General features: G+C 45.3%; 1 protein-coding gene across 2 annotated transcripts; it reads right to left on the bottom strand.

Annotated features, from left to right (window-relative positions):
• Positions 1-62,536: 62,536 nt before the first annotated feature.
• On the bottom strand, positions 62,537-121,462 carry rnf212 (ring finger protein 212). Of its 2 annotated transcripts, XM_078228374.1 has the most exons (14): positions 121,364-121,462; positions 112,559-112,684; positions 103,642-103,703; positions 94,226-94,300; positions 94,078-94,134; positions 92,118-92,176; positions 83,057-83,109; positions 81,380-81,443; positions 81,068-81,113; positions 79,696-79,759; positions 74,237-74,279; positions 68,852-69,048; positions 63,937-63,972; positions 62,537-62,808 (listed from the first exon to the last, which is right to left on the bottom strand). In XM_078228374.1, the coding sequence occupies exons 2-13, from the start codon at positions 112,668-112,670 to the stop codon at positions 63,965-63,967; spliced, it is 840 nt and encodes a 279-aa protein (XP_078084500.1). In that variant the 5' UTR covers positions 112,671-112,684; positions 121,364-121,462; the 3' UTR covers positions 62,537-62,808; positions 63,937-63,964. The 2 variants fall into 2 exon arrangements, with proteins under 2 accessions (XP_078084500.1, XP_078084412.1); XM_078228286.1 differs by lacking the exons at positions 62,537-62,808; positions 63,937-63,972 and having other exon boundaries at positions 68,740-69,048.
• Between the last annotated feature and the right edge of the window lie 22,717 nt (positions 121,463-144,179).

The raw sequence follows: 144,179 nt of genomic DNA, 5'->3' as shown, positions 1-144,179 counted from the left end.
CTGGGCCTAGTTCTTGGGAATGAGGTGAACCAAGTGGAACAAATATCAGTAGGAGAATATTTAAGAGAGAGTGATCATTGTATTATAATGTTTAGGCTGACTCTGGAAAAGTACAAAGAACAACCCAGAGTGATAAACATTAACTGAGGGAAAGCCAACCTAAATGGGGGTAGGAACAGATCTGGGCTGAATAAATTTCAGCCGAAAGTTGGCTGGAAAAACATAGCTGAGCAATGGGCTTCCTTCAAGGAAGGGATGGTTTGGGTACAGTCAAGGCATAGCCACTCAAAAGAGAAATGTACAAGCTCCCTGGATGATAAAGGAAATAGGGATAGAAATTAAAATAAAGAAGAAAACGTGCACTTATGGCAGGAGTTAGGTAGAAAATACAATTGAGAACCAGGCTGAATACAGAGGATTCAGAGGGGAGGTGAAAAAGCAGAAAAGAGAAGCAAACAGAGAGAGTATGAAAAGAGGTTGGCAGTGAATATAAAAGTATTTCACAGACATATAAATATTAAAAGGTAATAGAAATAGGAGTAGGTCCAATTAGGTACCAAAAAGGAGATTTATACGTGGAGATTATGGGCATGGCTGAGACGTGAAATGATTATTTTGCATCTGTCTTCACCAAGGAAGAAGGTGTAACCCATGCCAGGGCGAAGGAGGAGGAAATTCAGTCATTGGAAGGGTTTACAAATCGATATGGATGAGGTATTGGAGAGCCAGTGTGTACCTGGGTGGCACGGTGACACAGTGGTTAGCACTGCTGCCTCACAGCACCAGGGACCCAAGTTCAATTCCAGCCTTGGGTTACTGTTTGTGGGGAGTCAGCATGTTCTCCCTGTGTCTGCATGGGTTTGCTCCGGGTGTTCCAGTTTCCTCCCACAGCCCCTTCACTCATTGGGTTGAGATTTACCTGCCTCCCACAATCCCACCTCCCCCCGCCCCCCCCCCCCGCCCCCCACAACCACTGGCTGTATGTTTCCTGTGGGGAGGGCAGCAGGATGGTGAAATGGGCAGGGCGTGCATCCTGCCACCTTCCCATCCACCCTCAAATTCTCCCCCATAATACTGAGGTGCCAAAATTGGCAACCACTCATCATATTAAAATGAATAATTAAGAGTTAATTTGGTTTGTTTTCAAGGCAGCTGACCTTGATAACACACTGCTCACACCTTAAAACGTTTGGTATGGGCAGCTGGATGGAGCAGGAAGCCCTTTTTTAAAAAACTTTAATGTTTAAAGAATGGGAAGGAAGGGTGGAGTTGACTGGGTTTCAAAAGTCTATAAAACAGTTAACACAGCAGGAGGCTGAGTTCACATTTGGATTGACAGTTTTAAGAGGCTATTAAAGGATTAGCTGCCTTTGTTGCGGTTATTGAATCGAAGTTTATTTGTTTTCACATTAGATTGATTATTACATGGGATTTAAATTTTTGAATGGGTTTCCTGTATGAGGATTCCTCTTCAGCATCAAGTGTGCTTGAGTGAGGGCTCTCTTAGCATATTAAAAGTTTATTTTTTTTCAGCTCCATGTGACTACTGAGTTCTGCCCATAATGGATACCGGGTGAATGGCAGTGGCAGGGATATGGGGACATGGAGGTGGCATGGTGGTGTGAGAGGGTATGGAGGTGGAATGGGGAATGAGGGGTTCTGGGTTGGTGAGGGATGAGGTGGGACTTCCAACCAGGGCACATTGGAATTTGCCCACCTCCATGGCTGTCTCCAAGGGCAATAGGTGCAATCGCATTCTGCACCATCCTCCCCTCCTCCACCTCCCTGGAATAAAAACGCAGTGGGTGGGAGTCGTATTAAAGGTGAAAGGTCTACCAATTTGGGAAGTTTCCCATTCAATCACCCTGCAACTTCCATGAAATTCCAGCTCTAAGTTCTTGCTTTAAAGAATTTCAGATCTTGATCTAGAACAAGAATATCTTCTTCAGAGTAGCTTTCCACCATACCGACCACAATACCCAGATAACTTTCCATGCAAACATTATATTGACTTTTCTCCATTATTGTGTTTGCAGCATACAGTATCAAAAAGATCTATTCAATGAATAAGGTAAAGTTGCCATAGTCCCAGATGACTGTAGGCTTGACTGGTGGTGATTTAACCTGACGATCCACCACACCTCGGGCAAGGAGCAAGATTGAGAAGGTGGGTCTTTATGAATAACTTCAGCCAGTACGGGGATTGAACCCACCCTGTTGGCATTGCTCTGCATTATGAACCAGTTGTCCAGCCAACTGGCCTAAACCAAAACCCTCCCCCCCCGCCCCAAATGAATGCAGTATTTGATAAGCACCAAACCAAAGGGTTTAGTTGATCTTACATTGTCAGCAGTTGGAGATGCAGCTGCATTCTTTATATAATAAAATGTTAGCGGTGTGCAACAGTCAATGGTGATTTATTGTACAGAGAATTATTTACTGCAATGGAAACAGCCTTTTGAAATATGCTCCTCCAATTCTAGCCTCCTGCACCATCATTGATTTTAATCACTCCACCATTGTGGGCTGTGTCTTCAGTTGAGTTAAGTTTCTACAATTCCCTCCCCAGATGTCTCTATCTCTCTCTCCTCCTTTAAGATGCTCCTTAAAGCCTTTCACCAAGGCAGTCATTCTTCCCTCATAGCTCTTGGTGCAGTGTCAAATATTGTTTGGCCACTGTCCTGTGACGTAAGCTGGGGCATTTCGGTGCATTAAAAGTGCAGTTTAAATACAAGTTGTTGCCTCTGTTGAAAACATGTTCCATTTTTCCTTGTTTTCACTGACCTCGAGTCGCAGGCTTTTTAAAATCAGGGCCCGAATTCTCCGGCCGTTCATGCTGGTGGGATTCTCCAGTCCCGCTGGCAGTGCACCCTCACTTGTGGGTTTCCCGCCGGCGTGGGGTGACGTGAATGGGAATTCCCATTGACAACCGCTGCTAGTAAAACAATGCGCCACCTCCCGGCGGTGGGAAACACAGGGCTGGGAGGCCGGAGAATCTCACCCAAGATGTCCGTCTTTGGCACTGGGGGTGCCAAAATGTAATTACTTGCGAAACACTCCTTTGCTTTTCGATGACCAATACTAAACGGTGCTGATAATTTGCATTCTCTTTCCTCTGCGACACTTTGCGATACCCCAGAGGTCGGGTACATGCCTGCATGGCTTGTGATCAGTCCTCCACCCGTATGTCATGCTGACATGCCTGGATTTTGGCACTTTCTCTTTTATCATTTGTAGCAATAAATCAAAGCCAACTAAAAACAACCATAATGGTAGCATTACCTTTCTTGTTAAAACCTGGAGCTAAAGATGGAGTGCAGATGATTCATAGCAAGCTGATTAGCAAGAAAAACATAAATGTAAAGCAGATTGGGCTTGCCAACATCAAACGCAACCCAGGACTGTCTCATTTATCTTCAGATGTTCACCTGTAATGTGTTTCCCATTTCACCTTAAAGATTTTAGTCTTATTGACTGGAGCAATCCCCCCACCCCTCACCCCAACTCACCATCCCACTAGATACCAGTGTCAAAGATTCAGGGTGAGAATTTAAAAAACATGAAAGATTAGCTTCAATTTGAAATGGTGACAAATTTTCATCTCCTGTGGAAATCCATGCTGTGATGGGAAAAATGGTGGATTTTCCCACTTTGTTCTTTAAAAAAAAAATAAAGACCAATATTCCAGTTGAGTCCACTTCGTTCCCTGGCACAAGGACAGTCCCAAAACAAGCCAAGATCAGCAGCTACCAGGGAAACTCGGACAAGCCGGCCATCACTCTATGCGAAGAATGAACACGGGGGTGGTCGTGCTTCTATGGTGCTCGAACCTACTGTCCTCTCTCAGGAAGGCAACATTCGTCCCACTCTACCAGGGCCCTCGCTGTTGTCTGCACAGGGTGACCATCTTCGACAGGTGACAGGTGAGGAAAGGGTCCCGTCTCACAGAAAGAGAGAACTTGAATGCACACAGTAAATCTAGCACCTCAGCTTTCCCCATGTTTACCCTTCTCCTGGTGGCTGCCGAGAGGAGACCAGCGCAACTGTGCAAAAGAAAAAAAGGGACTGACTGACGCACTGACTGATACACTGACACTAACTAACTCACTCACTCACTAAGTCACTCAGACAGACTGACACACTGACACACACTGACTGATTCACTCACTCACTCACTCACTCACTCACTCATTCACTCACTCAGGGGAGGCTGGATAGACTGGGACTTTTTTCCCTGGAGCGTCGGAGGCTTAGGGGTGACCTTATAGAGGTCTATAAAATAATGAGGGGCATAGATCAGCTAGATAGTCAACATCTTTTCCTAAAGATAGGGGAGTCTAAAACTAGAGGGCATAGGTTTAAGGTGAGAGGGGAGAGATACAAAAGTGCCCAGGGGGCAATATTTTTCACATAGAGGGTGGTGAGTGTCTGGAACAAGCTGCCAGAGGTAGTAGTAGAGGCGGGTACAATTTTGTCTTTTAAAAAGCATTTAGACAGTTACATGGGTAAGATGGGTATAGAGGGATATGGGCCAAATGCGGGCAATTGGAGCTAGCTTAGTGGTAAAAACTGGGTGGCATGGACAAGTTGGGCTGAAGGGCCTGTTTCCATGCTGTAAACCCCTATAACTCTATGACTCTAACTCACTCAGACAGATTGACTGAGTGATTCACTCACTCACTCACTCGGACAAACTGACTGACTCACTCACTGGCATACTGGCTGACTGATTCACTCACTCACTCACTCTCACTGGCATACTGACTGATTGATTCATTCAGTCACTCACTCACTCACTCACTCACATTTTGGGGTGGACAGTGGCACTGTAGTTAGCACTGCTGCCTCACAGCACCAGGGACATGGGTTCAGTTCTGGCCTTGGGTGACTGTGTGTGTGAAGTTTGCACATTCTCCCCGAGTGCTCCGGTTTCCTCTCACAGTCTAAAGATATGCTGATTAGGTTGATTGGCCATGCTAACTTGCCCGTTAGTGTCAGGGGGATTAGCCGGGTAAATATGTAGGGTAATGGGGATAGGGCCTGGGTGGGATCGTTGTCGGTGCAGGCCCGATGAGCTGCAGAGATTCTATAATTCTCTCTCACTCACTTATTCACTCACACCTATTCACTCACACTCATTCACTCACACACATACACAGCAGTTATGTCCCTTTCCTGCATGCACACACAGTAATTAACTGCCTCTCACACCTTACCCCACACACATATTTATTAGCACCTGCTCACTCCCAAGATCACAGTGAATAGCCCTCCTCCCCCTACACACAGTAACTCACCCCTTGCCCCCAACATACACAGTTATCCATCCCTCTCCCCGAACACACAGTAATCACCTACCTCCCCCCTGTCCCCACACATAGTTAATCACCCCTCCTCTCACCACCCCCCCACACACACACAGTAATTCGCCCTGTCTGCCCCCTTCCCTCTACATAAAGCAATTATCTCCCTCTCCTCTCCCTGCAATCTCTTCCCCCTCCTTCATCATCAATCCCTCCCCCTCCCTCACTTCACACACACTGTAAATATCCCTCTCTCTCCCCCTCTTCACCCCTGCCGATCTCTCCTCCTCCCCCTCTCCCCGCTCCCTCTCCTCCAAGCACAAGAGACCGGCAGGAGCAAAAACATTTGAAGCAATTGCATTAACCCCCGGGGTTGATTCAGTGGATCCGGGGCCGCTACAGTGTCACAAATGCTGAGCTTGGGAATTGTGATGCAACTGAAAAAGATTCCCGCAAAGTACCTCAAAAATATAACAGGTGAAGCAATGTTTCATGTTCTTACTGTGCAGTGGTTATGAGAGTGGCAATTTCCACTGACAGGGTGCTGCCGTCAGTCCTAAAAGATGCTCTGCATCCCACACTATTCAGCAATGTAATTTTTCAATGCCAGTGCAATGCCAAGAATGAAGGCCCTACGTCCAGCAATTAGCTGGTCAAATATGACAGCTTGTTCCTTTGGTTGCTTGTCATAACCAAACTGCACTCAACCAGCAGACGATTGTCAAATCTAAAATAAAACATTTACTGTCAGATGTGATTCCGGGATTGGACAGCACTGGCTGAACATTCCTGAATAGAGTCATAGAGTCATAGAGGTTTACAGCATGGAAACAGGCCCTTCGGCCCAACTTGTCCATGCCGCCCTTTTTTTTAAACCCCTAAGCTAGTCCCAATTGCCCGCATTTGGCCCACCCATATCCCTCTATACCCGTTGTACCCATGTAACTGTCTAAAAGCTTTTTAAAAGACAAAATTGTACCTGCCTCTACTACTACCTCTGGCAACTTGTTCCAGACACTCATCACCCTCTGTGTGAAAAAATTGCCCCTCTGGACACTTTTGTATCTCTCTCCTCTCACCTTAAACCTATGCCCTCTAGTTTTAGACTCCCCTACCTCTGGGAAAAATATTGACTATCTAGCTGATCTATGCCCCTCATTATTTTATAGACCTATGAGATCACCCCTCAGCCTCCTACGCTCCAGAGAAAAAGGTTCCAGTCTATCCAGCCACTCAAACCATCAAGTCCCGGTAGCATCCTAGTAAATCTTTTCTGCACTCTTTCTAGTTTAATAATATCCTTTCTATGATAGGGTGACCAGAACTGTACACAGTATTCCAAGTGTGGCCTTACCAATGTCCTGTACAACTTCAGCAAGGCGTCCCAACTCCTGCATTCAATGTTCTGACCAATGAAATGCGCCATTAGCTACACTAACAACCGACATAAGATAATCAGTCGGACTTATACCGTGGCTTATTTACATTTGCTGAAAGCTACATACATTCAGACGCAGAGACCTGTTTTAATGCAAACAAAAGGAATATGTTCAAGCCTTGTGCCTTTCATTGACTTAACCCAGGAGGTTGGAGAGCCTATCGTTCCATGGCAATGCCTCAGCCATTCTGAGTCACCTTGCCAGCAAATCACTATGCTTTTCTCTTGTCTTATAAGTTATTGTGATCATTTGAAATTTGGCATTTTTGTGTTTATCATAGAATTCCTACAGTGCAGAAGGAGGCCATTCAACCCATCGAGTCTGTACCGACCACAGTGCCTCCCAGACCCTATTCCCCTCATATTTACCCTACTAATCCCCCTGACACTATGGTCAATTTATCACAGCCAATCAATCTAATCTGCACATCTTTGGACTGTGGGAGGAAACCGGAGCACCCGGAGGAAACCCATGCAGACATGGAGAGAATGTGCAAACTCCACACAGACAGTGACCCGAGGACGGAATTGATTTGTTTTCTGAGGTATTCTTCCTGGCACCCTGGGCGGGATTTTATTGCCACGCTCGTCCCAAAATCATAAAGTCCTGCCTGAGGTCAATGGACCTATCCATGGTCTGCCCCTCGCCCGCTCTGATTCCCGTGACGGGCAGGATGGTAAAATTTGCCCCTCTGTGTATACTCCTATCTTCTGTAAGCTAAAACGGAGAATCTTCTGCTTTCTTTCCATTATCAAACCTTCACTTCGGTTTTGCCGCTGTTATTTTTCATTTACTGATGATTCCAGCTTCTTAAATTGCCCCAATTCAATTGAAATTCAGTGTATTAGTTAATGAACACTGCAACCCTGGCCCATGATGATCTTCTTGTTGGTCAAGTACATTGTCTTCCAGACAATATAAACTCAATTTCTATTTATTCTGTCATGGGATGTGGGCAAGGCCAAAGTTTGTTGTCCATCCGTAATTGCCCTTGAACTGATTGGCTTGCCAGGGCATTTCAGAGTGCAATAAAGAGTCAACCACATTGCTGTAGGTCTAGAATCACATGTAGGCCAGAATAGGTAAGGGCGACAGATTTATTTATTATTATTTCTTTTTAATTATAAGTATCACAAGTGGGCTTACATTAACACTGCAATGAAGTTACTGTGCAAATATCCAGTCGCCACACTCCAGCACCTGTTTGGGTACACTGAGGGAGAATTTAGCACGGCCAATGCACCTAACCAGCACGTCTTTCGGACTGCGGGAGGAAACCGGAGCACCCAGAGGACATGCGGAAAATGTGCAAACTCCACATAGACAGAGACCCAAGCCGGGAATCGAACCCGGGTCCCTAGTGCTATGAGGCAACAGTGCGAACCACTGTGCCACCGTGCCGCCCAATTTCCTCCCCTAAAAGACTCAGCTTCTCATCATAGGATAAGCCCTGACTCCAGCGACCAATTTAGTGAACCTTCACTGTGTTGTCTCCAATGCCCGTTTCTCCTTTCTTAAATGTGGAGACCAAAACTGCGCACGGTATTGCAGATGTCGTTTCACCAAAGCTCCAAAGTTACAACTGCAGCAAGAATTCTTTATTCTTGTACTCCAATTCCCTTGCATGCTGGCGGCAGGGGGGGAGGATTTTATGTCCCCATTTTCAGCGGGTGGGAAAACCAGAGGGGACGGAGAATCCAACGGAAGTCCCAAAATGGCATTTCCACCAGTCGGATTTCCCGCTGAGGAAGCTTCCTCCCCTGCCTATGATGTAATGGGGTTCCCACCGTGAAAGGTTGAACCCATTGATGATACATTCGAATGTCATTAGTGGGCCTCCCTGCTGTATCGTTTTCTCCACATAAAGATTTCAATTGGTTATTCAATATCTATCTAACAAGTGGTACTTGTGAACCTGTTGTTCCCCAAGGTTTTCATGGTGCTGGCTGATGAACTTGGCTATTCCGAAGTGAAAAGTCAGCTTTGTAGACATTACGGCATTAATAAAAAAAAATTAAAAATCCTACCAAGGGGAAAATTAAAATCTTGGTTAAAATCAGCAGTAAATGAATTAGTGCCTGTTTAGAGGGAAATTGCACCTCATGAATCCGGGCACCCAGCAGTTCAAATATGCAAGGCCAACTTAATACCTGCAACATGCATCTTTCTGAGGCAGACAGAGGTCTCATAAAAGCAGGTAATTGAGGAAAAGAGCAGCCTGAACTGCAGCTTATTAAAAGTCTCCGAGTAACAGCTGCAAAGGCTACAGTACGAATGACCTCATCAAAAGAATGTAAGCCCGCAGGTGCGATGGACGGACAACGAAATGCTGACCAACTGAAGACTGATAGAATGACAAATTAATGAAAATTATGTTGAGAGCAATTCCTCCCGGCTCACCAGGGACTCATCTCGGTCCATGCAAAGTAGTTAATAGAAGCAAAGTGTCAACACCCCCCGCAGCCCAGAATTCCAAAAAGATCCTGCAATTAAATAGGTTTTGCAAAACACCTACAAGCCTCACATGTGTGGTTAATGTGGAACAGACCATCGCAGGATGAAATCCATAAAGTAACAGAGCCTGTGGGGTCTAGAATTGGTCGTCGCAGTTTGGAAAAGTTAGGTGAAGCAGAAAATTTGAGGGGGATAAAATGAAATGAGGTACGGAATCTGTATAGACAGATTAACACATGGTATCACATGAAAATTGGAGACTGTTTGAAAATGATAGCAGCCGAGGGCATAGGTTTGCGGTTTTCGTGGAAAAATATGTGATCTTGCACTGATTAAGAGGGGTACCCTTCTCCGCCCAGTGCTACAATGTATAAAGGAGCCCTCACATTAGTTGATGGGGAGGCGATGGCCCAGTGGTATTATTGCTAGACTATTAATCCAGAAACTCAGCTAATGTTCTGGGGACCCGGGTTTGAAACCCGCCGCGGCAGACAGTGGAATTTGAATCATTAAAAAATTAAGAATCAACTGTTGACTGTGAAACCATTGTCAATTGTCGGAAAAACCCATCTGGTTCACGAATGTCCTTTAGGGAAGGAAATCTGCCGTCCTTACCTGGTCTGGCCTACATGTGACTCCAGAGCCACAGCAATGTGGTTGACTCTCAACTTGCCCTCTGAAATGGCCGAGCAAGACACTCAGTTCAAGGGCAACTCGGGATGGACAATAAATGCTGGTCCAGCCAGCGACGCCCATGTCCCAAGAATGAGTAAAAGAATCTCACTGCTGTATTGGCATCAGTGTTTTTCTCAATATTTCTATCATGGGCAGCTGAGTATTTCTGGGTGGCATGTATTTCTTGGTTGCCATGGGTTACAAAAGGCACAAAATCCTCAAGCCTCTCCGGGTAGTGGATGAACCTGTCATTTTAGTGCTTAAATTCAACACTGTACTTGCTGCAGGGTGTTCTAATTAGCAAATCAACTCTCCTTGGCCAGGTTAGCAATGCTTTAGAACAGAACATGCTGTGTAAGCCGCCAATTTGATTATTCTTGTGCAAATCTGGCTGCATTTCCACATTCTACCCTCTGTAAGTGTGAGGTTATCAACATCGCTGTCGCCCATGTCTTATCTTGCACCACGTTCCATACACAGTGACTGCAGAGATATAGGGGGCGATTCTCCCAGCCCACTACACTGCTAAAGTAGCGCAGCGGGCTGGGAGACTCGAGCAGAGGCCATTTAGCGGGCTCCCCGCTGGGCGCCATGGCCTCCAAATATCGCCGCCTGCCGACGTCAGCAGCTCCATGCCAAAACTCGGCAAGGAGCTGAATAAATTATGTAGATATTCATTTCAATCTTATTAGCGGGCGTGGGACTGAAGTCTCTGTGCCCACGAGCCTCGCACCCCCCCCCCCCCCCCACCTCCCCCCCCCCCCCCCATCCCCGGCCAGGCGTGTTTCACTCCAGTGGGGTTTAGCGGTCTGACCCCACTGGAATGAAGGGAGACCATGGAGGCCCCCCAGGGGGTCAGGGGTAAGGGGGGAACACCCCCTGGGTATTGCCAGTTTGGCAGTGTCAGCCTGGCCCCCTGGAACTGCCCAAGGGGCAAAGTGGCAATTCCCAAGGGGCACCTTGGCATTGCCCACTGGGCATCGGGCAGTGCCAAGGAGGCGGGGCCAGAGGGGTAGGGCCTAATGGGGGGCAGGGCCTCTGGGGGAGGGGATCGATGGGTGTGGGGTGTTCCGCTGCCACTCTGCACTTAGGTTTGGTGACAGAGGGACGGAGGCCAGCATTCGGGGCTGGACATTGGAGTTGTGGGGGAGGGTCGGCCTGTTGCGGTGGGGGGTCGGGGCTGCGGGGGGGTGGGGTTGGGACTGCAGTGGGGTGTGGGGATGCGGGGGAGTGGTTGCCATTGTGAATTGGGAGAACAGGGCTGCCGGGGGGTGGGGGGGGGGGGGCGAGGGGGCGGGTGGGGAGTGGTGAGATTATGGCAGGCCAGTTGGAGGGGGTCAAGGCTGGCCCGGACACATCCAGGAGGCCAGTGATTGAGCTGTGAGGGGATTGGGGGGGGGGGGGGGAGCAGTGATCAAGCTGGCCAGGGATTGGGAGGCCGGCTGTGCGGGCAGCTATGCATGAGCCAATCTCGGTGCTGACGGATTGGCACGTGCGCAGTGACTCACTCAGCGCTATGTGGCCTGCCTCTCCAACGGGAATAGGCCCCACCCACTACTTTTCAGCGTGAATCCCACTCGGGCACTCTGCAGAGCACAGAGTGAAGGAGATTCATTCTGAAAATCCCGCTGAAAAAAAACAGCGGGATTTACTCCAGTTTTTACTCAAATTCAGCACTTTGAATTTTTTTGGGAGAATCCCACCCAGAGATGGTGTCTCACACTTGATTCCATTTTGACCTCACTTGCGAGCTGTTGTCTGAAAGAGCCTGACTGGGGATGTGGAGAGACTCCTGCTCCTTTCTGAGTCAGCAAGTGTTGATCTGAGGGTAACCTTTCTTCTTGGAGTGGAATAGTTTCCTTAAGAACATAAGAAATAGGAGCAGGAGTAGGCCATCTAGCCCCTCGAGCCTGCCCCGCCATTCAATAAAATCATGGCTGATCTGACGTGGATCAGTACCACTTACCCGCCTGATCCCCATAACCCTTAATTCCCTTACCGATCAGGAATCCATCCATCCGCGTTTTAAACATATTCAGCGAGGTAGCCTCCACCACCTCAGTGGGCAGAGAATTCCAGAGATTCACCACCCTCTGGGAGAAGAAGTTCCTCCTCAACTCTGTCTTAAACCGACCCCCCTTTATTTTGAGGCTGTGTCCTCTAGTTTTAACTTCCTTACTAAGTGGAAAGAATCTCTCCGCCTCCACCCTATCCAGCCCCCGCATTATCTTATAAGTCTCCATAAGATCCCCCCTCATCCTTCTAAACTCCAACGAGTACAAACCCAATCTCCTCAGCCTCTCCTCATAATCCAAACCCCTCATCTCCGGTATCAACCTGGTGAACCTTCTCTGCACTCCCTCCAATGCCAATATATCCTTCCTCATATAAGGGGACCAATACTGCACACAGTATTCCAGCTGCGGCCTCACCAATGCCCTGTACAGGTGCATCAAGACATCCCTGCTTTTATATTCTATCCCCCTCGCAATATAGGCCAACATCCCATTTGCCTTCTTGATCACCTGTTGTACCTGCAGACTGGGCTTTTGCGTCTCATGCACAAGGACCCCCAGGTCCCTTTGCACGGTAGCATGTTTTAATTTGTTTCCATTGAGATAGTAATCCCATTTGTTATTATTTCCTCCAAAGTGTATAACCTCGCATTTATCAACGTTATACTCCATTTGCCATATCCTCGCCCACTCACTCAGCCTGTCCAAATCTCTCTGCAGATCTTCTCCGTCCTCCACACGATTCACTTTTCCACTTATCTTTGTGTCGTCTGCAAACTTCGTTACCCTACACTCCGTCCCCTCCTCCAGATCATCTATATAAATGGTAAATAGTTGCGGCCCGAGTACCGATCCCTGCGGCACGCCACTAGTTACCTTCCTCCAACCGGAAAAACACCCATTTATTCCGACTCTTTGCTTCCTGTCGGATAGCCAGTCCCCAATCCACTTTAACACACTACCCCCAACTCCGTGTGCCCTAATCTTCTTCAGTAGCCTTTTATGGGGCACCTTATCAAACGCCTTTTGGAAATCCAAAAACACCGCATCCACCGGTTCTCCTCCATCAACCGCCCTAGTCACATCTTCATAAAAATCCAACATGTTCGTCAAGCACGACTTTCCCCTCATGAATCCATGCTGCGTCTGATTGATCGAACCGTTTCTATCCAGATGCCCTGCTATCTCCTCTTTAATAATGGATTCCAGCATTTTCCCTACTACAGACGTTAAGCTGACCGGCCTATAGTTACCCGCCTTTTGTCTCCTTCCTTTTTTGAACAGCGGCGTAACATTAGCCGTTTTCCAATCAACCGGCACTACCCCAGAATGCAACGAGTTTTGATAAATAATCACTAACGCATCCACTATTACCTCTGACATTTCTTTCAATACCCTGGGATGCATTCCATCCGGACCCGGGGACTTATCCACCTTCAGTCCCATTAGTCTACCCAGCACTGCCTCTCTGGTAACATTAATTGTATTAAGTATTTCTCCTGCTGCCAACCCTCTATCGTTAATATTTGGCAAACTATTTGTGTCCTCCACCGTGAAGACCGACACAAAAAACTTATTTAAAGACTCAGCCATATCCTCATTTCCCACTATTAACTCCCCCCTCTCGTCCTCCAAGGGTCCAACATTCACTCTAGCCACTCTATTCCTTTTTATATATTTATAAAAACTTTTACTATCATTTTTCATATTAATTGCTAGCCTAGCTTCATAGTCTATCCTTCCTTTCTTTATCGCTTTCAACCACTTGGTTGAAGCCTTGAGCTTGCTACACACAGGAAGTGGTCAATCAGCACTGTGATAGCTATGGGTGCTGTGAGCACTGTTGGGGTGATGGGTTTGCTGATGATGAGACCCTGCTGGTGCCAGTGGCATAACCTCGGATGTTCTCAGGATACTTTCTATCCTGGCTTGGCTTGGAAGTAGTTGTTTGTCACACAGAATCCACAGTAACATCACTGCTCAGCTATCTCTGTCCATTTTCAGTCATCTTGCTGATTCCCTGTTGCCTTATGCACATTGGCCAAGCTGTGTGGTCAGTACCCACTTTGCATTGAAGTCCCCTAGATGCTACAGTCCCTCAGGGCAGGGAATTATGCTGATGGCAGTTTCAAGTGTCTCACAGAATTGATCTTAGACATCTGGATGGGAAGGAATGTTGGGGCAATGATACACATGAGGTTAGCTGGGCCCTTACTTGTTGAGAACCAAAGGGTAAGCAGTCACTCTGAGTCTTCTGTGGATGTCCAATCATCATGAGTAGAGTGTTTTTACTGCAAATCTACTCCTTGTTCATATGCTGTCACTTGACCCTGCCAGAAGAACATGTCCCCAATGGAGGGGGAGTCTAGAGTTAGGGGTCATAGTTTCAGGATAAGGGGTAAACCTTTTAGAACTGAGGTGAGGAGAAATTTCTTCACCCAGAGGGTGGTGAATATAGAACATAAAACATAGAACATAGAACATAGAAAAGCTACAGCACAAACAGGCCCTTCGGCCCACAAGTTGCGCCGAACAATTTCCTTACCTTCTAGGCTCATCTATAACCCTCTATCTTACTAACCTCCATGAACCTATCTAAAAGTCTCTTAAAAGACTCAATCGAATACACTTCCACCACCACTACCGGCAGCCGATTCCACGCACCCACCACCCTCTGAGTGAAAAACTTACCCCTAACATCTCCTCTATACCTACTCCCCAGCACCCTAAACCTGTGGCCTCTCGTGACAACCATTTCAGCCCTGGGTAAAAGCCTCTGAGAATCCACTCTATCAATACCTCTCAACATCTTATACACGTCTATCAGGTCACCTCTCATCCTTCGCCTCTCCAAGGAGAATAGACCTAGCTCTCTCAACCTACCCTCATAAGGCATACCACTTAATCCCGGCAACATCCTTGTAAATCTCCTCTGCACCCATTCTATGGCTTCCACATCCTTTCTGTAATGAGGCGACCAGAACTGGGCACAGTACTCCAGGTGGGGTCTGACCAGGGTCCTATACAGCTGCAGCATTATCTCCCGATTTCTAAACTCAATTCCTCTATTGATGAAGGCCAGTATTCCATATGCCTTCTTACCCACAGCCTCTATGTGGAATTCACTATCACAGAATGTAGTTGAAGCCAAAATGTTGTCTGATTTCAAGAAGTAAGCAGATATAGCTCTTGGGGCTAAAGGGATCAAGGGATATGGGGGGAGAAGGGGGGGATCAGAATATTGAATTTGATGATCAGCCATGATCAAGATGAATGACGGGGCAGGCTCGAGGGGCCGAATGGCCGACTCCTGCTTCTAGTTTCTATATTTCTATGTCGTGTTTCTCCTTAAGGGATCCATTTTGAGTGAGCATGGTTTCTCGCAGTGCAGCCTTGTAAGTTCTTTGCCGAACTCAGCTGTCTTGCTTGTGTGATCAAGCTGCAGAAGATTGTATGTAAAAGCATAGTCCTTACCTTCCAGCTTGTGATGTGAGTTGAGTTTGTTGAGTTTGTCTTGCCTGGTACATAGATTAACAAGCTGCCTGTCGAGAGGTGACTTTCTAAGCTCCAAGTTGCCATTGAAACAAGCAGCCTGTGGCAGAACAGCACCTAAGTGATTATGGGTTATATAATATAATTTTGGTGGATCTGCACTGTACCCCCTTGTTGAGTTGAAGGAGAATATTGGTTGCCCAATATTCCGGATGTGGTCTGATGAGGAATTTGTGATGTGGAGATGCCGGCGTTGGACTGGGGTAAACACAGTAAGAAGTTTAACAACACCAGGTTAAAGTCCAACAGGTTTATTTGGTCATTCTGCTGATTTTACAGTTCTTGATCTCACATCATTTAGAGAATATTCTGATTTGCCATTCTTACATCCAAAGTGGATAATCTCACACTTGCTCACATTGAATTCCATTGGTTATAACCTTATCTACTCACTCAGAGGCTGGGATTTTCTGGTCCTGCCAGTGCTGGGCAGAGACGGGAAAGTTTACTGTTCACCCTCAGTGATGTCCACCCAAATCCTGCCCAGATTGTCTATACACCACTGTCACTTCTTGTTCCCAACCAAGCTACTGATGCTGCCTCCTAACTTGGAGTCATCTGTAAATTTGTATTTACAATTATTCATTAATTCCAGTGGTTAAAAACTGAGCATCCAGCACTTGGGGACTGTAATGGCTTCAATCAGGCCATTGAGGTTGGCCTATTGGAATATGAACTCCCTGATTAAGGAATCAATTGATGGGCCAATCAGGGAGTCTTTTCCTTGTATTTAACCGGGATTGTCAGTTCCTCTGGCACTCAAAAAAAAGACTGCTGACTGAAAACACTGTGTACTGCTGTTGGAATTGTCAATAAAGGGATTTTGGTGAAGGGACTTCTACCTCTAAAGACTTATTACAGCACCAACATTTATCCTGCTGATTAGAGAGCATGTGATTTAATCACATCTCCTATCTCACAACTAATTATTAGTCCATGTCATAAGCAATCTGCAATTCCAAGAACTTTAACTTTTCTGATAAACCCTTGTGCTGGTAAATGGGGTTAGCTGGGAGGTCAGATGTTTTTTGCGTGCCGGTGAAGTCTCGATGGGCCAAAGGGCCTCTTCTGCACTGTACGATTCTATGAGATCTTTGTCAAATGAAGTTCATATAGGTAACATCCATAGATTTTCCTCTACCAAGGTAAGTGACATCCTCAAAATATTCAACAAGATTAGTCAAACATGATCCGTCCTTCACAAATCCATGTTCCCTTTGATCAGCTCACACGCCTCTAAACGTTCAACCACTTTGTCCCTGATGATAGATTTAGCGCTCTTCACACGCCAGACAAAGTTTCAAAGGGCTTGATGTTGAGGAAGGATAGAATGGAGGACACTGAAGACAGCAGCAAAGAGACACAGTATATTACTGCAAGCAACATTTGCTCAAATCTCCCTCAGGGATATGAACACAGCCAATGCTGACTTATGATTGACTGAATATATCAAACAAAAAACGTGGTAACAACTGAAGGTTCAATATGTTTAAATATGGACGCTGTGAAAATATCTCCGAGGAACTGATTTGTAAAGGTATCGCTTTGTGGCTATACTTTGTCCCATCAGTGCTTTGTTTAGACTTAGGGTACAGGGCAATTGCATGCTGAAAATTAAACGTCCGTTCCTTCCTAGCCCCTTATAGTGGCAACAGAAACATTTCATTGGCAGTGAAGAGCTTTGGGGGGTCTGAAGTTTTCCAAAAGTGTTTTATACATAGTTTGTATTTCATGAATCAGACTCCGAGGCCGGAATGTTTTGATTTTGATTTTATTTTATTTGATTTATCATTGTCACATGTATTAACATACAGTGAAAAGTATTGTTTCTTGCATGCTATACAGACAAAACATACCGTTCATAGAGAAGGAAAGGAGAGAGTGCAGAAAGTAGTGTTCCAGTCATAGCTCGGGAGTAGAGAAAGATCAACTTAATGCAAGTAAGTCCATTCAAAAGTCTGACAGCAGCAGGGAAGAAGTTGTTCTTGAGTCGGTTGGTACGTGACCTCAGACTTTTGTATCTTTTTCCCGACGGAAGAAGGTGGAAGAGAGAATGTCTGGGGTGCGTGGGATCCATAATTATGCTGGCTGCTTTGCTGAGGCAGTGGGAAGTGTTGACAGAGTCAATGGATGGGAGGTTGGTTTGCGTGATGGATTAGGCTACATTCATGATTTTTCTGTAGTTCCTTGCGGTCTTGGGCAGAGCAGGAGCCATACCAAGCTGTGATACAACCAGAAAGAATGCTTTCTATGGTTCATCTGTAAACGTTTGTGAGAGTCGTAGCTGACATGCCAAATTTCCTTAGTCTTCTGAGAAAGTAGAGGCATTGGTGGGCTTTCTTAACTATAGCGTCGACATGGGAGGACCAGGTTGTTGGTGATCTGGACACCTAAAAACCTGAAGCTCTCGACCCTTTCTACTTCGTCTCCGTTGATGTAGACAGGGGCATGTTCTCCTTTATGCTTCCTGAAGTCGATGACAATCTCCTTCGTTTTGTTGACATTGAAGGAGAGATCATTGTTGCCGCACCAGTTCACCAGATTCTCTATCTCCTTCCTGTACTCTGACTTGTCATTGTTTCAGATCCGACCCACTACGGTGGTGTCATCAACAAACTTGAAAATTGAGTTGGAGGGGAATTTGGCCACACGGTCATAGGTGTATAAGGAGTATAGTTGGGGGGTAAAAATACAGGCTTGTGTTACCGGCACGCCCTGCCCGAGGCTCGTAAGATCGCGCCCGAGGCCAACGGAAAATGCCGTTTTGCGAGCCTTGCCCACCCTGATTCCGGAGCGGGCGTGGCGGTAAAATCAGGGCCCTAGTCATACCAGGCAATGCTTAATACAGAGCTGACCCCACAGGGCAAAGCAGCATCTTAGGGATGCCACACTAGATAGAAATGTTAATCTTTCTTTCTCTCACGCAAAGACACATGGGGCTTTTTGATACGTTCTTGCTCACTACAGCTTGAGAGCTTTTTGACGTCTATAAGGTTGTTTGGATCCGGTTCGAGACCCGTAACTTTCTGTTTAAAGGAGGCAAAGTTTGAAATCCCAGTTACTGACGAAGGGAATAAAGACACAAGATTCCACCGTTTTAAATTAACAAAATAAACATTACTGCACAAAGTCAGGGAAGTGAGACAATTTACAACAAACCGGATTCTCCAACACCTTCAGACAGCTGGTGGGAATCCGGATGCCCCAGAGAATGGGGCTTTGACCAAAAATCGAGATTCCCAGCAGGTCTCTCGGGATTCACCCACCCCGCTGGCCCCGATCGGATTCCTGCTCAGAGCAGACAGGAATCTGATAACTATGCAAATCCGCTAATCTGAATGTCATGAGCGGGTTTCATACAATCATTGAATCCTACAGTGCAGAAGGAGGCTATTCTGCCCATCGAGCCTGCACCAACCACAATCCCATCCAGGTCCCATCCCCATAACCCCGTGCATTTACCCTAGCTAGTCCCCCTGACACTAAGGGGCAATTTTAGCATAGCCAATCCACCTAACCCGCACATCTTTGGACTGTGAGAGGAAACCGGAGCACCCGGAGGAAACCCACGCAAACACAGGGAGAATGTGCAAACTCCACACAGACAGTGACCCAAGCCGGGAATCGAACCCAGGTCCCTGGCGCTATGAGGCAGCAGTGCTAACCACTGTGCCAACATGCCGCTCCATGACAGGCTATTCACCCGTCCCCCCCCATTCACCCTGCCCCCCCCAAACATTCACCCAGCCCCCCCGCCATTCACCAGCCCCCTCACCATTCACCCAGCCCCCCCCAAACATTCACCCAGCCCCCTCACCATTCACCCAGCCCCCCCCAAACATTCACCCAGCCCCCTCACCATTCACCCAGCCCCCCCACCATTCGCCCAGCCCCCCCACCATTCATCAGCCCCCCCACCATTCACCCAGTCCCCCCTGCCATTCACCAGCCCCCCCTGCCATTCACGCAGCCCCCCCACCATTCACCAGCCCCCCCTGCCATTCACCCAGTCCCCCCTGCCATTCACCCAGTCCCCCCCTCGCCATTCACCAGCCCCCCCCACCATTTACCTAGCCCCCCCGCCATTCGCCCGGTACCCCCTGCCATTCACCCAGTCCCCCCTGCCATTCACCCAGTCCCCCCCTCGCCATTCACCAGCCCCCCCCACCATTTACCTAGCCCCCCCGCCATTCGCCCGGTACCCCCTGCCATGCACCTAGCCTCCCCCCCAACATTCACCAGCCCCCCCCCCCACCATTCACCAGCCCCCCCCACCATTCATCAGCCCCCCCCGCCATTCACCCAGCCCCCCCAGCAGGAGCGGCACCGGGCAGTCTTTACATGTGCTACTCACAAGCCCCTTAGTGTCAGGGGACTAGAATGGTACCTACATTGGGTTACAGGGATAGGGCTTGGGATGGGATTGTTGTCGGTGCAGGCTCGATGGGCTGAATGGCCTCCTTCTGCACTGTAGTGATTCTGTGATGAAATCAAATCAAATCAAACAGCTTGCATTTATTCTTCTGGTTCAATTCATGACTTGATTGAGCTGAAATAATGTTCATCGACCAAACACAAGAGAAAGGGTAACTTTTTAACACATTTTGGAAATTTGACGCTGAAATATCATCTACTCGGTCGAATTGACAGAGCGCAGCGATACAGTAAACACTGCTTGCCTGTCGGCATCTGAAAAAGAAAGTCAGGCTCATCAAGCCGACAGAGGGTTTGGACAAAGGGACGTCTGCCATGGCACGATTCGAACCCGGGTCCCCAGGACATTAGCTAAGTTTCTGGATGAATAATCTAGCGACCATATAATAATATAATAATCAAGCCCATCTAGACACTGGACGTTTTATTAATCTCCATTTTCTTCTTTTCAGGTTGTTTCTGACGAGCCGATTCATTTTATTTTCCGAAGAAGAACTGAGAGAGAAACCCGGTGCTGCGTCTGTCGTGCAAATTAAAACAATCCTTCAATTTTGCAAGATTGGATGTCATCACCACATGTTTCCCAAACAGTTTACATCCTTGTTTTATGATGTAATGTAGCGTCTGCAGCTGTTGGTGTCCACTACACAGCTGCAGCTCGAGCCTGGGTTGAAAGAGGCTACCAAGTCACAAATGTTCTTTTTTTTTACTGTAGCTAACTGATCGCTCTTCCATTGGATTTAAAGCACCTATTGCATTCAATTCTGGAAGAGGCTCCATTAGCATGTGATCGTGCTACATGATTATGTGGCTTGCTGTGGGCCAGAATTAAATTCCAAGTGTAACTAATCAAATAATAATGGGTCCAATTTTTTGTTTTTTTTGACCACAACATTACTCTTGGCGAAATACTTTACATTCACAGATCTCCAAATGTGCAGCGTTACTTGAACAGTTGTTAGTCTTCACGAACAGGGATTAACAGGAGGGTATATTTTTCAGTGAGATTGGAGAATCGCGCAAACTTAAATCACAGAAGGAGGCCATTAGGCCCATTAATGTCAGTAAAACAGAGGAGATAATTATCAACTTCAGGAAACATAATGAGAGGACATGCCCCTGTCTACATCAATGGGGATGAAGTGGAAATGGTTGAGAGCTTCAAGTTTCCAGGTGTTCGGATCACGAACAATCTGTCCTGGTCTCCCCATACCGACACTATACTTAAGAAAGCCCACCAATGCCTCTACTTTCTCAGAAGGCTAAAGAAAGTTGGTGTGTCTGCTATGACACTCACCAATATATTAATTAATTTGGAGATTAATAGCATATATATTAATTATGTATATATATATAATGCATTCACTGCTTGCTGTAGCACTTTCCCTGGCATACTTTAGGGGAAGTGATGGCCTAGTGGTATTATCGCTAGATTATTAATCCAAAAATTTAGCCAATGTCCTGGGGACCCGGGTTCGAATCGTGTCATGGCAGACGGTGGAATTTGAATTAAATAAAAAATATCTGGAATTAAGAATCTAATGATGACCATGCAACCATTGCCAATTGTCCGAAAAATCCATCTGGTTCACTAATGTCCTTCAGGGAAGGAAATCTGCTGACCCCACCTGGTCTGGTCTTCATGTGACTCCAGAGCCATGGCAATGTGGTCGACTCTCAACTGCCCTCTGAAGTTGTCCAGCAAGCTACTCAGCTCAAGGACAACTAGGGATGGGCAATAAGTTGCTGGCCAGCCAGCGACACCATGTCCCACGAATAAAAAAAACTTTATTGTTAGTTTCAGCATATTGTCTGACTCAGCAATCAGGTGATCTGCTGGTTTAACACCGAAATACCACTCAACAGAAAGGGGAGAAACTAAGCAGCAATTTTAAAATCTAAGCTATTTCTTCTGACTGCTTCACGCCTTTTATCGGTAAAGTTTTCGAAGCTTGATCCACCATAACACCCTGATCAGTGAAGGTTTGAACATTGCTACTCATGGAAAAAGTCTGAAGGTTCTTCAAATCGGATCTGCCTTTAGTTCTTCAATTTGGTCAACTGAAATAAAAGTAAGCAGTTAAAGGTAAAACTATAAAAGGTTTGGAACAATAAATCTTCACCACTCACCCACATCACCAGCTATTTGCAAAGCTTTGAAATTCTGAAATGGTAGCTCACTATAATGAGGACCTGCTTCAGTGATCAAAGGTGATATACCCAAAGATTTTTAAAAGGCAAGTGATTATTTCTTTTCAACTCTTGAAATGACTATAGAAATTTATACAAAGCTGTCAGTTTTTAGGATTCTTGAAGTTAAAAAATGATTCAGATATTATCCTTTAGTCTGTTTATTTTTAATCCAAAAGCGAACATTAAATTGTAAACACAGCAGGATGAACCTGTGATCAAAGTCAAATCCAAGTATAGGAAGGGCTTTGAGGTCAAAGAAAATGGGCAGAATGTCAATTTTCACCTGGGATTGAAACTTGAAACACTGGCCCCGAATTTACTGCCACATTTTGGTGAATTTGTGGCTTGAAAAATACAGAGTGTACAGTTCTGGTCACCCTATTATAGAAAGGATTATATTAATCTAGATAGAGTGCAGAAAAGATTTATTAGGATGCTACCCGAACATGATGGTTTGAATTATAAGGAGAGGCTGGATAGACTGGGACTTTTTTCTCTGGAGCGTAGAAGTATGAGGGGTGACCTTATAGAGGTCTATAAAATAATGAGGGGCACAGATCAGCTTGATAGTCAATATCTTTTCCCAAAGGTAGGGGAGTCTAAAATTAGAGGGCATAGGTTTAAGGTGAGAGGGGAGAGATACAAAAGTGTCCTGAGGGGCAATTTTTTCACACAGAGGGTGGTGAGTGTCTGGAACAAGCTGCCAGAGGTAGTAGTAGAGGCGGGTACAATTTTGTCTTTTAAAAAGCATTTAGACAGTTACATGGGTAAGATGGATATAGAGGGATATGGGCCAAATGCGGGCAATTGGTATTAGCTTAGGGGTTTAAACAAAAAGGGCAGCATGGACAAGTTGGGCTGAAGGGCCTGTTTCCATGCTGTAAATCTCTGTGACTCTATGAGTGATAGTTTTGGAGGTGTATTCTGAGGGGAAAACATTTTTCTGTCCAGTAAAGATAGTTAGTTCGTGGTAGTTATTGTCGGTACAGACTCAATGGGCTGAAAGACCTTTTCTGCACTGACTCTGTGGGTGGAATTTTCCCATCCCACCCACCATGGAAATCGTAATGGGCGGGACACAGACCATCCGCTGTCCTCAGGCTGGATTTTGCGGTGTTGGGAGGAGCATGGCCGGAAAATCCCACCCTGTGACTCTAATGGCAACACTGAAGTTTCCCTCACAAATTGGAATTTAACAATATTACTGGGAATAACGACGATGAATTAGAATGAGAGGGGAGAACACTGGAGGCCTCAAATTCCACGATAGTGTTTACTTTTAAACGGTTTGTTCTTGAGATGCGAGGCAGAAGGAATTGCCAATCCTCTGCTTGCCCAGAGAGAATTAAAAGTCAGCCACGTATAATATGTGACTGCAGTCACATGTAGATTAGACCAGTTGGTGGTGGAAGGTTCCCTTCCTCGGAGGATATCAGTCAGCCAGTTGGGTTTTGAATAATGAGTTAACTTGAGGTTGGTGCAATTGCTTCATTTGGCAGCTTCCAGCTCAGATGAAAACTTTATAAAGAGGTCATTGCCTTTGACAGCTGGAGGATCTGTGATACTATCAAGATAGCTTTACACCACCCAATGTGGGGAAGATTAGATCACCTGGTAAGGGACTCCCAGTGGACATTCCATTGTCAGCCATTTTAATGCAGAGGTGCAATACAGGATAAAGGGAAGGAGAGTGAAGTTACATGAGGATGATATGCTGATATGAAGCGGTGGTGCAGTGGTATTGTCACTGGACTATTAATCTGGAAACCCAGGGTAAAGCTCTGGAGACCTGGGTTCAAATCCTGCCATGGTAGATTGTGAATATTGAATTCAATAAAAAGTCTGGAATTAAAAGTCTCACGAGGACCATGAAACCATTGTTGATTGTTGTAAAAACCCATCTTGTTCACTGATGTCCTTTAGGGAAGGAAATCTGCCATCCTTACCTGGTCTGGCCTGGGACTCCAGACCCACAGCAATGTGGTGGACTCTCAAATGGCCGAGCAAACCAAACCACTCAGTTCAAGGGAAAGTTAGGGACGCCAATAAATGTTGGCCCAGCCAGCGGTGCCCACGTCCCCTGAATGCAGAACAAAAAATATTGTATGTATAGAACTTGTATAGAACTTTACTGAGGCCACAGCTAGAGTACTGTGTGCAGTTCTGGTCACCACATTATCGGAAGGATGTGATTGCACTGGAGGGAGTGCAGAGGAGATTCACCAGGATGCTGCCTGGGATGGAATATGTAAGTTATGAAGAGAGGTTGGATAGGCTTGGGTTGTTTTTGTTGGCCATGATGTGGAGATGCCGGCATTGGACTGGGGTAAACACAGTAAGAAGTCTTACAACAGCAGGTTAAAGTCCAACAGATTTATTTGGTAGCAAAAGCCACTAGCTTTCGAAACACTGCTCCTTCATCAGGTGAGTGAAGGAGAAGCGCTTCGAAAGCGGGTGGCTTTTGCTACCAAATAAACCTGTTGGACTTTAACCTTGTTTTCGTTGGAGCAGAGAAGACTGAGGGGCGACTTGATCGAGGTGTGCAAGATTATGAGGGACATGGACAGAGTGGATAAGGAGCAGCTGTTCCCATTAGTTTAAGGGTCAGTCACGAGGGGACATTGGTTCAAAGTGAGGAGCAGGAGGTCTAGGAGGGATGTGAGGAAAAACCTTTTTATCCAGAGTGTGGTGACGGTCTGGAATGCGCTGCTTGGGAGGGTGGGTTGCCTCACATCCTTTAAAAAGTATCTGGATGAGCACTTGGCACATCATAACATTCAGGGCTATGGTCAAGAGCTGCAGATGGGATTAGATGGGAGTTCTAATATGTTGGTGTGGACTTGATGGGCTGAAGGGCCTCTTCTGTGCTATGATTCTATGATATGATGACCCTCCTCCAAATCAAGTTTTTACAGACCATACACAGCATATGAAGTTGCATTCAGTATCACAGTGTCACCAGCACCAATACATGCTGGAGAACATAAAAAACTAAGTTTCATTATTAAAACCAAACAAGAAATCATTGAATTTTGTGTTAAAGAACAAAGTGCAGTTTTTATTTATTGTCATTAACATGAAAAGTAACCTCAACATATTATGGGGCCAGTAATGCGATCCTGGAAGAGTGCTAGGGACCACTGCTACTTTATTTGCTGCCAACCTTTGAGGGAACCTTATTCTGCTGTACAAGCAGCAAGAAAAATGAATAGACATAGCAGCAATCCTCAGAACAGCAAAATACCAATGCACTATCTTGCAGTGTTACCTACACAATGTACTTTTAATATTGTTTTTAAATTTTAAAAAATTCATTCCTGAGACATGGGCATCGCTGGCTGGCGAGCATTTTTTGCCCATCCCTAGGTGACTGAGGGCAGTTGAAAGTCATAGAGTGATAGAGTCATAGGGGTTCACAGCATGGAAACAGGCCCTTCAACCCAACCTGTCCATGCCGCCCTTTTTTTTAACCATTAAGCTAGTCCCAATTGCCCGCATTTGGCCCATATCCCTCTATACCCATCTTACCCATGTAGCTATCTAAATGTTTTTTAAGAGACAAAATTGTACCTGCCTCTACTACTACCTCTGGCAGCTTGTTCCAGACACTCACCACCCTCTGTGTGAAAATATTGCTCCTCTGGACCCTTTTGTATCTCTCCCCTCTCGCCTTAAACTTATGACCTCTAGTTTTAGACTCCCCTACCTTTGGGAAAAGATGTTGACTACCTACCTTATCTATGCCCCTCATTATTTTATAGACCGCTATAAGGGGCTATAAGATCACCCCTAAGTCTCCTACTTTCCAGGGGAAAAAGTCCCAGTCCATCCAGCCTCTCCTTATAACTCAAACCATCAAGTCGCGGTAGCATCCCAGTAAATCTTTTCTGCACTCTTTCTAGTTTAATAATATCCTTTCTATAATAGGGTCTATAATAGTCGACCACATTGCTGTGGCTCTGGAGTCACATGTAGGCCAGACCAGGTAAGGACGGCAGATTTCTTTCCCCAAAGGGCATTAGAGAACCAGGTGGGTTTTTCTGACAATCGACAATGGTTTCATGGTCATCAGTAGATTCTTAATTCCAAATTTTTTTCATTGAATTCAAATTCCACAATCTGCAGAGGCGGGATTCAAACCCAGGTCCCCAGAGCTGGATTAATAGTCCAGCGATAATGCCACTCGGCCATCACCTCCCCTTAAATGGCATAAATGTTTTTAAAAATCAGTTCAGTGAGGGAAAGTTGGTAATTTTTCAGTCAAATAGAAACATAGAAACCATTCCTAATTGCACTCCTTGAAGAACGTTAAACATGTACCAACACTGAAATGATATCCAAATTCTTTGCAATAGAGGGCTTTTCCATCAGGGTACCAGATGAAGATCATGCAGAAAATACAATGAATTGCCTCTGTGCCTCTACTGGATACACTTCAAGCCTTGGCTAATTTAGCAGCAGCGAGAGCCATGAAAGCTGTGAGAATTCTATCTCGATCAAATCCACTTGGAATTGTAAGTACTGTCATTGGACTTGTTTGCTTGAATAAATACATCCACTGTCACTTTCTATTACCAGCAAGTTTATTAATGAATAACAGGTTTGCTTTGCCCTGATTGCATGTAGTTTTGTCCCAAGGTCATTCGTAGAAACTTTGCACTGTGCTGAATGTAATCAAAAGAACTCATTCAGACTATAATATTATAGCGGCCCTGACATTTACAGGAGGAAAAGGCTTCTTTATAGGGGGTGAGGATATTGAGAGAATGTGGATTAATTGAACAAATAAAGTTCTGTGTAAAAGGTTAAAAAAAATCATCTATATTAAGTGGAATAAAAGAAACATTGGAAAAATAAAAACTAGATTTTAAGAGGCCCTTTGAATATTATTGGCAATAAAAACATAGTGATCGTAGAAGGTAAAGCAAGATACTTCACCCCACTCCCCACAAAGCTGAGGGTTACAATAATCCTGTTCTTAACATGTCTTCTCCAAATATTCACTCATGTTTATGCATACAGGCATTGTGTATCAACTAGCTTATTGCCAAGCATCATTTCAAGTTCATGGGGAGCTTCAGGCAAGCTCCTTGCCTTATGTCAACATCGTTCCCCCTACCCCTCCCTCCGTCTCTCCCTCCCTCTCTCCGTCCCTCACTCCCACCAACGCTCGCATGTCTGAGACGCCAGACTCAAGGTGCAGGAGATCACAGGTGAAAGAGCCTGTATGCTCATGTGTCCTATTCAACCACATGCTGTGCCCCTGGGCTATACAAAAACAATGTGTTGGATTCTCCAACCTCGCCCGCAGCTGGAATTCTTCGGTCCCGCTGCGGTGCACACGGTGATTTGGCTGAGCGTCAAATTCTCCGTTCACACTGGCGACGGGGGCGTGAACGGCCGGCGAATTCCAGCCTATATGTGGCATAATGGTTAGCACTGCTGCCTCACAGCGCCAGGGACCCGGGTTTGATTCCTGGCTTGGGGCACTGTCTGTGCGGAGTCTGCACGTTCTCCCCGTTTCTGCATGGGTTTCCATCAGATGCTCCGGTTTCCTCCCACAGTCTGAAAGACGTGCTGGTTAGGTGTATTGGCCATGCTAAATTCTCCCTCAGTGTACCCGAACAGGTGCCAGAATGTGGCGATTAGGGGATTTTCACAGTAACTTCATTGCAGTGTTAATGTAAGCCTACTTGTGACACTAATAAATAAACTTTAACTTTATAGTTTAAGGTTTTGATTTGAATATGTACGATCTGCTGTTGTGGGAAGGAAAATTTCCAGTGGGGTTTGTATGAGGAGTGGAACATTGTTTGCCGTGATATTCCACAGCAGTGTAGCACATGGTCCTTTTCTGTTCTTGCAGGCTAGCAATACGATACACAGCTATAGGAACTCACTGCATAACAGTCACTTCACCTATCTAGCAAAGAAAAATCCATCCTGAGTCATCCAGACATTTCCAGCACTGGGGGAGGCTTTTCGGCCCACCACCTCCATGCTAGCCAAGAAAAGGGCAATTCAGCCTCATCCCACCTTCCAGTTTTTGGACTGTAGTCTTGTGGGTTAAGGCAATTTGAGTTATTTTCCAAGTAATATTTATCTAAAATGAGGGTTTCCACTTAAACCACTTTTCCAGGCAGTGCTTTCCAGATGCCATCACCCTCTGGGTGTTTAAAATTCTCCTCAACTCCTCTCTAATCCTTCTGCCAACTACTTTAAATCTATGTTCACTGGTTATTGATCGCACTGCTAATGGAAATAGGCTCCTCCTGTCCACTCTATCAAGGGCCCTCATCATTCTTTACTTAATTAAATCTCCCCTCGGCCTCCTCTGTTCCAAAGAAAACAACTCCCCAGCTTTTCCAACCTTTCCCCACGGCTGGAATTCTCCATTCCTGGCAACAACCTTGTAAATCTGGAGCATGACCACATCTATCTTGTAATTTAGTGGCCAGACAGGTATACAGCACTTTTGCTGTGGCCTGTCTCATGTTTTATACAGTTCTAGCATAATAAGAAAATATGAGCAAGAGAAGACTATGGCTGGGATTATCCGCCATAAGAACATAAGAACTAGGAGCAGGAGTAGGCCATCTGGCCCCTCGAGCCTGCTCCACCATTCAATAAGATCATGGCTGATCTTTGCATGGACTCAGCTCCACTTACCCACCCGCTCACCATAACCCTTAATTCCTTTACTGTTCAAAAATGTATCTCTCCTTGCCTTAAAAACATTCAGTGAGGTAGCCTCAACTGCTCACTGGGCAGGGAATTCCACAGATTCACAACCCTTTGGGTGAAGAACTTCCTCCTCAACTCAGTCCTAAATCTGCTCCCCCTTATTTTGAGGCCATGCCCCCTAGTTCTAGTTTCACCTGCCAGTGGAAACAACCTCCCTGCTTCTATCTTATCTACTCCCTTCATAATCTTAAATGTTTCTATAAGATCTCCCCTCATTCTCTGAATTCCAATGAGTATTGTCCCAGTCTACTCAGTCTCTCTCATAAGCCAACTCTCAACCCCGGAATCAACCTGGTGAATCTCCTCTTACCCCCTCCTTATCCCTTCTCAAGTTCGGAGATCATGGGGGTAGGATTTCCCAGGCCATGGCGGGTAGGCCTGGGAAGTCCTACCCTATATGACTTCTCCTGTCTGCTCCACCATTTAATAAGGTCATGGCTGATCTTGGGCTTCAACTCCACCTTCCAGTCGGCTCTCCATTTCCCTTGATTCCTTGAGAAACCAAATATCTGCCCATTTTAGCCTTAAGCATATTCAGTGGTGGCACAGCCCCAACCCACTGTGGTAGAGAACTCTAATTAGGAATTCACAATCCTTTCAAGTGAAGAAATTTCTCATCACCTCAGTCTTAAACGGTCGACTCCTTAACCTGAAACCATGCTCCTTGCTCTACATTCCCTCTCCAAGGGACTCCCGGCTTCGATCACTGTCTGTGCAGAGTCTGTACGTTCTCCCTGTATCTGCGTGGGTTTCCTTTGGGTGCTCAGGTTTCCTCCCACAGTCCGAAAGATGTGCTGGTTAGTTGCATTGGCCATGGTAAATTCTCCCTCAGTGTACCCGAACAGGCGCCGGAGTGTGGCAACTGGGGGAATTTCACAGTAACTTCATTGCAGTGTTAATGTAAGCCTACTTGTGACACTAATAAATAAACGTTAAACTTTAAAACAACTCTTGGTATCTACCCTCTCAAGCCCCTTCATAATCTTGAATCACTTCATCAAGTGATTCACCCACCCCTTGGTTAAGTTCTGTTACATTTCTAACTTTTCCCAGTCTAATGGCGAACTCTGGTTCTCTCCACAGCTGCTGCTATACCCTGCTGACTATCTAGAGTCAGAGCATGGGGTTTACCGCCTGGCCCACCGCGTGTTCTGTGGCAGTCAGAGGCGCTCCATCATTGGCCGTCGGTGGGATCTTCTGGGCTCGCCATTGTCACTGGGGTTTCCAGTCGAATGCACCCCTCACTGCCGTGAAAGCCATGGCAGGGGTGCACTGTCAGCTGGACCAGAAGATCCTGCTGACATGAAAGGCCGGAAAGTTCCTGGCTCTAGAGTTTTACAACACAGAAAGAGGCAGCTTCGGCCCATCATGTCTGCCCTGGCCATTAAGCACCTACTTGTTCTAATCCAATTTTCCAGACCTGGTCCATGGCCTTGTGTGTTATGGCATTTCCAGAATTTTCTGATTTCCTTACAGTTTTTACTAAGTTTTGGGAGTTGCAGTGGGGCTCTCTAAAACCCACTGAGCCCCATTTAGCACTGAAAATCCAAAATAAGTGAAGATTTAGATGTGGGCGGCATGTTGGCATGGCAAAGTGGCACAGTGGTTAGCACTGCTGCCTCACAGCTCCAGGGACCTGGGTTCGATTCTCGGTTTGGGTCACTGTCTGTGTGGAGTTTGTACATTCTCCTCGTGTCTGCGTGGGTTCCCTCCGGGTGCTCCGGCTTCCTCCCACAGTCCAAAGATGTGTGGGTTAGGTGCATTGGCCATGCTAAATTGCCCCTACGTGTCCCAGAGGATACTTAGGTTAGAGGGTTTAGGGGGTTAAATATGTGGGGTTATGGGAATAAGGCCTGAGTGCGATTGTTGTTGGTGCAGACTCGATGGGGCGAATGGCCTCCTTCTGCACTGCAGGGCTTCTATGATTCTATGGATAATCTAGTCCTATATCACTGAACAGTATTGATCTCACCTCAGAAGGTAGAGAATATCTCCCATGATATAAAAATCTTGGTTTGTATAAAGTGGCCCTTGCATTGAACACGTGACCCTGGATTGACACCAACATATGACCCAACTACCACAGAGTCAATAATACAGTCCCTATTGATTCGTGGGACATTGGCGTCACTGGCTGGCCAGCAGTTATTGCCCTTCCCTAGTTGCCCTTGACTTTATAACGATTGATACATCTGAGTGGCTTGCCAGACCATTTCAGAGGGCAGTTGAAAGTCAGCCACATTGCTGTGGCTCTGGAGTCACATGTAGGCCAGACCAGGTAAGGACGGCAGATTTCCTTCCCTAAAGAGCATTAGTGAATGAGATGGGTTTTTCTGACAATCGACAATGGTTTCATGGTCATCAGTAGATTCTTAATTCCATGTATTGTTTATTGAATTCCACCATCTGCCGTGTCGGGATTCGATCCCAGGTCCACGGAACTTTAGCTGAGTTGCTGGATTCATAGTCTAGCGATAATACCACGAGGCCATCGCCTCCCCATAGACTGTTTGAGGCCCCCATGCAAACCTGAAAGCATGATATCTCCCACAGTCAAGTCATGAGGACACCCAACTGCCGCAAGTTACACATTACTGGTGCCCACTACTTTGGATCCCAACATACTTTCGGGAATTATAAGAGGGGATTGAACTGACACACAATAAAGTTTCCTCGGCTGCAGATATGCTTCATACTTCAACACATGTACAATGAAAGGTATAAACCAGACTCATTTAAAAAAATAGCTACTGGGCCAATAATGCAACTTGATCCCCATGTTACTTTGAGCAACATTCATTAAAGTCCAACTTGTTCTTTAAATGCAGAGGCCTCCTCATTATGTGACTGGAGCACTAGGCTAACCTGTCAGTTGCAATATTGTTTGTTTTAATGGTCCCTTTTCTTGTTCTTCGCTCCAACCCTTCCTATCCTTACACGGCCACCACTCAGAAAAAGCAGTGGACTCTCCCTTAGCAAATGGCAGCACAGCACAATTCACTGGCTCCACCTGAGCTGCCTTCCTGCTTTCAGGCTATACTGCGTGTTTCAGGCTGGATTGAGCAGTTCAGGCTAGACTGAATGCTTCAGGCCAGACTGTGCGGTTTCATGCACTTGGGATTATATTATCAGCCCTGTGCTCGTTAGCTTGTGTACTTCTAGAGAGAGAATGATGATTAGGGAAGGATGAAGTAGTGGTTTCACCTGTTGCCCAGAATAGAAAATGGCAACTTTGAGAAGTAGATTGTTCCTGACCGTTCCAAGTGTGGATTTCCTGCCACAGAGCCCACTAGCAATCTTGATCTTCAAGAGATTGGGGCTCCATTATAAAGGGTGCCCATTCTAACAAAATTTAAAACAAGAACTCCCCCCGCCAAGGACACAGAGACATCCCCCCACCATGCACCCAGGGAACTACCCCTCCCATGGGCACGGGATCCTCTTGCCATGGAGAGGGAGACCCCCATCCCCAAGAACCTTGCTCCCAGCCACAGATCTCCCCAACAGAAGCCGCCTTTGCACTGTCCCCTGGCAATGCCCAGGCGCTGTCCCTTGTCACTATCCCCTGGCATTGCCCAGGCATGACCTATGCCAACCCTGAGGGCTGTACTTACCTGTGTGCCCTCCCAAGACTGTTCGCCAGGTTTCCATTTTCCAAAACCTGTTGTAAGCCCCTCTGCCATGATATCACACCTGGGGGGGGCGGGGTGGGAAATTCCTACATTGAGGAACGATAGACTGGGAAGGGGGAGTTGGGGCTAAGTATATGTTCATGTATAGTAACGAGGTTCCTGACCTTTCATGATGGGATCCCTATCACATCATTGGCTGGGGGCGTGGGTGGGTAGGATTGGGGGTGGGGGGGGGGGGGGGGGTGGGGGGGTGGTGGTGCAGGGACAATTGACTGGGGACATCCAGCCAGCCTGAATGCCATTTTTGGGCTTTGAGCTGTAAAACACTGAGGGGCAGTCTGAGGTTGTGAAAGATGCAATATCAATGCAACCAATTCTTTCAAGTTGGGACTAAGTCAGGACTGAGGTAAATGAGCTGAATCCACAAATATGGATATTCTAGGCCTGGGTCAGACTGATAATGCATCAGCTCTGCCTTGCCTGGCTTGTGCCCAAGCTGTAGGGGCGGGGGAGAGGAGGAAAATTCGCCTGAGAATCTTTTTATCATTATAGACACCTTTACCCGACCTCTGACGCACGTAAACAAATGAACATCAGTTCGAATCTTGATGGATGTCAGTTAAATCACTGGCCTAACCTTGAGCAATTCCAATGTTAAGATTTTTGGGGTTCTGAACAAAAATTACAGAATATTGCATGTCCTAAATGAATTTGAGCAGCTGCCAGATGCAAAGGGCGGTATTTTCCGGCCAATATTCACGCCAGTGGGATTTTTTGGTCCCACTGCAGTGAGCAGAGATTTGACGGAGCAGGCCGAATTTCAATCCAAATCATACTCTTCATTAGTATTAATTTCTATTCCCATGAGCCTCGGTGGCACAGTGGTTAGCACTGCTGCCTCACAGCGCCAGGGACCCGGGTTCAATTCCGGCCTTGGGTCTCTGTCTGTGTGGGGTTCGCACGTTCTCCCCGTGTCCGCGTGGGTTTCCTCCGGGTCTTTTGGTTTCCTCCTACAGGCCAAAGATGTGCCGGTTAGGTGGATTGGCCATGCTAAATTGCCCCTTAGTGTCGGGGGATTAGCAGGGTAAATATGTGGGGTTACAGGAATAGGGCCTGTGTGGGATTGTGGTCAGTGCAGACTCGAAGGGCCAAATGGCCTCCATCTGCACTGTAGGGATTCTATGACTTGCGTCGCACTGGCAGCGCATTCCCTCTGATTTCCCGGCAGTGTAATGGCTTAACAGCTACTGGCACTGGAGAGCTCCATAACAATGGCTCCCAAGCACTTATTCCACATCGACTGCAGGATATGACAGCCAAGAAGCCAGCACCAAGCTTCGCGGAGGGGGCACAGACCAGACTGCTTGACGGAGTGGCAAAGAGCCAGGAAGCCCTTTAGCCTTGCAGCAGAAGACGGCCATTCAGCAGGGGGAACCACCCCTGCCTGGGATGCAGTGGCAGCCCTAGTGAGTGTGATCTTCTTTGCTCAGCCAGGGTAAGTGAACCACCCCAAGTCTTCCACTGACCTCCACATACACTACTCATGTACCCAACCCCTTCTCTCACTCAGCCACCTTGACCTTTGCCAACACCAGGCACCAGGTTCTCCTCCCCCTCCCTCCCACAATCACCGTGTTCCCCCCAGTAGCTGCTATGCTCCTCACGTTCCAGCTCCCACCCAAGCCCCACGCCTGTCACACCTCATCACCATCTTAAACATCACACACTCCCACTTACACTCTCCCTGTCCATGTCATTGCAGGAGAATAAAAACAGAAAATGCTGGAAAATCTGTACTGTGTACAGTTCTGGTCACCCGATTATAGAAAGGATATGATTAAACTAGAAAGAGTGCAGAAAAGATTTACTAGGATACTACCGGGACTTGATGGTTTGAGTTATAAGGAGAGGCTGGATAGACTGGGATTTTTTTCTCTGGAGTGTAGGAGGCTGAGGGGTGATCTTATAGAGGTCTATAAAATAATGAGGGGCACAGATCAGCTAGATAGTCAATATCTTTTCCCAAAGGTAGGGGAGGCTAAAACTAGAGGGCATAGGTTTAAGGTGAGAGGGGAGAGATACAAAAGTGTCCAGAGGGGCAATTTTTTCACACAGAGGGTGGTGAGTGTCTGGAACAAGCTACCAGAGGTAGTAGTAGAGGCGGGTACAATTTTGTATTTTAAAAAGCATTTAGACAGTTACATGGGTAACTTGGGTATAGAGGGATATGGGCCAAATGCGGGCAATTGGGACTAGCTTAAGAGTTAAAAAAAAAGGCAGCATGGACAAGTTGGGCCGAAGGGCCTGTTTCCCTGCTGTAATCCTCTGTGACTCTATCTCTGCAGGTCTGTCAGCATCTGTGGAGAGAGAATAGAGCCAATGTTTTGAGTCTGGATCGCCCTTCATGAGAGCTAAGGACAAAGAAAATAGGATAAGATTTATGCTGCAAGGGTGAGGGGAGTGGGGAGTGGGGGGGGGGGGGAGATAATTGATAGGAATGGCATAGACACAAAGACAAAGGGAATGTAAATGGTGATGATGAAAGATAGGAATGGTGCTAATAGGGTCCATGAAGAGATTGGAATGTGTAAATGGCAGAACAAATGTACAGAGGAATGAAGCAGATGGTCCTAGTGGGCGGAAGGATGGGAGGGGTGAAATAAGATGGAAAGAGAGATAAAAATATAAAGTAATAAAAATAGATTAATGAGATGAAAAGAAAAAAGAAAAGAAAACAATGGGAATGGGGTGAAGGTGGAGGGGAGAGTTCGTGCTCTGAAGAACTCAATGTTCAGTCTGGAAGGCTGTGAAGTGCCCAATCGGAAGATGAGGTACTGTTCCTACAGTTTACATTGGGCTTCACTGGAATGTTGCAACAGGGCAAGGATGGACATATGGACAGGAGAGCAGGGTGGTGTGTTGAAATGGCAAGCGACAGGAAGGTCTGGGCCCTGCTTGTGGCCGGACCCAAGGTGTTCTGCAAAGTGATCACCCAGTCTGCGTTTGGTCTCTCTGATGTAGAGTGGACCGCATTGGGAGCAGCGAATGCAATAGACTAGATTAAAGGAGGTACACGTGAAGCACTACTTCACCTGAAAAGAGTGTTTGGGATCTGGGACAGTGAGCAGGGAGGAGGTAAAGAAGCAGGTGTTGCACCTCCTACAATTGCATTGGCGGTGGGTGAGGTTTTTGGAGTGATGGAGGAGTGGCCCACGGTGACCCACGGTAAACTTTCTAAACTTCCTAAGTTTCCAAGTTTCCTAAGATTTTTATTCTTCATGGGACGTAGACATCACTGGCAAGCATCTTCATTGCCCATCCCTAATTGCCCCTCAGAAAGGTGATGAACTGCCTTCCTGAACCGCTGCCGTCCATGTGGCGATATATTTCCATGTCAGGATAGTGTGTGTCTTGAAGGGGAGCTTGCAGTTCATCCCTTCGAGTCTGCTCTGCCATTTAATCAGATCATAGCCGATCTCTCCCTGGTCTCAAATCCACCTCCCCACCTGTCCCCCATATCCCCTTATCCCTTTATTAAATTAGAAATATATCTATCTCCCTTGAAATCTGGACTTCCCTTGCTCTTTGTCTTGTTTTTGCCTGATCTGTCTGGTACTAGGATTACTGACACTGCCTTTACTACTTAATGTGCTCTCTTTTACTTCTGTGCTGTCCTCAACCTTCTCTTCTGTCTCCCTACTGCCTTGGGTCCCACCCCCCTGCCAAACTAGTTTAAACCCTCCCGAGTGGCTCCAGCAAATCTCCCCGCCAGGATGTTAGTCCCCCTCCAGTTCAGGTGTAACCCGTCCCTCTTGAACAGGCCACCCCTTCCCCAGAAGAGATCCCAATGATCCAAAAATCTAAATCCCTGCCCCCTGCATCAGCTCTCAAGCCATGCATTCATCTGTCTAATCTTCCTATTCCTACTCTCACTAGCACGTGACACCGGTAATAGTCCAGAAATTACTACCTTCGAGGTCCTGCATTTTAGCCTTCTGCCTAACTCTCTATATTCACACTTCAGGACCTCGATTGCCCCATTTGATCTACATTTACTTTATCAATCCCTTTTAGAATTTTATATATCTCAATCAGATCTCTTTTCATCCTTCTAATTTGCAATGAATATAAGCCCAAACTGTTTAAACTCTCCTCATACATCAACCTTTTCATCCCCGGAATCAATCTGGTGAACACACGGCTGCCACTGTTCATCGGTGATGGAGGGAATGGATGTTAAAGGTGGTGGATGGGATGTCAGTTAAGCGGGCTGCTTGGTCCTGGATGGTGTTGAGCTTCCTGAGTGTTGTTTAGAGTGTTCCATCATACCCCGACTTGTCCAATTTGGTGGAGAGGCTTTGGAGAGTCAGGAGGTAAGTTACTGTCCACAGAATTCCCAGCTTCTGACTTGCTCTTGTAGCACTGCGTTTAAATGGCTAGTCCAGTTCAGTTTCTGGTCAATAGTAACCCCTAGAATGTCAGTGACGGTAATGCCATTGAATGCAGGACTGGAATAATGAAAGACAGGACCACCGTAGCGGGGCACAGGCAGCTGTGGGCCTGGCAGCAAGAAACATTGAGTTTCTGGGCCCATGTTTGGACCGTGCTGGGATAAGCCTAAGAAGAGTAGGGAAGGGAGATGAGCTGGACTTTATTTCTTCAAGAATTTAAATGGCTGCTCTGTACTGCTAAAATATGCTGGCCATTCAACATGGGACATTCGATGGGACGTGAGGATGAATATTCATATTAATCCTCATGTTCCATTCAGCGTCCAATTTGCAGTTTCTGCACGTATTTATATGGCAGGCAAGCAATGTGGTAAAATCGCGGATTGACAGGCAGATTTAATTATGATAGAAAAGCTTAATCAACACGCGTTGAACCCTTTGATATTGCACAGGTGGTAACTCCTAGCCCATATACATACCTAGCACCGCGGCCAAAATTCAGATTGCTAACAGTTGGAACGACAAATAGCGAAAGAAAAATGCAGACAAAATGTTGATCCTCGCCTGAGGGCTTTTTTTTCTCTAATTCCAGTCTCAGCCTTGGATCAAGTACAATCCCTCAAACTGTAGTACAATGATTACTAACACATTACTGTCCCTTTACCGTGATTCACTGTTAAACTGCCAGAATGAGTTTCAGGGATCAATACAATTTGGACGATTAGTGTCATGAATATATTGCATTGCCCAATAATTTACAATGGTTTGAACTCTAATTAACAACATTCAAAGTCAATCTTTTTTTTTAACCCCTTTTCTGCAGTATGTTTTCCTTGTGTCATGCTTCTGGTTGGGGAGAGGTGAAAATATGGACAACCTGCTTTCATGCTACTCTGTAACTACGTACTTATGATGTGGAGATCAGCCTTGGATCTTCAGGTAAGCGTTCTCCAAGGCGGCCTTCACGACACACGACAGCGCAGAGTTACTGAGCAGAAACTGATAGCCAAGTTCCGCACACATGAGGACGGCCTAAACCGGGATGTTGGATTTATGTCACATTATCAGTAACCCCCACAGCTTGCCTCCTGGACTTGCACAATTTCACAAGCTGTACTGTCTGGAGACAATACACATCTCTTTAACCTGTGTTGAATGCTCCCTCCACCCACATTGTCTGTACATTTAAGACCTGGCTGGCTGTAGAGATTTGCATTCTAATCAGTATTCTGTAATTTGATTTCTGTGTCTGTGCCCTGTTTGAGAACAGAGACCACTCCATCTGACGAAGGAGCATTGCTCCGAAAGCTTATGGTATTTGCTACCAAATAAACCTGTTGGACTTTAACCTGGTGTTGTGAGACTTCTTACTACGTACTTAGACAGTAGGGGGCGATGATGAGGCCATACTCTTTGTCAGCGAGAATGGTGGCGGGGGCTCAGAATCCGGAGAGCGTGATTCATGAGTTTCCGAGTTTCGATCTTACTGGCCCCTTGCCGGTGAAGTGGTGTGAAACATGCCACGGGACCACAGAAAGCTCATTTTAATACATTAGCATGAAATTAGCGGCACAGTGGTTAGCACTGTTGACTCACAGCACCAGGAACCTGGGTTCGATTCCCAGCTTGTGTCACTGTCTGTGCGGAGTCTGCACGTTCTCCCTGTGTCTGCGTGGGTTTCCTCCGGGTGCTCCGGTTTTCTCCCACAGTCCGAAAGACGCGCTGGTTAGCTGCATTGGCCATGCTAAATTCTCCCTCAGTGGTCCCGAACAGGCACTGGAGTGTGGCAACTGGGGGATTTTCACAGTAACTTCATTGCAGTGATAATGTAAGCCTACTTGTGACACTAATAAATAAACTTTAAACACTCTCTCCGGATATTGAGCCCGCACCAAATTTGCAGCATTTTTATTAACAACAGGTCTCAGAAGCATAAACCTGGCACCTTCACCTGCAAGGGGGGGTTTCAGAGATGAGTGTTCAGCCAGCCAGCCAGTACCCTCTGCGGTGTGCACTCTCAAGGGGCACCAAAGAGGACTTGGGGGACACAGATAGGTTCAACTCAGCGCCAGGGTTGGGGGTCCCACAATCACCATTTCAGGGAGAAGGATCAGGAGAGGCCACTTGCATGCCATCTCTGCCCTTCTGTCAGGCTCCCCTTGCTCCAAATTCAGATCCCAATGACTCGCTGCGGAAGAAAGATGTTCCTCACATTACCATTGCTTCTTTTGCCAATCACCTTAAATGTTATGGTTCTCGATCCTGCCACCAATGGGAATAAATTCACTCAACCAGACCCCTCATGATTTTGAATATAGAAACATAGAAACTAGAAGCAGGAGTAGGCCATTTGGCACTTCGAGCCTGCTCCATAATTCATTAAGATCATGGCTGATCATCGAATTTAATAGTCTGCCTTCTCCCCATATCCCTTGATCCCTTTAGCCCCAAGAACTATATCTAATTTCTTCCTGAAATCAGACAATGTTTTGGCCTCAACCACATTCTGTGGTAGTGAATTCCACACATTCACCACCCTCTGGGTGAAGAAATTTCTCCTCACCTCAGTTCTAAAAGGTTTACCCCTTATCCTCAAACTATGACCCCTAGTTCTGGACTCCCCCACCATTGGGAACATTCTTTCTGAATCTACCCTGTCTAACCTCGATAGAATTTTATAATATTTCCATTTGTCCATCTCTTCTGCGAGGAGAACAGTCCCAACTGCTCCAATCTACCTTCATAATTGAAGTTCTTCATTCCTCGAACCATTCTTGTGGATCTTTATTCCACTCTCTCTGCGTCCTTCCTAAAGTGTGACATCCAGAACTGGGTGCAATATTCCAGTTGAGGCCTAACCCAGGGCGGGATTTTCCAGCCTGTGGTGAACCATCGTTGGTTACCACTGTGGGGTTGTTCTAATGTTGTTGTTGGGCTAGGGTGGGATTAATACACCTGTGGTTGTTACTGTTGTGGCACATCCCAGTCGGGCTCCGCCTCCTGGGAGAGGTATAAGACCCCCTGCTCGGGCGGGACCTCGTCAGTCTGGGATGGTGTACTTACGTTCTAGTAGTTCCATTGTTAGGCAATAAAAGCCTTCAGTTACCGAAGCCTCGTGTCTTGAGTTCAATTGACGTGCATCACAGCCCCCCTGCAGCAGGCTTTCGTGTAGCGGAGACAGATCACCATTGGCCACTGGTGGGATCTTCCAGTCCTGCCGAGGTCTATGGCGAATTGTATGGCCCGCACCCTCCACCGGCAGGGAACCTGCTGCAGGGGTGTTGCCATCGGTGGGACTGGAAGATCCCATCGATGGGAAGGCTCTGAAAATTCAGCTCCCAGTGTTTTATACAGTTTATCATAACTTGCTTCCTTTTCTACTCTCTGTCCCCGTGCATTAATCGTAGGATCTTAAATGCTTTATTAACTGTTCAGTCATTCCTGCCACCTTCAATGATTGATGCACATACATCAAACTCCTGCATCCCTTTATTTTATATTGTCGCTCCATACTCTTCCTGACAAAATTAATCACTTTGCACCTTTCTGCATCAAATTTCATCTGCCACTCGTCCATCCCTTCCACCAGCCTGCCATGTCCTTTTGAATTTCTACAAGATCCTCCGCACAGCTCACAATACTTCCAAATTTTGTGTCATGCCCAAGTTGTGAAATTGCACCCTGTACTCCAAGGTCAAGATCATTGATTTACATCAGGAAGAGCTGTGATCCTAACAATGATCCCTGGGGAACTCCACCATAAACCTTCCTCCAGTCTGAAAATTATCCATTCACCACTCTCTATGTTTCTGTCACTCAGCTAATTTTGGACCCATGTTGCCTCTGACCCTTTTATTCCAGGAGTGAAAACTTAGCTTACAAATCTGTTTTGCGGCATGGTATCAAATGCTTTTGGAAGTCCATGTACACCACATCAACCCTCTCATCAAAAAACTCAAGCAAGTTAATTACTCACAATTTGCCCTTGACAAATATATCCTGGCTTTCCTTAATTAAACCATATTTGCCCAAATTACTATTACTTTTGTCCCAAATTTTTGTTTCCAAAACCTTCCCATCACTGAGGTTAAACTGACTGGCCTGTAGTTACTGGGCTTATCTTTGCGATCTTTTTTGAAGCAGGGTGTAACATTTGCAATACCATCCCTATATATCAGGAAGATTGGAAAATTATAGCCAATGCCTCCGCAATTTCAATGTTTCCTTCTCTCCCTTGGATGCATTTCATCTGGTCTTGGAACCTAATCAACTTTAAGTACAGCCAGTCTGCAAGTTTTGTAGAAGGGTTATTTAGACTTGAAACATTAACTCTGTTTCTCTCCACAGATACTGCCAGACCTGCTGAGTTTATCACGCATTTTCTGTCTTCATTTCAGATTCTCAGCATCTACAATATTTTGCTTTTAACCAGTATCTTATCCTTATCAATTTTGAACACTCTGAGGGCGCAACTTTTCCGTCCTGTCCTGTCCTGTCTGCCACGTGAATCATAGCGGGCGGGACATGGACCATGCAAAGGTCTGTTGACGTCGGGCGAGATTTTCCAGTCTTGGACTGAGCGCAGCCAGAAAGTCCTCTCCTTGGTAAAGATTAAAAGCATTCATTTAATACAACAGCCATGCCTCCTTGCTGATGGCCCTCTTAGCTGTTAGCCTCTTTCTTCTCAGATTTGCAGCAGGCATCTGGGTATGCCTTCATGCTGAGGTACCCTCCTGTTGTTTGCCTTCCTGCTTCAGCAGTGCCCACCTCTCCCAGTGGGTCAGCCTGCCATCTTGTGCTGCCTACCCTCTTATTGAGTCTGGTGCCTGCCAATCCTTAATAGGACGGTGAAGGCAGAGGTCACGGTGGGTGGCACAGTGACACGGTGAGCAGGGCTTCCACACAGCACCATGGACCCAGGTTCAATTCCAGCCTCGGGTGACTGTCTGTGTGGACTTTGCACGTTCTCCCCATGTCTGCGTGGGTTTCCTCCGGGTGCTCCGGTCTCTTCCCACGGTCCGAAATATGTGTGGGTTAGGTGAATTGGCCCATGTTAAATTTCCCCTTAGTGTCCCAGCCATGGTAAATGTGTGAGGTTCCGGCAATTGGGTGGGGGAAGAGGACCTGGGTAAGATAGTTTGTCAGAGAGTCAGTGCCGACTCGATGGGCCGAATGGCCTCCTCCTGCACTGTAGAGATTCTATGATTTTATGATAAGAGGCTGCCTCCCGCAAAGTTGCATCAGATGGGGTGTCCCGATGACCATAATCTGACCACCGCCCACTGGAAAATTCAGCCCTGTGCACGTGCTGCCAATGTGATTTTGTCATTTAAAACTGCCTTAAAATTAAGCCTCGTAACAGCTACCAGTGTAGTGGCATTAATGTGCTTACATTTGTGCACATTGCCACAGACCAGCATTTCATGGATATAGTAGAAACCCCTTTTTTATTCTAACGGTTGGTGGTAAAGGACTTTCATGAGTTACCTTGCACATCAGGCAAATCTGAGACAAAAAAATACAATGCTCTTCATGGGAGAAAACAATGAAGGGCATACTTCTGACAAACAAAATATCTACACCTGCTGCTTGCATATTTGACATCTATCCCTTGCCGTCACTTGAAAGAATCCAGTAGCACAGAGGTTTAAGGCTATGGTCACCTTGATAGCCATTGGCAGAGCCACATGGGTCCTGGAGGCAGGCTGACAGCCCAAGTGGGGGGGAAGCAATGACTGATTCCATAGTCAAAGAAAAGCAGACATTCTCCAAGTAAATGGTGACTGGGTATATGTAGCTTCAGCAAGAGGCACATTGCCTTCCTTGTCACCCTCTCTCAGACCCTCTTCTTCCTCACTTAAGTTAATTTGCAGCTTAAGATTTTGAGCCTCCTTCAAGGTTTGCTCACTCTTCCTCAATCACCACCGGGTACTCTGACTCTGCTGCTGGTTCGGGATTTTTCACAGACCACCATGTGCTATGGTTTAAGTTTGAGTTTATTTATTAGCGTCACAAGTAGGCTTACAAAGAACAAAGAACAAAGAAAATTACAGCACAGGAACAGGCCCTTCGGCCCTCCAAGCCTGCACCGACCATGCTGCTCAACTGAACTAAAACCCCCTACCCTTCCGGGGACCATATCCCTCTATTCCCATCCTATTCATGAATTTGTCAAGGCGCCCCTTACATTAACACTGCAATGAAGTTACTGTGAAAATCTCTGTGGTGCAGCCTCTACAGAGCCGAACAATTGATTTTCTCTCGCTGCCTCTGAGCTTCCAGCTCTTCTGGAGATCTTTTGACCGTCTTACTGAAGTCTTCGATTTTTGATGTCATTTTTCCCACCAGACTTGCAAATTTTTTAAAAATTGATTTTTGAAGATTTCAGGATCCTTCACAGCTCTCACCACCACTGCCACCACGTTGTGTATTGGTGGCTCAGAAACAATTGCTGAGACAGAGGTATATCTGAACAATACCTGATTCATTATATAAACATAACTATGTACATAGAACATAGAACATAGAACAGTACAGCACAGAACAGGCCCTTCAGCCCACGATGTTGTGCCGAGCTTTATCTGAAAAATGTACCAGACATGTATCAGACTAGGTGTTACTCTGTCTGAGCCATGTATGTTCTTCTCAACTTTTGGTCACATGTCTCTTACGTCATCAGGTGGGACTGAACAAGAGCCTTTCTCCCACACATTAACCCTCCCAACCTTGACATCCAAGAAGACATTGATGGTTTGGAGTTCACTGATTACCTTAACTTTCTGGATAAATGTAAGATCTCAATTTCAATGCCTGTAACTATAATCAATTTTCTTGGTAAATGCATGCACCTCATCTGTAAATCTATTTTATCTCCGTCCAACAAGACTCTCAACCTTGATCAGAAGAACAGCCTGACACATCCATCTCTTCCACGAACGATTTTAAGACCCGGGTCTGAATTACATGTTGTGCGGTGTTGTAAGCAGTGTGCAGGCACCTCTACACACTGTGCCAAATGTGTGAGGGAGGAGACTCGGTTGGGGGGGGGGGAAAGGGTTGGTGGTCAGGTAACTCCCAAACATATGTGGCCAGCAGTCAGAGCCTGGCCAGATTGGGAATAGGTAACTCAGCAAGTGTCAGTGTGGTCTGCAGTTGTTTACAATTGTTCTTGTAAACCCTCACTCCTCCCCCACCGCCCCGCCCCCCCACCACCCCAACCATCCTCGGAAGAATCATTGCTGTTCTTCTTCCTGGTTCCATTAAATTAATATTTAAAATTCCCACGGCAATTTTTTGAGCAGCCACTCTGATCTATATATTAAAAGTGGCATTCATAGAATCATAGATTCCCATAGAATCCCAGTGCAGAAGGAGGCCATTCGGCACAGCGAGTCTGCACCCACTCTCCAGCAGATCATCAGACCCAGGCCTTATCCCGGTAACCCAACGTATTATCCTATGAGGAGAGGCTGAGGGATTTGGGATTGTTTTCGCTGGAAAGGCGGCGGCTAAGAGGGGATCTTATTGAAACATATAAGATGATTAGAGGTTTAGATAGGGTGGATAGTGATAGCCTTTTTCCTCTGATGGAGAAATCCAGCACGAGGGGGCATGGCTTTAAATTGAGGGGGGGTAGTTATAGAACCGATGTCAGGGGTAGGTTCTTTACCCAGAGGGTGGTGAGGGATTGGAATGCCCTGCCAGCATCAGTAGTAAATGCGCCTAGTTTGGGGGCGTTTAAGAGATCCGTAGATAGGTTCATGGACGAAAAGAAATTGGTTTAGGTTGGAGGGTCACAGTTTTTTTTTTTAACTGGTCGGTGCAACATCGTGGGCCGAAGGGCCTGTTCTGCGCTGTAATGTTCTATGTTCTATGTTCTATTTACCCCATTAATCCCCCTGATCTACACATCTTGGTAGACCAAGGGGTAATTTAGCATGGCCAATCCACCTAACCTGCACATCTTTGGACTGTGGGAGGACATCGGAGCACCCAGAAGAAACCCACGCAGACACGAGGAGAACGTGCAAACTCCACACAGACAGTCACCCAAGCTGGGAATCGAACCCGGGTCCCTGGTGCTGTGAAGCAGCAGTGCTAACTATTGTGATATTGTGCCACCCAAAACCAAATTCATCTGGTACAAGCAGCCAGTCTGGTCGCTCATCTCAAGAGCCTACCAAAATGACAGTGGTCGGTTGGACAGCCAGTGTAATGGGATGGTATTTGACACAACCCTATTTTTATGTCACCACTGCCCCATTTATACCAGACAGAACATGTTAAAATTGTCTGTATGGTCTCCATCTCAGCTTTACTGTTTCTGGCACGCTATGTTAGTCTTCAGAATGTAGGGCATTTCTTTGCTTGGGTGGGAGGTGATATCAAAGGAGCAGAAACTAAGGAAAATACTGGGTTCAGTTAACCAAATCCAACAACTACGCTTTCATGCCACAGTCTGTGCCTGGCTAGCAGGCACAGACTGTGGAGGAACATGCTGTTTAGTTTTTTGGTGGGGGGGAGGGGGGGGAGGGGGGGGGGAGTTATTGGCAATATACCCCCCCCCCCCCCCCCCGATACTTAGATTACTGCCACTACTGTACCCGGAAACAGGAAATCATAGAAATCATAGAAATCCTACAGTACAGAAAGAGGCCATTCGGCCCATCGAGTCTGCACCGACCACAATCCCACCCAGGCCCTACCCCCATATCCCTACATATTTACCCACTAGTCCCTCTAACCTACATATCTCAGGACACTAAGGGCAATTATTAGCATGGCCAATCAACCTAACCCGCACATCTTTGGACTGTGGGAGGAAACCGGAGCACCCGGAGGAAACCCACACAGACACGAGGAGAATGTGCAAACTCCACACAGACAGTGACCCGAGCCGGGAATCGAACCCAGGTCCCTGGAGCTGTGAAGCAGCAGTGCTAACCACTGTGCTACCGTGCCGCCAAATGTTACCAAGATGTGCTACATGTTATGTGTTTGTTTGTGCAGTCCTCTCACGATTGATCTTGTTAAAGTTTATTTATTAGTGTCAGAAGTAGGCTTACATTAACACTGCAATGAAGTTACAGTGAAAATCCCGTAGTCGCCACACTCCGGCGCCTGTTCGAGTACACTGAGGGAGAATTTGGCACGGCTCAATGCACCTAACCTGCACGTCTTTCAGACTGTGGGAGGAAACCGGAGCATCCGGAGGAAATCCACGCAGACACGGGGAGAATGTGCAGGACTCTGCACAGACAGTGACCCAAGCTGGGAATCGAACCCGGGTGCCTGGCGCTGTGAAGCAGCAGTGCTAACTATTGTGACACCATGCCACCCTCGTTATCAGGTCTGAATAAAATATTGATAGACCTTTTGAGTGTGATTGCTTCCAATTGATATTGATTGGAATTAAGGATACTCGGTGTTGCCTAGATGGCTCCTAGAATACAGTTGGACTGCACATTGTCAAAAAGTCCAGCAGATGTTTGCCTAGCCTCCACATCTGTTCACAATTCAATAATAATGACTTCTCCATTGAGGGTTTGTTTAACTGTGTCAATGTTTCAGAATAGCTCTCTCTCAGCGGATACTAGTCATATTAATAGCAGCTTCCTGCAGTGACTGATAAAGATATTTCCGCTGAGTGACTGAGGAGTGTCAGCCAAGTTTCTGCACTAAGTATGCGCAATTTGGAGGCTCCAGATAAATATTCCAATCATTACTTATTGGAATTGAATGCAGTGATAATATTCTGAGTTAATTTCTGGAATCACATTTATTTAAGCAATAAGCAAGAAGAGAATAAAAACTGTTGATGGTAGAAATTTGAAAGAAAACTAGAAAAATAGTGAGAAAACTCAACAGGTTTGGTGGTTTGAGAATCAGTGATGATCATATTGAAACATAAGATTCTAAGGAGGCTTGACAGGATAGATGCTGGGAGGATGTTTTCCCCTTACAGTGGAATCCAGATCTCGGGGGCATAGTTTCCAAGGGGTCTCCCATTTAAAACACGGATACGGAGGAATTTCTTCTCTCAGAGGGTTGTGAATCTTTGCAATTCACTACCCCAGACAGCTGAATTATTGAGTATATTCAAGGCTGAGACAGACAGATTTTTGAATTACAAGAGAGTCAAGGGATACAGTAAACAGACAGCAAAGTGGTGTTCAGGCCAAGATTAAACTACCACGGTCTTATTGAATGGCAGAGCAGGCTCGAGGGGCCATACAGCATACTTTTGCTCCCATTTCTCATGTTCTTATGATCTGTTTCTGTGTTGCACATTCTATGTAAAGAGGAACAGTGTACAAAGATCAGAATAGGTTGGGGAAGCAAAGCAGCAATATCCAAAGAACTCAGAGAGGCATTGCTGAGAGAACTGGGTGTTTGGCAAAGTTGTCACGTAATCAACATTTGGGCTCTGTGATGTAAAGAACACCACTCCCTGGGCAATTGATGCAGTAATATTTGGTCTATTAAATTGCTTTTCACCAGGAAAGAATGGTTGGAGCCACACGCAGTGGGTTCAGGAGGAGGTGAGCAAAGTGTTGCATCACCTGCACTTGCTCTAGTAATGTTAGATGGGCATCAGCGAACATACCCTTGATGTGAGTTCTTCCACAATATATTGACCAAATGTTTTCAATAACTACAAACTTGAGTTTACACCCAGAACAGAAGGTGAATTAACTTTGAGATTGAGTTGGGCAACTTTCTGAAATTTCAATACATGGCGTGTGGTATGAATTATTTGAAGTTTGCATTTTATTTGCCTGTCCAATGTGCAAAGCTGAGTGCCCTTCTTTTCAATCACTCAGTATACAGGTGGACTGTGCCTTTCATTCCTGAGCTATCAGTTCAAGACCGAGGTTATATGAAAGCAGATCAGATTCCCTCCCCTGCCTCTACATTAGTTTATTAAGAGAAAAGTGGACGGGCTTTTATCATTAAATGCAATCAAGTATCATACAACATATTTTTTTAATAAAAAACTACTTGGAGCCATCAATGGAAACAAATTATTAAAATCATTGGGTGCGCGAAAAATATTTTGACATGATTTGCTTCCCTGCAAGTGCGAGATAGCAATAGCTAAGCTATCGAAATTCACTTTAAGCCACCAACCTTTGCCCCCTCTTCCCAAGGTAATATTCCAAAATAAGTATAGCTGAGGACAGCCAATGCAGCCCATTTAGTTCACCTAGTCTTAAGAAACTGTGTCCCCTCTCACCAAGTCTACAGACAACAACACATAACTGCCTCTTGAATGATTCAAGTTTTGCCCTTAGCTACAGCAGTTGAAAGAACACTCCAGTACCATGTCCTATTCACATTAAGGTTATCGTAATATATGTCCTAAACATCCACTTTGCCATTTAAATCTACGTTACCTTGCCCTGCAGTCATGGCTTCACGTAAAACTTACTTCAGATTCACCTGTTTGATCTGCATAGCATTTAGAGTGTGCCAATGAGAATCTCTGCAGTCTGATAGCTAGGTCACCATCAGATATTTCACACTCCCCTGCAGATTCTTTAGCTGTCTCTTTTGAGCTTGTGCTTGTTATGAAAGAGTACATTTCTTTTTTATTGGGAAAGGGTAAACAACAAACAGGGACAAAAAGGATTCTTTGCATTTTAAAAAATAAAACATGTTTCCCATCTGTAATCTAGTATTTATTCAATGACTTAAATAAATCAAGGTGAGTACAGAGTTGATTTTCTGGACTGGTAAAAGGTCTACATTAATTTTCAAGATAAATAGGAAGTACTTTACCCCACAGAAAATGATGGTGAAAGGAATAACAAGTATTGTTATTCCTTTCACCATCACGGCACGGTAGCACAGTGGTTAGCACTGCTGCTTCACAGCTCCAGGGACCTGGGTTCGATTCCTGGCTTGCGTCACTGTCTGTGTGGAGTTTGTACATTCTCCTCGTGTCTGCGTGGGTTTCCTCCGGGTGCTCCGGTTTCCTCCCACGGTCCAAAGATGTGTGGGTTAGGTTGATTGGCCATGATAAAATAAAAATTGCCCTTAGTGTCCTGAGATGTGTGGATTAGTGGGTGGATATGAGGGTAGGGCCTGGGTGGGATTGTGGTTGGTGCAGACTTGATGGGCCGAATGGCCTCTTTCTGTACTGTAGGGTTTCTATGATTTCTATTTTGGTTTACTTTGAAACTAAAGAGGACAAGACAATCTTACAATTGTATAGGCTGTTACCATTGTATAGGGTGTTGCAATTGTATACAACATTTTAAAAGGAATTGATAAAGTAAATGTAGACCAAATGTTTCTTCTTATGGGGCAATCTCAAACAGGGGGTCACAGGTAAAAGTTGAGAGGCGGTAGATTTAAAACTGAGATGAGGAGGAACTAATTCTCGCAGAGGGTGGTGAATTTGTGGAACTCGCTGCCCCATAGCGCGGTGGAGTCTGAATCATTGAATGGCTTCAAGGAGATAGATATATTTCTAATTTAAAAAGGGATAAAAGGATATGGGGAACAGGTGGGGAGGTGGATTTGAGACCAGGGAGAGATCGGCCACGATCTAATTGAATGGCGGAGCAGGCTCAAAGGGCTGAATTTGCCTACCTCTGCTCCTAATTCCTATGTTCCTATGTACATGGGTTTTACCTTTAACCTTTTCTAAATTGATCCTACTTGAGCCAGTAAAAATGAATATATCATATGTACCAGCAATGGAATTTAAATCATAAGATAACATTCGATGAGGGCTATGATAAAACTCAAATTGGAAATATATATAATTTAAGGTTGTAACATAAGTAGATTTTTACTTCCAATTAATTTCCTGAAGGTTTAATTGTTTCAGTTTAAAATAACATATTTTTGTTGGAATAGATTTCTGTTTAAATGTTTCTAAATTTAATGTGCAAAGGACAATAATTGCACAATTATATAGTGCATTCATGATGAGAAAATACAGGTGAAATATTACACTCAAGACATTTCCAGAAAAAGCACTCAACGGATCCTGAACTTGATACCTGACCAGACCATTAATCTTACAATAGCTCTGACAGGCACAACTAGATCTTCTAAAAGCTACTTCCTTCCCAAAGGCCTGAAGCAATTCAAAGCCGATACCAAGTTGTGCTTAAGCACTCGTATCTGCCATGTTGAACAACCTCTTTAGAAAAAAAGGCACAATTATTAGGGCCACACCTCCTCAAAAGCGACACTTTTCAGATTAATTCCCCGTCTTTCACTTGAAAGTTGCCCAGGAGGGACAGCTCAAACCACAGGAGGAGGTCTGTTGGTTGCATGTTATCAGCAATTCCTGCAACCTCTCTGCCACCTGATGGTGAAATATCAGTGCTACCAGTGAAAGCTAGTAACTGCAGAGTGTTTAACAGTGTAGGCACCTAATTTCGAGAATCTATTTCTGATTTCTAACATTTAAGGCTGGATGACCATGGTCCACATCAGACATGTTCAATAAACTATTAGTTATTAATATTAAAATATTTAGAAGGTAATTTTAACTCCACCTCACTGGTAGAAACCAGGCAAGGAGGGCAGTTAAGAAGGACAAGACTACTCATCTGTTTGGAACCCAACCCTTCCCCATCATTTTATCATGCTATTTTCGGGTCCACTGGGAATTGGTTTGAGTCCAGTAAACTCTTAAAAACATATAGCCTAAAGAGGACTCACAGTTTAAGCCAAATCCCTCAGAAATTTGGAACGAACATTGTTTGAGCCAAGAATCTATCTTCAGTTTCACCGTGAATGACTGTATTGACATCCTGACACTGACAGAAAAATGGTTCGCAGGCAGCTTCTCCTTTCCTCCTTTCCTCCTACATATTTGCCTTCCTCTCACCCAATGCCTTTGGCAGGTTTCCCGCCCAATCAAGGCACAAACTGCAGACGTACTGTAATCTCTCCAACATTTCCCCACAACCCCCTTTAAGGCCATCTCATTCAGGGAGTTCACCAAGTGGGTCTTCGATCCCCTGACCACCCAACTCCTTTTCCTGCACCAATACTAGTTGACGTTGTTCCCTCTCCTCTCTTTACAACTGTCATTGCAATTCTCCACCTTTTAAAAAACAAATCTCAACCTCAACTGATAAAGTACTCAAAAAAAATTATAACCACATTAGTAAAGGTAAATGGAGAGGGTCTTGTGGCGCAGTGGGTAGTGTCCCTGCCTCTGAGCCAGATGCTCCGGGTTCGAGCCCCACCTCAGGACTTGAGGGCCAAGGAATACAGCGGTCAAACAGGTTGAGCGTCAACCTGCAAATCTTTTCAACATGTCAACGGCTGGGGTTAAGAGAGGGGGAGACTACCGGTCAGCCATGTTTGATGTGAAGTAATGCCCTTCAAGCTATAAGCCACTGGCAACAGACTGGTGAAACTTCCAGGAATTACTAACTGTGGAAATTCTGCCTTAGCGCACCACTAGGTGCGGGAAGAGAATTAGAATGGAATGGAAATAAAGGTAACAGGAAAAGCATCCTTGCTCAGGATTACAAAAGTTGCAGTAATTACAAAATACAGTTACATGCCATAATCAAAGAGTCATTGTACTAAGTGGATGAGCTATGATTGGTCTCAGTGCAATCAACAGGGTTCTAGCTCTTGGTGGCTATCCAGTGCCCTCTGCTGGAAATTCCAGATGTGTGCGTGACAGGCTGATGGCTGATAGGACTGACAACTTGTGCAGCCGGATACGTTCTGCCAACGTTCAATTTCTCGTCAATATTAATCTATACTGCTACCACAAAACATCCAATTGTACCTCTTCAGGATTTACTGGGCTGAGACTCTGTGAGTACTCAACTAGCTTCCCATTGTAACTCCAGTGGGAGACTGGTTTTGATTTTGATTTATTATTTGATTTGATTTGATTTGATTTATTATTGTCGCATGTATTAACATACAGTGAAAAGTATTGTTTCTTGCGTGCTTTACAGACAAAGCATACAATTCACAGAGAAGGAAACGAGAGAGTGCAGAATGTAGTAATACAGTCATAGCTAGGGGTGTAGAGAAAGATCAACTTAATGCGAGGTAAGTCCATTCAAAAGTCTGACAGCAGCAGGGAAGAAGCTGTTCTTGAGTCGGTTGGTTTGTGACCTCAGGCTTTTGTGTCTTTTTCCCGACGGAAGAAGGTGGAAGAGAGAATGTCCGGGGTGCGTGGGGTCCTTAATTATGCTGGCTGCTTTGCCGAGGCAACGGGAAGTGTAGACAGAGTCAATGGATGGGAGGCTGGTTTGCGGGATGGATTGGGCTACATTCACAACCTTTTGTAGTTCCTTGCAGTCTTGGGCAGAATAGGAGCCATACCAAGCTGTGATACAACCAGAAAGAATGCTTTTTATGGTTCATCTGTAAAAGTTGGTGAGAGTCGTAGCTGACATGCCAAATGTCCTTAGTCTTCTGAGAAAGTAGAGGTGTTGGTGGATTTTCTTAACTATAGTGTCGACATGGAGGGACCAGGACAGGTTGTTGGTGGCCTGGACACCTAAAAACCTGAAGCTCTCGACCCTTTCTGCTTCGTCCCTGTTGATGTAGACAGGGGCATGTTCTCCTTTATGCTTCCTGAAGTTGATGACAATCTCCTTCATTTTGTTGACATTGAGGGAGAGATTATTGTTGCCGCACCAGTTCACCAGATTCTCTATCTCATTCCTGTACTCTGTCTCATCATTGTTTAAAATCCGACTCACGACGGTGGTGTCATCGACAAACTTGAAAATCAAATTGCAGGGGAATTTGGCCACACAGTCATAGGTGTATAAGGAGTGTAGTAGGGGGCTGAGGACACAGCCTTGTGGGGCACCGGTGTTGAGGATGATCATGGAGGAGGTGTTGTTGCCTATTCTTACTGATTATGGTCTGTGAGTTAGGAAGTTCAGGATCCAGTCACAGAGGGAGGTGTCGAGGCCCAGACCACAGAGTATGGAGATGAGTTTTGTGGGAATAATAGTGTTGAAGGGCTGAGCTACAGTTAATAAATAGGGTCTGACATAGGTATTCTTGTTATCGAGGTGTTCCAGAGTTGAGTGCACGGCCAGGGAGATGGTGTCTGCTGTGGACTTGTTGCGGCGGTCGGCAAACTGTAGTGGATCCAGGTAGTCCGGGAGGCTGGAATTAATTCATGCCATGACTAACCTTTCGAAGCACTTCATAATGATGGATGTCAGAGCCACCGGCCAATAGTCATTAAGGCACGTTGCTTGGTTTTTCTTAGGTACCGGGATGATGGCCGTCTTCTTGAAGCAGATCGGGACCTCAGATTGTTGTAAAGAAAGGTTGAAGATGTCTGTGAATACCTCCGCCAGCTGATCCGCATAGGATCTGAGCTCTCGTCCGGGTACCCCATCTGGGCCAGTTGCTTTCTGTGGGTTGACCTTCGAGAAGGCTGCTCTGACATCTGCAATGGTGACCCCAGATACAGGTTCATCCAGGGCTTCCAGGGTGGAGGGCGTGCTCTCGCTGACCTCTTGCTCAAAACGTGCATAGAATGTATGAGGGGTGCGTTGGAGCCGGCCATTTTACATGGTTTAATCTTGTAGCCTGTAATATCTTCCATAGTCGGCAGGGGTCGGTGTGGCTAGCCTGGGACTCTAGCTTGGTTCGATATTGTCTTTTGGCATCTTTGATGGATCTTCTTAGATCGTATCTGGCTTTCTTGTACAGGTCAGGGTCGCCTGACTTGAACACCTCAGACTTGGACTTCAGCAAGCAGTGGATATACAAAAGAACAAAGAACAAAGAACAGTACAGCACAGGAACAGGCCCTTCGGCCCTCCAAGCCCGCGCCGCTCCCTGGTCCAAACTAGACCATTCTTTTGTATCCCTCCATTTCCACTCCGCTCATGTGGCTATCTAGATAAGTCTTAAATGTTCCCAGTGTGTCCGCCTCCACCACCTTGCCCGGCAGCGCATTCCAGGCCCCCACCACCCTCTGTGTAAAATACGTCCTTCTGATATCCGTGTTAAACCTCCCCCTCCTCATCTTGAACCTATGACCCCTCGTGAACGTCACCACCGACCTGGGAAAAAGCTTCCCACCATTCACCCTATCTATGCCTTTCATAATTTTATACACCTCTATTAGGTCACCCCTCATCCTCCGTCTTTCCAGTGAGAACAACCCCAGTTTACCTAATCTCTCCTCATAACTAAGCCCTTCCATACCAGGCAACATCCTGGTAAACCTCCTCTGCACTCTCTCTAAAGCCTCCACGTCCTTCTGGTAGTGTGGCGACCAGAACTGGGCGCAGTATTCCAAATGCGGCCGAACCAACGTTCTATACAACTGCAACATCAGACCCCAACTTTTATACTCTATGCCCCGTCCTCTAAAGGCAAGTGTGCCATATGCCTTATTCACTACCTTCTCCACCTGTGATGTCACCTTCAAGGATCTGTGGACTTGCACACCCAGGTCTCTTTGCGTATCTACACCCTTTATGGTTCTGCCATTTATCATATAGCTCCTCCCTACGTTAGTTCTACCAAAATGCATCACTTCACATTGATCAGGATTGAACTCCATCTGCCATTTCTTTGCCCAAATTTCCAGCTTACCTATATCCTTCTGTAGCCCCTGACAGTGTTCCTCACTATCTGCAAGCCCAGCCATTTTCGTGTCGTCCGCAAACTTACTGATCACTCCAGTTGCACCTTCTTCCAGATCGTTTATATAAATCTGTTCATCCATGGTTTCCGGTTGGGGAACACACGGATTTGCTTCTTTGGCACCCAGTCTTCTACACATTTACTAATGAAGTCAGTTTCTGCAGTGCTGTACTCATTCAGGATGGTCGCAGAGTTTTTAAATACTGACCAGTCCACTGATTCCAAGCAGCCCCGGAGGAGATCATCCGATTCCTCAGACCAACATTGCACGACTCTCTTTGATGGATTCTCCCGCTTCAGTTTTTGCTTGTAAGCTGGGAGCAGGAGCACAGCCTTGTGGTCTGATTTGCCAAAGTGTGGGTGGGCGATAGAGCGGTCGGCATGTTTGATATTTGTGTAGCAGTGGCCTAGGATGTTTGGGCCTCTGGTGGAACAGGAGGCATGTTGGTGGTATCTTGGTAGTACGCTCTTGAGCTTGGCCTGATTGAAGTCCCCGGCCACGATGAACATTTGCAAGGAGTAAGCTGGGGAGGGGGGCTTTGGGACCACGGCTTTAGGATTATAAATACTGGTATTGCATTAAACTGTACTTTCATTAAAACATCTGACATGTCTCCTGTTCCACCAGAGGCCCAAGCATTCTAGACCACTGCCACACAAATATCAAACATGCCTACCGCTCTAGCACCCGCCCACACTTTGACAAATCAGACCACGAGGCTGTGCTCCTGCTCCAGGCTTACAGGCAATCACTGAAGCGGGAGAATCCATCAAAGAGAGTCGTGCAATGTTGGTCTGAGGAATCGGATGATCTCCTACGGGGCTGCTTGGAGTCAGTGGACTGGTCAGTATTTAAAAACTCTGCGACCAGCCTGAATGAGTACGCCACTGCAGTAACTCACCTGTAGGCCTGCACGTTTTCCACGCTTCCTGGCGTGTCTGATTCTTTTTGAGCCTGGGGGACGGTGAGAGTGGTTTGCGGTGTTAAGGGTATGGTTGTGTCCAATGGTGGAAGCCCAGGGAAACAGCAGAAAGAAAGCAAATGAGAAAAATTGGGAGAATCGCATCAGTGAAAATAATTGGGTGGGCAAGATAGAGATATACTCAAAGGCATTCCATTGCATTCTTTCATTTGCTTGCCCAACAGCGCCTTTTGAACTTGATTAGCTCATTGGCTAGATGGCTAGAGTGCAGTACAGAATGATACCAATGGCATGTGTTCAGTCCCTGTACTGACTGTGTAAGTTTGACTTGCCCTATGCTTGCAGAGTGGTGCCCCTCAAGCTACATATAATTGTCTCTTTCCGTCCAATGGAGAGAGACGCTCGTGAACTTTGGCTAATTACTAGTTTAAAGTTATTTTGCTGTGAGCTGATTTGGCACTTGGCACAATAGTTGGAGCAAATGTATCATTAAAATGATTATAAATACCGGTATTGCATTAAACTGTACTTTCATTAAAACATCTGACAATGCCCAAAATAGCATAAAATCTAAAAGAGATGCCAAGTATACATATATTTTATTCTGCTGATATTTCCCAGGGTTTTGCAGACAAACAGTTGTGACAATTGTAAAGTACCTATTCTGCAAGTAACATTCTGATGAATATTTCAATCCCAACAGTGCAGAAGGCCATTCAGCCCATCCAGTCTGCGCCAACTCTTACCCAGGTTTACAACATAGACCCATGTATTTAACCCGCTAATCTCCCTAACCTATATATCTTGGGACACTAAGGAGCAATTTAGCATGGCCGATCCACCTAACCCGCACATCTTTGGATTGTGGGAGGAAACCGGAGCATCCGGAGGAAATACACACAGACACGGGGAGAACGTGCAAACTCCATACAGTGACCCAAGCCGGGAATCGAACCCAGATCCCTGGTGCTATGAGGCAGCAGTGCTAACCACTGTACCACCGTGCCACCTGTTATAAAAGACGCAGGGACAATATTATCAACGGATTATCCAAATGTTATGTGGGCTTGAAAATGGATAGCATTATTAACTGGTGGTGACATTTCTCACTTTCCCCAAAAGAAATTTTAAAAGCTTTCACACTTCCACAAACATTCTTTCCAATAGAGACTAAAATTGGCAAAACACGGAAGGCAGTGACATCACCGAGATTAAAGGACAGTCATTCTTACTCTGAAGCAGTTAAAATCACCCTTTTACTTAGCTTCCTGCCTTCACTTCCAGAATGTTTCTTATGGAGCAGTAATATGTTAGCCAGCAATTGTTAGAATAACAATGGTTAGAAACGCCATTAATTTACATTCATTTCAGGATGCTAACAAATCATAGGCAGTTTAAATCATAGGCAAGGTACGGTGGCACAGTGGTTAGCACTGCTGCCTCACAGCACCAGAAACCCAAGTTTGATTCCCGGCTTGGGTCACTGTCTGTGCGGAGTCCGCACATTCTCCCTGTGTCTGCATAGGTTTCTTCCAGTTGCTCCGCTTTCCTCCCAGAGTCCGAAAGACATGTTGGTAAGGTGCATTGGCTATGCTAAATTCTCCATCAGTGTACCCGAACAGGCGCCGGAGTGTGACAACTAGAGGATTTTCACAGTAACTTCATATCAGCGTTAATGTAAGCCTACATGCGACACTACTTTAAACTTTAAAAAGGCAATGTATCTTCAGGTTGTCTGTGCAAATTTAAACTAATGGGTTCAATCTCTTGGGATCTTTCAGCTTCACAGACACGTTGGGTGGGATTTTCCAGTCACGCCCACCACGGGACTGGAAATTCCCGCCCGAGGTCAACAGACCTTTAAATGGTGCGCCAATTTGTCCCAGCAGGCAGGACTAGAACATTTACCCCAAGCTGACTTCAAAGTTGAAGTTCTCATCCTTGTGTTAAAATCCTTCCAAAGCCACACCACTCCCCAATCTCAAGCACCGCAAACCATTCCCCACAAGTGCTCTGTTCCTCTGATCCTGGGCTCCTGTGTGTCTCTCCTCCTTTGCCCAATCATTAGTGTGTTACGATCCCAGTTAATGTTAATACTGAACTAGTCAGATCCCAGAGTGAAACCTGGCTTGATAGATTGTAACAAACTGTGGAGGGTAAATTACTGGACTAATTCCCAGGAGTTTGCTGATGAGCAGTTAACACAAAGAATAAAATATTTATTAAACAAAGAAAAATGGATTATATTACACCACACATAAAGGTTGGAAAAATCTCAATACAAACACAAAGAGATGATTCAAATATTCGCTATTTCTTCATCCCAGCAATAATATTATTACACATACAAGTTAAGATAAAATAATTTACAATATCCGCCTCGTACTCTAATATTCAGTTAAGTATAATGTACATGTGAATTTACACGTGAACTGTGGTCGGACACACCACACTCCAAAGTAATTGACAGATGTGACCAAAGCAGATTCCATGGATATCTGAACAACTCCATTCGCCAGCTAGTCTTTCTCACAAGGGTTTCCAATCTCCACGTTCGAAGAGCTTGCCTTGGATTTCTCGCCAAACATCTCTCCCACTTGGACGGCTTCGACAAGAATCCACCTCCAGCGTTCCAATCTCAACTTCTGAGATTCCTTTCCTCTGGATCTGTGAGTACACTCAGGCTTCACCTACCCAGTTCTCATCCTGAAAAGAATTTCGGTTCTTTTGCCATGCCAGGCAGAACACCAATGTTCCAAAGTGGTATCATTGCCCCTGTGACCCGCAACACGGAGTCACCAACCTTCAACTGCTCTTTCAGATCTTCTGGGCTTCTTTTGAGCCCACTTTGCTTCAAGTCTGGTCCTTGCAGCTCTGACTTTAATTGGAACCTGTGGGCAAATTCTTGCCAAAAAATGACAGTGTTGTTCCTGGCGAGAAGACCTCTGTGTTTCTCTCCAGAGAAGCTGGTCGGTTTTCCTTCCAGCTCTTACAGCTAAAAAAAAAAATCAAGGGGACTTGATTCACACCGTCATACAGGGGGCAGGGCCTAAACACGTAGGGAAAAAACACCTGCACAGAGTCCGGGGCGCCACCTTTAAAGGGTGCCCCAATCAGAGCAACAATAAACCTCCCCCCACCCCACCATGGAGACCTCAGGGGCATCCTTCCCTACCCTCAATGGGAGTCAGCATTCACTCCTACCTGCCCCTGCAATAATCGGCCCCTTTCTCACCATCACCCCCCCCCCTCCCCCCTCCTCAATCACTGGTCTCTTTTCCCTCCCCCAAACGATCATCACTGGCATCCCCTGCTCGTCTGTCTGCTTCTAGCCCATAACTATATCTGAATGAATTCTCCCCTCCCCCCACGAGGCTCCCATAGCACAGGTTGACACTGCCAGGTTGGCACTGCCAGGTTGGCATGGGCTTTGTGCTAAACTGGCAGTTATGGGCGTGAACATGATGACATCGCCGGCGAGGAACGGGAAAGATTTGAAGTTGTGTTCGTGGGAACAAAAACTCAGACTTCCAATTCGTAAGCCCTGGCACAGAAAGCGAATGTGAGTTCAAGAGCACGCCCACAATCTCTGCTCCTTACTTTGAACTTTACTAAACAATATCTGTTTCTGATCTTTGTCCTTAGATTGTCTTCTGGGATGATTTTCTGATCACCGTCTTTGTCCGTGCCTGGAATTTTCTGAGACTTCTTTCTGTCCCACTTGTTGGTTTAGGACCTCCTCCTGTACTTAGCTTCCTTGGATACCTTCGTTCTAATGGTTCTCCATTTCGTATTACCTGGTCTACAGTTCTGCGCCGTTTCACTTCTTTGCTCCTTTTCCTTGCATGCAGGCGCGCAGGGCTGGTCCCTAGACTAAAGACAGGAAAAGACATCTACTGCACATGTGGCAATTTCTTGGCCAGTGCATGCCCAAAAGCCCAAAATACTTTATAAACCCAAAGTGCTGATTTAGAAATCAAGGTAAGCATTTACGTTTCGTCATCACGTAAGCTGCTTAGGCCCCACAATCTGGAATTCCTTCCTTAAAACCTTCTACCTAACAACTTCCCTTTCTTCCTTGTGGACTCTCAAAACCAACCAAACGGCAGTAGACCCCCTTCGATATTGTGTTGGTTTGGCTTGGAAGTGGAAAAGAGGGCTAGAAATTGCTCTGGCACTCATTGGAAGAGACACTGATCATCTCCCTCAGCCTGTATTGCAGCTCAACCAAAATACAATAGAAAACAAAGTTGTAAATGACAAGGATGAGTGACCCAGGAAAGGGAAATTTGAACAAACAATCCAGAAGAAACAAGAATCCAAGTAAGGTCGCAAAATAATTGGAATCAAGATTGAATATATGAATGTGAATGCAGAAAACGTTCAAAATCAAAGTTGTAGTTTGAAGCATTAATAACTAAGAAGGATATGATATAGCAACTACAGCGGAGATGTGGTGTAGGTTTAGACAGAACTTAGTACTCCTGGTTATAATGTTTTCAGGAGCAATGCTGAGGGATGCACTAAAGCGGAGGACATCCCCCGCAGAGGCGCAGTGGGAGAAGGTCACTTTCTAAGACCTTTGAGCCATAGTGTACTGAGGCGAAGGGAAATGTATAGAACCCTTCAGGCTGTGTGACTCAATGAATGTACACGGTATTACATATATCACAATTGTAATTAAGCACTTCAGAGTGCAACCTGATGTATGTAGACAACTTTAGATGCCATTGCACTTTTTGTAATGGCTATTTTGAAATCTCTATAATGTTCCTTTGACTGCACTGAAGCACCTCAGATTGCAACACGATCTGTGAAGAAAACCTGAGCACGACTGCACTTTATGATGGCCTTTTTGAAATGTTTTGTAATGTCCTTTCACATATTTTATTTGCGGAGTTTCATTATTTATGGAATTTCAAATGGAACTGAACACAATGAAGATATCAGTAAACATTCCCACTTCTGACCTTACGAAGAAGGGAAGGTATTGCTGAAGCAGCTGAAGATAGCTGAGCTTAGATGGTTTCCCGGAGGAACTCCTGCAGCGATGAAGTAGGGCTGAGATGATTGGCTAGGTACGACTCCAACCAGTAGAAGGTTCCCCTGATTGTCTTGACTTCACTTTTAGCAGGGCTGCACAATACCACAGTTAAATGCTGCCTTGATGCCAAGGATAGTCACTCTCACCTCACCTCTGGGATTTACCTTGTTTGTCCATGTTTGGACAATTACTGTATTGAGTTCTGGAGCCAAGTGTTCCTGGCAGAACCCAAACTAAGCATCAGTGAACATATTATTGTTGAATAGGTGCCCTTGATAGCACTGTCAATGACACTTACCATCACTTTGCCAATAATTGAGATGAGCTTGGTGGCATGATAATTGGCCTGAGTGGATTTGTCCTGCTTTTTGTAGATAGGGCTTACCTAGCAACTTATCACATCATCAGGCACATGCTTGTCTGAAGAAGTCAGATGGACTCAAAACGTTGACTCTTTCTCTCTCTCCATGAATGCCAGATCTGTTGAGATTATCCAGTATTTTCTGTTTTTATTGTGCTACTACTATAACTGAAGCCAAGAGCACCAGCATTCGAAACCAACTCCACTTGACTGGCCACAGGCTTAGGAGCCAGAGTCCCAACTGCCACCGCAAATCTTCTTTGCCCAGCTCAAAGAACTGGGAGGACAAAGCAAGTGCTCCAAAGACACCCTGAAGGCTCACCTCAAGAAATGCAACATAGACATCAATGCCTGGGAAACCCTTGCTCAGAAGAAACCTACCTGGAGGAACCTCCTGGTTGAAGGGACACAATTCTCCAAGAATGCCCGACAAAAGGAGGTACAGAAAAGGAGTCTGAGAAAGGAATGCCAGAGATCTCAAGTCTACGGTCCAATTCCATCTCCCGGAAACACCTGCCAAGTGTGCGGTAGGAGATGTGGCTCTTGGGTCGGGTTCATGAGCCATGCAGGGACCCACAGAACCCATGACCAGTGACATGGTTTTTTGAGTGGACAATCATACTCACTGAAGAAGAAGAAGATTGTAACTGGAACAGCTTTGTTAGTTAAGGAATGAACAAATAACTGATATGAAAATAGGAGAACAATTAGGAAATAGGGATCATAAAATAATTCAGTTCAAGATGAAAATGAAAAATAATGAAGAGATAATAATAGATCAGCATGTTTATCAAATTGCTTTCATTGACCAAGGAGGTCCCGATTTGACTCCTCTGGCATATAATGTGTGTATATGTAGCCATTCAGAACGACAATAAGAGCTCTGAAATTCATTGCAATTGAATATCTTGCATCTGTGAAGATTTGCACATGAACACAAGGTACTTGGATGAAGATCTATGTATCTAGAGTGATGTACTCTTGGATGTACTTCACCAAGGAGTTAATCCTTCAATCCAGGCTATTACCAAGACCACCCATTTTCATCTCGGTAACATCAGCCAATCCAGTACCTATCTCAGCTCATCTACAGCTCAAGCCCTTATTTGTGTCTTTGTTACCCCAGTCTTGACTATTCCTGTGTACTCTTCATCAGCTTTATTCACTCTGCCCTCCCTAAACCTAATGTCATCCAAATCTCTGCTGTCTGAGCCCTAATATGTACTGAGTCCCATTCACCCCTCATTCCTCTGCTCGCAGACCTAAATTGGCTTCTAGTTAAGTTATGCCTAAATTTTAAAAATCTCATCCTTGTTTTCAAATCCGTACCTGGCCTTGTCCCTCTCTACCTGTCATCTCCTCCAGCCGGACAACCCGTTGAGTAATCTGCATGCCCCTAATTCGAGTCTTTTGAGCATTTCCAATTTTAAATGCTCCACCACTGATGGTTGTACTGTCAACTGCCTAGGCCCGTGCTCTAAAATTCTTCCTCTTTAAAGCAATCCTTAAAACTTAGCTCTTTGACCAAGCTTTTGATCATCTGCCCTATGCGGTTTGGTACCGTGTTCTGCTTCATAATTCCCCTGTGGAGAACCTCAGACATTTGACTAAAATCACTATATAAATACAATTCCGAAAGTGGGGAGGGAGAAAGTTGGCAGCTTAACTGGTCAAATGATTCCATCCGAGCTCAGCTGGCTGAGATTCATGTTTATTTGTGTAAAGATACAACTTCTGTAAAATGGGAAATTTAACATCTGGTTACAAGTTTAAGAGTGAAAAAAAATACAGAATTTATTGCATTTGTTTCATAAAAATATCTGAAAGAACTGTACAGCAATATAATTTAAATTTGATGATAATAAAACAATAACCACTTGATGAGCCACAGTCCACCTACACTGATCACCGGATCCATGGGTAAAGTTTGCACTTTTCCTGTCGCTTGTTGATCAGATCTTTAAACCTGCAATGCAATAACATTTAAATAGATTGTTGTAAGTGACTTAATTGCACAGTGTCAAACAGCATTTTCTGATTGTATTAAATACCCGAGTGTTTTTCTATTTGTTCAGGGGAAGGTCGGGGGGGCGGGGGGGGGGGGGGGGACAGCAGAGGCATGGGATCAACAGCAGCTTCAAGTTGCCTCTCTACTCCAACCTTAACCCCACTATCACCCTCCACCCCTACCCAGTCTGCCACAATGGTTATGCCTTCAGTGTGGCTGGGTCAGCAACCCACAGTTGCTCCGTTGCAGCAGCCCACATATACTGCGGTGGGGCTATGCGGCAGAAACATCTTCAGAGCTTTAGGGATGGCTACACAGATGCTGGCCTTGCTATTGCCACTGACGCCCATGTCCTAGTTCAGATTCAGAGAATGGTGAGGCGAGTAGAAGGTTCACGTACCCTGGCGGCAGTTTCTCAGTCCATTATGCAACTGCCCATTATGGCAACCTTCTCCCAGGCCATTGTGGTGAGTCACATAGGCCTCCTGCTCCCACCTCTGCGACAGAGAATGTCCCTCCTCTGCTCCATGGCCTGAAGGAGAGTTTCCAAGGAGTCATCACTGAAATGTGAGGCTGGTGCTGGACTTTTTCTCAAGTCCATCTTGGTGCCCTGAATTTTTGGCGTGCTGAGTCACTTGCTGTCCAGGTGCTTTTTAAATATAGTGTAACTTCCTGCCTGCCCTAACAGGAGGTATGTGGTGAACGGCGTACACAATTAATGCAGCGGGGAGTGCATGATTTCAAATAATGGTCCACCCCACTCACCAGCGGGGAACACTCTGGCTTTCTGATCTCGCCACAGAACTTATGGCGGGAAGGGAAAATTCTGGCCATGAATTACAACGAGCACCAGTGAATAACTTTGCAGTTGGTTGCTATTTCCAAGCGAGGCACTGGAAATAACAATCAAGAGATGTTAAATGGGCTGCTGGTTCTTTAGCATCCATTTTACACCACTGCAGTCAAAATTAGCACCACTGTATTGATTTACATAGTAGATTTATACAGCTAAGTGATTTATAACAATCCTAAAATAGAATTAAAAGATTTCATTTCTATTATTTTACAATGCTTTTTGCAACTAACCTGTCTGACATTTTGTTATCCAAGTAATTTATGATCCTGAAAAATAGAAAAAATATTTACGTGCGTAGAACAGCAACAAAGTGTAAATGGACATCAGTGGTGACTTTAATTACAGTACTTCAAAATATTCAAGTCCAATATATCATCAGTGGACTAAACCTTTCTCATTATTCCATGACACCGTGGGCAAAATCTTGGGGACTTGGTGCAGAATATTCTCAGACCCGGAATGGGGAAAATAGAGGTAGGAACTTGAGAGCCAGGTTGGGACAGCTCCATAATGTATTCCTGCAAACAGGCAAGATTTCGCGTAGTGGACAGGAATGCAGATTGGCTGCCAGTTGCAAGGTGGTAGGTAGCCAATCTGCAACTTAAGACTCCATTGAAGGGCCTTTTAGAGTGCAAACTGATACTTTGACAATGGCAGAGCGCGAAAGCTGGCAGGTCAGTAGAAATGGCCTCGCCACAGCTGTCCAGGCGGCCACTGGAGCCAAGACCATCTATCCCTCAATGAGGGCACTGCCGACAGCTAATGCCACGCTTGCGGCCTGAACAAAGCTGCTGAAGGGATTTCCCTGTCAGGGCCTGCAGGCCCCTCTAAAAGATTTAATTATCTTGATCCCACCAAAGGTTTCTCCGTATTGAGGTTTATCTTGCATTTTCCTAGCTGCCTTAGCAGCACCCGTATCTCTGGGTGGGGCTGCCGAGACTATCTGATTAGGCCGGCAGCACTGAATGCTTGTCTGCCACCCTTAATTGGATGGTGAGCTGGAAGGTGACCTATTAGGAGGCCACGTTAGAGAAAAAAGCTATGTGTTGAATTTGCGTGAAAACTGGAGTAATTCACACTGTTTTTTTTCAGTGGGAGTTCAGAGAGGAATCTCCCACACGCTGTGCACTGCAGAGGCCACCAGTGTGAATATCATTAAAAACTAGTGGGCGGGACCAATCCTGCTGGAGAGGCTGAAATCAGCGCACTGAGCCGGGCACTGCGCACGCGCCGATGTGTCAGTGCCGAGATCAGCACATGGGCAGTGGCCCCACACTGACGGCCTCCCGATCGCTGGCCAGCCCGCAACCCCCGTGAGGAAGGGGACTCTGTAACAATCGGCAAAGTCTTAGGCAGATTTCTAGGTTTAGTAACATATCGGAAGGAAAGAGTTCAAACACATTTAAACCTAAACAGATCATGTTGGCAGCTTACTCATATGTGAATGCTTAACATTATTAAAAGAATATGAAAGATGATTTTAATATATCAATAAATGTATTTCCGAAAATAATAATATATTAATATTGTTCAAGCTAAGAAGTTCATAAGTGGAAGATATTCAGTCAGCAGAAAAATACAATGGGGGAATTGACACTCAATAAATGCTGAAACAATTAATAAAACATTTAATATTTAAAATGTAAAGGCTCATTGCTCGGAGCTGGTGCTATCTATTGTTTTGGCGTACTGCCGGTGGGAAAGGTATTTGAGTAAAAGCGTCCTCAGAAACATCGCAACGAGGAAGTTACCCCCCTCGGGGAGACGGTATCCGGTTTTTTGAGGGAACAAATGAAAGATCAAGTCAAGCAGTGATTCATAATTGGTTGAGGTGTTTGTCATGTATTGGACTGACATATTAACATGAAATGAGATCAAGTCTAAGCTAATTAGGAATGCCTTAGATATGAGAAAGATATAATTGTAATGAATTTTGGCTCAGGGCCTCAGATCTTTGGAGAGGTCTTTAGCACTGGCAGGTGTTACTCGACCCTTCAAAGGACTCCCGCGGCCAAGGTTAATGTCTTGTTTGTCTTGGTATGTCTTTTATGTTTTTAAAAATAAATTTTTATACGCCTTTTAAAATTAAAATATTGCCTCTGTGAAATTAATTCTGGTTTTCTTAAGTTAGAAGAGAACCTGGCCACCATTAGAGAAATTATCTACACCACCCTGCATCACCTTGCCCTCAGGGGGCCCAGGCTGGCACTGCCAGGGTACCAATGCCCAGGGGCACCCTGTCCCTCTATGCCTCATTCCTCTGGGTGGTCCCGACTGCCCTCCCTCACTCCAACAGGGTCAGGTCGCTGGCTCACCGAAAGTGGGGAGTTACTGTAAACTCCGCTGGAGTGAAATACGCCTAGCAGGGTGGGAGAGGCTTTAAACTATATGGTCATGTTAATTACCATAATTTATGTGCCTCCCTGCTGATTTCCGGCACGGAGTTGACGCCACTGGAAATCCAGTGCTGGGGGACACTAACGGGCTGGGACGCCCAGCGCGGATCCCGTACATCGAGCGCCGCTGGAATCTCCCAGCCCGCTGTGCTCAAATTACCGCAGCGGGATGGAAGAATCACCCCCTTTATTTTGTTACATTCCAGACATTTTATCCCACCCTAGGTCGGGAATGGTGAATGCCGCCTGGCCGAATGGCCCATGCGTCAAATGTAAATGTGCATCGCCATATAAAATGCTTAATGGACTTAATTACCCTTTCAATTGTCAGCGGGCGCTTCTGACTCATGCATGCCCGCCAACCAAAATATCACCTGAGGCGCCGAGACATTAGGACAAGCACCCAGCCTCTTCTTGGGCAATTTCACACACGTGAGTTGAGCCCAAATCCTCTCAAGCTCCCTAAAATTCTGGCCCACATTGAAACACAATTAGGACCTTTTTGATTTGTACTCTACAGGATTGAGGTCCCCTTTGGTGCAGAGTACAGGTGGATGGAGTGCTGGCACCCATCAACATAGGAAAAGCTGGCTGCAATTGGAAAACAAGTGTTGGAAGGCATTGGATGGCCTCCAGGCCCAGAAACAGGTATGAAAGTAATGCCAGGAGTTGGTGGATGGAGTAGGTGACTGGGGACATGGATGTAAGCAAGGTGACTCCCTGTTTTGCTGTGCAACACTTCTAGCGTAACACTTCTGCTATTACTGCCCAAATAGTAAAAAACATCCTGGTCGCGTGCAGCAGTACATTGTCTCTGTTGTTGGTTAATCCTGATCATGAGAAAGGCCAAATCAACAGGCTCTATGATTCTTTGATGGTTCATGCACTGAAAGAGTAAGAACACAGTCATGAGTGCTGAAGAGTCATCACAGAGCCCTGACCCTGATCAGTCCATGCGTCTGTGACTTCCACTGCAGTTTTTCCCATTACCTGTGTGAATTTCTGCTCTTCCTCACAACAACACTCCCTCTGGCACTACAGCCACAGTCCCGCATGGCTTCCCCTGTACTCAAGGAGGATGGATAGTGTTGAGCCTCTATTGTCTCATGGCATTTGACCCACACATTCCACAACTCCCCCCCAGCTCACGGGCCCCCCGCTACCCCAGACCCTCAGTCAAAGGGCATAAGTCTTGACCTTGCGCTGAAGTGCGTTCGAGAGAATGCATGACAAGGTCTGCATCCTGATGGGACACATCAAAAATGGTGCCAGACATCACATTGAACATGGGGGAGGTGGTGCCAGCTATCACCATCCTACCTTGCCAATGGGTTTTCCACAGTGCAAGCTGTGCATTGTTAAGGCTTGAATTGAAAGACATGTCTATATTCTTGGGGCTTGGTGTTCCAAAGAAACATCTTGTCGCCAGACTGTGCAACTAGATCTAGCTCTGGATATTAAACTGGCATGCTGGACTCCCCCAAGATTCGTCAGTTAGTCACTCTGTCAACAACACTCATCTTGACCAAACACAGCTGAATCCTGAGGGGCATGCAGTTAGCTTTTGAAACAATTCATAGAAACATGGAAACTAGGAGGAATAGGCCATTCGGCCCTTTGAGCCTGCTCTGCCATTCAATACGATTATAGCTGATCATCAAATTCAATATCCTGATTCCACCTTCTCCCCATATGCTTTGATCCCCTTAGCCCAAAGAGTTATATCTAATTTCTTCTCGAAATCACACAAGTTTTGGCCTCAACTACATTCTGTGGTAGTGAATTCCACACATTCACCACCCTCTGGGTGAAGAAATTTCTCCTCACCTCAGTTCTAAAAGGTTTATCCCTTATCCTCAAACTATGGCTGCTAATTCTGGATTCCTCCACCATCGGAGACATTCTAGGGAATTCCCAGAGAGCAGCCTCATTCTTTAGGGTCTTCAATGCTGTGCAGTTGAACAGCCTTGCATGAGGGCAACCAGCACACTGTCACTGCTATACCTGACAGTCAGAGTTTGCAGAGAAGTGGATTTGAACTTCCTGTCCAGTAATCCCCTCTGGTCTCACACCATTGACAGAATGAGGATTGTAGGTTTTACTGCGTTCGCCGTCTCCCAAGTGAGAGTGTCTTCATGCCTCTTGAGGCAGGGTAGCTCCCCAACACTGATAACCCTACACTGCCCTTGCAGCCTGGTCTCTCCCAAAGCAGGATCCCAGGACCTCAGTCGCACATAGTACTGCCCCAGTAACCCAGCATGGAGGAACCGGGAAGCGATGCCTGCTTGGCAGCAAGCACATCCCCTCAGAGCAAGGGACGACCTGATGTGAAGAATAATACTAGGCAAACGTACGAGACTAAAGACTGATAAGCGCCTTGGGCCTAATGGGCTGTATCTTCGCATCTTAAAAAAAGGTGGATGCAGAAGTAGTGGATGCAATGATTATAATCTTCCCAGCATTACAGGTGCCAGTCTTCGGCCAATTCAGTTCACTCCATACATATCAAGAAGCAAATGAATGCACTGGTCCTCTTCGAACCCTCCAGCCTGCTCTGCCATCAGTAAGATGATGGCTTCTCTGATTGTACCCTTAACTCCACTCCCCTGCCTGCATAGTCAGACTATTAAAATAATTCAGAATTATGTATGATTTAATCTGTTTTCTTAAACATATAGCCCACGTATCAGTAGATGCATTTTATACTATGGCCATATAAAAAGCAGATGGTAAAAAAAATGACACTTGCTCATCAGATGGTTTGAAATGGTTATAAGAGGTCTTGCGATCGATGGTTGTGATGAAGACTGTGTCAGAGTATATGGGGATTGTACATTTCTATAGCTGCAACTGTCCCAGGTTCCTCCTTCTCCGTGACTCAGAAATGCAGATGACAGGGAGCCTGAAAGTCCGATTTGCTGCACTGGTGTTGAGAGCCCTGTGGTCCTTTAAAGAGAGAAAAAATGTAATAATGAACGCTTCCTCAATTGCAATACTGAAAATATGCTGTAAAATTTTGTAGTTTCCTTGAAAATACATCCTGAACACACTTTTCGATTTCCGAACAGCAGTAAAAAATGTATTTTTGTTTTTGCTTTCAGGGCATCTTTCTTTCCCATTGAATTCAAATGGGGCAGTGTGTAAAACAGGCTGCATATTTGCTCATGCTCATTTTGTGTTAATGGTCAAAGCCCCTATATTTTGCTTTCCTTCCACTGTAATACTGAAGCCAACAGAGTCAATGTTCAGGAGTAGCACAAGACCACCCCGGAATCACTAGACCTTTGGATTTGCCTTCCCTCCCGAAGGAGCCTCCACTTGGGCATGAATTTATATTCTCATTGTGTGGGAAATCAAGAGCACAAATTATGGTCCACCGCCCCTCTGAGGTACAAGGAATTATAATCACCGACTTAATGATTTTTTTTCCAAAAGTAGCAGTATATCGCAGTGCTTTAAACTGGGGTGAGGACTCTGATATTCTTTAATAGAAAGTTTACAACAATTGAGTTGTAGGCTGCAATTAAACCAAATCTCAGTGGTACGCTTCTATGGCTGTATAATATTTTATGATTAGCTGAGGTTTGAATGGTGCTATATAAATGCTGGTCTTTCTTTTTCCTTGGTCCAAGTTTTATGAGTTTCGCTGAATGTGGCGAATGTGGTTCCTCTGTTTAAGAAAGGGAATAGAAATGACCCTGGTAATTATAGGCTGGTTAGTCTTACTTCGGTGGTCGGTAAGTTGATGGAAAAGGTCCTTAGGGATAGGATTTACGACCATTTAGAAAGATGCAGCTTAATCCGGGATAGTCAGCATGGATTTGTGAAGGGCAAGTCTTGCCTCACAAATTTGATAGAATTTTTTGAGGAGGTAACTAAGTGTGTAGATGAAGGTAGTGCAGTTGATGTCATATACATGGATTTTAGTAAGGCGTTTGATAAAGTCCCCCACGGTCGGCTTATGAAGAAAGTAAGGATGTGTGGGATAGAGGGAAGTTTGGCCGATTGGATAGGTAACTGGCTATCTAACAGAAGACAGAGGGTGGTGGTGGATGGAAAATTTTCGGACTGGAAACCGGTTACCAGCGGAGTGCCACAGGGATCAGTGCTTGGTCCTCTGCTATTTGTAATTTTTATAAATGACTTGGAGGAGGGGGCTGAAGGGTGGATCAGTAAATTTGCTGATGACACCAAGATTGGTGGAGTAGTGGATGAGGTGGAGGGCTGTTGTAGGCTGCAAAGAGATATAGATAGGATGCAGAGCTGGGCTGAAAAATGGCAAATGGAGTTTAACCCTGACAAATGCGAGGTGATTCATTTTGGTAGGACAAATTTAAATGTGAATTACAGGGCAAAGGTAGGGTTCTGAAGAATGTGGAGGAACAGAGAGATCTTGGGGTTCATATCCATAGATCTCGGAAGGTTGCCACTCAAGTGGATCGAGCTGTGAAGAAGGCCTATAGTGTGTTGGCGTTCATTAACAGGGGGTTTGAGTTTAAGAGCCGTGGGGTTATGCTGCAACTGTACAGAACCTTGGTGAGACCACATTTGGAATATTGTGTGCAGTTCTGGTCACCTCACTACAAGAAGGATGTGGAGACACTGGAAAGAGTGCAAAGGAGATTTACCAGGATGCTGCCTGGTTTGGAGGGTAGGTCTTATGAGGAAAGGTTGAGGGAACTTGGGCTTTTCTTTTTGGAGCGGAGGAGGTTGAGAGGAGACTTGATAGAGGTTTATAAGATGATGAGGGGGATAGATAGAGTGAACGTTCAAAGACTATTTCCTCGGGTGAATGGAGCGGTAACTAGGGGGCATAACTATAGGGTTCATGGTGGGAGATATAGGAAGGATGTCCAAGGTAGGTTTTTTACTCAGAGAGTGGTTGGGGTGTGGAATGGACTGCCTGCAGGGATAGTGGAGTCAGAAACTTTAGGAACATTTAAGAAGCTATTGGATAGGCACATGGAGTACTTCGGGATGATAGGGAGAAAATAGCTTGATCTGGGTTTCAGTCAAAGCTCGGCACAACATCGTGGGCCGAAGGGCCTGTTCTGTGCTGTACTGTTCTATGTTCTATGAAACTGTAAAGTCTCTATCAGGTTCAAAGCCAGCACCAACAGGGGACCGGTGGTGAAGACAACCAGCTGAGTGCATCCGCATTTGATATTGCTGTCCCTGGGCGATGCTGGAACTGCATGCTGCTAACAGTGCCCACCTCTGTACTCTTGCAGAGGCAATTCATAGAATCCCTATAGTGCAGAAGGAGGCCATTCAGCTCATCAAGTCTGCACCAACTCTCTGACAGAGCACCTTACCCAGACCCTCTCTCCCACCCTATCCCTATAATCCCATGCATTCACCCCACTAATCCCCCTAAATGACATATATTTGGACACTAAAGGGGCAATTTAGCATGGCCAATCCACCTAACTTGCACATTTTTGGACTGTGGGAGGAAATCGGAGCACCCAGAGGAAACCCATACAGACACGGGGAGAACATGCAAACTCCACACCGACAGTTGCCCAAGGCCGGAATTGAACCCAGATCCCTGGAGCTGAGTCAGCAGTGGTAACCACTGTGCCAGCATGCCTCCTTAGACCTGGTGGCACTGACTTATCCTCTTGGAATAAGCCTAACAGCGGTTGTTAAACATCTTCCATACATTTATGGATGAAACTTCTTCACTGCGTAAATCATCCTGACTCAAAACGTTACCTCTATTCTCCCTGCACAGATGCTGTCAGATCTGCTGAGATTTTCCAGCATTTTCTGTTGCTGTTTCAGATTCCAGCATCCACAGTAATTTGCCTTTAACTTCTTCTGTGTGATGAGGCTGTTTACACCACAGACCAAACGGTCTCTTAACATTTCTCTGAAAGCTGGGCTGAATTTGCAGTGCTCTGCTAACCTTCTCAATCTAGCTCCAAGCCTGAGACTGCTTCCCCTGACTTCCAGACTGTTGAATGAAATTTGTACCTCAACAATAATCGGAGGTTAAAATTATTTTTAATTTAACTATCTGGTCAAAAGACCTCTGTCTGGAGCATCACGAGATGTTAGACTTCTCACTAAGCTATAAGTTTGCAGGTCATAGACTGAGGAGAATAACCTTTCATTTTTCCTCTGCTATGATCTTATTAGCTACAAAGAAATAACATAGCCTTTTGATATATTGTCCCCAATTTTCCACTTCTGGGTCAAACGGTTCAATCTTTCCAATTAAAGGCATTTTCATGTGTGTATGTACCTTGCTTCTTCATAGTTTTGACACTCAACTCTCTTCCCACTCTAGCTGTACACTGCAATCCCAATGAGCAACAAAAGATTTCCTTGAAGCCAATGTAATAACTTCAAAGGCAACTTGTTGTGGCTTAAAGTTATCAAGGGTTTATTACCAACGATAAACAGATATATACAAACAAGGCTCTGACAGAACACATGTCTACTCTCCACTGCTTCCTGCCTCCAAATGAAGATCCTCATTGACCCAGGATACAAGCCCTTGCACCCAATTGGCTTGGCTTCACATGCTACCACTTCATAGGGTCCAGCACTGATCAGGCGACCCTCAGGAACCCTCCCCACCTTCCTACCCTCCTTAAAGGGGCCACGCTACCACAGCTGCCTGCATAAAATCAGCTTGAGAGTGATGGGTTGTTACTTTCCATATGCTAATTATTCAATTGGGGCAAAATTGACAGCAGTTTATTTGAACGGAGCTCTGATTTTAAATTGGGGTAAGAATCAATGTGTTGACGCAAGCAATCCCTCCAGCTCCCCAGAATGTGAGGCCCAAGTAATTTTAACGGTGCTGAACTAGCCCCCAGCTGAAGCTAGCAGGAATAAAGTGGGTAGGAGTGGTAGCTGGGGCAGAAGCCAAGACTCCAATTGAACACCCAAGGGAAAAGGTTAGCCATTATCAACTGATGCCAGTGTCATGAGGAAAAGCAAAGGCCAGTGCCAGAAAGGTCCATGGATTCCTTGCAGGGCCAAAAGGAGCAGTCCTGCCTCTCCTGACCACTGAGAAACTTCACAATACTCTTCCATCACTTTGCTGTCTCCTGCCTGCTTTTGGATGCGAATTTGGGACCATATGGACCTCTCAACCATTGTGATGCCAATTGTACTCATCAGTTCATGACTCCAGCATGTTTACAAGGGACCTACTGCCTCGTTAAAACAGCAAGAGGTTGGAATCTGTTGGATATGTGGCACAATTCCCTCTCTCACCTTCATTAAACAACCCAGCATTTCCATTTGCATAAGCACGTTGGTTAAAATCTGGATTGTAGTATTAGTTTTGAGTCCTCTGAAGACAGGAATGGTCACATGAGGAAGGCACATGATAAAGTTAGCAACTGTCATAGCTAAAGAGGATTCTCTCATCAATCCCTGAAAGTGTTACGAATTTATCTGGTTCTCTAGGAAGTGGGGAATTTGCGCTCAGCTACAAGAGTGATCTGAGACACGAAAGTCAAAAAGAAACGAGTGCAAAAGACTAAGAAAAGTTCAAGAATGTAATAGCTATACAGCACAGTCTAAAGGAAACACCTTTTTAAAGGCGAGCAAAAGGCATCACCATTCCTGCTGTTGAACTATACTCAACCAGTGTTAACAATTTCACTGCGACGTGTTCTTTCTCAACACATTGATTGTATGACATTAATGTTTTCACTCACACTGACTACATTTGACAGATTAACAGTGTCAATTCAGCTTCAATTATTTCATCTTTAAAATAAAGCCTCAAGCAAGATCTCACAGCTTAAAGGAACAACACATTATCGTCTGAGGTTAAATAACCTGTAAAAGATCTAGATAAAGAATTATAGTTTCTGTTGAATCAATATACAGCACTCATTTCTTTAAAATCTAAATATTTGATACTATTGGTTTTTTACTGAGCAAATTTAAAAGATAATGGGGGGAATTTTCCTGTCCCGTCCGCCACGTGAATCGTAGCGGGCAGGGGGTGGACCATGCAACAGTCCGTTGACCACGGGCGGGATTTTCCGGTTTTGGACCAAACGCAGCCATAAAATCCCGCCCCATAGGTCAGTGATCAAAAACAATTTTCATAAGTAGACAATCAGACTATTTCTAAATATTGGATAGATTTTCCAATACATACCTAAAAGCTCCTACTTTATTTGTTCCTCTGTAAGGCACAGTACCTAAATCAACAGTAATGTTTTGTTTTTAATAAATAAATCATTTTTACTTTAAAAAAAAGATATGCAATGAAATCAGATCATTTTCTTTTCTACTGACCACATGTAATGTAACTACTAAGATAGATTCATTGCAAAAATTATACTTTCATGCTTTTTCCTGTATGGTGAAATGTTATAAAAAAGGTAATATAAAACAACAGAGATGGAACTGGCAAGAAAGGTTATTCAATGAAGCAGCTGAGAGCTAAAATTATCCCCGTGGGTGGCGGAGAGAGTGAATGTTTGTGGAAGAGGTAGCAATCAAGCGGGCTGCTTTGTCGTCGATGGTGTCGAGCTTCTTTGAGTGTTGTTGAAGCTGAACACATCTGTGCATGTGGAGGCTATTCCTGACTTGTGCCTTGTAGATGGTGGGCAGGCTTTGGGGAGTCAGGAGGTGAATTACTCACTGCAGGATTCTTAGCCTTTGACGTGCTCTTGTAGCCACAGTATTTATATGGCTGGTCCATTTCAGTTTCAGGTCATTGGTAACCCCCAGGGTGTTGATGGCGGGGGATTCAGCAATGGTAATGCCATTGAATGTCAACAGGTGATGTTTAGATCCTCTCTTGTTCGAGACGGTCATTGCCTGGCACTTGTATGGCACAAATGTTGCTTGCCTCTTGTCAGCCCAAGCCTGGATATTGACCATTCTCGTTGCATTTGGACATGGACTGCTTCAGTATCTAAGGAGTCGCGAATGGTGCTGAACATTGTGTAGCTATCAGTGAGTATCCCCACTTCTGACCTTATGATGGAAAGAAGGTCATTGATGGAGCAACTGAAGATCGTTGGGCTTAGGACGGCGGCATAGTGGCACAGTAATTAGCTGCCTCACAGTACCAGGGCCATGCTAAATTGCCCCTTAGTGTCCAAAGATGTGTAGGTTCGGTGTATAGAGGGATACAAAGATTGACATGGCACTTGTGAATGACTGATTCTGAAAGGGGTGAACCTTTCAGACTTGTGTCACCCAGATTGATGAACTGCATGAAAAGTTATTTTTCTTACAATTTTGGGTATGAGGGCAAACATCCTAACAAGTCCTCCTTATCCTTGGAGACAGAATAGAGCTTATATTTTGACTCTGGATGACCTTTCGTCAGAGCTAGCTGGCTCTATTCTCTCTCCACAGATGCTGTCAGACCTGCTGAGATTCGCCAGCATTTTCTGTTTTTGTTTCAGATTCCAGCAACCACAATATTTTGCCTTTATCTCCTTATCCTTGTTAGGTATATTTCCTTCTTGTTAGTTTTCTTTAGCATTACTTCTTCTGTCATAACCTTTACAAGTATATTTAGCATAGGGAATGAGAGGGTATAAGAGTTAGATTGTACAGTTATGCCAACAGGCAAAGATACTTGTTTCGCTTAATTATATCTGAGATCCAGGGAGGTGAAAGTTAAGGAAAGTAGTTTATATTTAATCATGATTATATTAAGACAGAATAGAGGTCGAGTGGAACAGAAAATCCCATCACTCAAGAAATGCATCAACAACATCCCTGCTGAAACTGCCGCTGCAATCTCTCAGAAGGAAGAAAACTAGCAGAACGATGCGCCTCGTAAGGAGTAGGTCCTATCAGCTCTGGCACTACTTCTAAGAATTAGCAATCATAATATGATTGAATTTTACATTCAGCTTGAGGGAGAGAAGAGTGAGTCCAAGACTAGTATTTGATATTTAAATAAGGGCAATTATGAGGCCATGAAAGCAGAGGTAGCGAAAGTAAACTGACAAATTAGTTTAAGGAATGGGTCAATAGAGATGCAGTGGCAGACATTTAGTGATGTTTCAGAACATACAGAATAGATATATTCCCAGGAGAAAGAAGAAACCCCAAAGGGAGGAGCCACCATCCATTGTTAAAAAGGCTAAAAACAGTATCAAACTTAAAAGAAAAAAACATACAAGTGTGCAGGGATGGGTGGCAGGTCAGAAGGTTGGACAGAATATTAAAAAAAGCAAAGAATGACTAAAAGATTAATAAGGAGGGAAAAATTTGAGTACAAGCAAAAGCTAGCTAGAAATATAAAACCAGGTGGTAGGACTTACCCTGGAAATTTAAAAAAGAAACACAGTGAGCATTGGCCCTATAGGAGGCGAGTCTGGTGATTAATATTGGAAAATAGGGAGGTGGCAAATAAGTTGAACTAGTATTTTACATTGGTCTCCACTATAGAGGATACAAGTAACATCCCAGAATTGGTGTAAATAAGGAAATAGAAAGGATGGGGGAGTGGGTGGGGGGGGACCTCAGGAAAATTACCAGGGAAGTGGTACGGATAAAATTTGGGAGTTGAGGGCCGACAGGTCCCCGGGTCCTGATGGACTTCATTATCAGGGTCATAAAAGAAGTGTCGAATGAGATAGTTGATGCGTTGGATTTAATTTTCCAAAATTCCCTAAGCTTACGGAAAATCCCATTAGATTGGAGACTAGCAAATGTCACTCCATTATTTAAAAAGGGAGGGAGACAGAAAATGGAAAGCTACAAGCTAATTAGCTTAACAGCTGTTGGAGGGAAAATGTTAGAAGCTATTATTAAAGACGTTTTATAATAGTAACGTACTTGGATAAGCTCAAAGTAATCAGGTAGGAAAGCAAGTTGTGAAGCGGACATAAGGAGGCTACAAAAGATACAGGTAGGTTAAGTAAGAGAGCAAAGATCTGGCAAGTGGAGAATATTGGGCACGGTAGCACAGTGGTTAGCACTGCTGCTTCACAGCTCCAAGGTCCCGGGTTCGATTCCCAGCTCGGGTCACTGTCTGTGTGGAGTTTGCACATTCTCCTCGTGTCTGCGTGGGTTTCCTCCGGGTGCTCCGGTTTCCTCCCACAGTCCAAAGATGTGTGGGTTAGGTTGATTGGCCAGGTTAAAAATTGCCCCTTAGAGTCCTGGGATGCGTAGGTTAAAGGGATTAGCGGGTAAATATGTTGGGGTAGGGCCTGGGTGGGATTGTGGTCGGTGCAGACTCGATGGGCCGAATGGCCTCCTTCTGCACTGTCGGGTTTCTATGATTCTATGATGTGGGAAAATGTAAAATGGTCCATTATGGCAGAAAGAATAAAAAAACGTATTATCTAAATCGTAAGAAATTAAAGAATTCTGAGGTACAGAGAGATCTGGGTGTCCTCATGCACAAATCACAAAAGGCTAATACGCAGGTACAGCAAGGAATTAGTAATCCTAACAGAATGTTATCATTTACTGTGAGGGGAACTCAATACAAAAATAGAGAGGTTATATTTCAGTTGCTCATTGACACTAGTGAAACCACATTTGGAATACTGTGTACGGTATTGGTCACCTCATTTAAGGAAGGATGCAAATGCATTGGAAGTAGTTCAGAGCTTTATTAGACTAATACCTAGAATGGGTGGTTTGTTTATAAGGAAAGGTTAAACAGGCTAGGCTTGTATCTCCTGGAGTTTAGAAGCATGAGGGGCGACTTGAATGAAACATGTAAATTCCTGAGGAGTCTTGACAGGGTAGATGGCAGACGATGCTTCCTCTTGTGAGAGAACCTAAAATTAGATGTTTAAAATTAAGGAGTCACTCATTTAAAACTGAGATTAAGTGAAATATTTTCACTCAGTGGGTCATAAGTCTTTGGAACTCCCTTCCTGAAAAGGTGGTAGAGGCAGAGTCTTTGAATATTCTTGGGCCAGAGGTGGATAGGGGATGGGTGATAGCTTATCGGGGGTAGATGGGATGCAGATTTCAGGTTACTATAAGATTAGCCACATATCTATAGAAACTTTTACTGTCGGTTTTTATGTTCCTGCAAGTTTACTCTCTACTTTATTTCCCCTTTGAAATAACTCCTCAGAGACCAAGTGTCCCTTCACCAGATTCCCTTTATATACAAACTTATCTCCAGTTCTGGTCGCCGCACTACCAGAAGGACGTGGAGGCTTTAGAGAGAGTGCAGAGAAGGTTTACCAGGTTGTTGCCTGGTATGGAGGGTCTTAGCTATGAGGAGAGATTGGGTAAACTGGGCTTGTTCTCCCTGGAAAGACGGAGAATGAGGGGAGACCTAATAGAGGTGTACAAGATTATGAAGGGTATAGATAGGGTGAAGCTTTTTCCCAGGTCGGAGGTGATGATCACGAGGGGTCACGGGCTCAAGGTGAGAGGGGCGAGGTATAACTCAGATATCAGAGGGACGCTTTTTACACAGAGAGTGGTGGGGGCCTGGAATGCGCTGCCAAGTAGGGTGGTGGAGGCAGACACGCTGGCATCGTTTAAGACTTACCTGGATAGTCACATGAGCAGTCTGGGAATGGAGGGATACAAACGAATGGTTTAATTGGACCAATGAGCGGCACAGGCTTGAAGGGCCTGTTTCCTGTGCTGTACTGTTCTTTGTTCTTTGGGTGAGATGTTGTTTTGGAGAGTTGGTGCAGATTCGATGGGCCGAATGGCTTCCTTCTGCACTGTAGTGGTTCTATGGCTGAATGTCATGCTCCTGATTCTATGTTCTGTTTGTTAAATGCTATACTTTGGGTTACTCAAAAGCTGAATCGGTATCAGTGAACCGACTAAATACAACAGGTATTCAAATACAAAGAAAAGTCAGTACAATTTTTAAAATATTCAACACTCAGAAGCAGCAAAGGAAACAATTAGTTCAAGACCTAACGGTGTCTTGCTAGATTTTGCCTCAATTGAAATCCATCCCTCTCATATGTCACATTCTTTCTCTTAGGATTGTTTCCTTGGAATCAGCTTGTTCCTTTGATCTCCCTACACTAATCTCTCTGAACCAGAGGATCAAAGGAATGGCTAGAAACCAATAATTCCAAGTAATAAATATGCAATAGCATTTTATAATGAGTTTCTATCCTAATAACAATTCAATATGAATTGCATTATGAAATTGTGGATCTGGGAGTTAGTTACTCTAAAGTTCAAGGATACTTATTGGGCAACAGCTTCCACTTATGAACAACACTTCTGTGCTTGATGCTTTTGGTAGATTCTACTGTATGTGTCAGCCGCAATAAAGACTGAAGAGTATAATCTGCTACAGGAATATCTTTGTAACAATGCTCATTGTCGCCTTCTCATTTTATCTCCATGAGAGGCTGCCGACAAGTAAATTTCATACAGTTTATACAGCAGAAATACATAGTGGGTTCCCCGAAATTCTCCTCACAATCCCACTCGCAGCCTTTGCCTTTCACTGAGCTCCAGCAACACATTAGCCCCAAGTATCAGTGGTCCCAGGTTGCAGTGACAATATAAGTTGTCCAGGAAAGTAATAGAGAGAAATTGTCCAAGATATGCAAGGCTCATCCCCTGCTATTAACTGAAGTCGATGCAACTTCAAATCTGCTTAAAGGAAAAATGCAGAAAGAAGTAACCTGTGCCACTTACCCATTCGCCCATTTTGGGGTGGGCTTATTAATGATAGCCTGGTTGAACCCAGTGGTGTATCAGACTGTACATGGCAAGAAGATCAAAGGAAAGAAACCACAAATTAATAATAGATCATCCTTTCTTAAAACAACATTGTAATTACTCCCAACCTGCAAATTCTGCCTATGGTAATGAATGGGATTTGGGACTATGATGTGATCAGGGAAACAAATTAAAACATGCTACAGTGCAAAGGGACCTGGGAGTCCTTGTGCATGAGACGCAAAAGCCCAGTCTGCAGGTACAACAGGTGATCAAGAAGGCAAATGGGATGTTGGCCTATATTGCGAGGGGGATAGAATATAAAAGCAGGGATGTCTTGATGCACCTGTACAGGGCATTGGTGAGGCCGCAGCTGGAATACTGTGTGCAGTATTGGTCCCCTTATATGAGGAAGGATATATTGGCATTGGAGGGAGTGCAGAGAAGGTTCACCAGGTTGATACCGGAAATGAGGGGTTTGGATTATGAGGAGAGGCTGAGGAGATTGGGTTGTACTCGTTGGAGTTTAGAAGGATGAGGGGGGATCTTATGGAGACTTATAAGATAATGCGGGGGCTGGATAGGGTGGAGGCGGAGAGATTCTTTCCACTTAGTAAGGAAGTTAAAACTAGAGGACACAGCCTCAAAATAAAGGGGGGTCGGTTTAAGACAGAGTTGAGGAGGAACTTCTTCTCCCAGAGGGTGGTGAATCTCTGGAATTCTCTGCCCACTGAGGTGGTGGAGGCTACCTCGCTGAATATGTTTAAAGCGCGGATGGATGGATTCCTGATCGGTAAGGGAATTAAGGGTTATGGGGATCAGGCGGGTAAGTGGTACTGATCCACGTCAGATCAGCCATGATCTTATTGAATGGCGGGGCAGGCTCGAGGGGCTAGATGGCCTACTCCTATTTCTTATGTTCTTATGTTCTTATGATCACATATTAATGGAAATAGACTGAGAAAACATTGGCAAGAAAAACGTATAGGGAAACACGTGACCTTTAAAATGACAACAGGACCCATCTTAAATTAGTCTGTCCACTATCTCAGCAGAGATATTAACCTTTTGAGTTTAAATAGGTTAGCACTTTTGTTAAAGTGGTGAGGAATTCCAGGCCACGTATTAAGTATTGGTATTTAAGGGACATATTTTTCAAACAATATCACCCATTATATCTTGGCTGTATGGAAGTACTATGATTAGCTTACAATGTTTGACAATCAGATATCCTAACTACAATACCACATTTATATCTCAGTGCTAATGAGATGTAAATCATCTCATTTATAAGATAAATGAGATAATTATTTAAATATATGTTTCACTTTATATTGTGCACACATGCCTTTCCTGATGGACTGGGTCTTGCATCAATCTCCATTTTGTGTGACCTGTTTGAAAATCAGTTAAAGGATGGTCAGGTGTTATATGCAAAACATTTAAAACTTTTCCTGTCAAAAAGCACTTGAAAAATGGAGATGTTAATGGTACTGGACAGACAACCTATTCAACCATAAAATACTTAGACATTGAGTTTTGTCAAAAGTAATTTGAAAAGACAAGTTTTACTTTTCATTGTAACATTATTTAGTATGGTTTCCCCTTACAGGACAAAGTTTTCCGAACAGAAAACCACATCATAATTTAGACAACGTACATTTCGGTTGTAGATGGTCTTGACTGTGGAACAGAAGAGTACGTCACTGCCTTCATCGAAGGTGCTAAAGAGCAAAGAATGGCTCAAATGTTAGCATTTGAAGAAGCATCATGCACTGAGCATATTTTACAGCACAAAACAGTAAGTATAGAAAATGTACATAGAAATTAGCTTAACATCAAAATTAACAGCATGGAAGTAGATGTTCGTTGCACCACAATCATTCTGGATGAGGTGAGCAAGCACGTTTCCCCACTCCTTCAGTCATAAATCAGCGTGTCTGCCTCAATCACCTTGCTTGGCAGTGCATTCCAGGCCCCCACCACCCTCTGTGTAAAATACGTCCCCCTGACATCTGTGTTGAACCTTGCCCCCCTCACCTTGAACCCGTGACCCCTTGTGTTCGTCACCTCCGACCTGGGAAAAAGCTTCCCACTGTTCACCCTATCTATGCCCTTCATAATTTTATACACCTCTATTAGGTCTCCCCTCATCCTCCGTCTCTCCAGGGAGAACATCCCCAGTTTCCCCAATCTCTCCTCATAGCCAAGACCCTCCATACCAAGCAACATCCTGGTAAGCCCTTTCTGTACTCTCTCCAAAGCCTCCACGTCCTTCCGGTAGTGTGGCGACCAGAACTGGACGCAGTATTCCAAATGTTAAAGATTTTTTAAAGATCTTGAGATGAATGATTTTGAATTAAATTCATAGCAATTTTGGGGGTGTGATACAAGTGCTTGATCCAATAGTGTCAATTTTATGCCCATGCCAAAGTTGAAAGTTACTCTTGGTTTTTTTTTGCTTTGGATGTAGAAGAGGAAATTACACCTTCATTTTGATGTTAAAGTTGTGCTGTAAGGGTGCCAATTGGTTAAGGGATTGGTTTGAAATTATTTCACTCCAAATCAGATGCTACTGGGAAGTAATAATGTAAATGCAGCGTAGACGATGCTCTTCAACTTATAATTCGGTGGCTATCTGAAACATTGGTTTACTTTTTGCTTCCTTTACTTGTTGTTAGATTTTAATTTTTGTTCCTTCGTTTCACATTCTGCTGTTTATTTTGCTCTTTTAATGGTTCATTGACAGATTGCCTTATCAGTGATGTGCGCTGTACTTCATTCTCACCACTTTACATAATTCAGTTCAATATTGGCATTTTTGTATCATTATGTTTTAGCCTCTGGGCAGTACTGTGTAGAAACACAGCTGTCATATTCCACAGTGCCACCCAGCGTCTGAAATAACAGTCATTATTTAGTGCTGAGATAAATTCCACTGTTAAATCTTATGTTTCATAAGTGTAGCAAAAAGTGCACATAATATGCAAAATCGCTGCATTAAACGCAAGTTCTGTATTAACTGCTGTAACTAAAACTTAGTCACCCAATTGCTTGAACTTTCATAACAGTATTAAATGTACTGTAAAGTGCTTTAGTATTTTCATTTAAAATGCAGATTATAAAGAAAGAATTTTACAGAACATGACAATTATTATTGTTTGCTATGTCAAAAGTATGATACAAATGTAGGTTTCTTTCTTATTTGTTGATTAATATTATGGGCTTTATTTTCTGCTCATTCATAATCAGTGAACAAAATATGGCCCTATATTCTCTGAATAAAGACTATACATTTTGTCCTACTCTTCGGAAAGGGTTAAAGGAGGACACTTACTTGAAACACAATCCCTTATGGAAGATGGTGTAGCCAATCGTGGTGTTTGTTGTCTAATACCAAATAGAAAGACTTGTTAATAATGTTCATTTCCATTTACCAACTGTACTTTTATTCAAGTAGGCAAATGCCATTCTTAGAAATAACCCAGAAATAAACTTTGAAGGTTATGAGGGTGAACTTCCACAGGGCTCTCACAGAATAGTAGGCAGCATTTTTACAAGTGTAAATAAGATATTTTAGGCCCCCCTGTCAAATATACCTGGGAGCTGGGTGAGCAAGAAGCTTATTCTGCTCAGGATTCTTCAGATGACAGCCCACCCTACCAGAATGGTTGCCAGGGGGTATGGTAGCACAGTGGTTAGCACTGCTGCCTCACAGCTCCAGGGACCCGGGTTCCATTCCCGGCTTGGGTCACTGTCCGTGTGGAGTTTGCACATTTTCCCCGTGTCTGCGTGGGTTTCCTCCGGGTGCTCCGGTTTCCTCCCACATTCTGAAGGACGTGCTGGTTAGGGTGCATTGACCCAAACAGGCACTGGACTGTGGCGACTAGGGGAATTTCACTGTAACTTCATTGCAGTGTTGATGTAAGCCTTACCTGTGAACAATAAATAAGCTTTAAAAAAGTTACAATTTCTTTTAAACAACATTCTTTAAATGTTTCTGCAGAAAAGCACTGCCACCTTCCCATCTGAAACTGGGCTACGGTGAATTTCCACCCAAGAATAACATTTACAACAAAATATAATGACGTGTTCAGACTGGAAAAGGTAACAAATCATCTTGCTGCGTCACTGTGCGGATGGAAATCAGCAACCCTTTCAGCACATGTCTGCTGTAAGTTCAGTGGGAGTATAGTCAAATAGCCAAACTTTAGACTGGGAACTGGGGAAAACAGAGTTTCTGGTGATTGTTCTATGCACTTTCATCTTCTTTCTGGGGAGGGGAGTAGAGCAGCAACACTCAAGTAGAAGGAAATACGGGTTCAGAAAATTATATTTTGTCAGAAAAACAAGATTTAACAGAATTGTAACAAAGTTATTTGCCACAGTAAAAGTTAACAAAATGTTCCCCGCTTCCCAGGATAGAATTTAAAATTGCGAGATATTATGTGATATTGACTGTTTTGCAATATGACCCAAAGTCAAAATCACCTCCATTGGCTGAAACAAAATAATCTTTAAGTAAGGCTCTCGGAATGATTTTGCTATCCCTGCTTGGTATACTGGATCTTCTAGATACTCCCCTGAGCCCAGCAAAAATTCACACTCTTACCCACATAAGAGTAGACCATTCAGTGCATCATGACTGCTCTGCTTAGCTGATTATCCACTTCAATGCCTTTTTCCCCACACTATCCCCATATCCCTTTAGATCACTGGTATTCTGTCCATCTCTGCTTTAAACATGCTCAATGACTGAACGTCCACCGGCCTCAGGGGTAGAGAATTCCAAAGGTTCACAACTCACTGAGTAAAATAAATTGTCCTCATCTTGATTCTAAGTGGTTTCCCTCTTGTTTTGAAATGGTGTCCCTGGTTCTGGAGTCCCCAACCACAGAACATAGAACAGTACAGCACAGAACAGGCCCTTCGGCCCACGATGTTGTGCCGAGCTTTATCTGAAACCAAGATCAAGCTATCCCACTCCCTATCATCCTGGTGTGCTCCATGTGCCTATCCAATAACCGCTTAAATGTTCCTAAAGTGTCTGACTTCACTATCACTGCAGGCAGTCCATTCCACACCCCAACCACTCTCTGCGTAAAGAACCTACCTCTGATATCCTTCCTATATCTCCCACCATGAACCCTATAGTTATGCCCCCTTGTAATAGCTCCATCCACCCGAGGAAATAGTCTTTGAACGTTCACTCTATCTATCCCCTTCATCATTTTATAAACCTCTATTAAGTCTCCCCTCAGCCTCTTCCGCTCCAGAGAGAACAGCCCTAGCTCCCTCAACCTTTCCTCATAAGACCTACCCTCCAAACCAGGCAGCATCCTGGTAAATCTCCTCTGCACTCTTTCCAGCACTTCCACATCCTTCTTATAGTGAGGTGACCAGAACTGCACACAATATTCCAAATGTGGTCTCACCAAGGTCCTGTACAGTTGCAGCATAACTGTACAGGGGAACCAGGGGAAACATCTTACCTGCATTTACCCTGTCTGTCCCTTTAAGTATTTTTAAGGTTTCAATGAGATCACCTCTCATTCTTAAAACTCTAGAGAAAACAGGCCCAGTTTCTCCAATCTCTTTTCATTGGACCATCGTCAGCGCCTCAGATTTGCCGCTAGTTGAGTAGGTGCTAGCTGGGCATATTTAAATAGATCGACCTTCCCTTGATCCAGCAAACCTTGAAAGGTTGATTCCATGAGTCCACAGGCAAATGATCCTGATTACGGGCGGCACAGTGGTTCGCACTAATGCCTCACAGCACTAGGGACCCAAGTCCAATTCCAGCCTTGGATCACTGTCCGTGTAGAGTTTGCACATTCTCCCTGTGAATGCATGGGTTTCCTCCAGGTGCTCCCACACTCCAAAGATGTGCAGGTTAGATGGATTGACCATGTTAAATTGCCCCTTACTGTCGGGGGATTAGTGGGGTAAGTATGTGGGGTTATGGGGATAGGGCCTGAGTGGGATTGTTGTCGGTGCAGGCTTGATGGGCTGAATGACCTCCTTTTGCACTGTAGGGATTTTATGATTGCTAGATATTTCTTCTGTTATTCTGCTGGAAGGAAAAAACATCAGTAGACCACGAACCAATATTCATCAGTGCCAGCTGCAGAAGGGACTGCCACTCAAAAACTGACCTCGACAGCCACAACAGATGATGTTCAGTCCAGAAGTGACATACACCCTGGGTACAGTCCATCATCTCCTGAGATGGATGGGTACCAATAAATAATAAATAAATGTCACAGTCAAACCTTTATGGAGGAAGATTTATTGTGGTTCATCCATGGGTGAATTAGCTGGCAGCTCAGGAAGAATTCCTACATAACAGTTGTGGAAAATTACTTTTTACATGTTTTGTTTTTGGCAAAGCTCACGAGAACGTACTGGTGTGGAGTACATCACTATCTGCAAGTTGTTACTAGGGTTCAAAATTCATTCTGAGCTTGCTAGTGTAGGCATATTGGATATGAACAGTTAATGGGCATTGCACAGTTTCAGCTGATTACAAAACAATTGACTATTCCTTCGCTTGCATAGCATAATATTTGGGTGATGGACACTATAGCAGAGTTCTCAGTAAAATATTCATGTTTTGAGTATGTCTCAATGAAATTAAATCTATAGCAATTTAAATTTTTTTCAACTCATTTTAACCATATCCAATTTTGGATTTATAAGCACAGCTGCATCCTCTCCCAGGTGTAGAGAGTTCATCGCAATGGAATCCAAATACAATTGCCAATGTTATCTTTAGTGAAGAAGCTGAGCTTATGATGTTATACAATAATATCTGAAAATAATTACTTTGTCATCGCAAAGGTAGGCAATCAAGACCCTCACCTCAGTATTAATTTGAAAAGCATGTGTCATATGCCCTTGAGAATCATTAGCTTGTTATTAAAAAAAACAAATGCTGGAAAAATGAATGAAAGCAGAGAATGCTGGAAATGGAAAGCAGATCAACAACTGTAAAGGTTTTGGTTGTTGACCCATCATTAGAACTATCGACTGCACTCATACAATTTTTATTTTTACAACAGGTCTTTAAGTTTAAAGTTTGTTTATTAGTCACAATTAGACTTACATTAACACTGCAATGAAGTTACTGTGAAAATCCCCTAGTTGCCACACTTCGGCGCCTGTTCGGGTACACCAAGGGAGAATTTAGCACGGCCACTGCATCTAGCCGGCATGTCTTTTGGACTATGGGAGGAAACCGGAGCACCCGGAGGAAACCCACGCAGACACGGGGAGAACGTGCAGACTCCGTACAGACGGTGACCAAAGCCAGGAAACAAACCTGGGTCCCTGGCGTTGTGGGGCAGCAGTGCTAACCAGCCCTAAAACTAAGGAATTATAACCTAAGGATGCTGGATTGCTTGATTCTACTGTGAAGTGTTTTGTCACTTCCAAACAATTAAGGATACAAACACACACACACACACACACTTGCATCTGCTTCTGAATTGAGATTCCCATGAAAGAATGGATGTCTCTTTTATTATTTTTCCTTCAAAATAAGGAAACATCCAGGGCTTTGCTTTTTAGCACATTCTACTGGCAAGTTGTGTAACTATAATGTTCTTTTACAAAAGCATAAACTTTAGACACAAACATCATGAGTGGAATTTGACCATAATTTGTCAGGGTGGCAGGCTCTGACTGAAAACCGGGGTGTATTTTTCCAGATGCACAGCCGAGTTTTCTGACCAGACTTACTGGCACTTAGCGCAAGAAAAATCTGGGGGCATGGTTTATGCCATCACTCTGGTGGGACGAGGCCTGATAGAGCTGGCAAGGCCAGCTCCAGAGAGATCAGGGTGCCATATTTAAAGATGATGCACTGATAAGAGCTGGAATTAAACTCCCCTCATAACCCTCCCCACCCCCCTCCCTCAAGCATCGCCCCACTCCCATGGAGGCACGGAGGGTCTCTTCCTCCTCCACCCACAACCACACAAGTATCAGGGGTTCTCTTTACCCTCCCACTCCCGCAGCAGTATCATGGGCATGTGACTCCCTCACAGCTATCGGTCCCCACTCCCATTCGCAGGCAAGCCCCCCTCCCCTTCACAGGCATCGCCCTCTAATTCACAGGCAAGAGTCCCTCCATCTCACAGGAAATGGCCCTTTCCCCCTTCCCTCCACCATACATAAGGGGAACCCTCCCAGTAGGACTCCCCAGAGGGCCTGCCCCTGGCACTGCCAACCCTGTGCCAAGGGGCAGTACCAGGGCACTGCCTCAGCATGTCCTCTCCTCCAAGGGGTTATACTTACTTTGGTGCCCCTGGTGGGATCCTCTTAACTATATCCCGTTCTTATAAAGCTGTTGTCAATGTCATTGACATGACGTCATGTTAGCGAGGAATGAGTATTCAGTGAAGGGTGATCATGTGATGGGGAGGTATTTAAATATAGTCAAATATATTTAAACAATCTCGTTATGTCACCAGCGTGGGGCGGGGAAAATCAGGAAACGAGATCTTGCTGGCTCAAAATTCTGCCCAACATCTCCGTCCTGTTGAGTCAGGAACAAATCGGTCAGGTGTTTTGCAAATTTGCTTTGGTTTAGAGAGGAGTGTTGGCCCAGGTGTCTCAGTTGGTTTACTTGAAAATGGAAGGTTCTGCTGTTCCACTTGTTTTTATTCAGGTTCAATAGTTACGGGTAGAGACGCTATAGGTTCATCACTTGAATCAAGTTGGGTTTCACTAACTGGAACAGATGTTTCCCAGAAATCTTCCACTGTGACTGGAGATCCTGGAAATTTGGATTTGATTTCTCGAATCTCGTCAGTGTGTCTCTTCCAGATTCCACTGGAAGATTCAACATCATAGGTCAGTGGTCCTCGATGCTTGATGATTCTTTCCAGTGGTCACTTTGATATTCCACAATAATTTCTGACCCAAACAGATTAGACTCACGAGCTAGTCTACTCGTGTCATGTGACCTTCTGATCTGTGTTTTCAACCAATCTTTCCTCTCAAATCTGGACACAGCAAATCCATTCTGGTACACAGACATCTTCCAAACATCAGCTCAGCAGGAGATACACTTGCTGTTGAATGTGGAGTGTTTTGATACATCATCAAGACGTTCTTCAGCTTCAACTTCCAATCTGTTTGCGTCTTCCCCTTTAATACAGCTGTTTTGAATGCCTGGACAAGGTGCTTGACACAAACCGTTGACAGGTGAGTGAAGAAGGGGTAATAAATGTAGCAGTATGCAAGGCTTGATGATTCACTTGTAAGAATAATTTGATGGTGGATTCACCATTTTTAACCACTAGAGTGAAATCATTAAAACTTCTTCCTGCTTTGCATCCAGGTCATCGGGGCCAGACTTCTGTCATTATAAACAATGGCTATCTGCTCCAACTACCTTGTAAGTGGCTACCTGGAGGATCTCTTGGCTTCCTGAGTCTGCCTGCTGCATCAAAACATCTGGAGGTATTTAGAGAACCTTGAAACATGTTAATTATCCTGTTGCACCATTTAAACCTCAATTCCTTGCTCAGATACTCACTGCAGCCAGAATGCAACTTGCCTTCAAGAGGTCCAGGTTACTCTGAGAATGCAAGTTTCTTCTCTCTCTCTCTCTCCCTCTCCCCCCCCCCCCCCCCCCCCCCCAGACTTTGAACACCCTGCTGAGGCCTGCAACTACTGAGCTGCATGGCAGTATTAATTAAATTAGCAGGCAGCGTGAAGTTTACTTGCTGTCTGCATCTCAAAGAAGGAGGAGCTTAAGGCTCCGAAAGCTTGTGGCTTTTGCTACCAAATAAACCTGTTGGACTTTAACCTGGTGTTGTTAAATTTCATACTGTGTTTACCCCAGTTCAACGCCGGCATCTCCACATCATGCATCTCAAAGAACAGGCAATCCTTGTGCCTTTTTCCCGCTCTTATTTTGTCCTACCATCCCTGGGTATGTCCTGTCCCACCAACAGGAAAGAATCACAAGAGGTGGCAGCACAGTGGTATACAGTCAGGACAGAGTTGTTCTGGGAGTTCTCAACATCAACCCATAAAGTCTCATAGCATCAGATCAATTTGAAGATGGGACATCGTCTCTACAAGGACCTTGCACTTGTCACTCTTGCCAATGCTGTCATGGACAGATGCAAGTGTGACAGGTAGACTGGTGAGGACAAGTTCATTGGGTTTTTCCCTCTTGTTGATTCTCTCACTACCTGCCACAGAACCAGCCTAGCAGCTATTTCCTTTAGGACTCAGCATGTTTGGTCACTAGTGGTGCTACTGAGCCACTGGGTTCTGAATCCACAATAGGCTCCTAATTGTGAATGTACCTGTCCAAACAAAAATGGACTAGAACTTGTGGTCTAAGATCAGGAACTAATATCAGCATCGTCCATCTCAAGGATGTTAGTTTCTCCAAGACTCTAGATTCCTAGAGATAATCTGTGAATTCAAGTTTAAAAAAAGGCTCACAATAGTACTTAATAGCTCTTCATTTAAACCTGAATATACATAATTTTACTTCTCAGGCATAGCTAAGTAACAATAGAGCTTATAGACTGAAGTTTCCCTCTCATTATGGACAGCATACAACTTTCTTTCTAGAATCTAAAAACTTTACCTTTGATGCAAAGAACTTTCTAGTTTTGCTATGTAGTTCTTCATTTCTATAATTTCACTGTGAAATAAAGCAAATCATCATTCATTATTGAGCCTGGAGTATATTACAACTTGGAACATATAACATTATCGGTTTTGCTCTGATTTCACTACCGTTAATACTGTGACATTCAATCACACTATTCTAACATGAAAATTTAACCAACATAAATCTGCCAGGTAGAAATTCTGATGTGGAGATGCCGGCGTTGGACTGGGGTAAACACAGTAAGAAGTTTAACAACACCAGGTTCTGTTCACAAACTCTGTTTGTGAACAGAATTCCCACTCACCTGAAGAAGGGGCTTAGAGCTTCGAAAGCTTGTGTGGCTTTTGCTACCAAATAAACCTGTTGGGCTTTAACCTGGTGTTGTTAAACTTCTTACGGTAGAAATTCTGCAGGTTTTCACCAGATTTCCCACTCCCACTGTAAATTCAATCAATAAAGAATGCCCACTTTGCAATGTCTAAAGTGTTCTATCTGTCGTGTGATGAAGGCTATCAAAACCTATGGAGCTTAGAAATTAACTGTGCTGTTGCTCAGTGAACTAAAAAAAAACTATGGGTGGGATTTTCCAGTCGCGCCTGCTCAGAGATCGAAATTCCCACCCTAGGTCAATGGACCTTTAAATGGTCCGTCAAATTGTCCGTCCTGCCCACGATGATTTCCATGGCTGGCGGGATGGATGATTTACCTATGTATCTTTTTCTGTAAATGTTTCTCTGCTTTTTTCCCCTCATTCTCTACTTCTTTCTATGCTTCTCTCCCTGGGGTCCTTTATGCTTTCCACTCTTCACCGTCTGTGTGACTCTCACAAATGTTTCCCACCGCGGTGTTGAAGCTCTCCTTCCCTTCTGCAGCTTTTGCGAATCAGAACAATTCTCACACATGTTCCTTATTCAACATAATCAATGTTTTGCATTAGTTAAGACTCACGGAACAAAGAGAATATGTCACCCAACCAGTACCTGATCAGAGATAGGGATTGAGATGACATGGAAAAGTGAGGGAGAAATTGTATGGGTTGAAATTGGGATTTAGGGCAAGACCAAGTAGCGAGACCCTCAGCCTGGATTGGTGAGTGTGACAGGGTAGCAAGAGAAATAAGGAGCTGGACAGGAATGGGGGTGGCCTGGCAGCAGTGACCATAGACTGGATTCTAGTAGTATCACCACAATCTCCGAAAACTCATCATTACCTCAATCCTGACTCAACATCAAGGTTGCATCTGATCGAGTAAATTTGATCTACAAAAACATACATTGAACCATAGCGACTCAGTTGAAATGTGTGCTCAGTCAGTGTGTCGAGAGCTAGCATTCTATTTTTTGTCACTTTTCTATAATTTCAGATTTAAAATGCAAGACTATCTGCATCAGGAGGGCTCTAGGACAAGACAGCTCCTCAAACCACCCACTCTGTGTTGTTTCTATAAACAACTCAAGCACCAAAGCAGCTATACCTCTCCCAGAGAATAAATGCAATGAGGCAGCACATGGTGAGTGACTGTGAATAGGTGGTGATGGCAGAGGATCAAAAGGAACTTGCTGGTTGTACTATGAGGTTTTATCAATGCCCTGTCAACTTTGGGAAATGTCACAGTTGGATACTATTGGGCAATAGTATAATGACAATGCCTTGGTCACCTGTCTGTTACATGTAGTAAGTGTTATAAGCTATGGTTCAAAACTCCTAACATGCTTTTAGTTGTAAAATATAGCAAGAGAGACAAAGAACTTCTTACCGTTGCAATTGTTCTTTTCTCTGGGTGATGTGCTGTGCGTACGCTTTCAATTTTGCAAGCTGCAATTACAAAAATGAATATATTCAATATTTACAGGAGCACATCCAGATCTGTCGGCCCTACAATATTTTGTACTAACATAGAAAGAATCATAGAAACCCTACAGTACAGAAAGAGGCCATTCGGCCCATCGAGACTGCACCAACCACAATCCCACCCAGGCCCTACCCCCATATCCCTACATATTTTACCCACTAATCCCTCTAACCAATGCATCTCAGGACACTAAGGGGCAATTTTAGCATGGCCAATCAACCTAACCCGCACATCTTTGGACTGGGGAGCTCTCCTATAGATTAATCAATCAACAGTCTGCCATAGTCATGCTCACGGAATCTATTACAGACAATATCCCAGACACCACTCCTACCATCCCTGGGTATGTCCTGTCCCACCAACAGGAAAGAATCACAAGAGGTGGCAGCACAGTGATATACAGTCAGGACAGAGTTGTCCTGGGAGTTCTCAACATCAACCCATTAAGTCTCATAGCATCAGATCAAACATGGGCAATAAAACTTCCTGTTGGTTACCACCAAACATCCCCATCAGGTGACGAATCAGTACTCCTCCATGTTGAACACAACTTTGAGAAAGCACCAAAAGGTGGCTGGGGCACAGAATGTACTCTGGGTTGGGAAGTTCAATGTCCATCACCAAGAGTGGCTCAGTAGCACCACTAGTGACCAAACTTGCTGAGTCCTAAAGGAAATAGCTGCCAGGCTGGTTCTGTGGCAGGTAGTGAGAGAATCAACAAGAGGGAAAAACCCAATGGACTTGTCCTCACCAGTCTACCTGTCACACTTGCATCTGTCCATGACAGCATTGGCAAGAGTGACAAGTGCAAAGTCCTTGTAGAGACGATGTCCCATCTTCACATTGAGGATACCCTTCATTGTATTATTTGGGAATACCACTGTGCTAAATAGGATAGAATTCAAACAGATCTCGCAATCTAAAACTGGCAATCCATGACACACTGTGGTCCAACAACAGCAGCTGAACTGTGCTCAACACAATCTGTAACCTCGTGGCCCGGCATATCCCCCACTATACCATTACCATCAAGTTGGGGGATCAGCCCTGGTTCAATGAAGAGTGCAGGAGGGCATGCCAGAGATACCTAAAAATGAGTGCCAATCTGATGAACCTACAACACTGGACTACTTGCCTGTCAAGCAGCAGAAGCAGCATGTGATAGACAGAGCTAAGCGATCCCACAACCTTCAATTATCAATTAATGCCCAGTTAAGCGCCTCATCCCACGGTTACTGGTATTAACCCAGAGAAAGGCAGGGGCTCACTTTGCAGGGAGAACAACAGATGAACCCATGCGTCATTGCTTATGGGCTCTCAGGATTGGGGGAGGGTCAAAGACACCCAGGGCCCAAGTGATAGCTACCCTTGCCGCTGACCCATTCCCTCCTTGCCCCTGACGCCCACCACCCAGCACCCCCCCTCCTGCTATCATGCACCTGTGGCTTGGGAACCAGCAACAATCATCTGCCTTAGATGGATGCTGCATGGGCAGCAGCCATTACTTCCCTGGTCATGCTGTCACTCCATAGAGCTATGTGCCTCTAACTGGCTGACAGCTTTAGGCAGGGGAGGGGCTTTGGCCTCCAAGTCTTTGATCGCAGGTATTATTATTTAATATTACATAAAACTTGCCTCAGTCCAAACAGAAAAGCTGCTTTTTCATCATTGTTATTATGTAGACCTTCACAACTTTTCAACTTTCCATTTAAAGTTTCAACTTTCCATTTAAAGCTCGGCACAACATGGTGGGCCGAAGGGCCTGTTCTGTGCTGTACTGTTCTATGTTCTATGTTCCATTGAATCACATGCATATTATTTGCATGAACATTTTCAAGGAAGCTTAATAAAAATTGAAAGTTACCTCGTCTAATTCGTGTGCATACAAATGTCTTCTGTGTTTTTCCTGGAAATCCATAATCTAAGACAGTACAATTAGAACCACAATAATGATTGTTCATTCATAACTAATTTAAAATGCCAGTCCCATAATCGTTTTGGAAGATCATTACCTGTACAAACTCCTTTAAATATTTCTCACAAACCTTCTCTGGCTGTGTAAAAAGTGCTTTGAGATCTGGATCCATCTACACATAAAATAACTGAAGGTTATTATTTTACAAAAAAAATACACTAAATGATTCCCTTAAAGAAACCCTTTGAGTACTGAGGGACTGTGTCCATAAGACATGGGCTAGTGCAATACTAAAGGCACTTCAAACTATTTACCATTGAAGCATTCATTTGTGTCTCCCCCGTCAGGTTAAATTACTCCAATCCTCTCCCAGCCAGCCTCTGAGCCTCAACCTCCATGAACTTTAACTTATCCAAACCTCTGCTGCCCATTTGCTTCAAAACATGAGCCTACATTGGCTCGTGGTCATCCAATGGTTCAATTTTGACATTGTCATTTTGCATTTAAATTCATCCTTTGTCCTCCTCCAGCCCTGCAACTCCCTCCCCTAAGCTTCATTACTCTGTCCTCACATGCAATCCTTTCTCCCTTTACCCCACCAGTAGTAAGCATGCTTTCAACCACCCCAGGACCTTAAAGATAACCCTCATCTAACCTTTCCTTCTTTAAAGAACACCTATTATTTATTAGCCCACATATTTGACCAAGTTTTTGCTCTCACTCTCAACCTCTTCATCTGTGGCTCATCTCTCCTTAACCATTTCTGAAGTGTTTTGGGCTTTCTTGAATGCCACATACTTCAAATTGTTGGTGTAATTACTGTTGAGTTATCCCTCAGAACCATTAAGTTCATAGAACCATAGAATTCCTACAGTGCAGAAGGAGGCCATTCTGCCGATCGAGTCTGCACCGACAACAATTCCACCCAGGCCCTATCCCCATCACCCCACACATTTATCCCGCTAATCCCTCTAACCTATGCATCCCAGGAGACTAAGGGGCAATTTAGCATGGCCAATCAACCTAACCCACACATCTTTGGAGTGTGGGAGGAAACCAGAGCACCCGGAAGAAACCCACGCAGACACGGGGAGAATGTGCAAACTCCACACAGACAGTGACCCAAGCCGGTAATTGAACCCAGGTCCCTGGAGCTGTGAGGCAGCAGTGCTAACCACTGTGCCACCCCAAGTTTCAAGGATACATAACTCATGATGCATGTAGTGCTATTTACCATTCTCTAAGTAATTTCTGCTAAATGGAAGTACTAAAAGCATTAAAAAAATTATAACAATAGGCTTGAAGTACAGGTGAAAGTCTTTCTTCATAGTATATTGAGTCACCTGCTTTTTATTTGAAATTATGTTCCAGCAAGGAACCTTCCCCACCTTATTGTCACACATTGGGCACAATATAATGAAAAAAATTCCAGTTAAGAACCCCCAGATTGGATTTAGCACAACCAGATGCAGAGTGAAATTACTCTGTCCCAGTACATTGTTCATGGCCTTGATCATAACTATACACTCATTTGGTTACATAGTTAGTCTTATTACATCTTTTGTTAAACTCCAGGATACTTTGGTAAAAATAATTCAGAAGATACATGATAATGCAAATAGGAGGGAAGCAAATTGCAGGTATAGAATCACTGGTCAGTGCATCAGAATGTGTCGGTATTAATGGAAGTTGATGCAAAAATGGGTGGAGTTCTGTTGGAAAGGAACTGCATCCATTTTCTGTTCCTGACTTCTCGTTTTGCACTTTATAGGGGGAGAATTGGTATAGAAAATCAAGACTACCTAATCTCACCTAACTCTTTCGTCATGTTATGTGCAGAGTGAACCAATGTGTTTTTTCTGTCTCTCTTACTTCCCTCCTCCTTTGTTTGCTGTTCCATTTCCCTCTGCCTGCTTCTGTTTATATCCTTTTTATTTTACTTTCCTCCCTCTCTGTCTTGTCCCGATTCTCTTTTATTCTCCTCTTCTGATCCATTCTCTTTCTTCAAATCCTTACATGTCCTCATACCCTCCATATTTCTGCCATCTTCTCCAGCCCACAACCCTTGAGATATATGAGCTTATTTAATATTGGCCTCTTGAGCATCCATGATTTTATTTGCTCCATCATTGGTGGCTGTACCTTCAGCTGCCTAGGATCTAAGTTCTGGAATTCTCTCCCTGCACCTTTCCACCTCTCTATCGTGCATTCCTGCTTTAACACATCCCTTTGACCCTTTCTGACCAAGCCTTTGGTCACCTAACCTAATACCTCCTTATCTGATTCAATATCATATTATGTTTTATAATCCGACTGTGAAAGACTTTGGAACATCTCAAAGGCGTAATCTAAAAATAACTTGCTATTTTTGTCACTCTGCTCCTATTTCTAATTCAGTGTTCTCAAGTGTGCAGTTGCTAGCTGGGGAAGGAGTCTTGCCCGGCTAGTTTTAGCTTGATGCGTCACCTCAAGTTACAGGTTGGGTAAGAGGTTTGCCTCAGCCTATATTTAAGGTCATAGTTAGGGAAAGAGATCAATTTAAGGCCACAACGCAGCTTCTGGGAATAGGAGGAATCTTGCCAAATCTGCAAACCAACACCAGTGTTCAGGCTCGGACCAAAAAACTAGGCTCATCCAGACTCTTAAATATTGGCTCTATTCTCTCTCGATGAGGAGATGCCGGCGTTGGACTGGGGTAAACACAGTAAGAAGTCTCACAACACCAGGTTAAAGTCCAACAGGTTTATTTGGTAACAAAAGCCACTAGCTTTCAGAGCGCTGCCCCTTCGTCAGGTGAGTGGGAGTTCTGTTCACAAACAGGGCACATATAGACACAAACTCAATTTACAAAATAATGGTTGGAATGCGAGTCTTTACAGGTAAAGAAGTCTTAAAGGTACAGATAATGTGAGTGGAGAGGGCGTAAGTACAGGTTAAAGAGATGTGTATTGTCTCCAGACAGGACAGTTACTGAGATTTTGCAAGCCCAGGCAGGTTGTGGGGATTACAGATAGTGTGACATGAACCCAAGATCCCGGTTGAGGCCATCCTCATGTGTGCGGAACTTGGCTATCAGTCTCTGCTCAGCGACTCTGCATTGTCATGTGTGGTGAAGGCCACCTTGGAGAACGCTTACCCGAAGATCAGAGGCCGAACGCCCATGACTGCTGAAGTGTTCCCCAACAGGAAGAGAACCTCTTGCCTGGTGATTGTCGAGCAGTGTTCATTCATCCGTTGTCGTAGCATGGTCTCCCCAATGTACCATGCCTCGGGACATCCTTTCCTGCAGCGTATCAGGTAGACAACGTTGGCTGAGTTGCAAGAGTAGGTACCGTGTACCTGGTGAACGGTGTTCTCACGTGAGATGATGGCATCCGTGTCGATGATCCGGCACGTCTTGCAAAGGTTGCTGTGGCAGGGTTGTGGTCACTGTTCTCCTGAAGGCTGGGTAGTTTGCTGCGTACAATGGTCTGTTTGAGGTTGTGTGATTGTTTGAAGGCAAGAAGTGGGGGTGTGGGGATGGCCTTGGCGAGATGTTCATCTTCATCAACGACATGTTGAAGGCTCCGGAGAAGATGTCGTAGCTTCTCCGCTCTGGGGAAGTACTGGACGACGAAGGGTACTCTGTCCACTGTGTCCCGTGTTTGTCTTCTGAGGAGGTTGCTGCGGTTTTTCGCTGTGGCGCATCGGAACTGTCGATCGATGAGTCGAGCGCCATACCTGTTCTTATGAGGGCATCTTTCAGCGTCTGGAGGTGTCTGCTGTGATCCTTCTCATCTGAACAGATCCTGTGTATACGGAGGGCTTGTCCATAGGGGATGGCTTCTTTAACATGTTTAGGGTGGAAGCTGGAGAAGTGGAGCATTGTGAGGTTATCCGTGGGCTTGCGGTACAGTGAGGTGCTGAGGTGACCGTCCTTAATGGAGATGCGTGTGTCCAAGAATGCAACCGATTCCGGAGAGTAGTCTATGGTGAGTCTGATGGTGGGTTGGAACTTGTTGATGTCATCATATAGTTGTTTCAGTGATTGTTCACCATGAGTCCAAAGGAAGAAAATATCATCGATGTATCTCGTGTATAGCATCGGTTGAAGGTCCTGTGGGATGAAGAGGTCTTGTTCGAACCTGTGCATGAAGATGTTGGCATATTGAGGTGCGAATTTGGTCCCCATGGCTGTTCCGTGTGTCTGGATGAAGAACTGGTTGTTGAAGGTGAAGATATTGTGGTCCAGGATGAAGCGGATGAGTTGTAAAATTGCATCTGGAAGCTGGCAGTTGTCGGCGTTGAGTACTGAGGCAATTGCAGCAATGCCATCTCGTGGGGAATGCTGGTGTAGAGTGCCGAGACATCCATTGTGATGAGGAGTGCTCCTGGTTCAACTGCACCATGTGTGCTGAGTTTCTGTAGGAAGTTCGTAGTGTCGCGACAAAAGCTGGGGGTTCTTTGTACAATGGGTTTCAGGATGCCCTCGACGTAGCCGGAGAAGTTCTCGCACAGGGTCCCATTGCCCGATACAATAGGACGGCCGGGTGTGTTTACCTTGTGTATCTTCGGGAGGCAGTAGAGATCTCCAACGCGGAGAGTATGTGGGATGAGAGCATGGAGGGTGCTCTGAAGGTCCGGATCAAAGGTCTTGATCAGTCTGTTGAGTTGATGGGTGTGTTCTTTGGTCGGATCTGCGGGTAACTGTCTGTAGTGTTCCTCGTTGTTCAGTTGTCGGTACACTTCTTTGCAGTAATCTGTTCTGTTCAATATGACGATGGCCCCTCCTTTGTCTGCTGGTTTGATGACAATGTTGCGGTTGGTCTTGAGAGCGCGGATGGCGTTGCGTTGTGCTTGGGTGATGTTCGGGGCTGTCTTGTGAGTGCAGCTGATGAACCTGGTGTTGACGCACCTCCTGACGGCTTGGGCATACATGTCAAGTCGAGGGCAGTGACCTTCCGGAGGAGTCCAATTCGACTCTTTCCTCTTCGGTTGCTGTTCTGCGGATCTCTCTGTCGGCTGTTCCGGTTCATTGGCTGTCTCATTGTGTTCGCTGTTGGCCTCTTGGGGTTTGTGGAAGAACTCCCGCAGCCTCATTCACCTGATGAATTCCTCTGTGTCTGCTGCGAGACTGATGGGGTCTATTTTGGTGGTGGGGCAGAAATTGAGCCCTCGGCTGAGAACTTCGATTTCATCTGGTTGAAGTGTGTAGTCCGACAAGTTGACAATGGACTTCCCTGCAGTGGAACTGTTTTCTACTGTGACACCGGGGGAGGCTTGGTTGCTGCTGGTGGTGATGCCGAGTTTCTCAAGTTTCCTGTTCCTGGTGTGCATGTAAATGGTGTAATTCCTTTGTCTCGTCTGCTTGGCCGGGTTTCGCAGCTGGTCTGCATCCTGAGCACAGGTTGAGAATATGGATTCTATCTTGGTTTCCAGGATGCAGCGTTTGCTGTAGAGCTGGTGTATGAGGTGGTTGAGGAGTGAGAGAGAGGTGCAACGACAAAGTCTCTCAGCGTAGACTGTGTTATAGGTTGACCTGAGTGGGTTCGTGATCTGTTCTCTTCCTGTCGGCGAACACTGCAGCGGTCATGGGCATTCGGCCTTTGATCTTCGGGTAAGCGTTCTCCAAGGCGACCTTCACGACACACGACAACGCAGAGTCGCTGAGCAGAGACTGATAGCCAAGTTCCGCACACATGAGGACGGCCTCAACCGGATCTTGGGTTCATGTCACACTATCTGTAATCCCCACGACTTGCCTGGGCTTGCAAAATCTCACTAACTGTCCTGTCTGGAGACAATACACATCTCTTTAACCTGTGCTTAACGCTCTCTCCACTCACATTGTCTGTACCTTTAAGACTTGATTACCTGTAAAGACTCGCATTCCAACCATTATTTTGTAAATTGAGTTTGTGTCTATATGTGCCCTGTTTGTGAATAGAACTCCCACTCACCTGACGAAGGAGCAGCGCTCCGAAAGCTAGTGGCTTTTGCTACCAAATAAACCTGTTGGACTTTAACCTGGTGTTGTGAGACTTCTTACTCTATTCTCTCTCCACAGATGCTGTCAGACCTGCTCAGATTTTCCAGCATTTTCTGTTTTTGTTCCAAAAAACTAAGATCAGGCACATGACTGTAGTACAAATTGAAATCTGGCAGGACTATAAATTCAGTGCTAAATGTAATTTACATGTGGCAGCTAGGCTAAATAGGTAGGTGGAATGGAAGTAGAAAGGTGTGATATTTCCTAGCAATATAGGAAATACATGTGTACAAAACCTTTATTTCTTTTACACTTAAAATGATTTAAGAAGCTGTGTTACCTTTTGAGAATATGTTAAAAAGACTTCATGCAGTGAGCACTTATTTTTGGGCCATTGAAATATTTTATCAAAGATATGGGCCGGAAATTTACCATCCCGCCTGCCATGGGAATTGGAGCGGACTATGGAAAAGTCCATTGACTTTGGGCGGGATTTTTACGGTTTCGGGATGAGCAAGGCCATAAAGTCCCACCTATGTTCCCAAATAAACAAGTCCTATGCCATATTTTCCTTAATTTTAATCAGTGAAGAACAAAAAGGGAATTGTTTTGATGAACTGAGAAATAAGAAGGGGGAAATCACTTTGATAGGATTGTACTGCAGGCCCCCAAATAGTCAGCGGGAAGTTGAGGAACAAATATGTGAGGAGATTACAGATAGCTCCAAGAAAAATAGGGTGGTACTAGTAGGAGATTTTAACTTTCCCAACATTGACTGGGAAAGCCATAGTATTAGAGGGTTGGATGGAGAGAAATTTACTGAGTGTATCCAGGAGGAATTTCTCATTCAGTATGTGGATGGCCCGACTAGAGAGGGGACAAAACTTGACCTCCTCTTGGGAAATAAGGAGGACAGGTGACAGAAGTGTTAGTGAGGGATCACTTTGGGACCAGTGACCATAATTCTATTAGTTTTGAGGTGGCTATGGAGAATGATAGGTCTGGCCCAAAAGTTAAAATTCTAAATTGGGGCAAGGCCAATTTTGATGATAGCAGGCAGAAACTTTCAAAAGTTAATTGGGAAGTCTGTGGGAAGGCAAAGGGATAGCTGGTATGTGGGAGGCTTTCAAAAGTGCCTCTCACTTACCAGTGGGAGTTCAGGGTAAGCACATTCGTCTTAGAGTGAAGGGCAAGGCTGGTAGAAGTAGGGAACCCTGGATGACTTGGGATATTGAGGCCCTGGTCAAGAAGGAGGAGGCACATGACATGCATAGGCAGCTGGGATCAAGTGACTCCCCTGAAGAGTAAATAGGAGTAGAGTTAAAAGGGAAATCAGGAGGACAAAAAGGGGACATGAGATTGTTTGGGCAGATAAGGCAAAGGAGAATCCAAAGAGCTTCTACAAATACATAAAGGCCAAAAGAGTAACTAGGGAGAGAGTAGGGCCTCTTAAGTGTCAATAAGGTCATCTATGTGCGGATCCACAAGAGATGGATGAGATCCTAAATGAACATTTCTCATCGGTATTTACTGTTGAGAAAAGCATGGATGTCAGGGAACTTGGGGAAATAAAGTGATATCTTGAGGAGTGTATATATTACAGAGAAGGAGGTGTTGGAAGTCTTAAAGTGCATCAAGGTAGATAAATCCCCGGGACCTGATGAAATGTATCCCAGGACATTGTTGGAGGCTAGGGAGGAAATTGCAGGTCCTCTAGAGAGATATGTGAATCATCGTTAGTCACAGGTGAGGTGCCTGAAGGTTGGAGGTGGCAAATGTTGTACCTTTGTTTAAAAAGGGCTGCAGGGAAAAGCCTGGGAACTACAGGCCAGTGAGCCTCACATCTGTGGTGGGTAAGTTGTTGGAAGGTATTTTGAGAGACAGGATCTACAGGCATTTAGAGACACAAGGACTGATTAGGGACAGTCAGCATGGCTTTGTGAGTGGAAAATCATGTCTCACAAATTTGATTGAGTTTTTTGAAGGGGTAGCCAAGAAAGTAGATGTTGTCTACATGGACTTTAGCAAGGCCTTTGACAAGGTACCGCATGGTAGGTTGTTGCATAAGATTAAATCTCACAGGATCCAGGGTGAGGTAGCTAAATGGATACAAAATTGGCTTGATGACAGAAGCCAGAGGGTGGTTGTAGAGGATTTGTTTTTCAAATTGATGGTGTGTCTCAGGGATCGGTGCTGGGACCACTGTTATTTGTCATTTATATTAATGATTTGGATGAGAATATAGGAGACATGGTTAGTAAGTTTGCAGATGACGCCAAAATTGGTGGCACAGTAGACAGTAAAGAAGCTTATCTTAGATTGCAACGGGATCTTGATCAATTGGGCCACTGGGCTGACGAATGGCAGATGGAGTTTAATTTAGATAAATGCATTTTGGTAGATTGAACCAAGGAAGGACTTCCTCAGTGAATGGTGGGGCGTTGGGGATCTGTAAAACAATGAGGGGCATAGATCAGCTAGATATTCAAACCCTTTTCCCAAAAGTAGGGGAGTCTAAAACTAGAGGGCATAGGTTTAAAGTGAGAGGGAAGAGATACAAAAGGGTTCAGAGGGACAATTTCACGCAGAGGGTGGTGAGTGTCTGGAACAAGCTGCCAGAGGTAGTAGTAGAGGCGGGTACAATAAGAACATAAGAACATAAGAAATAGGAGCAGGAGTAGGCCATCTAGCCCCTCGAGCCTGCCCCGCCATTCAATAAGATCATGGCTGATCTGACGTGGATCAGTACCACTTACCCGCCTGATCCCCATAACCCTTAATTCCCTTACCGATCAGGAATCCATCCATCCGCGCTTTAAACATATTCAGCGAGGTAGCCTCCACCACCTCAGTGGGCAGAGAATTCCAGAGATTCACCACCCTCTGGGAGAAGAAGTCTTTTAAAAAGTGTTTAGACAGTTTTTAAAAGTGTTTAGACAGTTACATGAGTAAGATGGATATAGAGGGATATAGGCCAAATGCGGGCAATTGGGACTCGCTTCGGGGTTTTAAAAAAAAAAAGGGCGGCATGGACAAGTTGGGCCGAAGGGTCTGTTTCCATGCTGTTAACCTCTATGACTCTATAACTGTCCCTTAATTCCTTGTGTTCACTGTGGTTATCCCTCCAGGTACATTGAAGAAAACAACAACCATTGCAATTTGCATCAGTACCTCACTGCTAGGTCACTTATATGTTACAGAAATCCACTCATATCAATTTAGTGCTCTTCTGCAAGTTTTTGTCAAGGTGGTTTGTTGCTAACTTAACATATTAAAAAAACAAACTGACATAAACTATCTTTCTATTTGTAAAGATCAAGATCATGATTATTTGTTTTGGTAACAAGATTAGTCCAAAGTAATTTAATAAAATAAAGTCATGGACATGTATTTTTCAAACTAGGATTACAGATATCATGGTTCATTGATCATTTATCATGGACTATTACACCCTGATATGGTACAGTGGGAAACAGCAGGATCCACAAAATGAAAATAGGATGGAATTCAAGCAAGCAGTACAATGGTACAAGTGCATAAAATACCTTATCTGAGAGAAATAAAGTGTGACAACGTGTTTTGCATACACAGCATATGTCCACGTTTCCTAAAAAAAAGTATCAAATATTAGAAATATTCCACTCCTTTAATGAAACGTATTTGAAATCTGGAAACAGAAAGACAATTCAACCAAAAATAAAGTTTTATGGAAGTGCTGAAGATACGGCATAATTTTGCTGAAATAGTGGAGTGCAAAATCACTTGAAATACTGCAGGACTTCTGGGACACAGTTCTGATATTTAGCTGCTAAAATGTAGCCATTTTTATCTGGCTCTTCCGTTCAAAGCGTGAGTTTTTTTATATTCATTCTCAACATGCACATAATTGCCCATTCTTAATTGCCCTTGATGGTACTTCTTTTTGAACCACTGTAGGCCATATCAAGGAAATCCCACAATGTTGTTCGGCAGATCCAAGATTTCAGTTTAGGATGAAGGATTGGTAAGACATATTCATTTGCTCAAGTCATGATGGTGTATGACTGGGAGGGGAACTCAAAGATGATGGAAGAGGCTGTGGGTTTGGTAGAACCTGCCAAAGAGACTTTGGTGAGCTGCTAGAATGTAGCCCACAGATTGTACACACAACAGACACCATGAGGAAGAGGCGGATGGTTAAGCCTGTGGATGGGGTACCCTGAATAGTGTTAAACTTCTTGCAGGTTGTTGGAGGTACACTCATTCAGGCAAGTGAAGAGTATATCATTGCAGTAGTGTCTTGTAAATGGTACAGAGCCTTTGGGGAGTTAGGATACAAGCTACTTGCTACAGAATACCCTGCTTCCTTGCGATCACAGTGTTTAGATGATATCAGGTTTCTGGTAAACGGTGACTACATTCTGTAATGTGGATAATGGGAGCCTTGGCAATAACAATGCATTGAATGTGAAAGGTGGTGATTATGCTCAATTGGCCTTTACAGTGGTCACGACTACAAAAGCTGTCATGGTGAAATGCATCAGTGACAGGTAAATTAGGGAGCATGAGCCCTCATAGGTTATACCCTCACCTTTGTTCCCTGATCACTTGCTGCAAGTCAAATTTGGTAGCTCTGCGCATCTGGGCAGCACAGTCAGTGGTGGCGCTCAGTGTCAGAGGGTCAATTGAGGCCCTTAAGTGGCAATTAATGTTTACTTAAGGGCCTTATTCTACCACAGCCAGCATTGAACCTGTGTCGGGAGAGTCCCACACCAAGTGGCCAAGCCAGCGGGTTTCCCTCATGAGACAGTGGTGGTGGGGCGGAGTCCTTAATTAACTGGTCCTCTGGGCCGATCGTAAGGCTCTTCACCAAGGTGTTACTTACCACCCTCCCCCACCCTACCACCACCAACCCTCCCCCCCGACTCTTAAACATTTTAAAGTTCTCCTCCCCGCCCCCGACCCTCAAACATTTTAAAGTTCTCATGCATTGCTGAACACTTCCTCAATGCAGTAACAGCAGTGACCATAATGGTGCTGCTGTTACTTGAGTGTTGTCACTGACTGGCCATTGGCCTTTGAGGCAGCATTGGAAATGCCACCTTCAGCCTATTAATGGTCAATTAGCCATTAAATGGCTGCAAATTAGCCGTTCTTTCCCCGGGTAGCCTTCCCCTGCCGTGACATTTTAGCGAGCAAGCGCCTCACATTCTTCTGCCCCATATTCCCAATTTTAACATGTTTTATTAATTTCACAGATTCTTATCATTAACTTCTGGTTCACTTGCCACAATCAAACTGTTTTGGAAGCATGGCAAATGATTATCCTCTCTGAGGTCATTAGACGCCTTGATTTGCAGATATAGATTAACTATCCTCATTTACTACTTCCTTAAATTTAACTACGGGAGTTAATTTATAGTCCTTGGAATAACTGTTTCAAACAGCCTAACTTGGCAGACAGTCGGCACATTACACTGGAATTACATTCAAAAAGGCACCTCCAGCCAACAGGACCAGAAAACAAAGCCCAGTCAACCGAAGTTCTCAGTAGGTATTTAGGAATCAGGATTCTGATTTTGACTGTGCCACAGGACAGCAGTCTGGGCTCATGATGGGGATTTTCTGCAAGTGATCTCCTGCTTCCTCCACCTGTAAGTTCGATGGAACCCCAGAAATAAAGTTATGGCTGATGACCCCACAGAAATTCATGCCCCAGTTCTTCATTTTTCTAATTGCAACACCCACACCTGTCCATCTCTTGTTTTCCAGTTCCGAAGACAGTACCTAAAGTACAATCTGCACAGATACAGACCAGTTTTCTGTTTTTGTGTGTAGCTTTCTAACTCTCTGTTCTCCCATGGCTCCACTGCTTCAATAGCGAGCAGAGGGGAAGGATGTGGCAGGAGTGCAAAAAATTGTTTCCACGCCAGTGTGAATTTTCCACGGCATCTTCCACTGGTGCCCACCACGGCGGATCAGGAAACCCGCTGGAGGCTGCCCTGAAACTGAGTTACGTCCCGCTAATGGAATGCAGATGCAGGCCCAACCAGAATCTTCCACCCACACCCGATTCTCTGCAACTCCAGCAGGAAAACACACCATCCAAAACACATCTGGAACAACACGGCAGGACTCAACTGAATAAGACCAGGAGTGGCCTTCTAAATTCAGAATGGAGGTCGCCAGCAACCTGGACCCCAGAACACCACAGCAGTGGGTGAAGGGAGAATATACACGTGGATCTTCCAAATTCATTATCATTGAAGATCCCACCTTCAGCCTCAGTGTTTCTGGAGGTCCATCTTCTTTCTTCAATAGTGGGTCAGTGATGTTGGGCACCCTTTCAATATGGTGCCCGGATATGATGGCAGCCTACGCGTGTCAGGGATGCCCCACCACAGAATACATCGTGAAACACCCAGCTGTACAGTTAATAAGATTGGGGCCAGATTATACGGCTTGATTTCCTGCCATCCTCTGCAGTGGGAAACACCCCGTGCCTCGCCACCGCCACAGGGCTTAGTCCCCAGATGAAAGAATTCCACCCAATGGTTGGAAAACGCATTTCCCTAACATTTTTTCTCATTACAGGACCATTGTTTGAGGCTCACTGGCAGCACGTGTCCTTACTGAAGGCAGGTTCTGGTTGAAAATTGAGCAAGCAATCAAATAATATGTTAAATTGTCTCATGGACGATTTATGGGGCTAAATAAAAAGGAGGTACAACCCTCATTTAAATTGAATAATTATTTAATCTTGGTCCTTATCAGCTCTGTTGACATTGAGGAATATTATGCATACAGAAAACCAGCCTCCCATCCATTGACTCTGTCTACACTTCCCGCTGCCTCGACAAAGCAGCCAGCATAATTAAGGATCCCATGCACCCCGGACATTCTCTCTTCCACCTTCTTCCATCGGGAAAAAGATACAAAAGTCTAAGGTCACGTACCAACCGACTCAAGAACAGCTTCTTCCCTGCTGCTGTCAGACTTTTGAATGGACTTACCTTGCACTCCAGCTATGACTGTAACACGACATTCTGCACTCTCTCTTGTTTCCTTCTCTATGAACGGTATGTTTTAACAACAAATTCTGTTGTTATTAGCAGCAATAACAACAGAATCCAACCCCTGTCATCCCTTGTGAACTCGCTGTATAGCGCGCAAGAAACAATACAAAGAGAACAAAGAACAATACAGCACAGGAACAGGTCCTTCGGCCCTCCAAGCCCGCGCCGCTCCCTGGTCCAAACTAGACCATTCTTTTGTATCCCTCCATTCCTACTCCGTTCAAGTGGCTATCTAGATAAGTCTTAAACGTTCCCAGTGTGTCCGCCTCCACCACCTTGCCCGGCAGCGCATTCCAGGCCCCCACCACCCTCTGTGTAAAATATGTCCATCTGATATCCGTGGTAAACCTCCCCCCCCCACCTCACCTTGAATCTATGACCCCTCGTGAACATCACCACCGACCTGGGAAAAAGCTTCCCACCGTTCACCCTATCTATGCCTTTCATAATTTTATACACCTCTATTAGGTCTCCCCTCATCCTCCGTCTTTCCAGTGAGAACAACCCCAGTTTACCCAATCCCTCCTCATAACTAAGCCCCTCCATACCAGGCAACATCCTGATAAACCTCCTCTGCACTCTCTCTAAAGCCTCCACGTCCTTCTGGTAGTGTGGCAACCAGAACTGGACGCAGTATTCCAAATGCGGCCGAACCAACGTTCTATACATCTGCAACATCAGACCCCAACTTTTATACTCGATGCCCCGTCCTATAAAGGCAAGCATACCATATGCCTTCTTCACCACCTTCTCCACCTGTGACGTCACCTTCAAGGATCTGTGGACTTGCACACCCAGGTCCCTCTGCGTATCTACACCCTTTATAGTTCTGCCATTTATCGTATAACTCCCCCCTACATTAGCTCTACCAAAATGCATCACTTCGCATTTATCTGGATTGAACTCCATCTGCCATTTCTTTGCCCAAATTTCCAGCCTATCTATATCCTTCTGTAGCCTCTGACAATGTTCCTCACTATCTGCAAGTCCAGCCAATTTCGTGTCGTCCGCAAACTTACTGATCACCCCAGTTACACCTTCATTCCAGATCATTTATATAAATCACTGATAATTATCAGTAACCCCCACAGCTTTCCCCCTGATCTTGCAGAATCTACTAGCTGTTCTGTCTGGAGACAATACACATCTCTTCAACCTGTGTTGAATGCTCCCTCCACCCACATTGTCTGTACCTTTAAGACCTGGCTGGCTGTAGAGATTTGCATTCTAATTAGTATTCTGTAACTTGATTTCGGTGTCTGTGCATTGTTGGAGAACAGATATCCACTCCATCTGACAAAGGGGCAGCGCTCCGAAAGCTTATGGTATTTGCTACCAAATAAACCTGTTGGACTTTAACCTGGTATTGTGAAACTTCTTACTGTGCTTACCCCAGTGCAACGCCGGCATCTCCACATCATGACCTCACCTGTGTCCAGTGACGAGACAAAGATTTGCGTCAGACGTCCAGCGATTTCATCTCTCGTCTCCCTGAGCAGCCTTGGATAGATTCCATCAGGCCCTGGGAATTTGTCAGTCTTTATATTCTCTAAAAAACCTAACACTTCCTCCCTTGTAATGGAGATTTTCTCTAACGGTTCAACACTCCCCTCCGAGACACTCCCAGTCAACGCATCCCTCTCCTTTGTGAATACCGACGTAAAGTATTCATTTAGGATCTCCCCTACTTCTTTGGGCTCCAAGCATAATTCCCCACTTTTGTCCCTGAGAGGTCCGATTTTTTTCCCTGACAACCCTTTTGTTCCTAACGTATGAATAAAATGCCTTGGGATTCTCCTTACTCCTGTCTGCCAAGGACATTTCCATAGAACCATAGAACCATAGAAAATTACAGCTCAGAAACAGGCCTTTTGGCCCTTCTTGTCTGTGCCGAACCATTTTATGCCTAGTCCCACTGACCTGCACTTGGACCATATCCCTCCACACCCCTCTCATCCATGAACCCGTCCAAGTTTTTCTTAAATGTTAAAAGTGACCCCGCATTTACCACTTTATCCGGCAGCTCATTCCACACTCCCACCACTCTCTGCGTGAAGAAGCCCCCCCTAATATTCCCTTTAAACTTTTCTCCTTTCACCCTTAACCCATGCCCTCTGGTTTTTTTCTCCCCTAGCCTCAGCGGAAAAAGCCTGCTCGCATTCACTCTATCTATACCCATCAAAATCTTATACACCTCTATCAAATCTCCCCTCAATCTTCTACGCTCCAGGGAATAAAGTCCCAACCTATTCAATCTCTCTCTGTAACTTAGCTTCTCAAGTCCCGGCAACATCCTTGTGAACCTTCTCTGCACTCTTTCAATCTTATTTACATCCTTCCTGTAACTAGGTGACCAAAACTGTACACAATACTCCAAATTCGGCCTCACCAATGCCTTATACAACCTTACCATAACACTCCAACTTTTATACTCGATACTCCGATTTATAAAGGCCAATGTACCAAAGGCACTCTTTACGACCCTATCCACCTGTGACGTCACTTTTAGGGAACTCTGTACCTGTATTCCCAAATCCCTCTGTTCAACTGCACTCTTCAGAGTCCTACCATTTACCCTGTACGTTCTTCTTTCGTGACCCCTTTTTGCCCTAAATGCTTTTCACTGTATGTTAATACGTGTGACAATAATAAATCAAATCAAATCAACTGGCCATATTAACTGGGTTACAAGGATCTTGAACTCAGTCTGCTCAGTTGCTTTTTTAATAAAAATACATGTTGCACAAGAGCGATGTGGAGCACTTTTCACCTTTTCTTCCATTCATTAATTCTTTTGGCTCTATATTGTACTATTTTTGATTTCTTCCCCACTTCTTTCGGATTTATTTTGTATGTTTTGGTGACTATCCAAAATTCTATAAAGATTTTAACAGGGATTAAGGAAAGGAAGAAAAATTCACAAATAAAAGCAGGCACAACAACACCTGAGGCATTTTCTCAATGTCCATCATTAGCCTGTGACTAGCATTTATAAACCCATGCCCAGAGATCATGTGGCCCATTGACTGCCTCGATTTCAGCTGGATCACAGAGCTGTGACATCTGCTACAAATTAGCAAGCAGTCATCATTTGGCCTCAACTGGAGTATTGTGTCCAGTTCTGGACATCATATAAACTTACGTATAAACATACAAAATAGGAGCAGAGGTAGGCCATTCGGCCCCTCGAGCCTGCTCTGCCATTCAATAAGATCATGGTTGATCTGTTTATACTATGTTTCACATTACCCATCTACCCCGATAACCTTTTATTCCCTTGTCCAACAAGAATCTACCTACGACGGTCTTAAAAATATTCAGTGATGCCACTTCCACTGCCTTCTGAGGCATAGAGTTCCAAAGTCGCACAATCCTCAGAAAAAAATTGTCCTCAGCCCTGTTTTATAAGGACACCCCTAATTTTAAAACAGTGCCCCCCTAGTTCTGGACTCACCAACAAGTGGAAACATCCTTTCAGCATCCACCTTACCAATGCCATTCAGGATCTTATATACTTCAATCCTGTCACCCCTCAATTCTTCTAAACTGTAGTGGAAACAAGCCCAGCCTTTTCAACCTATCCTCATAAGACAACCAGCTCATTCCCGATATCAATCAGGTAAACCTTCTCTAAACCACCTCCGATGCATTCACATCCATCCTTAAATAAGGAAACCAAAACTGCACACAATTCAAGATGCAGTCTCACCAATGTCCCGAAGCGTCATATTTTTACTTATATGTTCAATTCCTCTTATAATAAAGGACAGCATCATACTTTAGGATGAAGGTGAAGGCATTAGAGAGGCTGCAAAAAAGATTCAAGACTATGGTTCCAAGGATGTGGAACTTCAGTTGCCTGGATAGACTGGAGAAGCTGAGGCAGTTGGAGAAGAAGAGATTAAGAAAATATTTGATACAGGTATGATAGGGAGAAAATGTTTCTGTAGATGGAAGGATCCAACAAATTAAGATGATTGGCAAAAGATGCGATGGCATCATGAGGAGAATTTTTTTTATGCAGCAAGTTGTTAGGATCTGAAATGCACTGCCTGGGAGTTTGTTGATGGCAGATTCAATTCATGCCTTCAAAACAGATTCTAGATAGTTACCTGAAAACAAATAATTTTCAAGGCTCAGGGGAACAGGTCAGGGAAGGAGGCTAAGTGAGCCAGCATGGACATGATGGGCTGAATGACTTCCTTCAGGATTTTACAGCTCCTCCCGCTGATAGGATTTTACAGTCCTGCTGAAGTCAATGGGAATTTTAATGGTTTGCCGCATCTACCATGGGAAGACCCGCTGAGGTGGAGCCAGAAGATCTCAGCATCTGATTGAATTATTAAAGGGACAACTCCTTTAAAAGGAAAGTTTTTGAAATTTTTGTGCAGGTGCACAGTTCCAATCTTACAGAGTGGCTATTAGTCCCATCTATAGAAAAAAAGTGACAAGCAACACAAATGCAAAGGTAAGAACATCATCACATTTCCTGTGAAAAGATGACATGGGGGGGGGGGGGGGGGGGGGGGGAGGCGGTGGTGTGGGGTTGGTGGGGGGATGGGGGGGAAGAATTCTCCAGGCCCACGAGCCCGCTAGCTCTGATCGCGAATCGCAATGGCCCAGAGAATCAGGCATCGGCACAAAGACAGGACTGCAGCCAGGCGCCAAACCCGTCGCGATGCTCCCGGCCTGCTCTGCTGGCCCGGATATGGTTCCCGTGCATACTAAAATTCACTATTTTAAATATAATTAGTGGGCTTGAAGCCCAATTCAAATAGCTCCTGCTATTCGCCCGCCTCCCCAGCAGGAGCTGGCAGACAGATGCCAGGAAAGCCACCCACTGGATTTTACATAGAACCCGCTGGTGAGGAAGTGTAAAACCCAGCCTAAAATATTTCCTTTCCTGAAGCATATGAGTGAGCCAGTTGGATTTTTACGACAAGCTTCTCGTCTGGACTATCAGATTAAATCTCTGAATTACTGGGTTAAAAAATCAATACACAGCCATACCCAGTGTCCAAACAAATATTTATCATTCAACTAATGTAATTACAACAAATTATCTGGTCACCTATTGCTTTGCTGATTTTGGGACGCTGCTATATGCAAACTCACTGCCACATTTGCCCACATCCATAATTTCAAATGTTGACTATGAAGTATATTGGAAAGTTCTGGGCGTGTAAAATGTTCTTCTTACATAAGAGTTATTGTACTTGCAAAATAATTCATTCGATGTTAGACACTTTGGGACGTTTCTTAGACCTGTGACTGTATGAAAGTTGGTTTGCGCTTGACCAAACAAATTAAAAATTTAAATAATACATTAAGGGTCAGTTCAGTTGAGAGCTGCACTTTAACTGTAGAAGTGTTCTCTTCAAAACATACTCCCGTAATCCATTCCTACCTTTCTTGAGGCAGGCCTCGCAGACAACATGCCCACAAGTAGTCAGAGAGAATCTGCAGCTATTTGTTTTGGGCTGCTGAAAGCAGTAGTTACAAAAAACTGAGACAGCCATGTTATCCAGACCACCTGAAAAAGAAATTACAAGTTAAATTTTGACTTTTTCCATTTTTAAAATGCATTTTGTGTTTCTCTGACAAGAGTGAGAATATAACGAACTAAAGCTAACTCTAAGAAATGAAAATAAAATATTTAATGTTTTATTAATGCCAACTAAGCAAGATTTTCTCTGGCAATATCTTACCTGGTCAAAACAATTGAAATTTGTTTGCTCTCTTCAAGGTTCAGGAGCTTTTCATGTTGATTAATGTCATGCATTAAACAGCAATCTAGATTAAAGAATTCAGTATTTTTATAGTGTCTTATCATATCGCTCAAAAATGTGCCAAGATGGCACTTGGGGTATTGCGCGTACAGTTCTGGTCGCTGCATTATAGGAAGGATGTGGAAGTATTGGAAAGGGTGCAGAGGAGATTTACCAGGATGTTGCCTGGTATGGTGGGAAAATCGTATGAGGAAAGGCTGAGGGGCTTGAGGTTGTTTTCGTTAGAGAGAAGAAGGTTAAGAGGTGACTTAATAGAGACATACAAGATGATCAGAGGATTAGATAGGGTGGATAGTGAGAGCCTTTTTCCTCGGATGGTGATGGCTAACACTAGGGGACATAGCTTTAAATTGAGGGGTGATAGATATAGGACAGATGATAGAGGTAGGTTCTTTACTCAGAGAGTAGTAAGGGCGTGGAATACCCTGTCTGCAGCAGTAGTAGGCTTGTCAACATTAAGAGCATTCAAATGGTTATTGGATAAACATATGGATGATATTGGAATAGTGTAGGTTAGATGGGCTTTAGATTGGTTTCACTGGTCGGCGCAACATCGAGGGCCGAAGGGCCTGTACGGCGCTGTAATGTTCTATGTTCTATGGTTCAGGTCTAATGGATTGTAACCACCTTCATTAAGATAATTGCAGTGACATTTTGAACATAGTACTGTCCCACAATGAAATGAGATCAGTAGGGTCAGGATTTTGGGTTGTTAGTGTAGGGATAATTTTCCAACCCTGTGATTGCCATAAATGGCCTCAAAAGATGGCCAGTAATCTTACCGCCATGCTAACACCAATGATTCAGCAGGTGCCAATTTAAAAGGGTGCTCAAAGTGCCACATGTTCTCACATTAGGTCCCATTTAATATGCAAACCGGGGTTCCATCATGAAATAGGACACTAATTGAGGGATATGAGTTATGGGGGCGGCAGACAGGAAAATGTGGTTGAGACCACAGCCAGATCAGCCATGATCATTATCATAGAACATAGAACATAGAAAGCCACAGCACAAACAGGCCCTTCGGCCCACAAGTTGCGCCGATCACATCCCCACCTCTAGGCCTATCTATAGCCCTCAATCCCATTAAATCCCATGTACTCATCCAGAAGTCTCTTAAAAGACCCCAACGAGTTTGCCTCCACCACCACCGACGTCAGCCGATTCCACTCACCCACCACCCTCTGAGTGAAAAACTTACCCCTGACATCCCCCCTGTACCTACCCCCCAGCACCTTAAACCTGTGTCCTCTCGTAGCAACCATTTCAGCCCTTGGAAATAGCCTCTGAGAGTCCACCCTATCCAGACCCCTCAACATCTTGTAAACCTCTATCAGGTCACCTCTCATCCTTCGTCTCTCCAGGGAGAAGAGACCAAGCTCCCTCAACCTATCCTCATAAGGCATGCCCCCCAATCCAGGCAACATCCTTGTAAATCTCCTCTGCACCCTTTCAATGGCTTCAACATCTTTCCTGTAATGAGGTGACCAGAACTGCGCGCAGTACTCCAAGTGGGGTCTAACCAGGGTCCTATAAAGCTGCAGCATTATCTCCCGACTCCTAAACTCAATCCCTCGATTAATGAAGGCTAGTACGCCATACGCCTTCTTGACCGCATCCTCCACCTGCGAGGCCGATTTAAGAGTCCTATGGACCCGGACCCCAAGGTCCCTCTGATCCTCTACACTGCTAAGAATGGTACCCTTCATTTTATACTGCTGCTCCATCCCATTGGATCTGCCAAAATGGATCACCACACACTTATCCGGGTTGAAGTCCATCTGCCACTTCTCCGCCCAGTCCTGCATTCTATCTATGTCTCGCTGCAACTTCTGACATCCCTCCAAACTATCCACAACACCACCTACCTTGGTGTCGTCAGCAAACTTACCAACCCATCCCTCCACTTCCTCATCCAGGTCATTTATGAAAATGACAAACAGCAAGGGTCCCAGAACAGATCCCTGGGGCACTCCACTGGTCACTGACCTCCATGCAGAGAAAGACTCCTCCACAGCCACTCTCTGCCTTCTGCAGGCAAGCCAGTTCTGGATCCACAAGGCAACAGCCCCTTGGATCCCATGCCCTCTCACTTTCTCAAGAAGTCTTGCATGGGGGACCTTATCGAACGCTTTGCTGAAGTCCATATAGACCACATCCACCGCTCTTCCTTCGTCAATGTGCTTGGTCACATTTTCAAAGAACTCAACCAGGCTCGTAAGGCACGACCTGCCCCTGACAAAGCCGTGCTGACTACTTTTGATCATACTAAACTTCTCTAGATGATCATAAATCCTGTCTCTCAGGATCCTCTCCATCAACTTACCAACCACTGAGGTTAGACTCACCGGTCGGTAATTTCCCGGGCTGTCCCTGTTCCCTTTCTTGAATACAGGGACCACATCCGCAATCCTCCAATCCTCCGGAACCTCTCCCGTCTCCATCGACGATGCAAAGATCATCGCCAAAGGCTCCGCAATCTCCTCCCTCGCCTCCCACAGTAACCTGGGGTACATCCCATCTGGTCCCGGCGACTTACCAACCTTGATGCCATTCAATAGTTCCAACACATCCTCTTTCTTTATGTCCACATGCTCGATCCTTTCTGTCCTCCGCAATCCAGCAGTACAACCACCCAGATCCCTTTCCACCGTGAATACCGAGGTAAAGTATTCATTAAGCAGCTCCGCCATTTCTAACGGTTCCGCACAAACTTTTCCCCCTTCACCTTTTAAGGGTCCTATGCCTTCACATCTCATCCTTTTACTCTTGACATATTTGTAGAAAGCCTTGGGATTCTCCTTAATCTTACCCGCCAAGGTCTTCTCATGACCCCTTCTCGCTCTCCTAATTTCCTTCTTAAGCTCCTTCCTACATCGCGTATACTCCTCTAAATCCTTAACACCTCCTAGCTCTCTGAACCTTCTGTACGCCTCTCTTTTCTTATTTACCAGGTTCATCACAACCTTCGTGCACCACGGTTCCCGTACCCTACCAACACCCCCCTGTCTCATCGGAACGTTGTCATGCAGAGCTCCAGACAAACATTCCTTGAAAATCCTCCACTTTCCTTCGGCACTTTTCCCCAAGAATGCCTCCTTCCAATTTACCCGTCTAATTTCCTCCCTGATGACACTGTATTTCCCTTTACTCCAGAGAAACACTTTCCTAGCCTGCCTGACCCTATCTCTTTCCAATGCTATCGTGAAGGAGATAGAATGGTGAAGCAAGCTCGAAAAGCCAAATGGTCTGCTCTAGATCTTAAGTCCTATCTGCCTATGTTGTCATGCTGGTTGGGCACTAGTTGGAGACTTTGCATGTCTCGTTGCAGTGAATTTGAGTCACCAGTTGTTTGGGCAATGGCGAAGAGGCCCAACAAAGGTGAGTCTTATTTTTAGGGGCTTTGAAGCATTTCGGCAACTCAAATGAGTGTGCACTTGCAAATCAGAGCTGATAGCGAGCTGTTCAACTTGGCCAAACTGTGCACCAAGACCAAAAAAGCAATCAATTCCTAATCCATGGGTTGCTGTGACATACAGCATACAAACAATGAGCAGGAATAGGCCATTTGGCCCCTCGAGCCTGTTCCGCCATTAAGGAAGATCAAATTTTCCAATTTGTTTCAGAATGCCAGCTCAGGTGGGAAAAGCTACTGGCTGCATTGCTGGCTTTTCGTGCTATACTTTTAGTCCCTCTGAAAAAATGAAGGGGAGGGTCCCAAGGCACCATGGAAAGACTGAGGCACCCCTCACAATATAGAAGATAGAAAAAAGTAACCCCCCCCCTCCACCACGGAATCTCCCCCTCACCATGGAATCCATGCCACCCCCCAACATGGAATCCTGCCCCCAGGCTGCAGTGCCAGGGTACCCTCTGCTTCCTACTAGCCAGCAATCTTCTATCCATGCCAACATGTTACCCACTATAACATGAGCTTTTATTTTCCCACAATAATAGGTGAATGTGCTGTACTTAAAATTTACAGCAGGCATTTTCTAAGCTGTTACATCAAAGGGCAGAAAACAAAAAAAGCTCATTGTGTAGGGGGAAATATATTGGCATGGATAGAAGACTGACTTGTTAAGATGAGTCTCACAACACCAGGTTAAAGTTCAACAGGTTTATTTGGTAGCAAACGCCACTAGCTTTCAGAGCGCTGCTCCTTCGTCAGGTCTTGACGAAGGAACAGCGCTCCAAAAGCTAGTGGCTTTTGCTACCAAATAAACCTGTTGGACTTTAGCCTGGTGTTGTGAGATTTCTTACTGTGTTTACCCCAGTCCAACGCCGGCATCTCCACATCATTGTTAAGATGAAACAGAGAGTTGGCATAAATAGGTCCTTACCAGGTTGGCAGGATGTAACAAGTGGTGTACCACAGGAATCAGTGCTGGGGCCTCAACTGTTTACAATTTATATAAATGACTTGGATGAAGGGGCCAAATGTATGGTTGCAACATTTGCTGAAAATAGGTAGGAAACTAAATTGTGAAGTGGACATCAGGAGGCTATAAAAGGACATAGATAGGTTGAGTGGGCAAAGATCTAGCAAATGAAGTACGATGTGCAGAAACATGAAATAGTCCATTTTGACTGGAAGGAAAAAAAATGAAACTGATCTAAATGGTGAGAAATTGCAGAGTTCTGAGATTCAGAGGGATCTAGGCATCCTAGTTCATGAATCACAAAAGGTGAGTATGCAGCTACAGCAAGTAATTAGGAAAGCTAATAGAATGTTGCTGTTTATTGTGAGAGGAATTGATCTCAAAAGTAGGGAGGGCTGTGGAGGGCGTTGGTGAGACCACATCGAGAGTATTGTGTATAGTATTAGTCTCTTCATTTAAGGAAAGATGTAAATGCATTAGAAGCAGTTCAGAGAAGGTTTACTAGACTAATACCTGGAATGGGTGGGTTATCGTATGAGGAAAGGGTGGACAGGTTAGGCTTGTATTCATTGAAGTTTGGAAGAGTAAGAAGTGACTTGAATGAAACTAAGATCCTGAGGGGTCTTGACAGGTTTGATGTGGAGAAGATGTTTCCTCTTGTGGGAGAATCTAGACCCAGGAGTGACAGTTTGAAAATATAGGGTCACTCATTGAAGACAGAGATGAGGAAAACCTTTCTCTCAGAGGGTCTTGAGTCTTTGGCACTCTTTTCTTCAAAAGACAGTGGAAACCCAACTTGGCACTGCCAGCCTGAGACTTGACAGTGCCCACCAGGCACCCTGGCACAGCCCACCAGGCATAGGACAGTGTCATGGGGTGGGGGCAGCAGAAGAGGGCAGGGCCTGAAGGGGAGCTGCGTACTCTGCCTCAGGGATCGCCGGGGCAGCGATCGGCCAGAGGGGCGGGATGGGTGAACAAGGGCGGCGATTGGCTAGGGAGGGGGGTGAATGGGGATGGCGATCAGCCAGGTTTTCATGCTTGTTTGGCACTTAGAAGTTTTTTGGTAAGATCGCCCTCTGTAGCACTGTGGGGAATGCTCAGAGGAATCCGGTTGTTTCTCAAACAGCCAGCACATTCATGATAAAAGTTAAGACTACCCACTTTCTCAACCTTTCCCCTCCCCTGAGGTGTGGTGATCCTCAGGTTAAATCACCACTCAGCTCTCCCCCTCAAAGGAGAGAGCAGCCTGTGGTCATTGGGACTAAGGCGACTTTACCTTAGCACATTCATGATGGCCCAAATGGCCGCCTTGTGTGCTGTTTGACTCCATAGTTCAGGATAAAAGTGAGGAGGTTATGTTGAAGTTGTACACAGCCTTGCCTAGTCCCCATTAGGAGTACTGGTCTTGGAGATGGCACACAGCAGGTTCACCACAAAGAAAACAGAGGGTGCAATTAAAGGGCAGATTGCATAAACATGGCTGAGAGAATCATAGCAAGCTTACAGCACAGAAATAAGCCACTTAGCCCATTGTATCCGCGCCAGCTGAAAAACAAACCACCCAGCTTATTCCTGCAGGTACGACTCTTCAGGTACATATCCAGACACCTTTAATTGAGTTGAGGGTTTCAGCCTCTACTGTCCTTTTGGGCAACAGGTTCCAGACTCCTACAGCCCTTTGGGTGATATAGGAAAGAATTTAATACGCCTTCTTAACCACCTTATCAACCCATCATATTACCTTCAGGGAAAAGTGAACATTCACTTCAAGGTTCCACACTTCCTCTAATCCACTCAGTATCCTCCCATTTATTGTGTATTCTCTTGCCTTGTTTGATCTCCCCAAATTCACCACCACACACTTCACTGGGTTGAATTCCTTTTGCCACTATTCTACCCATCTGACCAGTCTATTGGTGTCTTCCTACCGTCTACAGCTATCCCCCTCGCTATCAACCCTGTGGCCAAGTTTTGTGTCTGCAAACTTCTTGATCATTCCCCCGACATTTACATCTAAATCATTATTATCTGGTGGCATGGTGGCATAGCGGTTAGGACTGCTGCCTCACAGCACCGGGGACCCGGGTTCAATTCCCGGCTTGGGTCACTGTCTGTGTGGAGTTTGCACATTCTCCATGTGTCTGCGTGGGATTCCTCCAGGTGCTCCGGTTTCCTCTCACTCTCCAAAGATGTGCGATTCCGGTTGATTGGCCATGATAAATTGTCCCTTTGTGTCAGGGGGACTAGCTAGGGTAAATGGGGATAGGGTCTGGGTGGGATTATGGTCAGTTCAGTGCAGACTCAATGGGCCAAGTGGCCTCCTTCTGCACTGTAGGGATTCTATGATTAATATAGACCACAGTCTGAAAGACGTGTTGGTTAGGTATATTGACCTGAACAGGCGCCGGAGTGTGGCAACTAGGGAAATTTCACAGTAACTTCATTGCAGTGTTAATGTAAGCCTCACTTATGACTAATAAATAAACTTTAAAACTTTACTTTAACTTTTAAGGGTAGAAAAGCGTTTAAGTTTTAGCTGTAGCTGGATATATTACAGTTGGAGAAGGGACACTGGGGAGAGAACATCTCTCAACTCTGCCAGGTGAAGCTGGACAGAACAAGGGAGTTGCAAACTCCTACAGTGTGCAAGGAGGCCATTTGGCCCATTGAGTCTGCACCGACTCTCCAAAAGCACATCTTTCCCAGGCACCACCCCCACCCAACCCTGCCCTGTAACCCCATGCAATTACAATGCTAATCCACCTAACCTACATATATTGGAATGTGGGAGGAAACCAGAGCACCCAGAGGAAACTCATGCAGACACGGGCTGTCCTCAATAATGGGGAGCCCTGCACATCAGTGCAAAAGATAAGGCTGAGGCATTTGCTATAATCTTCAGCCAGGAGTGCTGAGTGGATGATCCATTTTGGCCTTCTCCAGAGGTCTCCAACATAACAGATGCCAGTCTTCAACTGATTTGATTCACTCGATGTGCTATCAAGAAAAGGCTGAAAGTACTAGAGTGACTGTCCTTGATAACAAGGCCACACTTGACTGAGCATGGCATCAAGGAGCCCTACCATAACTGGCGTCAATGGAAATCTGGGGGAAAACTCTCCATTGGTTGGAGTCATACCTAGCACAAAGAAAGATGTTTGTGGGTGTTAGAGGTGAGTCATCTGAACTCCAGTAAATCATTCTAGGAGTTTATCAGGGTAATGTCCTGGGCCCAACCATCTTCAGCTGCTTCAATGACTTTCCTCCTATCATAAGCTCAGTTGCAGAAATGTTTGCACAATGTCCAGCAGAATCCAGCATTACCATCACTGGATCCCCAACTGTCAACATCTTGTGGGTAATGACCGATCAGAAGCTGAACTGGATTAGCCATATAAATGTTACAAGAACAAGTCAGACACTAGGAACCCTGCAGTGAGTAACTGACTTCCTGACTTGCCTGGATGAGTGCAGCTCCAACAAGACTCAACAAGCTTGACTCCAACCAGGAAAAAGCAGCTTGCTTGATCGACACCCCATCCACAAACCTTTACTCCCTCTACTATCAATGTACAATGGCAGCAGCGTGTACCAGCTACAAGATGCCCTACAGGAATTCACCAAGGCTCCTTCAAAAACCTTCCAAACCCACGAGCACTATTACCTCGAAGGACACGAGCAGCAGACACGTGGAAACACCACCACCTGGAGGTTCTCCTCCAAGTCACTCTACATCCTGATTTGGAAATATATGGCCATTCCTTCACTGTCGCTGGGTCAAAATCCTGGAATTGCCTCCCTCACAGCAGTGTGTGTGTGTAATTACACCACATGGTCTGCAGCAGTTCAAGAAGGCAGCCTCACCCATGACTTCTCCAGGGTAATGAGGGATGGACAATAAATGCTGGCCTAGCCAGGGAAAGCCCACATCTCCTAAATGAATAAACATGTCCTCAATAACTGAATAAGCAATACAAGGCACTGACTGATTCTATGCATACACACCACTCCTCAGTGCTTCAGATCAGACACTATTACCTCAGCTTCTTCGCACTGGCGGTTGCCCTTGGAGACCCTTCACTCTCACCTCACCTCACCCCCCCGTGCTCCTTCTGACACATTTACGTGCGATTGCGCAAAGGGTTGAAGTCGTAGGCGCTGACGCAATCCCGTACCTCACCACCCGCATGCGCAGTTACCCGGTCTGCCGGCGCTGACGCAATCCAGTATCCCTCCATCCGCATGCGCAGTTACCCGGCCTGCCGGCGCTGACGCAATCCAGTATCCCTCCATCCGCATGCGCAGTCACACGATCTGCCGGCGTTTTACGCAATCCTCCCGCTTCCCGCGCCCACTCCCGCATGCGCAGTGCACGTTTGCGCCGTCCTAGTGCCCTGCCTCCTCTCCGCATGCGCAGCCACAGTGGGTGTGGCCACCTGGAGGGCCGTGTGGAAGTTAAGGTGGTAGGGTCTCTCACCTGAGCAGGTGCCTATAAGAAGTTTAACAACACCAGGTTAAAGTCCAACAGGTTTATTTGGTAGCAAAAGCCACACAAGCTTTCGGAGCTCCAAGCCCCAAGGGGCTTCTCACTGTGTTTACCCCAGTCCAACGCCGGCATCTCCACAGGTGCCTGTGGCCAGGTGAGGACTCCCAGGAGGTACATAGTTATCATCTAGCGCTGTGTTTACAATGTGGAAGAGTATGAAATTCACCTGAAGCCTCTGGAACATATCAATTAATGTTATTTGCAAAATTATCTTGAAAATTAAACATGTGCCCTTAAAGTATGCATAGTAAGTGGTCTCACAACATCAGGTTAAAGTCCAATAGGTTTATCTGGTAGCACAAGCTTTCAGAGCGCTGCTACTTCATCAGGTGAGTACCAGTGTTGGACTTTAACCTGGTGTTGTGAGACTACTTACTGTGCCTACCCCAGTTCAACTCCACATCATGGCCCTTAAAGTATGAGTACCCATTGAGGTGTTAAGATCACACAAAAATACCTGAAACATAATGTTCCTCAATAGTTCCAGCTTTTTTACAATAAAGAATTGTTCCAGTAGTAATGATGGGACCATAGAATGGTTGCAGCACATTCAGCCCACCGTGTCTGTGTTAGCACCTTTTACCCAGTGTCATTCCCTCTCTTTCTCCCATATCCCTCCACATCTTTCCTTTTCAGATGATTATCCAATTCCCTCTTGAATGCCTTAATTGAACCTGCCTCCACCACACTTTCAGATAGAGCCAGAACCTAACTACCCACTGATTGAAAATGCTTTTCCCATGCTAAATTGCTCCTTAGTGTCAGGGAGATTAGCAGGGTAAATATGTGGGGTGACAGGGATAAGGCCTGGGTGGGGTTGTTATCGGTGCAGGCTCGATGGGCTGAATGGCTTCTTTCTGTATTGTAGGGATTTTATGATTCAATGTCCATTGCCTCTTGCCAGCTCCCTTAATCTGAACAGTCCCCATCATAAGAATGACCAGGGTGAGGTTAGGGCCGGTCAAGGACAGTAGTGGGAACTTGTGTATGGAGTCTGTAGAGATAGGCGAGGTGATGAATGAATACTTTTCTTCAGTGTTCACCAAGGAGAGGGGCCATGTTTTTGAGGAAGATAAGGTGTTACAGGCTAATAGGCTGGAGGAAATAGATGTTCGGAGGGAGGATGTCTTGGCAGTTTTGAATAAACTGAAGGTCGATAAGTCCCCTGGGCCTGATGAAATGTATCCTAGGATTCTTTGGGAGGCAAGGGATGAGATTGCAGAGCCTTTGGCGTTGATCTTTGGGTCCTCGCTGTCCACGGGGATGGTGCCAGAGGACTGGAGAATGGCGAATGTTGTTCCTCTGTTTAAGAAAGGGAATAGAAATGACCCTGGTAATTATAGACCGGTTAGTCTTACTTCGGTGGTTGGTAAATTGATGGAAAGGGTCCTTAGGGATGGGATTTACGACCATTTAGAAAGATGCGGATTAATCCGAGATAGTCAGCACGGATTCGTGAAGGGCAAGTCGTGCCTCACAAATTTGATAGAATTTTTTGAGGAGGTAACTAAGTGTGTTGATGAAGGTAGGGCAGTTGATGTCATATACATGGATTTTAGTAAGGCGTTTGATAAGGTCCCCCATGGTCGGCTTATGATGAAAGTGAGGAGGTGTGGGATAGAGGGAAAGTTGGCCGATTGGATAGGTAACTGGCTGGCTGACCGAAGACAGAGGGTGGTGGTCGATGGAAAATTTTCGGATTGGAGGCAGGTTGCTAGCGGTGTGCCGCAGGGATCAGTGCTTGGTCCTCTGCTCTTTGTGATTTTTATTAATGACTTAGAGGAGGGGGCTGAAGGGTGGATCAGTAAATTTGCTGATGACACCAAGATTGGTGGAGTAGTGGATGAGGTGGAGGGCTGATGTAGGCTGCAAAGAGACATAGATAGGATGCAAAGCTGGGCTGAAAAATGGCAAATGGAGTTTAACCCTGATAAATGTGAGGTGATTCATTTTGGTAGGACTAATTTAAATGTGGATTACAGGGTCAAAGGTAGGGTTCTGAAGACTGTGGGGGAACAGAGAGATCTTGGGGTCCATATCCACAGATCTCTAAAGGTTGCCAGTCAAGTGGATAGAGCTGTGAAGAAGGCCTATAGTGTGTTAGCTTTTATTAACAGGGGGTTGGAGTTTAAGAGCCGTGGGGTTATGCTGCAACTGTACAGGACCTTGGTGAGACCGCATTTGGAATATTGTGTGCAGTTCTGGTCACCTCACTATAGGAAGGATGTGGAAGCACTGGAAGGAGTGCAGAGGAGATTTACCAGGATGCTGCCTGGTTTGGAGGGTAGGTCATATGAGGAAAGGTTGAGGGAGCTAGGGCTGTTCTCTCTGGAGCGGAGGAGGCTGAGGGGAGACTTAATAGAGGTGTATAAAATGATGAAGGGGATAGATAGAGTGAACGTTCAAAGACTATTTCCTCGGGTGGATGGAGCTATTACAAGGGGGCATAACTATAGGGTTCGTGGTGGGAGATACAGGACGGATATCAGAGGTAGGTTCTTTACGCAGAGAGTGGTTGGGGTGTGGAATGGACTGCCTGCAGTGATAGTGGAGTCAGACACTTTAGAAACATTTAAGCGGTTATTGGATAGGCACATGGAGCACACCAGGATGATAGGGAGTGGGATAGCTTGATCTTGGTTTCAGATAAAGCTCGGCACAACATCGTGGGCCGAAGGGCCTGTTCTGTGCTGTACTGTTCTATGTTCTATGTTCTAACCACCATTCTCCTCCATCTGCCTGAACTTCTTCTCTCACTTAACAATTTCTCCTTTAACTTGTCTCACTTCCTCCAAATCATAGAATCCCTACATTGCAGAAGGAGGCCATTTAGTCCATCGAACCTGCACTGAAAACAATCCCACCCTGGCCCTATCCCAATGTATTTACGCTGCTAATCCCCCTGACACTAATGGGCAATTTAGCATGGCCAATCCACCTAACCTGTACATCTTTGGACTATGGAAGGAAACCGGAGCACCCGGAGAAACCCATGCAGACACAGGGAGAACACAGACAGTGATTCAAGGCCACAATTGAACATGGATCCCTAGCGCTTTGAGGCAGCAGTGCTAACCATTTTCCGCTGTGCTGCCCAAATAAAGGGTGTGGCTATGGGTACCCGTATGGGTCCTGGGTTATGCCTGTCTCTTTATGGGGTATGTGGAACATTCCTTATTCCAATCCTACCTCTGGCCCCTCACAAAATTCTTTTCCCATTACATCAACGGCTGTCGCTTCCATCTTCCACACCTGTCTCACCTTCACATGGTCCATCTCCAACATTTGCCTTCCCTTCCTTGACTTCTGTCTCCATTTCTGGCACAGTAAGAAGTCTCACAACACCGGGTTAAAGTCCAACAGGTTTACTGCCATTTCTGGCAGCAGACTATCCACCAGTGTCCACAACAAGCCCACTGACTGCCACAGCTACCTTGACCACAGCGCCTTGCAACCCGCATCCTGTAAGGACCCATTCTCTCAGTTCCATCGCATCTATTCCGATGATGCCACTTTCCAATAAGGGGCTGCTGAAATGTCTTCCTTCTTCTTTAATCATTGTTTCCCAACCACTGTGATTGACAGGGCTCTCAACCGTGTTCAACCTATCTCCCGCGCCAGTGCTCTCACCCCCTCCCCTCCCAGAAGCAGGATAGGGTTCCCCAGTGTCCTCACTTTTCACCCCACCAGCTTCCACATTCAAAGAATCATCCTCCACCATTTCCTCCAACTCCAGCATGATGCTCCCACTAAACACATCTTCCCCTCACTCCACCCTGTCAGCATTCTGCAGGGAAAACGTCTGTCCAGAATACTCTGGTCCACTCCTCCGTCACACCCAACACCTCACTCCTGCCCACAGCACCTTCCCATGTAATCACAGAAGGTGCCACACCCATTCCTTTACCTCCTTCTTGCTTATTATTCAAGGGCTTAAACACTTTTTTCAGGTGAAGTAGTGCTTCACATGCACTTCCTTTAATCTGGTCTATTACATTCACTGCTCCCAATGTGGTCCACTCTACATTAGAGAGATGAAATGCAGACTGGATGACCACTTTGGAGAACACCTTCAGTCCATCCACAAGCAGGACCCAGACCTTCCTGTCGCTTGCCATTTCAACCTGTCTGTCTTTGGCCTTTTGCAGTGTTCCAGTGAAGCCCAATGCAAACTGGATGAACAGTACCTCATCTTCCAATTGGGCAGCCTTCCAGATTTAACATTGAGTTCAACAATTTCAGAGCATGAGCTCTCCCCTCCATCTTCACCCCATTTCCAATTGTTTTATTTTATCTTATTTATTTGTTTGTTTGGTTATGTATTTATATATATTTTCATTTCTTCCATTGTTTTATTTTTCCACCTTTTTTAAAATCTCATTTTCCATCTGCTCACCCCAACGCGGTCTCCACCCCCTCACTCCCGGCATTCTACTAGGGCCATCTGTTACCTGTGTCAGGTTGTCCTTTGACACTCTGCTTACCTTTGCTCTGCCATTTACACATTCTGATCTCTTAATGGCTGCTATTAGCACTTTTCTTAGTCACGATCACCACTATTTACATTCCCTTTGTCTTTTTGTCTATGACATCTTTGTCAATTCCACCCCCCCCCCCCCTCCACCCCACCCCTCTGCTAACAAAACAAATATCATCCTATATTCTATTGTCCTGATCTCTGATGAAGGGTCATCCAGGCTCGAAACGTTTGTTCTATTCTTTCTCTACAGATGTCCTCAGACCTGCTGGAATTTTCCGGCATTTTCTCTTTTTAATTCAGATGCCAGCATCCACAGTGATTTGCTTTTACTTTAAACTGGTTGTCAATCCTTCCACCAATTGGAACAGTTTCTCGCTACTCTGCCCAGCCCCCTCATGATTTTGAATACCTCTACCAAGTAACCATTCAACCTTCTCCAACAAGAATAGTATCAATTTCCCCAATCCGTCTACGTAACTCAAATTCCTCATCCCTGGAACCATTCTCCTGAATCTTTTCTGCACTCTCTCTAATGCCTTCACATCCTTACTGAAACGTGGTGCGCAGAACTGGACACAGTACTCCATTTGTGGAACTATTGAATGGCATCAAGGTTGGTAAGTCGCCGGGACCGGATGGGATGTACCCCAGGTTACTGTGGGAGGCGAGGGAGGAGATTGCGGAGCCTTTGGCGATGATCTTTGCATCGTCGATGGAGACGGGAGAGGTTCCGGAGGATTGGAGGATTGCAGATGTGGTCCCTATATTCAAGAAAGGGAACAGGGACAGCCCGGGAAATTACCGACCGGTGAGTCGAACCTCAGTGGTTGGTAAGTTGATGGAGAGGATCCTGAGAGACAGGATTTATGATCATCTAGAGAAGTTTAGTATGATCAAAAGTAGTCAGCACGGCTTTGTCAAGGGCAGGTCGTGCCTTACGAGCCTGGTTGAGTTCTTTGAAAATGTGACCAAACACATTGACGAAGGAAGAGCGGTGGATGTGGTCTATATGGACTTCAGCAAGGCGTTCGATAAGGTCCCCCATGCAAGACTTCTTGAGAAAGTGAGAGGGCGTGGGATCCAAGGGGCTGTTGCCTTGTGGATCCAGAACTGGCTTGCCTGCAGAAGGCAGAGAGTGGCTGTGGAGGGGTCTTTCTCTGCATGGAGGTCAGTGACCAGTGGAGTGCCCCAGGGATCTGTTCTGGGACCCTTGCTGTTTGTCATTTTCATAAATGACCTGGATGAGGAAGTGGAGGGATGGGTTGGTAAGTTTGCTGACGACACCAAGGTAGGTGGTGTTGTGGATAGTTTGGAGGGATGTCAGAAGTTGCAGCGAGACATAGATAGAATGCAAGACTGGGCGGAGAAGTGACAGATGGACTTCAACCCGGATAAGTGTGTAGTGATCCATTTTGGCAGATCCAATGGGATGAAGCAGCAGTATAATATGAAGGGTACCATTCTTAGCAGTGTAGAGGATCAGAAGGACCTTGGGGTCCGGGTCCATAGGACTCTTAAATCGGCCTCGCAGGTGGAGGATGCGGTCAAGAAGGCGTACGGCGTACTAGCCTTCATTAATCGAGGGATTGAGTTTAGGAGTCGGGAGATAATGCTGCAGCTTTATAGGACCCTGGTTAGACCCCACTTGGAGTACTGCGCGCAGTTCTGGTCACCTCATTACAGGAAAGATGTTGAAGCCATTGAAAGGGTGCAGAGGAGATTTACAAGGATGTTGCCTGGATTGGGGGGCATGCCTTATGAGGATAGGTTGAGGGAGCTTGGTCTCTTCTCCCTGGAGAGACGAAGGATGAGAGGTGACCTGATAGAGGTTTACAAGATGTTGAGAGGTCTGGATAGGGTAGACTCTCAGAGGCTATTTCCAAGGGCTGAAATGGTTGCTACGAGAGGACACAGGTTTAAGGTGCTGGGGGGTAGGTACAGAGGGGATGTCAGGGGTAAGTTTTTCACTCAGAGGGTGGTGGGTGAGTGGAATCGGCTGACGTCGGTGGTGGTGGAGGCAAACTCGTTGGGGTCTTTTAAGAGACTTCTGGATGAGTACATGGGATTTAATGGGATTGAGGGCTATAGATAGGCCTAGAGGTAGGGATATGATCAGCGCAACTTGTGGGCCGAAGGGCCTGTTTGTGCTGTGGCTTTCTATGTTCTATGTTCTATGTTCTAAGCCAGTGTTTTACACAAGTTTTTGTAACTTGTTTTGTACTGTTAAAGCTGAGGTATTGGCTAAGATCAAGTGTGGTCTGCTGATGCTGCACTTGGTCGTGGCCATTGGGTTGCATTTAAGCTTCATTTTCATATGAAGCAATTTTTAAAAGTGGCATCTTGGCCTTTTGGCTAAGATGCAAATGAGATCAAGCCTTGGAGAAGGAAGACCTGCGCCTCCTCCAATCAGCTTGGCTCATGTAGATCAGGCCCAAGACAGGTAAAGGGTTGCCTACCCTGTCTTGTCAGCTTGGATCGGGAATGTCTCAACTTGTTGAGACTCTGAATTGGACTTGATTTGATTGAATTGGAAAAGTATAAAAACAAAAAAAAATCTGTCCTTATCTGTTTAATGATAACTGATACTCAGCCTTTTGGCTAAGATCAAGTGTAGTCTGCCAATGTTGCACTTGGTCATGGCCATTGGGTTGCATTTACACTTCATTTTCATATGAAGCAATTTTTAAAAGTGGCATCTTGGCCTTTTGGTTAAAATGCAAATGAGATCAAGCCTTGGGGGCGGAGATGTCTGCCTACTCCAATCAGCTTGGCTCATGCAGATCAGGCCCAAGACAGGGTAAAGGGTCGCATACCCTGTCTTGTCAGCCTGGATCGGAAATGTCTCAACTTGTTGAGACTCTGAATTGGACTTGATTTGATTGAATTGGAAAAGTATTTTAAAAAAGCTGAGGCTGCTGGCTAAGATCAAGTGTAGTATGGCCAGGCTGCACTTGGTTGAGGTCACTAGGTTACATTTAAACTTCATTTGAAGCAATTTTTAAAAGCGGCATCTTGGCCTTTTGGCTAAGATGCAAATGAGATCAAGCCTTGGAGGAGGTGAGTCTGCACCTACTCCAATCAGCTTGGCTCATGTAGATCAGGCCCAAGACAGGAGTGTAGGCCCTGTTTTGTCAGCTTGGATTGGAAATGTCTCAACTTGTTGAGACTCTGAATTGGACTTGATTTGATTGAATTGGAAAAGTATTTAAAAAAAGCTGAGGTTGCTGTATGATTTATTAAGTGCTGTCGCTCCTGTCCTGCCACCTTCAATGATATATGCACCCAAGTGTTTTTGCTGCTGCACCCCCTTTAGAATTGTATCCTTTATTTTATATTGTCTCTCTTTCCTTACACCATTAATCACTCTATGTTTCTCTGTATCAAATTTCATCTGCCACTTCATTAATCTGTCATGTCTTTGTGAATTTCTATACAGTTCACAATGCTTCCATGTTTCATATCAACTGCAAATTTTGAAATAATGCCAGAACTACCAATATCTGGGTCTTTACATATATGGAAGGTTGGGGTGATTAATGCCAACCCCTGGGGAACTCCACTAGAAATCTTCTTCCAGTCCAAAGAATAACTACTGGTGTCTGTTCTTATCACTCAGATAATTTTTATGTACAAGAGAAGATTTTTTTCATTTCAATTTCATTTTCCCCCTTTTTTCATGACTTGCTGACTCATCCCCACCTCCTGAATGTTTTGAGCAAGAGATCAGCGAGAGCATGCCCTCCACCCTGGGAACCCTGGATGAACCTGTACCTGGGGTCACCATTGCAGATGTCAGAGCAGCTTTCTCGAAGGTCAACCCACGGAAAGCGACTGGCCCGGGTGTGGTACCCGGATGAACATTCAGATCCTGCGTGTATCAGCTGGCGGGGGTATTCACATAGCTTCAACCTCTCTGTGCAACTATCTGCGGCCCCTATCTGCTTCAAGAAGACGACCATCATTCCAGTACCTAAAACAAACCAAGCAACGTGCCTTAATGACTATCGGCCAGTGGCTCTGACATCCATCATTATGAAGTGCTTCGAAAGGTTAGTCATGGCACGAATCAATTCCAGCCTCCCGGACTACCTGGATCCACTACAGTTTGCCTACCGCCGCAACACGTTCACAGCAGATGCCATCTCCCTGGCCCTGCACTCAACCCTGGAACACTTAGATAACAAGGACACCTATGTCAGACTCCTATTTATTGACTATAGCTCAGCCTTCAACACTATTATTCCCATGAAACTCATCTCCAAACTCCGTGCCTGGGCCTCGGCACCTCCCTCTGTGACAGGATCCTGAACTTCCTAACTCACAGACCACAATCAGTAAGGATGGACAACAACACCTCCTCCACGATTATCCTCTCAACACCGGTGCCCCACAAGGCTGTGTTCTCAGCCCCCTACTATACTCCTTGTACACCTATGACTGTGTGGCCAAATTCCCCTGCAATTCGATTTTCAAGTTTGCTGACGACACCACCGTAGTGGGTCGGATCTCAAACAATGACGAGAATGAGATAGAGAATCTGGTGAACTGGTGCGGCAACAATAATCTCTCCCTCAATGTCAACAAAAGGAAGGAGATTGTCATCGACTTCAGGAAGCATAAGGGAGAAAATGCCCCTGTCTACATCAAGGGGGACGAAGTAGAAAGGGTCAAGAGCTTCACGTTTTTGAGTGTCCAGATCACCAGCACCTGTCCTGGTCCCCCCATGCTGACAGTGTAGTTAAGAAAGCCCACCAACGCCTCTACTTTCTCAGAAGAATAAGGAAATTTGGCATGTCTGCTCCGATTCTCACCAACCTTTACAGATGCACCATAGAAAGCACTCTTTCTGGTTGTATCACAGCTTGGTATGGCTCCTGCTCTGCCCAAGACCGCAAGGAACTACGAAAGGTCATGAATGTAGCCCAATCAATCACGCAAACCAGCCTCTCATCCATTGACTCTGTCTACACTTCCCACTGCCTCTGCAAAGCAGCCAGCACAATTAAGGACCCCACGCACCCCGGACATTCTCTCTTCCACCTTCTTCCATCAAGAAAAAGATACAAAAGTCAAAGGTCACGTACCAACCAACTCAAGGACAATTTCTTCCCTGCTGCTGTCAGACTTTTGAATGGACTTACCTTGCATTAAGTTGCTCTTTATCTACACCTTAGCTATGACTGTAACACTACATTCTGCACTCTCTCGTTTCCTTCTCTATGAACAGTATGTTTTGTCTGTATAGCGCGCAAGAAACAATACTTTTCACTGTATGCTAATACATGTGACAATAATAAATCAAATCAAATCAAAAGAATGTTGGCTGCTTTCTGCATTACAGTGCCGGTTGTCCCTGCTATGCCAGCTAAGTACCATCATAGTTGCTTAATTTCAGCAGTGCCCACTGGACATCAGGGATTTTAATGAGGAAAACACCTCAACTATAAGCTTATGATGGAATGCAGTTAGAATGATAGAAGTGCTACAGTACAGCAGGAGGCCATTCGGCCATCGAGTCTGTACCAAGTACAATCCCACCCAGACCCTTTTTCTGTAACCCCACTCATTTACCCTGCTAGTTCCCCTGACATTAGGGTCAATTTAGCATGGCCGATCAACCTAACCCGCGCATCTTTAGACTGGAAACCGGAGCACCTGGAGGAAAGCCACGCAGACAGGGGGAGAACATGCAAAAATCCACACAGACGGTGGCCTGAGGCTGGAATTGAACCTAGGACCCTGTGGCACTCTGAGTGTAACTACTGTACCACTGTTCTGCTGCCAATCATCCACAGAAGTTTTCCGTTGCAAGCTCTGTCCTTAGCACAGTGAAGTCGCTGCGGTACATGATGGAAGATGCTCTCAGAGTGGAGATAAGCCTCTTTGTGAGGCCTGTGGTCACTTCTACCAGTGCTTCCATGCGCAGTCTTGTTTGCAGAGTTAGAAAAGATGTGGTCATCTAAGTCCTTTGACATTCTCACCTCAAAGAGACCCAAAGCCAGAAGGGTTGTCCGTGTGAAGGGGAAACCCCTCAGCAGGATTTGCTTTGGACACAGTTGTGGCCTTTCATTCAGGTGGACCAGGCATTGAGCATGGAGCCTTTGATTCTGATGACCATTCAGCCACTGCGCAGGGCAGGGGGTGCTGGTCTAACAGTAAAGGAATACCAGCACCATCGCAAAATGGCCCCGAGGCCAGCTGTCAATTAGCTGCCCACCTCTACGGAACGGGAAGCCGGCCTGGTCCTCAGCCTGTTTTCCCCATTTTCTGGGTTGTTGCCCATCCCCACATAACTGCCAGTCCTCTTCCCAGCCAGTTCAACCTCATCTGTCTAGGCCAGGAACACTGGGCCCTTATTGTTTGGTTGCTACTGGTTTTGTTAAGTTGAGCTTTTATTGAGATCGTCTCTCTTGTTTCTTCTTTTGAAAGTATTCATGAACATGTTTTGTTCAAATCTGTGAAGACTGCCAAATAAACAGGCTCTGAAGAAGAGTCATACGGTCTTGAAATGTTAACTTTCTGCTATTATTTCAAATAAGCAGTCAGGCCAGATACTTTCTGTAGCCAGCGACAACATGATTTTTTTTTGTTACATTATAATTTAATAAAATATCTGAAAAATCTATCATTTTCTACACAGGGAGATATCTAAGTCTAACAACTACTGCCAGACTATTCATTGTGTTTTGGTTTTAATAATACATTTGTTGAAGCCTAAGTCAAATTCTAATGCAGTGTTGTGCTGCCACCTTCTGAAGATGAAAAGAATTACAATAGGTCAGTCGCTGAAACAAACTGGAGGATGTTTCTGTTCAGTCCTGAGCAACCTTACAGGGTCTTATTGTCATGGAGCTTTCTTTCTTTTACAAGCAGAAGTCGTGGATCAATCCAGGTTTTAAACGCTTTCACTTGATATGCCTAACACAGGGCAGTTTCGCTCAAAAGGTCTTGTAACTCTTCAACCCCCAGCCTCTCTCAACCTTTACTACACCAAACCTCTTCTTCTAGGCTGGCTCTGAATGGGGAAAGTCTTCTCCCATTCAAGATATTTCTACTCCAAGTGCAGTATTAACCTAACTCTTCTTTGCCTGAAAGTTAACTAAGATATTAAAGTGGCAGACAAATGGTATTTAAGAATAAAGCAATAAATAATGTTAATACTAATATTATATTACGATAATATATAAATAGAGTCTGGTGGCTGATGTGACAGGAAATTCTGAAGTCTTCTGAGTAAAATGGTGGTAAAGAGAGGAGTGGAGCCAAACAGGGACTAAAAAGATGGAGGAAAGTGCATTGTTGCGGTGTTTAATGAATCCTTTGCATCAGTTTTTTTACCATGGTGAAAGGGGAGTTAATGCAGACACTTGAAGGATTTTAAATTGATAAGAAGGAGGTACTCGACAGGCTACCTGCACTTAAAGTTGATGTTTATTTATTAGTGTCACAAGTAGACTGACATTAACACTGCAATGGGGCAGCACGGTGGCACAGTGGTTAGCACTGCTGCCTCACAGCACCAGAGACCCGGGTTCAATTCCAGCCTCAGCTCACTGTCTATGTGGAGTCTGCACATTCTCTCCATGTCTGCCTGGGTTTCCTCCGGGTGCTCCGGTTTCCTCCCGCAGTCCAAAGATCTGTGGGTTAGGTTGATTGGCCATGCTAAATTGACCCGAGTGTCAGGGAGATTAGCAGGGTAAATGTGTGGTGTTACGGGAATAGAGCCTGGGTGGGATTGTGGTCGGTGCAGACTCGATGGGCCGAAAGGCCTCCTTCTGCACTGCAGGGGGTCTGCGAATGAAGTTACTGTGAAAATCCCCTAAGGCACTAGGATTGGATGAGATGCATCCAAGGATGCTGAGAGAAGTGAATGGAAATTGTGGAGGCACAGGCCACAATTTTCCAATATTCCTTACACTCTGGGGCGGTGCCAGAGGACTGGAGAATTGCAAATGTAACACCCCTGTTCAGAAAAGGATGTAAAGATAAGCCCAACAACGACAGGCCAGTCAGTTTAACCTTTGGTGGGAAAGCTTATAGAAATTATAATTCAGGACAAAATTAATCATCACTTAGACAAATGTGAGTTAATTAAGGAAAAGCAGCACAGATTGGGTAGAAGAAAACCACGTTGAATAAATTTGCATGAGTTTTTTGATGAAGTAACAGAGAGGGTTTATGGGGGCAATGTCGTTGCTGTTGTGTACTTGTGCTTTCAAAAGGCACTTGATAAAGTGCCACACAACAGACTTGTGAGCAAAGTTATAGCTTGTGGAATAAATTTTTGATTTGATTTGGTTTGATTTATTATTGTCACATGTATTGGTTTACAATGAAAAGTATTGTCTCTTGCGCGCTATATAGACAAAGCAAACCATTCATAGAGAAGGAAAGGAATGTTAGTGAATGTGGCAGAATGTAGTGTTACAGTCACAGCTAGGGTGTAGAGAAAGATGAACTTAATGCAGGGGACAGTGGCAGCATAGAACATAGAACAGTACAGCACAGAACAGGCCCTTTGGCCCACAATGTTGTGCCGAGCTTTATCTGAAACCAAGATCAAGCTATCCCACTCCCTATCATCTTGGTGTGCTCCATGTGCCTATCCAATAACCGCTTAAATGTTCCTAAAAAGCATGGGTATGAAATTGGGTGGAAACGAAATTGGCTGAGGGATGGGGAATAGAGAGTAGTGCCTAATGGATGTTTTTGGAACTGGAGGAAAGTTTGACTTCATAGGATCATAGAAACCCTACAGTGTAGAAAGAGGCCATTCGGCCCATCGAGTCTGCACCGACCACAATCCCACCCAGGCCCTACCCCCATATCCCTACATATTTACCCACTAATCCCTCTAACCTATGTGGTGAACCATCGTTGGTTCACCACTGGGGTTTGTTACCATGTTACTGTTGGGCTAGGGTGTTATTACTGTGGGGGTTGTACTATGTTGTTGGGTTAGGGTGTTTACCTGTTATAAGTGTTACCATGGCACATTCCAGTGGGGTCCCGCCTCCGGTGGCAGGGTATAAGACCCCCTGCTCCGGCAGGACCCCTTCAGTCTGAACTGGTGTATTCGTGTTAGTAGTTTCATTGTTACTGTATTAAAGCCTTCAATACTAAAGCCTTGATTCCATGTGCTCATTGACGCGCATCAATTTAATACAGTAAACAGAGAGTATGGAACAGATTCTAAAACCGGATCGTCTGACACTGGACCCACGTGCGGTCGGTGCAGCTAACACATTCGACCATTGGTGGAAGTGCTTTGAGGACTACCTGGCAGCCTCGGTAGCTATCACTACGGACAGTGATAGACTCCAGGTCCTCCACGCGAGGGTAAGCGACACGATTTACCTAGCCATTCGTGCAGCTCCCACTTACCAGGGTGCCGTCGAGCTCCTAAAGAATAGGTACATTACGCCACCCAACGAGATACATGCTCGTTACCTCCTCGCTACACGACGTCGGCAGTCGGGCGAAACCATAGAGGATTATGCCAATGAGCTCCTGCAGCTTGCCAGGGGTTGCGACTGTAAGGACGTCTCCGCCGAGCAGTACATGTACGACCTCGCCCGAGACGCGTTCGTAGCAGGGGTAGGGTCCTCGTACATCAGGCTTAAATTACTAGAAAAGGGGAAACTCAACTTGACCCAGGCAATGGGGATGGCCGCGAGGTTGGAGGCGGCGTCGAAGAGCTTGGCGCTGTACCCCGAGGACCACGTGCAGTCAACGTGGTTGGAGCAAGCTCTGCTCCCTCCTCGCCCCGCGAACCCGCGCTCCCAGATCGATTCGACGACGGCGGCAGCTCCAGGTGGCCAGCGATGCTATTTTTGCGGTGGGGCCAAGCATCCACGGCAACAGTGTCCGGCAAGAACGGCAATCTGCAGCCAGTGCGGTAAAAAAGGCCACTACGGCAAAGTCTGTAGGTCCAGACCTAAAAACGGCAGTGCAGTTTGTAACCCTCCAGAACGGAGACCATCTCTTTCGGCGTTGCAGTACCCACGAGGTCCGACCACGTGCGATCTCAGGACGGCGCCATCGTGGCAAACAGAGGAGGAGGAAGACCACCAGGAGTCGCTGTGCTTGGCGCCCTCGCCCACGTGCGATTCATGGGGGCGGCCATCATGGTCCACGACGACTAGGAGCGACCAGCAGGGGTCCTCAGCATCCACATCGGCAGCATGCAGTGACGCCCAGGGGCCAACGGTGGCGTCGATCTCTCTGGATCAGACCAGGCATTACAGACTGGAACATTCTATGATGGAGGTAAAGGTTAGTGGCAGAACTGTGAATTGTCTGTTTGACAGTGGGAGCACCGAAAGTTTCATACACCCTGAAACTGCTAAAAGGTGTGGACTCCGGGTTCTCCCTGCCAAACAGACAATTTCCATGGCATCACAGTCCCGGTCTGTACCGATCCAAGGACGATGTATGGTAACTCTTGAGGTACAGGGCACAGTTTACGAGCAATTCAGGCTCCTTGTGCTACCTCACCTTTGCGCGCCAATTATCCTCGGACTAAACTTTATGGTCCACATGAAGAGTGTGATCCTACAGTACGGTGGGCCACTCCCTTCACTGGCAGTAGGGAACCAGCCGCAGCCTCCAAATTGCCCAAAGCGCCCCGCGTGCAATCTATCCATCCTGAAGATCACGACACCATCCCTTTTTAAAAATCTGGTACCTGGCTGCAAGCCCATCGCTACTAAAAGTAGGCGTTACAGCGCTGAGGACCGGATCTTTATTAGATCTGAGGTTCAGCGGCTCCTCAAGGAAGGGATCATACAGGCCAGTGCTAGTCCGTGGAGAGCGCAGGTCGTGGTAGTCAAAAGCGGGAACAAACCTCGGATGGTCATCGACTATAGTCAGACCATTAATAGATACACGCAGCTGGATGCGTATCCTCTCCCGCGCATTTCTGATATGGTCAATCAGATTGCGCAGTACCGAGTGTTTTCTACCATAGACCTTAAGTCCGCCTACCATCAACTCCCCATCCGCCCAGAGGACCGACAATATACGGCCTTTGAGGCGGATGGTCGTCTATACCAATTCCTCAGGGTTCCATTTGGTGTCACCAATGGGGTCTCGGTCTTCCAGCGTGCTATGGACCGAATGGTGGACCAGAATGGGTTGCGGGCTACCTTCCCGTACCTGGATAACGTCACCATCTGCGGCCATGACCAGCAGGACCACGACACGAATCTCCAACACTTTCTGCGCACTGCATCTCGCCTGAATCTGACCTATAACAGGGAGAAGTGCGTATTCCGTACGCGTAAGTTAGCCATCCTCGGATACGTGGTGGAAAACGGGGTCATTGGCCCTGATCCAGACCGTATGCGCCCACTCACTGAACTTCCCTTGCCCGCTAGCACGAAAGCACTGAGGAGATGCCTCGGGTTCTTTTCGTATTATGCACAGTGGGTCCCCAACTACGCGGACAAAGCTCGTCCGCTCATTAAGTCCACGACCTTCCCACTTACGCCGGAGGCCCAATTGGCCTTCAAGGTTTTGAAAAGCGACATCTCGAAAGCCACGATGCACGCGGTGGATGAATCCATCCCTTTCCAGGTGGAGAGTGATGCATCTGACTTCGCCCTAGCCGCCACACTAAACCAGGCAGGCAGGCCCATCGCGTTTTTTTCCCGCACCCTTCAAGGCCCAGAGATTCGGCACTCAGCGGTGGAAAAGGAGGCTCAGGCCATTGTGGAGGTAGTCAGACACTGGCGCCATTACCTGGCAGGTAAGCGGTTCACCCTGATCACGGATCAACGATCCGTGGCGTTTATGTTCAATAACACGCAGAGGGGCAAGATCAAGAACGATAAGATCTTGCGGTGGAGAATTGAGCTCTCCACCTATAATTACGATATTATGTATCGTCCAGGGAAGCTCAATGAGCCCTCGGATGCCCTCTCGCGCGGATCATGCGCCATCATGCAGGAGGACCGCTTGAAGGCTCTCCACAATGATCTGTGTCATCCTGGAGTCACCAGACTCTACCACTTCATCAAAGCCCGCAACCTGCCCTACTCGGTGGAGGAGGTCAGGTCAGTAACTAGAAGCTGTCGGATTTGCGCAGAATGCAAACCACACTTTTATCGACCAGACCGGGCACATTTGGTCAAGGCCACTCGCCCTTTTGAGAGGCTGAGTGTGGATTTTAAGGGCCCCCTTCCCTCAACGGACCGGAATGTCTATTTTCTCAATATAATAGACGAATATTCCCGGTTTCCGTTTGTTTTCCCCTGTGCGGACACGTCAACTGCCACCGTCATCAAGGTTTTCAGTGAACTTTTTACCCTGTTCGGGTACCCCTGCTATATTCATAGCGACAGGGGCTCGTCGTTCATGAGCAACGACTTGAGGCAATTCCTGCTCTCATTCGGGATTGCCTCTAGTAGAACCACGAGCTACAACCCTAGGGGTAACGGACAGGTGGAAAGGGAGAATGCTACAGTCTGGAAGGCTGTCCTACTGGCACTGAAATCCAGGGGCCTTCCAGTCTCCCGTTGGCAGGAGGTCCTTCCAAATGCGCTCCATTCTATCCGCTCCCTCCTGTGTACGGCAACCAATGCTACTCCCCACGAGAGGATGTTCTCATTCCCTCGGAAGTCGGCCTCGGGGACCTCATTGCCAGCCTGGTTGACGTACCCAGGACCCGTCCTTCTGCGGCGCCATGTGAGGGCTCGCAAGTCCGACCCCTTGGTCGAACCGGTCCAACTCCTCCACGCCAACCCTCAGTATGCCTATGTGGCATATCCTGACGGGCGAGAGGACACTGTCTCCATTAGAGACCTGGCGCCCGCAGGGGACGTAGCAACCCCTGTCGCTCCTATTCCCCCAGTCACAAATCCACTACTCCTCATTACTTCCCCAGACGTGGCGCGGTCAGCACCGGGACCAGTGCATAACACTTTTACTCCCATGTACAGCTTGCCTGAGACTCGGAGATCGGCGCCACCATCATCACCACCACCACCACTACCACCAAACGTTCCAGGATCCCCTGCACCATCGCCTCACCAGGGCCGGCCGGCCCGGGAGTCCTTGAAGGGACAGCCACACGTTACTTGGAGAGAACCACTACAAGCACCTGATCCGGTTTCGCAACCGGTGTTGAGGAGATCGCAGCGTCGGTGCGGTCCTCCAGACCGTCTGGACTTGTGAATCCTGTGATTTTTTTTTTTTGTTATTGTCTGTTTTCGTCCACCCCGCCACCTTTTGTCTTAAAGGAGGGGTGAATGTGGTGAACCATCGTTGGTTCACCACTGGGGTTTGTTACCATGTTACTGTTGGGCTAGGGTGTTATTACTGTGGGGGTTGTACTATGTTGTTGGGTTAGGGTGTTTACCTGTTATAAGTGTTACCATGGCACATTCCAGTGGGGTCCCGCCTCCGGTGGCAGGGTATAAGACCCCCTGCTCCGGCAGGACCCCTTCAGTCTGAACTGGTGTATTCGTGTTAGTAGTTTCATTGTTACTGTATTAAAGCCTTCAATACTAAAGCCTTGATTCCATGTGCTCATTGACGCGCATCAACCTACACATACCAGGGCACTAAGGGGCAATTTTAGCGCGGCCAATCAACCTAACCCGCACATCTTTGGACTGTGGGAGGAAACCGGAGCACCCGGAGGAAACCCACGCAGACACGAGGAGGATGTGCAAACTCCACACAGACAGTGACCCAAGCCGGGAATCGAACCCTGGTCCCTGGAACTGTGAAGCAGCAGTGCTAACCACTGTGCTACCGTGCCGCCCCTGAGGAGAGTTAGAGAGAGCAGGAGTTCTAGATGACTTCTCCAGGTTTCGGTGTTAGGGCCCCTGCTCCTCCTGATATATATTAATGTCCTAGACCATGATGTACAGGGCATAATTTCATAATTTGCAAATGATGTGAAACTGGTAAGTATTGTGAACCATGAGGAGGGTAGTGTAGAACTCAAAAAGAACATAGGCTGGTGGAATGGGTGGACAAGTGGCAGATGAAATTTAATGCAGAAAGTGCAAAATGATTCACTTTGGTTCGAAGAATGCAGAGTGACAGTGTGAATTAAGGGTTTAATTCTAAAGTGGGTGCAAAAGCAGAGGGACCTGGGCTTTATCAAAAGGGGCACAGGATACAGAAGCAAGGAGGTTATGTTGAACTTGCATGAAACACTGGTTCAGCCGCCACTGGAGTGTTGCATCCAGTTGTGAGCACCGCACTTTAGGAAGGATGCGATAGCATTGCAGAGGGTGCAGAAAAGATTCACAAGAATTGTCCCAGGGCCGAAGAAGTTTAAGTTTATTTATTAATGTCACAAGTCAGCTTACATTAACACTGCAATGAAGTTACTGTGAAAATCCCTTAGTCGCCACACTCCTCCACCTGTTCAGGTACAACAAGGGAGAATTTAACATGGTCATTGCTCCTAACCAGCATGTCTTTCAGACTGTGGGAGGAAATGGGAGCATCCGGAGGAAACCCACGCAGGCACGAAGAACATGCAAACTCCACACAGTCAGTAAGCCAAGCCAGGAATCGAACCCGGGTCCCTGGCGCTGTGGAACAGCAGTGCTAACCACTGTGCCACCGTGCCACCCATACTTGAGTTGGGTAGAAAGATCAAAGTAGTTGGGACTATTCTGGAGAAGAAAAGGTTGAGAGGAGATTCGATAAAGGTATTCAAAATGATGAGGGGACTGAACAGAGTAGATATGGGGTAAACTATCCCTATTGGTGGAAGGTTCAAGAACCTGAGGTTACACATTTAGGGTGATTGTCTAAAGAAGCAATGGAGGCATGAGGAGAAACCTCATGCAGTGAGTGGTTAGAATCGGAATGCACCGCCAGAAAGTGTAGTGGAGACAGGGTCAATTGTGCTTTAAACAGGGAATTGCATTATTATGTGAAAAGGGAAAAAATACAGGGCTATGGGGAAGAGGCAGGGGAGTGCCACTAGGTGAATGACTCCTTGAGAGAGCTAGCACAGGAACAATAGGCCGAATGGCCTCCTTTAGTACTATAATCATTTTTTGATTCTGAATCGGCTAATAATTCTTAAAATAACCAAGTACTTTCTTCAGGCCCGTTGATGAGCAAACTGTGGACCAATGGGGATAGAGATTGTCTAAATATTGTTTGAAAAAAAGTGTTCAGTGTTGCTTGCTGAAGTTTTGAAATGTAAAGTTTGTGGTAAATTTGCCATTTCATTTTAAACACATTTAGAGAGTGTATCTATCGACTGGAAACCAAGTGATAAAATTACAGCAGACATTAGCTATTTAATCAGCAAAGGACTGTTTCACATCGCTGCAATCTCTATTGTCTAAATTAAAAAATAAAAACTGTGTTAACATGGGGTCATATTTATTATTCAACTTAGTATAACAGATATCCACACAAACCAGCATGTTACAGAAATCGCATTATTAATTAATAATTGAAAATGTCACAGTTCATGTTAATCTGGCTACCAGCCCTATTTTTGGAATTGTTTAACTTGCTTTCAATTTCCATCTACCAGCTGAGAATCTGGGATAAAATCTACAGCAAGCAAGGATTTCAATCAATACCCTGTATCTCTTGACTGGAAAAGGTGTTAACCAATTAGTGCAAAAACCAATTAGCTACACTTGTGCTGTCTGTACCAAGTTAGACAATATTGTGGTTGGATGTTCCTGATTTGCACTTAAACTGAAGTGGCACGTAAATGTACACCCATTTATGCACCAATCTTGTCAATTACAAGTCCTTCATAAATAATTTGTGCTTTGTTCTAATTTTATTAGCTTAAGATTTAAGGATGGATATTTTGCATGTTAGATCCAATTTTCAGCTTTAACACCGATCTTGTTTGGTCCATAAGCATGTAGGATGAATATTTCAGTCTATTATTTCATAAAATCTTATTTTAACTTTCATCCTTTTATTTCCTGAACATAGAATGTGTAGCCTACCTGCTCTTTTCTAAAAGAAATGTATCCTGGAATACTTAGTTCACAACTTTGATCACCCAATGTTGGAGTTTTTCTTCAGAGGCTTAAGCATTAACCTGGCTTTCGCATGAGGGATTTCTCTTCTTAACTACAGCTCAGCTAATACAAAGACTCATGAAGACAGTATTCTGGTTAAAGACGTTCCTTTATTTCCCAGGCCTAGTTGAATGCAGCGAGGGAGGGCAGTGTTGGTGGGATCCAAAACTACTCAAAAAATACGTCACTTTCAGTATTACAATTGTACAATTTTCAAAAGCCACTTGCCTGCCCTCTCTGCTCACCCTAGCATGGTGTGAGACAATTATTAGCATGGGTTATTTACCATGGCCAGTAACATTTACTCTCTGACAGCATGGGATTACGTAAATCTGTGGGTTTTGAAAGTTTTTTTGCACAGTCTCCTAGCAACTTCTTATCGGGAAACTGATGCCCTATTCATTAACTGTGTGGGATTGCTAGGACTGTCTGGAGTTCACACTGATAAGAGCTGCACGCAGTAGCTGTATTGTTCCGAAGAATGTGGTTCTTTTTACTTGATTATGTCCCATCATGCCTTAGATCATTGTGCCATTGACCAAGGTATATGCTTTCAATTACAGAATATTCTGAAATACATGTCTAAATTCTCTAACAGTGGTTATATGTGTCTCTATGCAAACAGGCACCTTTGTAAGATATATTCCCGGCATTTTGTGACTTCACTCTAAATTAATCTACTCCGATTTGTTAATCTTTTATTGCCAGGTTATTTCTGAATCCCCTCGTACATCCTATAACCAAGTCTCGGTAATCGCTAATAGATTGGGTTAAGAAAAAAAACCAAAATGAAGACTTGCTTTAGATAGTGTCATTCACAACTCCAGGATATCCCAACATGCTTTAAAGCCAATGGCAGGTAAAGATTTCCTATTTATCTTATCCAAACTCAAGAATTTCAACCAGGGTAAATAGAATGTTAGTTGAAATGGTCTTATAGTCTTATGAAATAATAAGAACATAAATGCAATCAGGACGAGTGGCATTAATTTAAGTTTAATTCAGAAAATAATTAATTAGTTAGTTGATCAAAACGCAATAAAGATGGCTGAGCAGGTGATGGTGGTGCAGCTAAAGTATGTAGGTGTTTGTGGATGCCTGTGCAATCTTTGGCAATCATGTCAGCAGTAAGTGTCTGCCGCTCAAGGTACTTCAGCTCAGAGTTAATGAAATGGGCACTGCAGAGCATCGGGGAGGGAGAAAGTTACCTGGACACTTTGTTCCAGAAGACAATTACATCCCTTAGGCTAGAGTCTACTGATTCAGTCAATGATCAAGGACAGGAGGGTATGACTGTGAGTGAAGCAAGTATTCAGATTGAGATGGTAGAAAAGGAGAAGCCTCAGTCTTTGCAATTCTCTTGAATGGATGAGAGAGGGAACATTGTGGTACAGGAAACCATGCAAGCAGGATGGACTAAGTAGGAATGTAGTGGGAGTAACATGTATATAACATACATAAAAAATAGAAGCAGGAGTAGGCCATTCGGCCTTTCAAGTCTGCTCCACCATTCATTATGGTCATGGCTGATCATCAAATTCAAGACCCTAATCTTGCCTTCCCCCATATCCTTTAGCCCCAAGAGCTAATTCCTTCTTGAAATCACACAACGTTTTGGCCTCAACTACTTTCTGTGGCAGTGAATTTCACAAATTCACCACTCTCTGGGTGAAGAAATTTCTCCTCACCTCAGTCTCATCCTCAAACTATGACCCCTACTTTTGGACTCCCCCACTATTGGGAATATTCTTTCTGAATCTATCCTGTCTAACCCTGTTAGAATTTTATACATTTCTATGAGAT

Source organism: Mustelus asterias, chromosome 1 (assembly GCF_964213995.1).
Source record: "Mustelus asterias chromosome 1, sMusAst1.hap1.1, whole genome shotgun sequence".
In the NCBI taxonomy this organism is placed as follows: Eukaryota; Metazoa; Chordata; class Chondrichthyes; order Carcharhiniformes; family Triakidae; genus Mustelus; species Mustelus asterias.
The sequence above is the reverse complement of the archived record's forward strand: the minus strand, read 5'-3'. Positions and strand labels throughout refer to the sequence as shown.

Coding starts and splice junctions, on each gene's coding strand:
- rnf212 (XM_078228286.1), bottom strand. CDS start 112,670: ATGGCTGTCTCAGTTTTTTGTAACTACTGCTTTCAGCAGCCCAAAACA. Junction 103,704..112,558: donor CGAGGCCTGCCTCAAGAAAG/GTAGGAATGGAT, acceptor ACTTTTTTTTAG/GAAACGTGGACATATGCTGT. Junction 83,110..92,117: donor AGAAAAGAACAATTGCAACG/GTAAGAAGTTCT, acceptor ATTTGGTATTAG/ACAACAAACACCACGATTGG.